We start from the raw sequence: 142996 nt of genomic DNA, 5'->3' as shown, positions 1-142996 counted from the left end.
TGCTGCTGCTTACATTCCTCATGTCCAAACAACTGACTTACTTGCTTTCCAGTCCTACAGACATCTTCTGGCTTTGCTCCTCGCAATCCAGTCGAAAATCACCTCATTTTCCAGGATTCCCTGTAGTTGCCTTGTAACTAAAATAAGCCCTTTACTCTCTTTCCTTATCTGATCACCCACTACAGTCATCTCTGTTTCTTTGGTCAGGCTTGACTGTGGCTTGATGCCAGGTTGATTTCAGAGGTAGCGCAGATGGAAGGAATTCAGCCAGCAATCCTTCATCACAGCATGCCACCTCTCCAGGATGTGGAGATTGTGCCATGAATTAGATCAGGAAATAATTTTTATTTCCTGCTGCTCCTTTTTATTATTTTCAGTGGAACCTGATCTAGCTCACAACACAGCTCTGCAAAGAGCTGGGTCTGGGATAATTGTCGAGTGGTGCAGTACTGTATGAGGACAAAAAATGTGGAACTAGGTGTTGGGATGTTTCTGAGGCCACAGCATTAGAAAACAGTGGCATTTCTGCTAGTGGCCTGAGATGAGCCTTGACTCAATTTCTAGCTTGTTAGCTAGTGAGCTTGTTAGTGTGTCTTGTACCACAGTAAATCTGCATGTGTTTTCAAACCTCACCTCACCTCCATCTTCTATGTTATTTAATGTCTTGTTTGAACATTATTTTATCAAACACTTCAAACAAGTTTAGAAGTACAGTCTTGTTTTAAACAAATGTATCTAGGACTTAGTTGTGAGCAGTTCCTATACACACAGTAAAGCTGGCCATTGTAAAGAATAGTGAGGAATTCTTGAATGAGAACATGGATAGTCAAAGTGTTAGGGAAAAACTGGTACCTGAAAATCGTCACTGCAACTATACATGTATTACTTTTGCTTAAACATCTGACTTGTAAATAGGCAATGATTGAGCAGAGTCCAGAAATAAAATCTATGACTGATCTCAGTGCAAGGCAGTTCTAGCTCAGTGTATCACTTGTGAATGCTGGAAAAGACTGGGTGTAGTGCAGTGTTAGTCATGGCCTGGAAACCGGGTAGGAAAACAATTTAAGGTGAATAGTTACTCAGCTAATTGCTTTAAGTCTCAGATTTACACACCCTAGAACACAAACTGAAAATTTTTACTTGACAGTAGGAGACATATACTTGTCCTTTCTCCAGGGCCGGAGGGTGGGGGGAATCTTGGGGTTTTCTAAGCCTGCATTTGCAGTAGAACAAGCAACAGGAAAAGAAACTGCTTGCATTGAGGATCTTGGAGGGCAGCAAAACTGTGATTAGATGAGCTGTAGAAAATGCACTGGAGCTGATACAAAGTACCAGTGCCACCTGGTGCGTATGCTACCGGCTTGCCACGTGCTGCCACTCTTAAAGCATCATGCAACCTCTACTTTAATTGCCTTGGTTAAAAATAAAACAAACTAAAAAAAAAAAAAAAAACCCAACAAAAAACCAAAGCTAAACAGCTTAGCTTTAAACTCACCTTCAAAAGCCACAGGACTTTGCACCTGAGCAATTATACGTGCATGTGATTCACACTGACCCTCCTTAGGTGCTCTGGCAAAAACACAACTCTTAAAAATCACTGCATCTGCTTGCTAAATAAACATGCTTATGCCTTTGGTGCACTAAGAACTTGATCTTAAGTGTACATGCTCAGTATGGAGGCAAACATAAGTTCCAACTTCAGCTTTAATTTCTGCACTTGGACTGAATTATTTACAAAGAGATGAGAACATGGCAAGCTGACATTTACATGGCAATTCCTCCTGGAAATCTGCATAAAACACGAGCCAACGTGCAGAAACTACTGAAGCTTAGATTAAGGCTACAACTAAAGCCAGACAAAAATAAATATCTACTGAAGTATGTTGGGAGAATTTATCAGTTACACTGTAAGCTAGTCTAGGCATGCAAGACAATACTTATGTACTGCAGAGGTATATAGGAGGCCACATTTAAAAGAAAACCAAGCAGAAGTTGCTAATAATTGTATTAAGAAACACGATCCACCATCCATTCTTTCTTGCTTCTGTGTTCTGATATGTAGTGCTAGCATACAGGCTCTTCGGGAAAAGTGTAGATTTTCCGCATGACTGTTAAAGAATAGTAGAGAAAGCAGAGGTTGTTACAGGAAAGAAGGGTTGGGAACTGGAAGCAGAGGTCAGAAAGGGGTACATGGTTGTAAAGAGACTTGAGAGGGACAGTAAAAGATAGCTTTAGCTGGAGAGGGGGAAGAATGAAGGCCAAAAGAGATGTTGCAATAGTCAGCTAATAAGATATGAATCACAGTTACAGTGGTGATGGTAGGGAGAGATTTTAAAGATCCAAGAACAGAATCTCAGTGAGTTAGATCAAACACTGAATGTGAAACTGAGACTGGAGAAAAAAAGGGCAACAAAGGCTTCATTGAGTCAACAGAGCAAAAGCAGAAGTGAAAACCTGGATAAGAAAAAACTCTTTCTTAGAAATAGGAAACATTCAAATAGTATTCAGTTCAAAGGACTGGAAAAACAGGGATCAATAAATTAAAATTCATTAAGCAATTAAATTAAGAATTAATTAAACTAAGATTACACGAATTTCCAAGAATAATAGGAAAAAATCTGTCATATAGGAGGTTACTGTTATCCCTTCAGCCACACATCATGTGCATCAAAGGAAGGCAGGAGCAAAAAACCCAGTAACAGAATAACAGCTCTCCCTAGTTCAAGATATGGAGCAGTGATTTGTTTTCTAAAATGGTGTAATTTTATTATAGTAAGTCTGACTTAGTCCGATTTAGTCTCATAATTTTATTATACCAAGTCTGGGTTTATAGCAGTTCTCAGAGACAAAAAAAAACAACAAAAACAACAAACCCAAACCATAAATAAATCTGTTAAATCTTGCTGAATCTGGTAATTCACTGTCCTATACAAAAAGAAATTTATAGCAAAGGAATCTTACACTGGAGGAAGAAATGATTCAGGTGAGAAGGAAGGGAGATTTGGGAAAGAAAAGCACAGTTGAGTTTTAATAGTAATTAGTTATTCCCATAAACTGTTTTCAAGTTGGTATCCTCCTCTATGGTTCCTCCACATCCTGCAGAAGGCTCAAGTATGGACTCTTCTTTAGAAAAAAGCTTTGGGCTTTACTGTTTTCCTGCTCTCTTCCCGTTCACCCTTACTGTGTGTGCTGCACGATTGGAAAATATAATGCTCACTGCTAACAGTTCCTCTTTAAAGAACTTTATTATTAAAATGGAGATATGAAACAGACTGACCATAATAATGACAGAGGGAGAAAGAACTGTCATGTTGAAAAAACATATGTTAATTCAATAATTCTCAACATTGCTGTCAATCATATAGCGGCCCATAGCAATGATGACAGCACCACCATAAAAAGCATTGGTTGTTAGAGTAAGTCTAAACATTTTGAGTTAAGAAGGGTTAATTGATAAGTTTAAAGCACCATCATTTTGCGTGCAACTGTGCTTAGCCTTTTTGATGTAGGAGACGTACCTCTAGAATGTTTGTTCTTGACACTTTAACAAATGATGAATGAGTTCACTAATAAGTAAAGAGTAATGAGCAAAGTAACTTTCAGATATGGATAGAAATTATCTGAATGGCAATCCATACCTTACGTTGATGGGATAGCATGGTGTGTCTGATGAAAATTAAATATAAGTAACAACTTTAATGCTTGTTTTGTTGGGAAACAAAAAGTCAGATTTAAATGTATATATATACAACGTCTAAATAGTTTTGTGGAACATTAGACTTGTGTAAACCTGTAACGTGCATCCTGGTTCCATCCAGAACCTGTCATATTAAAATGAGACAGATGAGTATCATATGATTTATCTTAAAACATTTTCATTTATCACCTTCAGTCTTAGAGCTTTGTTCTAATTGAGGAGATACGTGCATTTAAAAACAAGCAACCCTCAAAACCAACCTGCCCTAATACCAACAACAAAGCAAAGCAGCGCAGACATTTCCATAACAAGACTGATGTGCTGGGACAGAGCTTCATAATGAAACGTCAAGATGGATAAACCTCACAGGTCTCCTCTGTTTCACCAGTTTTCTTGGTTGTTGTTTTTATTTTAAAAGGCTTGATTTGGTGAGCTCTTTTAACAATAATTTGCAAACTGTATATGCATGTAACCCACGTATTCACTTATATAATGAGATGTAATTATCACCTTATCCTTATCACATGGGACTTCTGGCTTCAACTTACTTTGACCACAAATGAGCAGGATTCAGCACGCATAAAACTGTGTGCAAAGAAGTCTTCAATTATTCTCAAATAGTTTTCTACCTCTGTTTATAAAACTTGTTGTCTTGTGATGATCCAGCTACTTCTGTTCTTTTAAGAAACGTAGTCCAATAATCTTAGAATAATTTTCATTTAGTGCATGTTAGTTCTGTAAAACTTCAGTAGTCACACAAAGAGAAACGGAACCATACTTACACTGTTTCAGCTTACAAAATGCTGGCTAAAATGCTTAGTCTCTGCAGTTCCTGAATGGGAAAGCTCTATTTTGCTCATTATATTGACTTTTTCAAGAAAATCTTTCATGATGACCCAGCAAAAAGGAGGCATGTTGTCTGTTAAGTTCTCTATCATCAAATCAGCAAGAGAAACCACAGCAAATATTTGAGCATGGGGGTCAGCCCACTTCCTGCATTTCACCCACGGTTGAAGAGATGGCAAAGGCACTGCCAACGTTGCTGGTATAGTTCATTTCCCAGACTTCTGAATGAGCCTGTGCTGACTTGGATCTGCTCTGCTTCCATAGAATTGTTATGAGAGAATTCGTATCTGGCCTTTATATAAATGGAAAGGGGTTCTTGTTTTGCAACTGAAAACATTTTGCTATGGAAATTCTGTGCATGACCGTGGAGACCTCTAGCAAAGCCAGCTGGCTACTGGAAAGATGGAAAATCAACGACTGCACAAGTCTGGCTCCTTGTTTAACTGTTGAGCTGTTAGGCAATAGTAATATGGTTATTGCATATGGAAGGAATATAACAGCAGTTGCAGCTTATTCCAGCTAAAAGCCTAGTAAATAATCTAATTTCTGATTTCTAAAAGCTTGCACATTTAAACAGCTAACGGAGATTATAATATTTAGTATGTTATTAAGATTTGAACTGTGATAAAAATTTACACAATTCAGTCAGTAATCTATATTTAAAAAGCACTTTCAGTACAAAAGGAATCAGTATGGTCTCCTGGGCAAATTTTTTAAATGTGGAATACATTCTCCTCCTTCACCGCAGATGCATTCTGTGACACCAGTAATTTTTATGGGCAAAAAATGTATGCAACCTCTTTAGAAGAAAACACTTCCAAAACAGGGATTAAACCAGAGGTCTTCTCCATGTCTGAGATAACATGGTCCTCTGCTGACCACACTGTAGGCGGAGGTTGCTATGAGTTTGGTTATCAGGGAGTGTGGGATGGGAGCCCACAGCTCATAAACAGGAAACAGCATACAACTCATTTTAAATTCCAATAAATATTTTGCTATTTCATTGCCTTTGGTACAGCATCAGTGTCTGAGCCAGGACAAGATGTATGAAGCATTTGCCCTCAGAAAAGCTAGCTGCACTCAACAGCTAGAATAAAGTCTAGACAGCCTGGTATGCCTCTCACTAGCAACAGCGAAGTCCTGATGTGGTGAATCTCTCAAAATATGCATATTCCAAGCTAAGAAAGCTCACAACCATACCATGATCTTACTTTTGAGAACTGTACTGCAGCGCTTGTACAATGTCACCTCAGGGCCCAGCAGTCTGAAAGTTCAATATGGAAACTCAAACAGAACCTCACTCTCCATAGCTTCCTTGCCAAAAGAGGGGGGGAAAGAGTGTTAAGATACGATTATACACCCAAAGAAAACCAATAGATATTCATATATATATTTGGGGGGAATACATAGGAGGGAAGGAAGGGAGGAAGGGAGGAAGGAAGGGAGGGAGGGAGGAAGGGAGGGAGGAAGGAAGGAAGGAGGGAGGGAGGGAGGAAGGGGGAGGAAGGAAGGAAGGAAGGGAGGGAGGAAGGGAGGAGGAAAGGAGGGAAGGAGGGAGGAAGGAAGGAGGGAGGGAAGGAAGGGAGGGAGGGAGGAAGGAGGGAGGGAAGGAAGGGAGGGAGAGAGGGAGGAAGGAAGGAAGGAGGGAAGGAAGGAAGGAAGGGAGGAAGGGAGGGAGGAAGGGGGAGGAAGGAAGGAAGGAAGGGAGGGAAGGAGGGAGGGAGGAAGGAAGGGAGGAAGGAAGGAAGGAGGGAGGGAGGGAGGAAGGGGGAGGAAGGAAGGAAGGGAGGGAGGGAGGAAGGAAAGGAAGGAAAGGAAGGAAGGGAGGAGGGAGGGAAGGGAGGGAGGGAGGGAGGAAGGAAAGGAAGGAAAGGAAGGAAGGGAGGAGGGAGGGAAGGGAGGGAGGGAGGGAGGGAGGAAAGGAGGGAAGGAGGGAGGAAGGAAGGAAGGAGGGAGGGAAGGGAGGGAGGGAGGGAGGAAGGGGGAGGAAGGAAGGAAGGAAGGAAGGGAGGGAGGGAGGAAAGGAGGGAAGGAGGGAGGGAGGAAGGAAGGTAGGGAGGGAGGGAGGGAAGGAAGGAAGGAAGGAAGGAAGGAGGAAAGGAGGGAAGGAGGGAGGGAGGGAGGGAGGAAGGAAGGAAGGAAGGAAGGAAGGAAGGAAGGAAGGAAGGAAGGAAGGAAGGAAGGAAGGAAGGAAAGGAGGGAAGGAGGGAGGAAGGAAGGAAGGAGGGGAGGGAAGGAGGGAGGGAGGGAGGGAAGGAAGGAAGGACATAAAAACTCATCTGCTCAGATAACATCTTTTATGTATATAGTCCCTGATCCTTATCAGCTGAGCTCTGTTACACACGGTTGGAAATTACATAGGTGTTAAAATTGAGACTTAACTTACTAAATCAACTGATACTTGCAGCATTGGGTGTTGGCCCAGCTTGGGACAGACCTTGAAGCAGCAGTAGTGGTTGAGAAGTTGGGGTGTAACCAGAACCATATTGAAATAGTCTGAAAATAGTCTTTAAATAAATGTGAGGGCTTTTGTAGCTTCCGTTTCACATAGTGAACACGGCCTTTTATTGCTTGTTGTTGAGGCTTGTTTTCTGGTGTTTTTTCAGCCTCTACTGTTGCTGTTATCTCAGTACTGAGTGTTCTGGTGTCCAGGTCCATGTGCTTAAGCCAAATTTATGAGAAAGTTATGGAATAAAATATGGTGCTCATTGCAGCAGGGGCTGAGCCTCCAGGACAGTGCTCTCTTTCCTTCCCTTCTGGGCATGCATTTCTATATTTTGAACTGCCACAAACTATATTTCCATCAAGTAAAAAAAAAGCAGAAGCTGCAAGTGTGCTTGGTACCTCTGGAACAACTTCCCATTAGAAACAGGTGAACTGAGTCATGTTTTCTCCTCCTGGCACCCATCATATTGACTGCTCAGGTCAGTAATAAAGTGCCAAAGTGCCGCTTTTTTTTTTCTTTCTTTCCTTTAAATGGAGTGAGAACATGAAAGTGAAAATGCAATTATTGGAAAGCTGCTCAGCTGAAAAGGACCAGGGGGTGCTGATTGATGGCTACTGAACATGAGCCAGGTTGTGCCCAGTCAGCCAAGAAGTCCAATGGCATCCTGGTTTGTATCAGCACTAGTGTGGCCAGCAGGACCAGGGCAGTGATCATCCCCTGTACTGGGCACTGGTGAGGCCATACCTTGAATCCTGTGTTCAGTTCTGGGCTCCTCACTACAAGAGAGACATTGAGGTGCTGGAGTGGGTCCAGAGAACGGTGACAAAGCTGGTGAAGGGTCTGAAGCACAAATGTGATGAGGAACAGCTGATGGAACTGGGGGGTCTAGTCCGGAGAAGGCTCAGGGGGGACCTTATCACTCTCTACAACTGAAAGGATGTTGTAGTGAGGTGGCGTTGGTCTCTTCTCCCATGTAGCAAGCGATAGGACAAGAGGAAATGGCCTCAAGCTGCACCAGGGGAGGTTTAGATTGGGTATTAGGAAACATTTCTTCACAGAGAGGGTGCTCCGGCATCAGAACAGGCTGCCCAGGGCAGTGGTGGAATCACCGTCCCTGGAAGTGTTCAAAAAAACCGTGTAGATGAGGCCCTCAGTGACATGGGTTAGTGGTGGGCTTGGCAGTGCTGGGGTGATGGTTGGACTTGATGATCTTAAAGGTCTTTTCCAGCAGAACTGATTCCATGGTTCTGTTAAACGGAGTAGGAAAATGAAAGTGAAAATGCAATTATGTGATTAAAAAGGAAAACAGCTAGTGGTATTTTTTGTGATGACACAATCATGAGGGTCACCAGGAGGTGTAATATAGAAGAAATAGCCAAAAAGCAGGAGCTGGGGGAAGCTGGCCCTCTTGTAAAATCACTATGTTCATGCTTCTGGTTGTCTTCCCAACAGTGAAGACCTTCAGGGAGGTGCAGTCCGTTACAAAGCCTTGATTGCTGAATTTCATCCAGGATTTCGGGCTTGATTTCAGCGTGACCCGCGGCCAATGTATAGACCACGTTGCTAGCCAGCGGCACTCGAGGAGCCATCGGCACCTCCTCACCCTGTCCCCTCAGGGCCTGGGCACCCCCGTCAGCCCGTCCGGAGGCCGGCGGCAGGGTCAGGGGAGGCGAGGACAGGCTTTGCCCGCCCCTCCTCCCCGCGGGGCTTTATTCGCCCTTGACAGCCAGCGTGGCCGCCTCACTCTCACACCCCCACCGCTCCCTTCCCTCCGCAGGCCGCGGTGACGGGCGCGGAGGCACTGGGGGTAGCAGGGGCGCGTAAGGCTGCCGGGGACAGCGGGGGCGGACGGGGCGCGGGTGAGGGCGAGGAGCGCGCGTGCCTCCGCTGCTTGCCCGCCCAGCCAATCGCGCTCGGCCATGGCGGGAGGTGTGTGCCACGACCTCACTTCCGGTACCTGTCACCCCGCCGCCGGCAGTCAGTCAGTCAGCCCGCCGCCGGACCCGGGTACTTCTGCACACCCCCTCCTCACCCCTTCCCCCGTTACCGACCCTCGCCCTCCGCGCTGGCAGCGCCAGGGCCTGAGGCTGCCGGCGAGGAGGTGCTGGCGCGGTTGGGCAGGCGTTGGGCGCGCCTGTGCTGTAACGCACGGTATCGCCTTAGCGGTACCCGCTGCTCAGCCGCCCCCTGCGGTGCCGGGGCTACCCGTGCCCCGGCTGGGGCTCCGGCGGCCGAGGGGCGCTCGGGGAGGCGGTGGGAGAGCGGCTGGGTGACCTCCCGCTTCGGTAGCACGGTGGCGGGCTTGGCGATGACCTCTCCTTTATTCTCCTCCCCCTCCCTTCTTTTGGTTTTATTTTATCGTGCATTTAGTTAGCTCGCCGCCGCGTTTTGAAAGCTCTGCGGAAGCCCGCCGGTGGCAAAGGCCAGGAGCAGGAGTTAGCTTGGCCTGGGGAGATGCTTTAGCTGCTGCCGCGCTCGGGCTCCGCGCCAGCTGCCTGCCGTGCGGGGACCGCGGTGGGCGGTAGCCCGGGCTCACCGGAGCCAAAGGACGGGCGGGAGCCGGCCCTGGTGCTGGCTGGCGTTTGTAGGTAAAGAGCGATCTCGGGACCTTGCTGGCGAGACTTTAGTGTACCGAGGGGTGGAGAAAACAACGTCCTGTCATATAAGGTGCTGTTTTGGAACTGTCATGTCTTCAGTGCAGGACGTTTGAATTGTCCTTAGCTGGTTTGAGAAAGGAACGTGGGCACCAGGCAAGAATACGTGCTTGCAGGTTATCTCTATTGGCTTGGCTTGATCAGGCAAGTTGTGCTTTCACCAGCTGGTCGGTCAGAGGGGAGTCGTATATCCTTGGAGGGAGAAGTGGGTCTGTGGGAGCTCCCCCTGTATTTGCTTTTGTAGTTTAATGAGAAAAACCTCTTCTTGATTATCCCTATGGGGCTGTCCACTTGCTTTCTGAAAAGTGAAAAAAGATAGCATTCAAAAAGTAATGGAAAAGAGTGCTAAAAGGAATTGCCTTATATTTAAATTAAGATTAGCACAGCCTCACTGACACGAGTAGCTGTTCCTAAGTTCTCTGATGGAAAAAGCAGGAGTGTAGGATTCGTCAGACAGGATTATCCGGAATAATGATGTTTGGCAGTTTGGTGGCATTGGATGTTAGTAGTACTGCACAAATAAAAACATTGCATAAGTTTTGTTGGGAATGAAAGTTTCAATCAAATTGTACTTGTATTATAGAACACACAGAGATTTTCTTATCGGCATCTAACAGTGGTTACTGGGTTGAAATTTGCATGGTCTTTGCAGGTAGCAAAACTGATAAGCTAAAAAAAAGTGTTTATGAATTCTAAATCACTGATTTAAGACTGAGGCTACCTGGTCTCATGCTGAAACTGACGGCAGTTGTGGTTCATGTGATGTGGTCACAAGTCTACCCAAAGCTAAACCAGTATCATAACCTTTGTTATTTGGCATGAGCTATCAAGCAGCCATTGGCTCTTAGTTACTTTTAGTGGCAACTTTCTTGATTTTAAGTAGTGTGATGTAGTGCTTCAGAAGGATGAGAGTATGCACAGTCCTTATCAGAGGTTTGTAGAACTGCACAGCCAGCACGCTCGCTTTCCTTTCCCATGTTTGGAATGAACACTTGGCATAGTCCAAAAAAAAAAGAGTTCTTATCAATCTGCTGATGCCTTATATTGACTGTCATCCTCTACAATCAGGTGGCATGGGAGTTTTGGCTGCCTATTACAAACCTGTACATCCTGAAAACCTTGTGGTTATCTCATTTGCTTTTCAGTAGTTCTTTAATATCTTCATTTGCCATTCATGCCCCTCAATACTGTAGTCTTCTTAAAGGGCATTATGATTTTTAAACCCCTAGAAAGGGTTGCATTTCAGCTGTGATTTTTGTATCCTTATACTTTTAATATTTTATGTGTGAGTGTTATAAAAGTATTAGAGAAGATAATGTCCTACAGGAGAGTAGGATACCTGGCCTAGGATGTTCATCTTGTTCTAGAAAATAAATTATGATGCTCACTGTTGATCCAAAGTGGTCAAAGAGGGCAATGTAAATTTTCCTAGTATTTTTTTAGAAGAAGCTTTTACTTCAGTTAGCACTTGTTTTCTCTTTACCTTGCTTTAGCATACCTGCTGAGATTGGAGTTCTGAGTTCTGTTTCTCTTGCATATGGCATATTTTTTGCAAGGGGAAAGAAGAGAACACTATACTTGGCTTGGAAAATAGTTGAATTCATATTTATTATAATTACAAACATTTTCTTACACCATTTTGGAATTTTAACAATTAAATCTGACTGCTTCATCAAAATCTCTCTAAATCTTATTTGTTTTTAGTGGAGTAGACAGGGGAGTCAGTTTAAACAAATCATTATTTTTATAGCAATGTATGCTTTTTTATTTAGCAAGGCTTATGAGGTATATAAAAGTAAAATCTCTATGTTTGGGGTGTAAATGATACTTAAAAGGCCAATTGCAAAAGAAATCTTGTGGGACATGCATGTGTGCACTTTGAAAGCTGTAACTACTCTGATAGTTTATCTATGTAAAGACTTTGACTCTTGAGCGAATAGTCCTTATAATGTAGTGGTTTTAGTTGAGTGGTTTTGAATTTCTCTAGTATGAAAAAAATAGCTCAGAATGATACTGGGATATACCAGTCATATACCATGGTTAGCTAGATGTCAGTGTAGTCCTGCTGTAAAACTAATGTTTTATTAAAAGCATCAGTCATTTAAAAATAATTTTAGCTCAGGTGAAATGACAATGGCTTTTTTCTGAAAAAGCAAAATATAAAAAAAGTATATTACATGTTATCAGTACAAAATTAGAATAGTAAGCTTTGGGAAATTTTGTTAATTCTTTTTTTTTTTTTTTTTTTTTTTAAAGAATGTCAGCAGCTGCTTCTTAATGAAAAGCCACTAGTCATTACCAATGTGCACATGAAATGGAAAAGAAAGAGATTCTGGAAAATAACTTCGGTTTCAACCTTGCAAGATGTTGCATGACGTGGTGAGTACATTACATGGACTGGGAGCTATCTTGGGATTGGTTGGTTTTGAACAACTGAAGAAGGAAAAACATTGGAGGTAGAATCTCTGTAAAGAGTGATTAATGTATAGTCAACTGATAAGGAAAGAAGACTGAACAAGAACTGCCAACAGATAATTGATAAATGGAAAGTAGTAGCAAAATTGGAAGAACAGAGTAAATAAAATTTCCTTATGTTTTGGTATCTATTGCTGTGTTAGACTGTTATGTGAAAGTTGTATAAATGTGTTATTCAGCAGAATCCTGAATATTTCAGGACTGCTCAGCATTTCAGAGGGCCAGGTCTGTAAAATTAAATGTTGAAGGACTTTTCATGAAGTAGAATGCTGAGTATTCACCGAATGAAAAAGTACTTAACCAGTAAAGTTAGGCTCAAAGTCACAGATATCCTCAAAATTAAACTAAAATCTCTCAATTTTAAAAGGTGTGATATTTGGCATGTTTTAGAAACATTAAATTGATATGAGGAGATTGTTATGTGACCAGATTGCATGTGGAATTGAAGTGTTGCCAAATCTGATTCCACTTCCTCATACCAGTTCTCATAGTTTCTGCTTATGAAACAATATTTATTTATAAGTGCACTGCATGTGCCTTTTAAGTATCTAGGATGTCTTTGTAAGTACCTAGGAAATACAATTTCTGTGTCCAGTGGAGGGCTTCTTGTGCACAGGTTAATACAAGTTACAATTCATTGGTGTGCTAGTCCTGATTGGGGCCTGAGTTGTTACATGACTGGTTTGTGTGATAGTTTGCTGTGTTTTAAAATGCTGTAAGCATAAGCAGTAGATTATTATTTTTACTTTGGAGATTGGTAGATGAGAATCACCAAACAGGCAGTTTTTGTTCTATGGCACTATATTAATCTAAATTTTTTGTTTTATGTTTGAGTTTTCTCATGCCTGTGGAAACATTAATGGTATGAGATAGAATTGCAAGCATTTGGCAAATTACCTCTCCCTTTCTAGAAATGCTGACATACTGTCATGGTTTTTAAAAAAATTGTCAACTTATTCACTTAATATTTCCAAATAGTAAAATGAACTTGTTAAAAAATGTCTCTTCCTTGAGGAACTCGGAGTAGCCACTGAAGTTGTAAGGTTCTTTGGCATTTGCTTCCAGGCAGCTGAAATACATGTGAAAGCAACTTAGTCCAGTGTTTTCATATCTTGTACTTTGTATCTCATTAGTCAATTTTCAGTTTGTTGCTAAGTATATAAAAGGAAACCAGAACTGCTGTTCAGTGTGCAAATTAACTGCTGGTTGAGTAACTTCTTACTCAGATAAGTGTATAATATCCTAGAGCTGAGAGCAATTGTTGTTAATAGTTTAGAGTTTGAGATATTTTGCATGGAAAAACGATACCACAATCTGTCTTACTTTTATTTAGATTTAACAAAAACGGGGTCATTTGAAACTATTCTACAACCTATGATTAAGTATTGGGGCAGGGCTTACTGTCTTGTTTTATGAACCTATGCATCCAGCAAAGTTATGCTGTCTAAGTAAGTTCTGTTATCTGCATATAGGCCTGTATTGCCACTATATTTTTTGTTACAGAAATAAGAGTGCAAGATGCATGTTTTGTTTTGGCTTAAATAATTATTTACTGGAAATGCTTGATGTAACAATTCACAGAAGAAAACACTGAATTTAAACCAGAATATGAATATTCAGATGCAAAGAACAACTTTTGTCTATTTTCAAAATCTGTTTGAAAGTGAAGACTTGAATTCCTGATGGTATTTCATGGTCTCCTGTTAGTGTTACTGTTTCAGCAGGAATGTCATGAAGTACATGGCATTGGAGTCATGGTGCTGGCTCGCATTAAACAAAACAAATCCCTCCTGCATCTTTGTTAAACATGGATGGTAAATGTTTCCTGGAGTAGTAAAGCTGAGAAATAAAATATGGAACCATTTGGGTTTGAGGGGGAGGAAGAGGGAGAAGGCGGGTGTTGTGTCAAAAGATTGCTTTGGCGACTTCTCAATTCAGTAGCAGGCAGTGCTTAGCAGTACTCTTTACAATAGGGCTGATGAATGCTCCATTACAATGGTTGAGGAATTCACCCACTCTGATGTTAAAATAAAATTAATCGCAGCCTGCAGGTTGTAATGAATATAGGTGGCTTGTTGGCAATTTTCAGGGGAAGATTACAAGAACTATTCATTGCTAGCATAAAGATTATGTTTCTAATTGAGGATTCTTGATGGTTAGGAATTCTAAGAATAATTTTAAAAACTAGCCAATGAAGGTATGCACAGAATATTGGTCACTGAAGTTTACTCAGCAGGGTTGGAAATGTTTAAGTGTGGTTTTCAAAACCTTTTTCTTACTCTAGGTAAATATTCATTTTGCAGTAAGTATGCTGCATTGTGAGGAGGGTTTTGGTGGGGTTTCTATCTGTGTAAGATGCTGGATGGATGCAGTTTCATTGTAAGAGAGAGCTGTAAGCAGGAGAATGTTCTGTCTGTGGCTGTTTCTGACCAGCTGGTTGTTGGAAATTTTACTCTGTGAGCGTAAGGAAGACTTATGTTGTTATACTATATATATGGTATAATGTGTTTATTCATCTTCCACACAATTGCCAACAGAGAAGAGCACATAAAAAATTAGAACTGCTTTTTTTACCTCTGAAATGAACTTGTATATATACATATTTACAAACATACATAGATGTAATTTCTTTCTTCTTACCCACCTCAGGACACAAGACTGCTATGTGCACTTAAGCACACCAGTCTGATTTAGAAGCAAGTCAGGTGAAAGCTTAACTATACATGTAACTAAGAGACAAGCAGCATGGGATACTGGTTTTGAAAAATGCAGCAGCTGTACGTTTTTGTGTACTGTGCTTCCACAGAGGTGTAACTGTACATAAATAGGCCAATGTTTTCAAACAGCTGTCAAATATTAAACTTGCATATGTGTTTTGGGCACCTGATCTTTCTGCCTACTGAGCTGCCATAATTCTAACCAAATTTACACAGAGTTGCATTTTCTGAGGATTATAAATCCTGTGGAAATGTAATAGTGGTTATCATTTTTAAGAATGTAGAATTGTTCAGTTTGCAGCTATCATTCTTTTTTTTTCTCTTCTGTATGGCACACATGCATTTGTGTATATGAGTGAACACATAAATAGAGGGGAAAAAAAAAGGATATTCCCCTCCCCTCTCTATGTTGTTCTTGACAGACCTGCAGATCTGAGGCTTACAGCCAGAGGTGTGGTTATACAGCATGGCCTGATCTCATCTAGCAACTGTTGTTAAAGATCAGCCAGCCTCCTTTATGTTTCTTTCCTTTGCTACCATTCAGGTGTTTCTGTCCTTCCTCTTTGCTGCCCCTTAGTGAGTCTGTTCAGCTATTTCTAACTATTAATGTTTTTTATCTCTGTTACACTTCTACAAGCTAAATGAGCTGAATTGTTTCACTAAGGCTGTGTCTACACTAGGGAATAAAATATGCCAGGGACTGTTCTCTGGACTTAGAACAAAGTAGCAAGATTGCATGCACCTAACAGTCTTCATCCTGAAAAGGAACATGGTGGCATCCAGGTAGCAGTGGAGAGCAGTTTGCTGCTCTTCATTTGCTGTCCCCTTAACTGTGCCTGGGCGTTTGTCTGGGAGAGTGCCAAGCTGCTATGGGCCAAAATGGTGTCAGAGAGGATGCCAGCAGCATGGCTTGAGCCTGTGCTCTGGCCCTGTTTTATTTACTGTTACAGATGTGGTCAGAGAGGTCAGGCAAGTGAGAAAGCCAGCACAGGCAGGATGGAGCTGTGTGGCTGGAAATAAAGAAGGGAGAGGGAAGGTGCAGGGCTGACAGTGTCAGGGAGTTATAGAGGGGATATCCTTTTGATGTCAGGGAACTATTACATTACTTAAGCTGGTTTGTCTAATTGTAGCTTAACATAACTTTATTTCACAACCAACTTTAGCTCAGCAGAAGGCTTCAAGTGCTGTGTCCCTATAACTACTGTACCTCAGTCAGCTGAAATGCCTTACAAAGTGAATTAATACTGGTGTATGAAAGTACATATATGACTTTTTAAACAGGTTATCTTATCCTGTCTGTTTCATTGGACTGCTGTTTTTCTTCCACTTTTCTGCAATTCAGGTGCTTCCTTAGCCAAAGCAAGTGAGAAGGAGAAGTGGCAGGCAGACAGCACTAGTGATGCTTTTAGTATGGGGCTGTTAAACCAGTAAGTAGACCCCCTTCATGTCATTTGAAGGATGAGAGGTTAGAAGTCAGGAAAGTAATTGGTTATATTTTAACATTTTTTAATTGTGCAGGAGTGTGAGGCTTGTGATCTCTATACTGTAGTGAGTGACCTGATTTAGAAATGTGAAGTCATGTGTCCCAAGTATATCCTCTATCTGACGTGTCAGTAGCTTGGAAGTACAAGTACTTGATGTCCATTTGCCAAATAATGTAGATTCATTGCATTCATACCTGTTGCCAAGACTCCTGTCAGCAGTGCTAATTCAGTGTGAATGTTGCTTTTGTGTGATAAATTTATCACAAAGAAAAGCTTTTTAAGGTGGGAATTTCTAAATTGCCAGAACAAAACTGAAGGTATTTTTCTTACCAAAAAAAAGCCCCACCCCAAACCACCAGCAGCAGAAAGTAAGAGAATTTTGTTTCACGTTCCAGTCTGGGTGCTCTGAGTTGTGGCATGCCATTAAATCACAGTTAGTTTATTTTTAGAAAGCTTTATTTATTTATTTATTTATTTATTTAAATGTACTAGCTGAGCTGCAAGAGCCTGTAAAAATACTTTGAAGGAATGAGTAAAATTGTCCTACACCAAAAAATGAGTAAACTACACAACTCCAGGTGCTGTTAGACTTTGTCTACTAGTAGAAGAGTATGAAAGCTAGCCCATTGGGATTACTCAATTAATTTTCAAAAAGACAGTTGCAAGTGGAAGGGGCCTAAGCCTGTAATATCTTACCTGACGTTCATTCTCTTCACTAGGATATAAGTCCTCTGTTAAGCTGAATTTAGTTTATTGAGTATGACTTGTTATTATGTGCAGGCAAGGAAATAAAGTTTATCAGTGAAATAAAACCACTGCAAATACACAGTGGTGGTGTTCTCTACTAAGAAGGCTAATTCAAGCTTCTTGAATATCTTCCAGAAACAGATGTAAATTCCACTGTAGCTTTTCAAATAGTGAATAATCACGGTCTGTTGTGTTTGGTAATGAATCATGCAAGGGGTTGCAGATGGTGAGAAGAGTGCAGCTGTGCAGATACTAGAGGGCCGAGACAGAAGACTAGAAGACCCGAGGGGATGAAGGAGGTGATTTGAGGATGGGTTGACATGGCTTATGAAAGAGAAGGGTAAGACAGCTGAAAGACTGTTGACGCTGAGTGTGCCACGGTAAAGCCAAAACTGAACTGAGATTTGGGGATGTGGAGACTGAAAAGGAGGTATACTGAGGCAGAAAGATTGTTGTTGTTGTTGATCTTTAAAGCAGAAGTTGCAGCATCAGATGCCAAAGTAACTGGACTTTTGCCCCAAGCCAGACCACAATTAGGTGTGGAAGTTTAAGCTGTAAATGAAAAGAGAAAACTATGCGACTTCATGATCCTTTTAAAGGAACGCTGTTCCTAAGTAGGAGTGCCATTGTAGTAACAGATACAGATGCAAAGTTGGGGGGTGGAGGGGTAATATTTTGATTATCCTGAGCAAGACCTGTGCAGTGAGATCAGGGTGGCAAAATCTGGGCTTGGTCAGGTGGAAAGTTGTGCCCGACTAGGTGTTTTAAAAAAGGGGGATTGCAAGGCTTAGGTTATGATTGAAGGGCAGGTAAGATTCCAGTGAAGCTTTTCTTAAATCAGCATGCTAAAAAGTCCAGGTCATCTTTCAACTTTTTACATTAAGTAATTTTAATTTATATTAAGTAATTTTTTCTCCCTCTCCCCCCTTTTCAGATTAAAACTATTGATCCAAAACAATAGCTCTTCATTCAGAGAGAATGTTGCCATCAAGATGTCTGTAAGAACTGGTATTTTTGCCCACAGGTCAGAAATCCTCAACCAAAGTGAATATTTAACCTGTATTTCAAGGACAGCCAGTTATCTTTTTCTGAATAAAGTATGTGATTAGGAGAAGAAGTGAGTGACCCTGGAAAACTGTAGAATACTCTGAGTACTGACATAACCTCAGGCACCCATTGTACTGTTTGTGTGTTCTACAAACCTTAGTAAATATAAAACAAATACTTAAAGTGAACTGAAAAAAGAAAAAAAAAAGGGGGGGGGGGGGGGAAGAGGGGGGAAGGAAATGTCCAAATCTGTCTTGGATTTATGGTCCAAACCTGCTATTCTGAAAACTGTTCTCAGGATTGTTTTCTCATCTCTCTTAGCCTGGTTCCCTAAAAACGTCAGGTATATGCAGTATGTCTGCTGTCCTCTCCCACCACCAATAGCTTTGAACCTGCAGGTCTTGTTGAATTTGACAGAATGGTAGTGGTGGCAAAGGCATTAAAGCCCTTTAATTTTTATGGAAGTTGGTAACTGGGAAGAAGAAAGGAAAACACATTATTGACTCTCCTGAGGAAATGATGCAATATGAATTCAACAATTTGGCCTGTCAATTGCCAATCAGCATAGGAGCAATGGGGAGCCAGTTGCAACATGCAGCTCTGAACCAGCTACAGCATGTTTGCTGTTTGCATAGTAAGTAGTTCAGGGACATTGTGTGGTGAGGGGGAACTAAGTATAGTGAGAAGGGGAAGGAACAGGGGGACGTGACACGACAATGTGGGGTGACAGTGCAATGAAAATTTTATGTTCTTGGGAGCAAGCCAATAGAAATTAAAGCTTTTCTTTTTTTTTTTTTTTTTTTTTTATTTCTTGTTACCAAAGTTGCTCTTTTCCTGGTATTTTAATATTGGTAATAGTAAATACTGATAGGAATTCTACCTGTCAAATTTGTGTACTGTCGCAACTTAATGCTCTCAAGCTTTTATCATGCTGTTTAAAATCACAAAATTATGTACAACTTAAAATAATGCTAGTTGGTTTCCGTATAATGTTAAATTATGTGGCTGAAAAATAATATATTAATATTATATATAATATAATTTGAATTGGGTTGTATTCAGTTGAAGTACTGATGTCATAGGAATATTCCTCTTCAAGCAAGGTTGAAATCATACAGGAAGAATAAATATGCTCTCAGAACAAAAGATTAAGTGGTTATATCTTATCCTTCATTTTACTATAAATTTAAACTTAAGGCAGGTACTTTTATTTATAGCACAGCAAGGATTCTAAATTGTAAAGAGTATGTTGCTACCAGTCCTGCCAATAATTATGCCAAGGGATTATTGGTAATATATAACAATTGCTATCACACATAAAATCTGTGAATATAAACCAAAAGGGATTCTTATATCCTAGTTTATAAGAACACATTTTAAGTTATCCATACATGTCCATGAACCCTAAGCATTGTTGAAATATCAGTTTTAGAAAGTGCATCAAAGTCTTTAATTGACTGTAAGTTAGTGGCAATTGTTTTTTATTTCTTTTCATAAATGTAGTATGTCTAAAATGTCCTTTTTGTTGGTGTGAGTTACTAAACAGCTTGGCTTATAGAAGGTATGATGTCTTTCTGGATAGAACAGTCATTAGTCTTGATGGGTTTTTGTTTTGTTTCGTTTTTATCAAGCATGTGAGCAAGTAAAGCTTTTGGCTTATAGAGGTTTATGTAACAGCACAGCCAGGATATTTAATGGAAAATGGCCAAAAATTTTGCCTGGCACTGCCTCTGTATGTATTAGATTATAATTTTAATTGACAATTTTAGTTGCACAGATGTCTTTAATTTGATACCCTCTGAAGTTTATTTTTGCCATATGTAGCAAAAATGGACTCTGCAGGAGACTTAGTGAGGGGCTGATGTTTTATTTACTTCAAAAATTGATTATATTGGAGATAATCACTTAGTCACCATACTAAAATGCAATTTCTATTTGCATTTTACCCTCAGATATCTTTATCCTTCAATGAATGAAGTCTCTGTAGAATATCAGGGTATAGTTAGAAAATTGTTGAGAAGCTGCTTTGCATAATCTGAGATGCTGTAATAACATGTGTAAGGAAACAATTGCAGCATTCCAATTTAGTTTTAAGGATCTGGTTTCCAGTCAGTGGCATGTCAGGACAGATGCGTAGGCTGTTTGTAAATGCTGTACGTGTCAGAATCAACTTGGAATTCACCACCCAAAGTTACTTTTAGCTATAGTTTTTAGGAAAAATTTGGTAATGGTTTCGAACATGTAGTAGTGCATGGAGTTCACAAGACATAGTTTTTGTGGTGGTTTTGGTTTGTTCCTTTAAAAAAAAAAAATAATAAAAAAAAGTCTTAATTCTGGGGATGCCACGCAACCAGATTTAGCCTCAGCCTGAGCACTGATTTCTGAAGTTGCGGTATCCCTAACTATATCCCTAACTGTTAATCAATTCAAAATCTTGGCTTATATAATAAGCCTGTCAGACATTTCCACAGTATTGCAAAACTTAGGAAAACCAAATTACTTCCATATAAACAGGTAAGGAGTTTTGGGACGCATAGGGAAACTGAGAGAGCTTTGAGTTCATTAGCTGGGTAATGAAAATACAGCAAATAATCAGTTGATACATCTGTGTGAACGTGACCTTGGATCTTGGATCAAATAGCAAATACATAAGTGCCATGTTTGTCCGAACATGACCTTGCATTGGTTCAAATATCAGTCATAAATCAAATCATAGCTTTTAATGTGCATATAAAAATCCTGGCCTCTTAAATGATACATCAAATCTTCGTTTCACAGTAGCTGTGGTCTTCACTATTCAGCAAACACACAGAGCATCAGTGTGCTAAATGGTGTGTTCTTTTAGCTTCATTGCCTAGCTTTATCATGACAAGATATTGTCATGAAGGGTTTAGAATCTGTAAAATTGAAGCAGAAATTGCTGTGGCTGCTATGATTAGCGTGTAAACATTTGAATCTTGCTCAAGTATGGAATAATTTGAGTAAATAGAACAGTGACTTGAAATTGACATCAAAATGCATTGGATAAAAAGCAAAACCTGGAGATTCTTTGGAGGGAGGAAAAGGGAGAGTGTGTTGCAAGCATAAAGGTATACATAACAGTGAAGTGGAGGTTTTATTAGAAACTGGTGAGCTGTAAGTAGTACTTCTGGAACTGTATTTGAACTTGAAAGAGAGCAGGTGTCAGAGAACATAGAGTACTCTGTAACATAGTGGTTACTAAGATGTTGCCATGGCTTAGTTTCTTGCAGAAAGAAAAAATTACTGTTGTTCTTTTGAATCTCTTGTTAATAAAGTATACTTGCTTCAATGATCATGTCTCAAAAATACAGAATATAATTAACTTCAATCTGAATATTCTGCTTTATGTGCATTAATAACTAATGTAATAAATTGAAAAAACTCCCCTCATACTGTTACCCAGGTTGATTTTTCTTTTTTAATGTCATATTGATAATAGAATGTCTATTCTATAGATTAAGCTTGTAATCAATTCTCAACCATGTGTCAGAGCACATTATTTACTATAAAAGTGGAAACAGAGACAAGATAAATAGAAAAAAGTTACAAATAGTCAGGTTTTCAGGATTTTTAGGCATCTCAACAATAAAAGTTGAAGCGAGAATAAAGAATTTAACACAAAGTTTTCCACTTAAGTCTTTTTTGACAGTGTTTGCTTGGTTTAGAGTCAGGAATCATCTAACCATCAGACTGGAATATGATTTAGTTTAAAATGTATTGTTTGATACAAAATATATTAATTGATACAAATTTGAGTAATATCACATTTAATGCATCTGATTCTATTCCATTCATGTGGAAGAAAGCAAGCATAACTTCAGATAGATGTAAGTCTGAGGTGATAGACCTGTAAGTCTTGTCTCTGGAGCCTGAAGGCAGAAGTCACAAAACCTTTATGTCCTGTTGCTGATGAAGTCAAACCTCCTGTGTTAAAGGGGTTAGCAGGCTTAAAGGGAGGCTTCTGATCTCATTGTACTGATAACCTACAGCTGCGGTATTTCTTTACATCTTAAGTTGAGCTCTGTCTGCTAGAGGTTGACCAGTCTAATGTTTTGGATCATATATGATGAAATGTATTTTCTGGTCTAATATAAAGTCAGTGTAAAAGTAGTGTACTTAAATGTAAAGTATTCTCAACTGAGTTCCTAGTTACCAAGTTCTTTAGGGGCTTGTTGAGTTTAAAATTTCCCATTAGAAACCTGTTTGATGCCAGGATGTTGTTTTATTCTTTACAAGCAGCTTAAGCCTGTCTTTAAGCTAGATTCTATTCTCAGCTTGAGCTTCCAGCATTGGAATTATTATTTTATTTATTGGAGTGTGTTGTTTCAACTCATAGTAAATGTCTGTAACTTCCATTTACTGGATTTCTGTGGGAGTTCTACTGCTGGAAGGAAGGATGATGAATTAAGTGTAGGATGTGCATTATCTCCCCAACCTATATGACAGTTCCATGGCCCTGTCAAAAGATGCGGCTGCTTAATGTAATAGAGATGCTGTCTGATCTGTAGAGCAGTTTTCAGCCCTCATCAGAGACTTAAGAGGCATGGTTGCATTACTTCAGGCAATGCAAATGCCTGGTTTACAGGGCCAGCCTGTTCATACAGTTATTGGAATCTTCAGAGGGGATTAAGGCTGCACATACACATTTATTTGTTGGCCATGCAGCACATGTATCCCTCTCGCCAGCTGCTTATTTCTGCTCCCTACACTGAGCCAGCATAAATATTTGTAAAGCTTTGAAGTGAGCTGGATCAGGGAAGCAATCTGATTGGAAAGTACCACTTCTTAATTTGCAATCGTGGCCTCAGAGATCAGTTGTGGCTCTGGAAAGTCCATTGAGTTCTACTCGACCCAAACATGTGAGGTGCTTGACACAAGATGAATTACTGCTCCTATTTCTGTTTGCTGAAAACTAATTTCTGCTTTGTAATGTTTTTTCTCCATTGTTAATTGTGTCTGTTATTTGAAAGTGAGAGGGTATGATATTTGAGATAGATAGTTTAATTACTTCCTGAATAGTTTTGTTCTGTCTTGCTATAAGCTATTTCTTTGTAATCTTGGCAAAACAAACAATTTTTAGAACTCCTTGGAATATAATGAACGTGTTACATAATTGAAAGAAAATATTGGAGGAAATACTGATTTTTATGATCACAGAGTGGTTTGTCTTTGGGAGGGACCTTAAAGCTCATCCATTTCCAACCCCCCTGCCACAGGCAGGGACACCTTCCACAAGACCAGGTTGCTCAAAGCCCTGTCCAGCCTGACCTTGAACACTTCCGGGGGTTGGGCAGCCACAGCTTCTCTGGGCAACCTGTGCCAGTGTCATGCTCATACTCATGAAGGTATAGAAAGTAGCTGAACAGTTGTAAAGCAGAAATGTTGCATTTAAAAAGGGAATGAGTGGTCCTGTTCAGAGACTTTTATCTTTAATATATTCTAGGTAATGAGTCTCCCACTTCTGGAGTTGGGACCCATGAAGTATCTTTTACCCTGTGCCACTAAATCTTGGAAAGAAGCTGCAGGGAGATGCCAACAGGGATTGAAGCTGGCTCAGTAGCTGCAAAGTGGTTGCATTGTGATGTTAGTGATTATGTCATCGTTCCCTAGTTTTTCAGTCCATGTTTCCACACCTTCCTTGGCTGATTAGTTGCTTTCTTCCTGTCTTTTTCTGTCTGTTTCTGTGTAGGGTCTGCCCAAATTTTTGAATCGAGCAGTGTTAGGAAATCATTTCAATAAGTATTTTGGGCTTTTTGATCATAACCTAAAAAGGTTGTGATATTGGTGAAAGTGCTATTTTGGTTTTTTTTTTTTTTTCCCTAACTGTGTGTTTGTATATGCAGCAATCATAAGCAATTCAAAGTTCTATTTCATGAGGAAATACAGTAGCATTCTGTCTAGTGATCCAAGATGACTTTGTATGCCTTGCCTTTTTGTAGTAACATAGACTGAGGTTTTGGATTTTTATTTGGGAGGGACATAAATGTTAGACAGATGTTCCTAGAGCCTTAAACTTTTATTAATGTAGATCCTGCATCATGGCTACTTTGCATGTAATATGTAAGGAATCTTTCATGTTTAGTATGGCAACCCCATCTTTCACAACCCTTGTTTGTTTTCTCTGCAGAATTTGTATCCCGATCTTATGTTTTACTGTCGATAATACTCTTCTTGCCACATGACAGGTGTTGCTTATGTTAGTATTTCCTTATGTATGTTTTTACTTTTTAAGACTGGTTTGCACCAGGGAACTTGTGGATTTGTGGCACTGAGCTGTAAACTACATCTTGTAATTTTATTAAGTAATGTCCTTCAATTTTTTTCAAAGTAAAAATAACTGAATGCCTAACAAAACAGTGACATTCTAAGAACTGAGATTTTTGTTAAATTTCATACTTTTAAGAGTTTGCAATTTGAATATCATTTTTCAAAATTGAGGGATAGGAATTTTTATTAGTTTTTAAATGCAAGGATGTTTATAAGTTGCATAGGATATCTTGGAGTATAACTCTATATTGGGGAAGGGTGCATCTGGCAGTCTTGAAGAGGTGGCTGATGAAAGTTTTTAATCCCATGCATAGTAAATTCTCTTTGTCTTAACTTCTTAATACTTTGTGATATATAAAATGTTACTAGTATGTAAGGTTACGAAGCATGAAAACTGAATCAGATGTCACAGGATAGAGGAGGAAATATGCATCCTTTCCCAGATAGGAGACTGTACTTTGTATTTTAGGTGCCAGATTTTATTTTCAGTTGTTTTTTATGTGTTGAATCAGGATATTGGAAATACCCTGTAGCTTACAAATTCACCTCTTCCTATTTACCTAAGTTTTCTAAACCTATCTACTGCAGCCACTAGTTTTAAATGTGCTGTGTTCAGCTACAGCATTCTCAAAGTGACCGAGAGGTAATGATTGTTTCAACTTTAACCTTGATGTTTGCATGCAAGCCCTTTACACGATCAATTTGTTTATGCAGTAAATCCAGACTTTGTTACTGCTTCTCGAGACCTTTGCATCTCGGCAGCCTAAGGGATTATCCCTAGTGTGGCAAGTATTAAATGTGGAAGGGCCAGCGGTTCAGTCTCCCACTATCCCTTTCCAAAAATGAAGCAAATAACCGAATGCTGAATGATTAGGTATTTTTCTTTGATAGGCTGACCATGATTTCTTTAAGACCTGTTTCAAGATTATAGGTAAGTTACTTATTGGGTATTTGCAGTGTAGTGGTGGGAAAGGAAGACTTCTGAAAATAGACTTACTTCAGAGATAAAAGGCTGTGAGAGAGGGCTGTTTAAGTCATAATTACATGAAATTGTGTTCTTATTTCTCCATGTCATGCTCTCTTGTTTTCAGTTTACTTTGTGTGTGTTTGTATGTGGGTATAGGAAAGGGGGCATGAAGACTAAAATATCATATGGGGAATGGAGAAAATCCTCTGTGAATGTCTGGCACAGGATTTTTCTAGAGTCTTAAGAGTTAGAAGTTATACGGATGCTTTGGTGGAATTATCGTGCTGCCGCTACCACATCTACTGTTGTAACATGTACAGCTTTTTTTGCAAAGCAGAAAACTCTCTGGGAATATTACTTAAATGAATTTCATACTTGTTACCCTTTTTAGTTTAGAAGTTTTAGTTTCATACTAGCAAGGATTAATGCATATTAAGTGAAACCTGCCAATGAAAGCATACGCGTGTATAAACACGCACAGAATACAGAGAAGACAGAAGGCAAATGGTTTACTGCATGAACTCTAGACATTTCACCTAAAGGTTTTCTGTGCTTATGGAAAAAAATAAGTATAACCTTTTCAGTAAAGAAAAGATCAGTATAATTTGACAGTCTCCAGAAATGGAGAGTCTCAGAAATGGCTATGCTTCCTAAGGTAGCTAGTTAATCTTTGACAGGAGCCATAATGATTAAGCAGCTGTAATTCACTAGTAGTGTTTGAAAGTACAAAAGGGTATGTAATTTAATAGTTAAAACAATAAGCATTCCATTTATGTTTTACTAGCTGTTAGGTTGTTCTTACATCAATTCAGCTAAGACGACTGCTGAATTTTAAATATTTACTGTAAATGTGAAAAAGTATGGTGCAACTTGGGCAATACTAGGCATGCTGCTGGCAGAGCTGTTGCCATGTTGTGTTCAGCTGTCAAGCCTTTCCTTTGCTTTCATGTCAAATAATGTCCATGTTGTTTCAAGGTAGACTTCAGCATTCACTTCATCTTTTAAAAATGCTCTTGCTAGATGAAGAAGTGATACTTGGAGAGATGTATGTCATTCAGTAGGATACTTGAAGTAATTCGAGTACAAGGAGAGTAGTGTGTCCTGGAACCTCCCCAGCTATCCTGAGGCATACTACTCATGGAATCATAGAATGGTTTGGGTTGGAAAGGACCTTAAGAGCATCAAGTTCCAATCCCCCTGCATGGGCAGGGATGCCTCACACTAGACCACGTCACTCAAGGGTCTGTCCAGCCTGGCTTTGAACACTGCCAGGGATGGAGCATTTACCACTTCTTTGGGCAACCTGTTCCAGTGCCTCACCACCCTCACAGTAAAGAACATGCTATATATCTGCCAAGGAATATAATGTTTCTGTGTTGTGAATAACTCTTTAACCTGGGATAAGTTCATGAAGAGTACTCTGGAGGAGCAGTGCCCATCATATGCTCTGCCATTGAATTCTTCATTTTTTGTTTGGCTCCTTAGGGAGACAAATTTGGTAGTCTGCTTTGGATTGCTCGAGAACAGTTATTTTCAGCCATCATTACAAAACCAACGTATGTCAAGGTTTCTTTATTTTTCTCCTTCATCACAAAACAGCTACATCACAGGGATAGCAATCTAACTTCATTTTCACAAATAAAATACAGAAGTGATTTGTGATTTCTCATTTCTCAGCATGAGTATATTCCAATTATGTCAGGGATATCAGGTGAATAATGTAATGTTTTGGACTCAGATCTAACAAACAGCAAACAGCACGTTAGTTCCAGCTGTTACTGGGCTGGTTCATGCTGCCTCAACAGAGAAATTGTACAAAGATATTCAATACTGAAAGTACTGGCAGAGAATAATAAATGGTGTCAACCAGAAATGTTTGCAGTTGATTCTTCTTCTTTCTTTGTAAAAGTAATGTTTTGTAAGGCACTTTTCATCTGCTAAATTACTCTGTATTTTAGGGTTTTTTTTCCAGAATAAATGACTGATTTTCGTAGGATGAATCCATCACAGATTATCAGAGAGAAGGATTGATTTCTTAATCTAAAATGTTCAGTGTCATATGAATCAAACTAGTTGGCATTTAAAACTTTAATATCAAGGAAGTTTTGTTTGGGTTTTTAATCAGAACATCTCACTTTTAGTTTAAAATCAGCATTTGTATGTATCCATATTGTCACTTATTGGTAGTTTCAAGCTTCATAATAAATTGCTGTGAACGTGTGTTCTTTGGAAAGCCCAGCATTGAGTGGTAACCACAGTAACAGTCAGAGCTTCTCTAAATGCTCGTGCATATTCATTGCATGGACAAGACTTGCAGCACTATGTGTATGCACAAGTGTTAGTTACTCAGTGTGAAAGAGAAGTTTCTTTTAGCAGAAGCATATCTATGCAGCAGTAGCTAACATTCTGCAGTACATTTATTAATTCCTTATCTGAGAAGCCAACAAAAGAATAATTGCGATTTGTGATGTTTTCTAAGGGATTTGTGCTGTTACTCAAAGTTGATGACAGTGGTGGCTAGCTTTGTAGGCAACTTTGAAAACTTACTTTGCTGTAGGAAATAAAACTAACTCTAGGAATTACTGATATATTGGATTGCTGAAGATGTTCTCTGACCAAAGTAGGTAATAAAGGTATTTGTTTTGGCCACTTCTACAAAGATTTTAGTATAAGACAGTATTTTGTTCCCTACAGTGTCATAAGACCTGTTGAACAAATTTGAGAGATGAGAACAGAGGACAAAATGAACATATCTAAACCTGTTGGATAAAGTGAGAAAAGACTTGCCAAACGTATATGTATTGATATTTGTAATTTTTTATATCAATTTTGATGGCAGTTGCATAATGCACAGTATGTAATTTTTATCAGCAAAGGAGAGAAAACAACGATCCACAGATTAATCTTGTCGTAACTCTAATTCATAATGAAATATTTTGGGCATGTTTTGGTTTGGTTTTTTTTTCCCCCTGTCCTGCTGGCAATTCATGTTGCATAAAGCTTCTGGAGGAACAGAATGCTGTATGGTATTTCACTATTGGATTAGTATTCATGTATTGTGTGCTGTGATTCAAATATGTATGAAAAATTAAAATATTTTGGTATTGTAAGTACAGGGTTTTTTTAATTACTCTTTCACCAGCTTAAAAAAGTTTAAGTGACCGCTCTACTTGATCAACATGGTGGACACTGAAAACCAGCTCTATCCCCTTACTCCTTTGGAGGAGGATGATATAGGCAGCCCTTTATCTGGAGAATTCCTACAAGATATGGAGAACATTCAAGACCTCTCTCAGTCTCTAGGTGATGATAGCTCTGGAGCTTTAAGTTTAACAGAGTTCCAGTCACTGGGAAATGGTCCAGGATCCAATGGATCAGTCATAACAGGTAAGAGAGTTTTGGTTTACCATAAAACTTTGTTTTATAAATACATGTAGTATCACGTAGTGACAGAAATTAAAAACCTTTTAAATATAATAATTGTTATTTATGACCGGGTGACACTGGAAATATGTAAGCTGATTTATAGCATAGTCATAAAATATTTAAGGCTGAAGTTAGCTTATTAGACAAATGCTGTTGAAAAATGACTGTAAAGTCACTGTTTTAAATTATCATTAATATCAACACCATTTTCAAAACAACTTGTAAAAATCACTGAAAGAAGTTACTATGTATTGTAGTCATACAGCAAGTCACAATATTGAACTGAAGGAATTCCTAATTTTTTTAAGTTTCTTCAAATCACATATATACAAAAAGTGTTGCAAAATGTTTGCCGAAAATCTGACCCCTAAAAGCTCACTTAGAATTCCCATGTGTTTTGGTGTAGTGGTGTTCTGAACATGCTGTTTTCTCCCCCTTCCAAAGAGGAATATTATTTAGCTAATGACTTCTACCCTGGTTCTAGTAATACTCTCAGAGTGCTAATACATTACATAGTCTTTAGTCAAAAAATCCTAGTGAGAGGCTTTGAGAGATCAAAATAGAATTTGTTGAAGTGGTATGGGGCACTGCAATAATGTCAGTAAGGTATTCCTTTTGAGACTGTGGGTTTACAAATCTTTTAGCTGTAGAGCCAGTTTATGATTAACTTTCTGGTTGGTTTACATTATGTTTTGTTTTGAGGTTTCTTACTTTAAATCAATTTACAGGCTATGATTGCTATTTTACCTTACAAAAACTGCACTAACGCATCTGAGGTGTGCCTCTGTGCTGAAGTGGTTGAAAGGAATAGTGTAAGTTTTAAAGGCAGCAGGGAGAGCTGCCTCTTGGCACTACTGCCCAAAGAAACATTTGTAGAACAATGATTTGTGTCCCTTTTGGTTGTAGACCTTCACGTTAGAGAGATGCCTTCTACAGAAAAAGTTTATATGGGTTTATAGCATCGTCCTCCTGAGACATGAGGCTTTTAAATTAATAGTGTGTCTGGGTGTACAAGTTTCTAGTGTCACCTTCTAATTTGAGTATTCAGTGTTCATTGTAAAACGTTCTAGTTTTGCTGTTGGAGAAGATGGAAAGTGTAAACTTTCAAGGCTCAAATTCTGTAAGGCAAGTAAAAAGAAATTAAAATCACACTTTAAAAAAACTCTTGGTTTTTAGGCTGTTCTTGATGACTCTAATGCCTGTGGGCTTGGCAGTGCTGGCAATGCAGACTGAGTTCTATGCCAGGGTTTTTTTCCAACAGAATACTTGCTGACCTACATTCATGAGTGTTTCTTAATCTTTCTTTTAAAATAACACACCCATTAATTTGCTTAAGTCATGTGGTGTAAGATGGAAGATAAAAGAAATTCTGGCCTCAGAAAATATTTTCCTTGAAGAAGGTGGAAAAATTAATTGAAATAATTAAAGTTGGAATGTGTTAGGTCTTTAGCATGTTCATCTAGTAGTAAAATGTGTGGAGAGGTTTTTTCATTGTACAACAATTCCAAAATGCTTTTCCCATTATAATCAAAAGATAAAATACCCGAGCGAGACTTCTGTTGCTAAATTATCTTGGAAGCAGATGTTTGCGTTACCTTCCGTTTAATATCTGTTCAGCCTTTCTACTGATGTGCAGGATCAGGCTTTCAATTTGAGAAAATCTTTTTAGAAAAAGAAGTTGTGTAACTGTGTTTTAGACTTCAGTTTAGATTAAAATATAAAACTATGAGTACCTCTTCAAAAGTCAGGGGAACCTTAAGTGTATCTTAAGTATAACTCACCATGAGCTAGGAATGTGTTTCTTGTCATACCATAGCAATAGATCTTATGCTCCACAGTAAGGCACAAGAGATGGAAGACGTAATGGCAAATTGAGATGTTAATAACCTTTCTGGAAGGTGTGATTGAAAGGTTGAATGGATATTGTGATGCAAACTTGAAGTCATGGGGGGTTCTAGTTCCTTGTGGGTTTTTTTGATAGACTGGGTGGTTTTGGTTTTGCTTTGGGTTGGAATGTTTCTTGTTTTGGGTTTGTTGGTTTGGGTTTTTTCTTAATATATTTTGTATCTACTGCTCAAGACAAACAGTACATAGAATCATAGAATCACAGAATGGTTTGGATTGAAAGGGACCTTAAAGCTTATCTAGTTCCGACCCCTATGCCATGGGCAGGGATACCTTCCACTAGACCAGGTTGCTCCAAGCCCCATCCAACCGTGCGTGAACACTGCTAGGGATGGGGCAGCCACAAATTCTCTGGGCATGTTGAATACTGCTTTTTGGTTTCAAATTCATGTTATTTGTGAAAATGGTATATGTACATTCTTATGGTTAAGAAAATTTCCTTGATTTAAATGAAATACTAATTCGGGGTGGGGGTGGGGGGGTGGGGGTTGTTACTTATTGTAAGTTGTGGGATAAAAAAAATCATGTTCACATCAAATTGAGAAACATTTGAAATGTTCCAAATAAAAAAATGGAACGTGGAAAATCCAGAATAGCTTGGTTTTCTCTTATTTTGTGTGCTGTGTATTTATTGAATCTTCAAGGACCATTATCAGCCTTCTAGTTCTTGTTGTCAGAGTTACTTCAGCAAGGCTTTTTGTTTGTTGACATTGTATGTCTCATCAAAATTAGCAAGGCACACCCTGTGTTTTGTGTTTGTTTGCACTGTTAATATAAATATGAATTATTTTCAAACACTTAATGGCCAAATTATAGTATCACTTAATGACTATTAACTCATTATTTTTTAGCATAAGCTATTTTTTCCTTTGGTTTTAGTATAGCAATGGTATCAGTTTTGATAGTATAGTATTTATGAAGTGTTCCTTTTTCTTTTAGACACCCTTTCACCAGCATCCAGTCCTTCATCCATTAATTTTGCCACAGCTCCAGGTAGCATAGATGAATCACCCAGTGGAGCATTAAACATTGAATGTAGAATTTGTGGGGATAAAGCCTCAGGCTACCATTACGGAGTACATGCTTGTGAAGGTTGTAAGGTACAGTCATAATTTTCTTTTTAAGAACCTAAATCATGTTGCTTTATTTACAGGGTTATATGAAGATAAACATTTGTTACATAAATGTTTAATTAATATAATTCTAGCCATTAAAAATATTTAAATAATAAACATATTGGTGATCTTTTCTCTGAAATAAATTGTTCAGGTACATACCTGGATACCACAAGTCAGTATCAGACCTTCATCAAGCAGGGGCAATTCACAATGATATTTTTAATGCTGATTTTCTGCATATAGATAGTTAATCACTAAAACAACTTAAAACACTAAACTGTGACCAAAAATCAAAGCCTACTTGCTCCACTAGTGTTTTATTTGTGTTGGGAGTATGGCTATGAGAAGCATGCCAGTTTGCTAGGTTTCCGTTATAACAGTAACAAATGCTGAATTTCTCATCTTCACCACATTCTGTCTGAATCACTTAGTATTGTAGCTCTTTTAGTTCTGGGGCCAGTGCATGTCTCTGCGGCAAATTAATGTTATCATCAGTGTTATCATCAGCTATTTTATCATAGATCATTGGCCAATGAATTAGAAGATTCTTTTTCCTTCCAATGTTTTAGTTTTCCATTTTTTTCTAAATTATAGATAAGTAATTGTATATGTGTACATTTTTCTTTCATGCACAATGTCAGAATATGATGATTCCAATATAAATCTTCCAGAATAATGCTACAATACCTATGAGAGATGTGGGGCCAGTTCGTAGTTAGTTGTGTCCCACAGTCTAAATGACTTGTTGTTATGCCATATAATACAAAATGATGCCGTGTCTCTAAATTTACTAACACTATGATTTTGTAGTATGAGACTAACCTTACATTGCAGTATCAAGACATCATGGTAAGATGTCGACTTATACGCTCTTCTGTAATGCTTTTTTTTTTGTGTCCTTGGCTTTTTCCATACACTGTGCTGTGTTGTCATACCCCTCACATTTGCTGGATGAAGAAAAGATGTGTTAAATCTGTGTGTTTGTGTGTCTTATACATATGAAAGATGAAAGTTATTTCTGACAGGGGATGCTGAGAGAATGTGTACAAACACAGTATGTCACTGTTTTGCTTAATCCTTAAGGACAAATCTACCCAGGTACTCCAGGCTCTTGGTCCTCTCCCAAGAAAAAGGGCTGGGAGTTATTCCTTCCTTTTTGTGTTTTCTATTCTATACGTGCCTTCGTACTTACCACTTCACTGCATAGATTCTTACCTTTGGAGATGTTATGCTTTGTGTATTGTTTTGCTAGTGACATCAATAAACAATGAAAGAAAAAAAAATCACCTGTATGACTGAAGCTTAGTAGTCAACTTTCTTTAACATTGCATATTGTTTTCTCAAACTTTTTATAGGGTTTTTTTAGAAGAACAATTCGTTTAAAACTCATCTATGATAAATGTGATCGCAACTGCAAAATTCAGAAAAAAAATCGTAATAAGTGCCAATACTGTCGTTTTCAAAAGTGCCTTTCAGTTGGAATGTCACATAATGGTAGGTAAGAGTGCCCTTAATAATTTGTTTGGTCCTACCCAGAGCCTGCTTCTAGAAGCAGGCACTTTACTTGTACATACGAGTTGAACCTCAGATTTCTACAGTCATGTGGGGGACACCATTTTCCCTAATGAGTAGTTAATGGAATTGATACATAGCTGCCAAATGTACTGTTATGAGCTTTACACTCAATTGTGCTGGAGGTCTATTTGTCCATATGAGTGTTTGTTTAGTTGCTTTTTTCACCCAGAACTTTGGCACCATTACTCCCATTGAAACAAGCTTCAATACTGGAAGAATTCTGATCAAGGGCATTTTAGATGAGTAGGAGAACAACTAGCTCATTGTGGGAGGGAATGACGTAGGATAGAAATCTGTAGGAAACCGGACTTACTATTTTTCAGGTTACAGGCCAACAGCTCTTGGGCAGATGGTTCAGGGAGTGGTGAGGGAGGGCAAAGATCTGTGCTGAGTGTGGAACAGAAATCTGGTAGGTTGATTATTAAATGGAATGGTAAAAATTCAGAGTGATTAGATATTCGGTTTAAAAATTGTTATTGTGTTAATGATTTAAGATAAGGCTGGTAAGCCTGTGGTTTACAGGCCAATTTCAACCCACAAGGCAGTTTTATGCACAGCAGGTAGCTTGCTAAGCAACTTTGGTAAAGAGGGGAAGGCCCAGCCATGAGAAAGCACATTTTGTTCAGGCAGATGACAGTAGTTTGCTTTTCCTACCTAGGTCTGATAGTGTCAAGGCTGACCTTGAGAGCAGGTGGAATTTGGGAATGGGTGAAAAGTAGGTGAAAATGCTGAGCTGTGGGTTAGGAGACTTCCTAAGGAAAATACGCAGTCAAGATAGATAGCTGGGTGGGGATGTGGTTGGGGAAGCTGCCTATGACATGGTAGTCTAGAGTCCTAGAATGTCATTGGGAGGGTTGACTTTCTGGTTCTGGGGAAGTCTGACTTCCTTGTGGTGAGCCTTGACTGAGATTAAGTTCCACTGGGAGAGAGCTAATAGTCTCTACAAGACTGGCGGTAACCTTCCTGAAGCAGCAGGCTTGGGGAGAATGCGACAGCCAACAAAGTAACAGCCCAGCAGCAGGAGTTGAACAGGGAGCTGTGCTGGTTGGCAGGAATTAACATTCAGTTGATGCTTTAAGTTTCAGTTTAGAGGAGATATTCTTCCACTTTTCCAATAGACCCTTGGCCAGGTTCCAAACAGGCCTTCCATGTTGGGCTTCCATTGAAATCCAAAACCATATTTCAGATCATGCGTAGAGTCACCTTCTTATGTCATGAGATATCTCCTCAAGTCAGGAGAAAGTTCCTCGGGCATGTTGAAGGGCTAATTCTGCCTATGCTCGGAATTGCTCAGTCTAAGTACTGAGGTTCTGTCCTCTCACTGGTGAGATGCTGAAATGTGGTTAGAGTAACCCTCTATATTAGCCATTCTAAAACCTTGCACACCATCAGAGGGTAAGGCCCCTTTTAAAATAGAGCTGGTTTAGTTTTTGACTGAAACTAAAGAAGGATGTTAACATGCCTGTTTTATTGTTAAATGGCAAGACCACTTGCCCAGGAACTGGGAGACCTCCATCCCAGTGGAGTTACAAACATACCTCTCCTTCTCAAAAGAATATCCTGATGACTAGATTGGATACTCAAACTCTGTTCTCACCCTCTCCAGTTGTGAAGGACTAATTTATTGCAGAAAAAGAAGCATAAAATGCTGAGGCTAGGAAGAGGTTTTGTTGACAATAGCCTTTAAGCATAAATCAGAGTCTCTGGTCTGTTTTGTTCTCACTAGACAGTACGGATATGTTGAACTGAAAATGGAGTGTATAAAGAACTGAATGCCCCAGCAGGTTCAAGATCAGCAGTGGGGTTTGGGCCCAACCCTGTTGCAGTGTTCCCTGTGGAGTAACCTTCCAGGCAGGTCTCCAGCTGGCATGTGCACTCTCTGCCAAACTTCTGATAGGAGTTTACTCAGTTTTTGGAATTCCCAAGGCATACTTTGAGTTTCTTATTGGGAGCTGTAGAACACAATAAGGAGAGGAAAAAAATAAATACAACTACTTAGGTAATGTAGCAGGAAAAAAGCATGCCTTCTAGCTCATTATAGATACCAGGTTGTGTTTTGAAACATCTGATTACCTTCAGATTTTGTCTAAATACTTAATCAGTGTGTTAGAAAGGATGAGATTTTTTTCACTTGTGAATTTCTCATAATAAAGATGCTGCCTCTATCTCAGTTTTTCTAGTCACAAAGTCTTACTGCTCTAACCAGCAATGTTAAAAGGTACAGGTTTCTGTGTAACTAACATTTGTTTTACAACTGTCTTCCCATCAGCAATACGTTTTGGACGAATGCCAAGGTCTGAGAAGGCCAAGTTGAAGGCAGAAATTCTAACAGGTGAAAATTATGTAGAAGATTCAGAAATGGCAGATCTTAAATCACTTGCCAAAAGAATTCATGATGCTTACCTGAAAAACTTCAATATGAACAAGGTTAAAGCCAGAATCATCCTTGCAGGGAAAACTAGTAACAATCCAGTAAGTACTTTTGCAGTAACTTTAAAGTAAAGCTGTCAGGTATATAAGATAATTATAATAATTTGTTGAACTCTTAATCAGATCTACTAGAAAATAAGTATCATGTTAATATAGACAATAAATATGCAAAAAGAATACCTGTAGTAAATACGGTTGCTTTTAGCCACCATCAGAATGATAGGAAACTGAAGGAAAATCAAGTGATTAACTTGTAAATGGAAGCCTAAAATCTTAAATTATAGTAGACACACAAGGAAAAGATAATTAGTTCTTAATTAAAAGCAAAAAAAAATGACATCTAAATGTGAATACCTCTTGGTATGGGTGGGGGAAATGGTTCCAAAATAATTTCCTATTTGACATCGGAAAAATAAATATGTTTTTTTTTCTGCTACAAATGCCAGGATAAATACTGTTATCTTTTAAGGCGTACAGGAGCTCTGCATGACTTCTGTTTTAATCATAACAATATTAATGGCAAGAGGGAAAAGAAAACTTGAGTTTGTAATTCTTTATTTACAGTTGTAGCCACTTCCTCACCCGGCCTTCCTGGTCTTTACTGTATGGTTACCTTGAAAGGGAGAAGCGAGCAAGGTTGTGAAGACGCGTATGCTATAGAGGTTATTTTTCTCTCAGGATAATTTAGCCAAGGTCTACCTAATGCTCTCACTTGCTTTTTGTTGTGTAGCACATGAGAGTGTATAACCCTTGTAAGGACTGACTTCTTTCACTTACGCATATGGTTTTAAATTCTGCTGGGATTTATGTTAATTATATGTAGAAGATCAGCCTCTTATTTTACCAACAATTTTAATTTCAGGAAAAATTTGCAGGGAAGAGGCTTTACATATGCCATAATAAAAAAACCCATGTAGCTGTGGGGATGAGTGTTATAAAAATTGTAAGCAAGCTGTCTTCTAAATTATGGAACTTGGCATATTATAGTCTAGTCTAGCCAAGAATACAGGCTTCTACATTAAAAGAGAGACATACGAGTAATCCCAGTCTTTTTCATTGGATTAAAGAGATGTCTAAAATTAAGCACAGGCTTAAACTTTTTGGGGTACAAACTGACATAAGCCTACAGTAAATACCATGCTTTAACACCTTACCAAGTAGGTATCTGCATAAAGTTCTTTTCATGCGTGTTGCCACATGTCAGAATCACAAGTTAAAATATGTATCATACATGTAGGGATCCCAGATCACTTCATCCTAATTGTTGAGTTTCTATTTATGCGATCAAGGCTCTTGGATTATAGTCATCTGATTGACTAGCTAATAGCGGCTGGCATGTGTCTTGATAAATTTACAAGTAAAAATTAATGAGGAATAAGGCCTAGTATGTTATCAACAGGCTGGGTTCTCATTCTTCAATATGCGGGGAAGAGAAGAGGATTTTTAACCTATTTCATCATCTCTTGGGAAAACAAACATTTCAATTTTCTTGTGACTTTTTAACATAAAATTAATAGAAAAAAAGGGGGGGATTTGTTGTTAGTAATCCACCTGCTTCTGAACAGTGCATTATCAGCTGATTTACTGAATCCTAATTCCTGTCACCACTATAATTCATTTGAGAATTAACTAGTGTTTTTAACAATGGCAAGGTATCATTTTTAAATTTAGCTTCTAAGTCGTTGGCCATACATATTTTCTGCATAGTGAAATGATGATAAATCCCAAAAAAGATTTACAAGATAGTCTGCATCTTTCAAAGGGTTTAGAAATGTGTTTATTGCTTTGCCACTTTCCGTTCACATCCAGAGGCATACAGAAATTTCTGTTCTGTGTGGCACTAAGTATAGAAGTAAGCTGGAAAGTGTAGCTGCCATAAGCATTTGAAAGTGGACAATTGTGGGAAACTCTCATGCTTGACAATTTTCTAAGTGAAATAAGTGAATTCTGTGAGTTTCTAACAGAATGCCAGGTGTTCTTCGTGATATTTAATCTGAGATGACCAAAACAGCACAGGGAAGGCGTTTTGCTTAGCATGGACGGAACTATATATATTTTCAATTGCCATGACTTTGGTAGGCCAGGGAGCATTGGGTTTTCTGGTTGTCCTTTAGTGGATTGCCCTCTTCAGACACGTATCAAAATATTTTTGAATTTTAATTGTTCTTAAGAAAGTCTGAATACTTTTTCTTATATGATGTTTTAAGAGACTGGCTCATCAGTTTGTAATGCACATACCTCTTTAAGCTAAGGGGATTATGGAAAAGACCAGGATCAAGACTGGAATTTTGTGTTGTCTGATGTTCTAGTGGGATTTTGGGTTTAGAGATGACTTAGCACTAATTGTAGCTAGAAAGATGAGTTGAATTTCTGTGGTAGATCAGCTGGGACATGGTCTATGAGAATCTGATAATAAAACACAAGACTAGTAGAAGATTCATGTTCTTGTACAAATATGCTGTCCTGTATTTAAATGACTGTCTGTATTCCCCCTAGGATACTTCAGGAAAGCATCATGATGTGCATCAAGTGTAGTTAGTTTAGGAATCGATAGGAGTGTAGGCAGAATAACCTGGACTTCTGGAGAAGGTAATACAAGTCTTTTGTGAACCTTCTGGGACTTGCTCTGAGATGGATATATGCATACTAAGCACAGTACTTCTGGATCTTCACTAAAACTACTACATAGAACTAGATTAAAGATATGTCGTACATATTTACGTTTTACTATTTGCATTGTTGTTTGCAGAGCAGGCTTAGGTATTGCAGTTTGTAGTTCTATAGTACTTGGTTTCTCTACGCAGAACTATGAAAGAACTCATGATTTATTGATAGTTGAAGACTGATCAGCATGAAAATTAGATTATCAAAATTCCTATTCTTTAGGAAACCAGTGATTAATAACCATTACTTTGAAACTGAATTAGTTTTGTTTTTTCTCTGTAGCCATTTGTTATACATGACATGGATACCTTGTGTATGGCAGAGAAGACCCTGGTGGCAAAATTGGTGGCCAATGGAATTCAGAACAAGGAAGCAGAGGTTCGAATCTTCCACTGCTGCCAGTGTACGTCTGTAGAGACAGTCACTGAACTTACTGAATTTGCCAAATCTATACCTGGCTTCTCCACTCTTGACTTGAATGATCAAGTGACACTGTTAAAATACGGAGTTCATGAAGCCATATTTGCCATGTTAGCATCTGTGATGAACAAGGATGGGATGCTAGTCGCCTATGGAAATGGTTTTATAACCCGGGAGTTCCTGAAAAGCCTGAGAAAGCCATTCTGTGATATAATGGAGCCAAAATTTGATTTTGCAATGAAATTCAATGCACTGGAATTGGATGATAGTGATATTTCCCTTTTTGTTGCTGCCATCATTTGCTGTGGAGGTAAGCGTTGCATCTTTGATCTTTAAGGTAGTAAATTTTAATATTCCTGTGAATCAATTTTAATGGAAAAGCTTATGTATTTCTTGAAGATTCAGTTCTACCTCTAACAATGTCATTTTACCTTTTAGCATGTTTCATGGAAGATACTGTGTAACCGTTAGCAGTCTTGATGCTGTATTTGACTGTAGAATTGTAGATGTGGTTGGAATTACTGTTAAGCCTCATTAGAGAGGGGTCTAAGCCTCATTAGAGAGGGGTCTAGTTACTCTCTGTTATTAAAAGTGAGATGTGAAGGGTGTTGGTGGGTTTTTATTTGGGTTTGAAAGATTATTTTTTAAACATAGAATGTTTGCATTGGGAGAGACCTTAAAGCTCATCCCACTCCAATCCTCTGCCATGGGCAGGGACACCTTACACTAGACCAGGTCGCTCAAAGCCCTGTCCAACCTGGCCTTGAACACTGACAGGGATGGGGCAGCCATGGGTTCTCTGGGCAACCCATTCCAGTGCCTCACTACCCTCTCTGCAAAAAAAAACCCTCTTTCTAATGTCTAATCTAAATCTCCCTTCTGTCAGTTTAAAGCTGTTCCTTCTTGTCTTGTCACTACACGCGCTTGTAAGAAGTCCCTCTCCAGATTTCTTGTAGGCCCCATTTAAGTACTGAGGGGCTGCTCTGAGATCTCTCCTAAGCCTTCTCTTCTCCAGGCTGAAAAAGCCCAGCTTTCTTAGACTGTCTCCATAGCAGAGGTGCTCCAGTCCCCTTTATCATCCTCATGGCCTCCTCTGGACTCATTCCAACAGGTCCACGTCCCTCTTATGTTCAGGTCCCCAGAGCTGAACACAGTACTCCAGGTGAGGTCTTAAAAGAGCAGAGCAGAGGCGCAGGATCACCTCCTTTGACCTGCTGGTCACGCTTCTTTTGATGCAGCCCAATATACAGTTGGCTTTCTGGGCTGCGAGTGCACACTGAAGCCGGTTCATGTTCATTTTCTCATCAACCAACACCCCCAAGTCCTTCTCCACAGGGCTGCTCTCAATCCAGTCTCTGCCCAGCCTGTATTTGTGTTTAGGATTACCCTGACCCAGGTGTAGGACCTTGTACTTTGCTTTGTTGAACTTCATGAGGTTGGCACTGGCCACCTCACAAGCATGTCAAGGTCCCTCTGGAAGGCATCCCTTCCCTCCAGCGTATCAACTGAACCACACAGCTTGGTGTCATCGGCAAACTTGCAGAGGCCGCACTCAATCCCACTGTCACTGTTGCCAACAAAGATATTAAACAGAGAAAAAGAAAATAAAAGATCAAAAAAGTTCCAACAACTGCTCCTGGCTGCCTTTTTTTGCATTCTGCCAAACTCACAGGGTGTTTCACTGCCCTGCTTGCATCCTTAGCAGTTACAAGGAGACATACGACCTGTGGACTTTCAGACACTTTGTATGCTAGTTTAGATAGCAAATCAAGATCAAATCTTGAATTATATTTTTGCACAATAAATTGGTATTTTAACATTTTCAGAACTGAAGAGAGTTCTTTGAAGGCAAAATGTTTTGTTTCGCTTTTGCCCCTCTCTTCTCCTCCTAGGAACTAGCTTAAGTTTTCAAGAAGCATATGTAGTCTGTTGTCCCAGACTTCTTACAGAGAAGTTTAATCTGGAGAGTGAAGGTATTACAGGACTAAGTAGCTGAAAAAGAGATCATGTACTAGAAAGAGTGAAACACCCTTAATAGGGGCTTCTCTATGTCCTGCCAATAACTTGTGCTATGACAGTATACATGCAGGAACCAAGAGTGAAAGCCTGCTATTTATGTCTTGCTATATTGCTACCAAACTTCAAGAACTCTCTAGAAATAGCCACATGCTTTTCCTGTCATTACTGTTTAAATTCTGTTCTCATGCAGAATAGAAAACTGGATACTTCTGGTTTTGGGGGTGAGAGAATGGTGGGGGTTTTGTACTTTTGTGACATGAGCTGTCACAATAACTGTTGGCATTGATGAAAGTTAGGCAAAAGGGATAAGAAAGACTACTTTTTTTTTCTTGTCTTTCTTTTTCAGTTTCATTTTGAGCCTCATTGCCCTCAGTGGATAATGTAAATATACACTGTAGCCTATGATATAGAACCTATAAAGTAGTTCTTTAAGGAATCATTATAAAATTATGACATGTATTCTTTTGCTTGTGTTGAGAACAGATCGCCCTGGTCTTGTGAATGTAGGACACATTGAAAAAATGCAGGAGAGCATTGTGCATGTACTGAAACTTCACTTGCAAACCAACCATCCTGATGACACCTTCCTCTTCCCGAAACTCCTCCAAAAAATGGCTGACCTCCGACAACTAGTCACAGAGCATGCTCAGCTTGTTCAGATAATTAAGAAGACTGAATCTGATGCACATTTACACCCTTTACTACAGGAAATCTACAGGGATATGTACTAAGGATTTTTAGCAATTTTTTCCACAATATTTAAAGACGAGCAATACTAATAACGGATGGGAGCAAAACTACTTGCACAGTTATCTGCTGTTCACTCAGCCCAGAAAAATCTAATGCTGGGGAGCTGGAGTGTTACACTTCTTTTGGTTTGGGATCTTTTGTCTTTTTTTGAAAGATTTCTGCAGAAAAAGTACTGATCATAGTGCTCGTGAAGTGTCTTACAATGGTTCTTCTACTTGGAAATTTGAAGATTGGTAAGGAATACGTATTTGTATAATAAATCAGAATGTTAAGTAACAGAAATGAACAAAATTGTATTTCCTCTTGGCTTAGTCATTTTAGAATTACTGTAACAAATCCCACAAATTCTCTGCAGGTATACGTACAATCATAAAGGTTATGCACTTTTGGCTAATGGTAATTACTGAGAACCAACTAACACTTTTCCTTACAGCAGTCAGTCTAGGTGTATGAAATGCTTGGATATTACTGTACATACACATCTAAAAAATTTGACAGACCTTTGATCCACTGCTGCTTTAATTCCATGAAATGCAGTGCAGCTTCATATAGTATTACATTGGTATACTTTAGGATTAGCCTAGGTGTATCCTAGTAAGGTTTCACCTTAGGACTAGCATGTTTAAAAGACAGTTCTTTTATGAAATGGATTAAAGTCCTAACAGTTATCTAAAATACAGCAGAGATGTTCCATTCAGGTGTTTCTTGGAGACTAAATGTGATAAAGCGATGGAACCCTTTTTTCAAGTGTTTTAAGGAAATATGAAAGTGTCCCTAAGGAAAAATGGTGTCATACCATGTGTATTTTGGAGAACTTGTAATAGCTCAAGCAGTTTTGACTTAAAAATGCTATTTTGTATTAGCAAGAGTTTTGGAGAGACTGAAACTCTGATCCTGGCCCAGAGAAAAGTATTTCAACTGCACAGCATTCTAGTGCCGTGATAGCTGACTGAAGATTTGATTGTATAGGAAAGGCACCTTCTTTCTTGACAAGTATCTTGGCAGTACAGAATTGTTGGATCTGTTCACTTTTGTGATGAATATGGTGTTTCATTCTTTCCAGTTCTCCACTCAGCTGTATTTCTTTCTGTTCTGTCTTAGGCCTTGTCAATAGAAGCGTTAGCTAGATTACTTCACCAAATTTTGTCCTTGTCCATACAGTCCCAGTGGATAAGGGGACAATATTACCAAGAACAGCATTTGTAGGTGTCGTTTGTGCAATATTGTGAAAGAGAGCACAGTTGAGAGAAAGTTTATCACTGAGAGCAAACTCTGATTTTACAGTAGTATGTACTGCTAATGCAAAATAAGCCATAAGGAAAGTGGTTGACTTTGCCATTTTACAGGATCTTTTATCAGAGAGTACTACACAAAAGTGCTAGCTGCATGCAAGACACTGTGCTATTTCTTTTTCTATTTTAATATGGTGACTTCACATTGCTTCCTTTTTTAGTGTTTGTTTCATAACACAAAGATCTCAGGAGCCAATCTTAGCATTTTCACAATAGTTAAGCTTTCAGTGGCACAGGAGAACACTTTGTACTTGTTTTATTGTAGCACATTTGAAGAGTTCAGAATCATACACCTTTACTAGATGAATTAAGTAAGATCATTTGAAGTGTGGACATCACACTGCAATTCTCATTTTAGTCACTCGTTTCTTTACAGGCTCGCTGGCATGGCTAGACACCGGATAAATTACAGGTTTAAAAGCAGCTTGTCATTTATCCAAGCAATGGTCATTAGCAGAGGTTTTGGTGTCAGATATATTTGTATAAATATTGAAGCATAGGCCTCAAATTTGGTGACCACCGAGGTCAGGATAGAAGCAATGAAACACATGCACAAAAATTTCTGCCCTTCCCTGCTGCCAGTGGGCAACAGAAGAAATAGGCCTTACATTACAGCTACTTCTAACACTTCATTAAGAGAAGATTATTGGCTTTACCAGGAAACAGCAGATGAGAAATGGGTTGTCTTTTGTGGTTTACAGCAGTACAAGGTACACCCTCAGAAATAACGAGGATTTTAGCAGTGATGCTGCTTTGTTCTTCCAGTCAGCCATGTTTCACTAGAGGACTGTGGGGTTTAAGTGCAAGACATTGAAATAATTGATCTGCAACATTGCTTACTGAATGCCATTCTATGATGGCTGTAATACCCAAATGTTTTATCTTCTAAAAAAAGTATAAGCTGAATTTTCTTCCCCAAAAGCTTAGATATTTGCAAAGAGCAAATCCCGAAGTCATGTTCCGTAGTTTGGGAGTACAGAAGTTTCTCAAGAAAGCCAGACACAGTCAGTGTGGACAAAACCTGTTTTTCCTGCTCTTGTTCTCAAAAGTGTCTAAACCAGTTTTCTGAAATTTAAAAAAAAAACGTGGAAAATTGAATAACAAATATATAAATTCTCAGCTAAACTATAAAGAATTGAAAACAGCAAAATGCAGTGGAAGGCATAATGTTTAGCTGTATTAGCAGCTGCTTGTAACAGGTTCCTATTACTGGCATTAGTAAAGGGTGTAATTTGCGTTACTCCTGTTCCAGATCCATTTTGTTTTCTTAGTTGAAAACCAGCAAGCATTTATTGACTAGTTCCTTGGACACTGAAGTTTGCCTTCTGTTTTAAATTAAATTGCAGACCTTTAATAAAAAATAAAAAGAACACATCTCTGAATTACAGAAATACGAACAAGATGTTAATAAAGCCTAACATTCTGGATGGATTCCGCGGCCCACACTGCTGCACTGTGCACTTACCCACAGCCTCTTTAAAGAGTGACACAGGGCAGACGATTCACTTCCCCAGCGTTAATGGCCAAAACAAGTTCTGAATTTCTACCTTCCACTTTTAATGAAGTACCTTCACTACTTCAGTAGGTGACTGCAGCAGGCTTTTGCCATTTCAGACTGACCCCGTTTGTGTTCCTTTCTTGGAAGTTTGGAATCTGAACTAATTTGAAACCTATTACTGAGGAGCCTTCAGCATCTCCATCTTAAACAGGTCATCTAATACTTTAAAATGCCCCTTCTGTGGAGGGAAATAAAGGGATCAGATTTTAGAATTAAAAAAATATCAAAGATTTACTGACTTGTTAGGTATAGTTTTAGTCTGATTCTTACCAATGTAACTGCTATCATAGCACTGAAGTGCTCTGGTTAGCAACAAGGTACCCACAAACAGCTAGAGACTAGAGACAGCAGATGGATAGAGAAAAATCCTAGGAAACAATGGTACAACTTAAGTTCTCAACAAGCGCACAGCCTGCTTATTTTTGATGGTTGTTTTGGGGGGGGTTATTTATTTATTGGGATGCCCTAGGTACTTTGACAAGGAGAAAGAAAAAAACCCAGATGTTTTCATGTCCAGTATTAGGGAAATCTGATGTTCATTTGTATCTCCCTCGTAGTATTTTCTTAAAAGGTGTACTGTCTTCAGTGTAACAGCACACAACTGCCACTTAAAAGCAAAAATCAGTTACTCTGTACCTTTTTAAATTTCAGAGTCCCTCTTCTATTTTAAACACCAACTGACAGACAATAGGTAAAAACGTCGAGGAATTGAATCTTTCTTTGCATTCAAAGAAACTTCTTTTATTTAATTGTCATTTCTATGTGCCTTTGTGCTTTGGTTCTAGCCAGCTGCTAGGAAGCTGAACTGTTGCCAAAGAGTGTATTTTTGCCTCATTTCTGGCCTGCACAGATTTAGGAAATACCAGCAGTTGCACTAAGTCTGTTCTCATGAGAGAGCTAGCACAAGTTTGCATATCAAAGAGCTTATAATAAGCATCTAAACATTTGTTTGTTTATTCAAACTGCTAAAACCTGGGGAGATTTATGCATCACGGGAGCTGGGTCACATACTATTGAATTGAATTTCCGCCTTAATTTCTAATGGAAAGCCTGGAAGACTTATGCACCATCTCAGACAAAGCAGTTGGAGATTACTCTGTAGCTGCCTGTACTGTGTTTGAAGAGGAACAATTTCAGCCCTGTCTCTCCTTAACAGCATCCCTCTTACTTGGTTGAAAACCTGGAACTACACTGAACAAACACATTTGCAGCTATTCTGGTACTGCTTAGGCATGAGGTCTTTCTTACAAATAATGGTCCTTCCCTGAAAGCCCTAATCCTTTAGTAAGTGTTGCAACGTAAGGTGTAGTGTGGCATCTGGTGCTTGCTTATATTTCAAGTGCTTTCTTGATAGTCCATTGCGTATGTTGGGGTTTTTTTAATCTAGGTTTAATCAGCTTTATTATCCTCCTTTTACTAGAGATTTAAATTATATGTGGGTTTGATCTAAGGTTATTGATATTGTTATGTGTTGTGGGATTTATTGTTTAAATTAATGTAATACCATTTCTTCATGTTTCAATTTGTAAAATACAAGAAGATAATTGCAGGGTATAAACTTTCACTAAATTATATTACAGAGGTGCTTTAAGAAAAATATATAAATTATTTAATTTAAATATATGTTTCATACTTTATCTTGTGAACCCTTTTGTACAGTGAGGAAAGATGTACTTTTACGAGGCAAGGATAACGGGCCTGAAGTCAAGGACAAACTGCTATTTATCCCTGTCTTTATTAATGTACCATTTGTGAAGAAGTATGGCAAATTCTGCAACTTATCAGTGTTTGGTATAATTGTAACAACATTTTAGAATATATTTTCACATGGAACATAGACTTCCTTTTATTCAGTTGTAATAAAGGTAAGCCTAGGTGAGGAAGAGCTGCAATCCCAAAATCGAGTTGATATTTTTAATGTTTTAAATCAAGTTGACTGATGGGAAAGAGAGTTTCTAGCACAAGATGCTGAAATGCCATTACTGGCTTTTCTGTAGGAGCGTTCCCCTGATGATTTCTAGTAGAGATGAAGTCAGCATCTGTTTGTAGGGATTCTGTGTCCTGTGATTCAAGTGTGACAGTCTGTGCCTACAGCACTCCTGCTGACAAATCTTGGTACCGAAACACTTTTAAGTTACCTTTTAAAGGTATACCTCTTATTTTGCTGTAGTCGAAACATAGCATCTAGTACAAGCACAGTATATTACGATTGTTCCAGCTGTGATTTATACTTAGTGCATTTTATTTGTAATAGAGAGTATTTTATTTCCCCGAATCACTGCAACTTGCAGTTTTCACTTGCTCATTGTCACCATACAGGTATATTGCCTACTAAGATGTTTGTGTCATATTTGTGAAAGCTCTGCTGGTCTTTCTTGTGGTAACCTACAGCTACGTCTTTTCTGAATTTCATAGGCAGCAATGATAAAACCCCCTGTAAAAGGTACTAACAGATGTCACATTACACTGTAAATATCTGATACAGATTCATTGTTAACTAAACCCATCCTAGGGCAAGGGTGTTGCCTCTTTTGTTTTCTGTAATGTGCTTACAGGGGTTTTTAATCTTTTTCTGTTTCTGAAGCTGTTCTGGTTTGTTTTTCTTAAACACCTTTATTGTGCTTGTCGATCTTGTCAGATTCCATTGCCAGGGTGTTTCAAAAGAGAATTTCTATTGCAAGGACCTCAATTTCAGATGAGTTGCCTCTGCCCAGGGGATAGGCTGCATATACAAAAGAGATTAATCTGATTACTGGTTGGGCCTTAAATAAGGACTGCAAGATCAAGCATGAGGTACTTAAAATTGGTTCAGAGTATTTTGGTATGTTTTCTTAGGCTGGATATGCAGGTACAGTAATCCCCATTCTGGAAAAGACACCAACCAGCCTTATGATTAATGCAAGACATTTCCTGGCATTCTTTACACTTGAAAAGAAAAAAACTGGCGGCATGGGAAAACACAGACTATCCGCACTGTTGGCAACGTGCGAATACTGCATCCTACACCTACCGCGTAGGAGTGCGGTGTAATCATTCAAAACGTACTTGTGCCGTGCAGCATCAGGTGGTTACCAAACCTTCTGGTGGGTGATTCATACGCAAATAACCATGCAGAGCGCTGTTCAAATCCACGCTTCGTTACCTCTGCCACATTGGGATACTCTAGGTGCAACTTGCCACGCGGTAGCGTAGGGTTGCCTTTGTGGAGACAAGGTGCCTTTGCCATCCTGTTAGAGCTGTTTGTGGTGCCACGTGTGTGTTCAGGTATCTGCAGGCGCTCGCCAGCAGTGCTGCTTGGCAGAGGGTCACTGAGGAGCCTGCTGCGGCAATTCTGCTGCTGGCGCTTCTGCAGAGAGCAGCAGGGAGCTGCTTCTGATCAAATCCCTCCCCTGGGAAATGAATCCTGGGGGTTAGGTGGGTATGTGAAACCATGGCTCCGTCTCAGTAGCCACAAGTACTTGCCTCTGGCTTCAGAAGTGGATGACCACTTATGGCTTTAGTTATTGCTTTACTCTCAATGCATCTAATCAATGTTTTGATATTACGGATTTGAACAAGAACACCCCTCGTGACTGTTTGACAAAGTCAAGTTTATCAGCTACGAAGGTGAGCTGTTTCATGTTGCTCCTGCTATTTCACAGCTTTTGCAAACAATGGCTCTGAATTTTCTTTACGAATGTAACACAACAGTTTAATTACATCATGATGTTAACACCCTTTATCACGTCTTAAATGGTCTGATATCTGATATGACACAAAAAAGCACATTTTTGTTAAGGTTGCCAAACCCTGATTACTGCAGCTAACAAGTGTTTAATTAAACCAAGATATCGATATTAAAGAATAAAAAAAAACCCAACAAAAACCAGATCATTGCTTCCAGTCACCTCTAATTTTAGGGTTTGGGTACGTTTTATGACAGTAAATACGGAACCTACAAAGAGCAGCCATTTCTTACAGGGAGTAGTCAAACCTAATTCTCATGGAATGCTTGTTTCCCAGTAAAATACCACTAATTCAAGCCAAGTTCCCAAGTTTCTTTCTGTCGGAACAATGCAAATGACATTTTCAAGAAAGAATGGAAGCCCTGGTCTTGCAGGGATTTGTGGGAAATACTTGCACTTGTGAATGTAAAAATGACACACGGTTAAATATGATGATGCATTCTCAAATGTTACCAGCCTTCTGATCTAGGATGACACAAACTTGAACTAAACGTTTTCCTTCTTTTTTACATTCTGATTTTTTTTTTTCTGTCTCCTTTAAAAACAAGAGGTTGAATTCACAGTGTTTGTATAGAGACTGGTAGGAACCTATGTGCTTTAAAAAAGAGTAACCCTTTAAGACTGTAAACACAGTTAATTTGAAATACGGATTTGCCTTAATGGTTCAAGAAAAAAATAAAGTATTTTTAAAAGTGAATTTAATGACTTGTGCTGGTCTTTTATTTCTAGGAAAGTAATTCGCTGTAATGTCATGGGTTTGAGACAAAACACGCTCGTTACCCTCTGATGGATGCCTCTTGCACATTATCCAAAGCAGCTGCCAAGTCTTAACTGAGTCCTTCATTCAGTGACCATACCTGCATGAGTAACTTTTATGTACACAAAAGTAGTTGTGTTCTTTACCCTCGTACAACCACTTGTGATCTCGCCTGATAGCTTGTGTAAATGTTTGCAGTTGAGACCTGAGGACGGTGACACCCGTAACTCCTTCTACGACAGCACCAGTGGCACGAATGTGTCTTTTGTGCTGCTCTGCTGCAGTTACGAACTTGCCTTAACCTGATTTGCCTTCGTTTGGTATACAAAGCCCTGCTTCAGAAAACTCTCAGCTGCTTAACTTTATAGCAGGGAGTAATCATGCTCATTTTCGTGCTAACAAGAGTAGATAAGCAACCTTTGTTGGGATTGGCGCCAAGATTGTTTCGGGTTAGCATCAAGTATCTGTTCACAAATTGTATTACGTATGTTTGCTACATAATGTGTGTATTACAAGGACGTTTTGAAGGCATCTTTAAAGTGCTGATGCTTACAGATTTAGACACACCTTTTAAATTATGAATGTGTGTGCAACATACATACATACATTGCATCCATAATATATTTATTATAATATATATATGTATTTCACCAGTTTTTCTGCTGACCCACAGTCCTGCTGTGTGCTTCCTTTCTCATTGACTGTATGACCAGTTTAAGACATCTGGTCAAGTTTTCGCCCAGAGAAGCTGTGGCTGCCCCATCCCTGGCAGTGTTCAAGGCCAGGTTGGACAGTGCTTTGAGCAACATGGTCTAATGGAAAGTGTCCCTGCTCATGGCAGGGGGGTGGAACTGGGTGAGCTTTAAGGTCCTTTCCAACCCAAACCATTCTGTGGTTCTGTAACTTCACAAACACCAAATCCACTTTTACATGTAGTGCAGCATGCTAACTAATTTGAGGAGCATGGCTTCAATGTGTCACAGATTACTGTTTTCCATCAAGAATCTGGGGATTTATTAAGCTGATAAAACGGTGATGAAGCAAAAACTGCAGCAAAAGATAAAGAATCACATTTCTTCCTCAGCTGTGCTCAGCACTGAAGTCCTTATTTTTGAGCAGCAGAAAGTACTCGGAGAACCTGATGAAACCGAACTGCAAAGGTCGTTCTTATCTTGAAGAGTAGACCTTGTGGCTGGTAAGTCGGGCATGATGGCATTTGGCCCATGAAATCCCATATATACCAGAATTATGATACCGAGACCATAATGCTCATGTTCAGTGGGAATATGAGAACATGGAATACCTAAGTTTTAAAAGCTGGGCACAGATGATAATCCTTTGTCATTCCAGGAAACACTAAGTTGCATATAGGTCAGCTTGCCCGAAAACATGGACCAGAGGTGACAGAACATATCTGATGGCCCTGGGCTACTGAACTACTTTGTGGTACTTGCTGGAAGTGTGCTTTTCTTCACCTAAAAGGTATGCAGAACCACGTACTGTGAAGCAGAGGTATCCTTACCTTGGCTTTTTGTACTGTACTCGAGATAGATAAATGAGTTGTACTGGGCCAAAGTGAAAATCCTGCAGTTACAGATTCTGTTACCTTTCAATATGTGAGTCTACTCCCTCTCCACCGTTAAGCTGTGGTTCAACTTAACAAGTACTTAAAGGCCGGGTCATTTCTGAGGGCTTAAAGTGATTCTTATATCTTAGCATGATGGCAAAGATAATGATTATGATTAAGTTAACTGCATTTTTCTTAAAGGGCACAGATGAGGTTGAACAGGAAGGAGAATAGCTCAGAGACATGAGATACTTCCCAGCACATTAGTGGGTGCATTTCCCAGTGCCAAAACAGATTGGGTGTCATACAACCAAAAGGCGCATTCTCATTTAGATGGGAACTGTGCTAGCCAGGCTTTTAAAGCCTATTTTCAAGCTAAGAGTTAAGATGCAACCTGCTGCAAACATTGTGAAATACAGGAAATAAAATGTTTTAGGAAAACATTTGCTGGTATAAACATATTATGTGATCTCATGTAACTGTTGCTTTCTGTCAGCTTGATTATAACACTAGAATTTTAAGATGGAAAAATGCTATGATTCTTTTTTGAGCATCGCTCATTCTCTTTACAGTTGATGTTTCATCATGGGATGTCCTGTTACTCGTACAGGGCAGACAGGTACACTGCAGCTTTTAAGCAGATAGGTACGCTTACAGTTTTTTGGTGTGGCTAACGTGAAAATGAAATTTCCAATTTTATATAAATTTAATATCACTTTCTTTAAAAGAATAGGCTCTTGTTACTGCAAAAAGAAAGCTGAAATATTTTTTACATGTAGCTATCTTTTTCCCCACAATTAAAGATATATATATATATTAAGTCTTAAGGCATCTAAGAGCTTGAAAAGGGTATGAATAAGTCCATTATTGCTTCTCTAGTAACTGCAAGAAATTCCAGTCCTCAACAGAAGACACCAATATACTAGGTTCAGAAATTACGACAATGTTAGGATACCAAAATAGCTTAAAAGATCTAAAAATAACTCACTGAGATAATGTTGATTTCTTTTAACAGACACACAGTTCATGCTACTAAAATGATCAAGTTTAGATGCTGACATACGACAAATGATGGGGATGGAAGAGTTGAGCAAAGAGATGTTAACCAAGGCATTAACAGGTTCTGAACCACTGGCCAACAAAAGCTTGAGTAAACACATGACTTCATGGTTAGGGAGCATTCTAGACATATCCTTAAGGTGTGGGACTAAGTGGTTTTTACATAAATGCCATTTAATCTTCCCTGTAATTAAGACAAAGTCAGCATAAATAATTGTGAGCTTAATTTTTGAGCTAAACAAACTGCCGTTTTCCCAAACAGACTGAAACCTCTACTCTCGCTGCAGTTTAATTGCCCAGTTCAGGAAAGAATTAAAACTTACTAGCTGAACTTTTCTATTTCCAGATTAACTGATGTGACAGTGAAAAGGAAGTCATCTTTACTTGTAAAGTATAAACCAGGTATATTAAGGATGCTCTCCTGTTGCTGTATTTATACGGGTTTAGAAGATTGAGGGGAAAATTACTGCAACTGCAAGTAACTTGTATCTTTCTTTTATTCTTATACTGGTATTCTATTACAAGAGCACCTACTTTCAGAAGTCTAATGCTGTGATAGTATTGATATCCTAATCTTGAAGAAATCTAGGTATTGCTATGGGTATCTGCAACATTTTCTTGTAACAATTTTATTTTACACTTAAAAATAAAGCTTTGAATTCCATGCTGACTGTAATCTTAGCAGGACAGCTCTGTCATGTTAACAATTGGTGTACACTGACTTTCTTGGATGTATATTGAATTAAGCCAGATAAATCTGTCCCAGATTTTCATAACACTGTAGGAGTGTCAAGAACAATATAAAACATTAAACTAACAAATGTGAAAACTGGGACATGTTTCCTATCCTATACACTGTTCAGTTTTTTACTACATGCGCTTTGCATGATGACAACAGGCTTGTCTGCCTTTCTTTCTGGCTCTTCAACACCTTCAGGCCATACTGCTGGCACTGCAATCGCTGCATGACAATGTTTGAAGCCAAGCCAATTGTAAGGAAATGTGTAACTGCGTTCTGTAGTAGTGAGATGATGAAGGTCACTTCTTTAAAAGGGAGCAACATGATAGTCTCCAAAGGGAGAGAGGAGAAACCCTGGCCAAAGAACTGTCTCTCTTGGTCGTTCAGTATTTATGTTCTTGTATCCGTTTTTTTGCAGGAGGATTTTTCTTGGGGCTTCCTTTTATCCATATCTTCTTGTATTTCCAAAGGAAAGGCTTTTAGGTTTTCATTCACACAAGGGAGGCAGAACCTTTTGGAGTAGAACAGACTACATTCCTGTAAAGAAAGTATCATTATTAGCAGGATACACAAAATGGAACTGCTTCCGTTCCAGTCTCATTAAACCACATTTATATGTAGAATTATTCTAAATTAAATTCTTCTAGGTTGAAATATTCCAGCAATTTTGCTTCTTCCTATTCAATAACTAGCATCTGATTAGAGCTAACTGACTGAAAAACAAAAATGTTGGGTCTGTAACACTGCTAACCAAATCAGTTGTGAATGAAACCAGTCAGATCATAGCGTTCCACTTCAAGGGCATGGAAAATACCTTCTTTGTGTACAACAGCTTTTATATTTTGCCATCAAAAGTTCAGAGAAGAGACATCAGCTCAAGCTTTAGCACCATGTATGATTTTAGTTTCTAATCAGTGAGTGCACTTATTCAAGGTAAAGGTGGGTAATGGATGAAATCTCAGTTTAATTGTCTCAGCCAATTTACAGTACAGAGTTTGGACAACTGGAAGAGAAGCTTATTAATGTATTATTCCTTTGCCCTGCAGCAAGACTGAAGTCCATGGTTCTCCCGGCATGCTGATCACTAAATTCCAAACAGGATTTAATGGGTAAGCTGGTCCTGGTATTGCTGATGGATTATTCTTGGGGATTTAAGCATGAATAACAATATCAATTTAGATGGCTGAGGACATCTTTTAGGGAGTAATGGATTCCATTGCATTTTTCCTAAATAGCAAAGTTTTTTTTTGCCATGGTAATTTGTGGCTGGCCTTTCTCTGGGGGCTCGGCTTCGCTATTTCTGTGCTTCTGTTCTTCCTTTTGCATCCCTTGTCACTACTGAGACTTTAGCAGTAGATGATTTTATCACAGTCTCTATCAGCCTGCTTCTGTACAACTTCCAAGCCCAAGGAACAACTCCTATTCATCCATTGCCCGCTTCTGCACCGCCTGCCAGGTACCTTCGTAATGAGAGCTAGTGTGAGGACTTGGACTCTGAAAAGCCCTGAAACTGGATTTCAGTTGCACAACCTCCAGAGCCTATTGTTTTCTGTCTCTTGGTATCCCTAATACTTTAAGCTGCCAATTAAAAGGGAAGATTAGAGTTTAAGTTGGCCCTGCTATTCTTGTTTGTATTGCAAAATGACACACAGCTCCCCCTGCCTCCAGGTTAAGTTCATGGCTCCACAGTGATGGCCACTGTGCCACCAGGCAGTAGCAAAGCAGGGGAGAGGCTTTTCTTCTGTTCTGCAGATGGGGAACTCCGATGTCAAGGCACAGCTCCTCACAGATAGACAGGTACTCAATTTACATTCTTTTAGTTGAAATAAGCTGCCAACTTTGGCCAGTGGGACTTAGACAAATAATGAATATAAGCCACCGCATATCTGAGCGCTGGGCCCATCACTGTAGAGCCATGAACTTAACCTGGAGGCAGGCTGTGGAATCAGAGTGGTGAGGCACTGGAACAGGTTGCCCAAGGAAGTGGTAAATGCTCCATCCCTGGCAGTGTTCAATGCCAGGTTGGACAGAGCCTTGGGCAACATGGTCTAGAGCGAGGTGTCCCTGCCCATGGCAGGTGGATTGAACTAGATGAGCTTTAAGGTCCTTTCCAATCCAAACCATTCTGTGATTCTATGATTATTCAGCCTAGCTGTTGTTTTTAAGCCCTACAAATTACCCTTAGCATGTATAGACAAGCCCTTCTTTGACCATTATCCTGATAGGCTTCCATGCTTAACTGGAAAATTCTTTAACAGGTTTCACCTCTTCCATGACCAAGGCAGGACGAGGCCATTTCAATTTCAAACTTAGCAATCCGGTTCAGGCAAAACTGTGCTGACAAAGCATACTGCCAGAGTTTATTTCTGTTGTGACACGGATCATGTCTGGAAGTAATATATACAGGGATAGTATCTTTATCATACTTGTAAAGGAAGTTGTATGTAAAGGAAAGGTTCTGCCTGTGTCCAGGATTGACCCTGCATGACTGGAAGTTGAGTGGAAAGTAGCTGCAGCGTTACATTTATCACTTAATACCTAGTCATGTCCAAGGTCAGTATCTAGTCACTGTCTGCTGAGGTGAGCAGTAAGAGATGAAACTTGCTCCTTGTCCTACTTTCTTCTCCAAAAGACACTTCTTTTCCTATGTTTAACGAGTGTTGCAATAAAAAAGAAATAACTGTTTTAAATGACTAATATGGTGAGATGGTATCACTTCTTCCGTTTTCTGAAAGAAAGAAGGGCACTCAAACTTCCTAAGGACTTTTAAAAGCATTTTTGTTATCTTCCTGTCTGTGGGGTTTTGATGTGTCTTAAGACATTACAGATAATAATTAGAATTATTTCCAGTTGGACCACAAATAACAACACTTACCAATAGGCTGTGATAACGACTGGTTCAGTAGGGTGATGGACACTGCAAGCTGACTGAAGTAAATTAACTGAGTGAGGTTTAAGAGAATATTTGCAGAAGTGAGTTTATGAGCAGTAAACAGAGCAGTTGTTAAGTCCTGACTTTCACTGGCAGAGAGGCTGTAAGGGTAGCCACTTCAGCTAACACAGGTTGTCTCATGAAAAGCCTAAAATCTGACCTGTATCTAAGCCTCCTTAGATACAAAAGCTACAGGTTAGTCCAGTACAATTTTGAGTCAACATAAAAATGAAAGCAACCTGCCACTGAAAACTTTCCATCACTTTGGTCCAGCTTCTTTGCCAAAGAGGCCCAAGAAAGCACCATCTTCTTCAGTTTCAAATGTTATGTTACAACATTACAGAAAGATTCGGAACAGGACTGAGTTGATCTACTTGGGTCAAGCACAAGCAGGAATCAAAACCAGTACACAGAGATATTATCCGAATTTCATCTCTCTCTACTTCCTTGGATGAGTCTTTGCTTCTCTGGACTTTTAATTTTCCTTACATGAAAGAGGAATAGTATGTGTTTACCTGCTTTGTGGTGTGGGTGTTTAAAGCACTAATCTTCATTTCTGCAGGTCTCTTTCAATGTTACCAAAGCAGTATTGCTAAATACATTTTGAAACCATAGTCATAGATGTGATTCACTATCTGGTCTGGGCAGTTTGGTAAGAAATTTATTCTCAATTATTTGCAATCAAGGTTTTGCTCTGAGTGATACCATCAGGGGAAGACTCAGATAACAAGAAGTAAATGATTGATATATTTCCACAATGGGTGAAATAGGCAGGAATGTCAAAAAGATTAGAAGGGGCTTCTATTAGCTCATTGCTAACATCCTCTTTACATTGCTATGCCCTAGATTAACAGAAATAATTAATAAATCTTTTAAAGAGAAAAGGCCCCACCTTCATTCAGAAATGCACAGTGTGGAAAGATACTGAGAGGCTAAAAGGCTGTATTTCTGACAGATTCAACTGCCAGACTTGGAAATACCAGTTGAATCCTTCCTAAATTCAAGAAAATTCATTTGGGAATAAAGATAGCTAAATGTGTTCAAGTTTGCCCAAAATGTGCCTGAACTGCCAATCTTCTGCTGTAAAAAAGAGGGCTAAACCTGACATGTCAGGGCAGGAATCAAGCTCATAAGCCCAAACTATCTGACTCTACAACTGGCTCTGTGGGGGAGTGAGTCAACTTCCAGCCGAGACAGTGACATTGTCACTAGGAGGATCTTGCTCACATGTGAGCTCTGCCTCCAAACAACTGCCTTTAGCTACTTGGCGCTGGAAATTTGAGCCCAGCTATCAAAGACGTAACCAGAGAGCAGTGGTGCTTCATCTGTCTCCCACATAGTCCTCAGGTAGTTCCAGAATGGAAAAAAATAATCTCAGTTGCAATCCCTAGTTTGACGTTCTGGTGATTTTCGTTCATTTAAATGACAGAAGAGACTTCAGGAATAGGAAACAAATTTAATCAGGAACAAGGTGCTATTCCACACTCCTCTTAGGACAAGGGGCCAAATCCATCCTTGGTGCTAACTCCCTGCAAATCAGAATAGCAGCTAAACTTGTCCAAGTGTGCCAGTTTACTTTTGGCTGTGTTTGTCCAACCCTCTAAATTTTGTCAGTGTAATTTGACCCTTTGTTTTGCTCAAGAGAACTTCCTAAAGTCCCCACACAGAAACTGTCTGGCATTGGCATATGAGCTGTCTCAGTTGCCCAGATTATATCACCTCATGCTCTGAGGAGGCCAGGAGTGTTATTTTGTCCCACCAGAGCTATAACTGGCCACCAAACATGAAAAATAAATACAAAAATAAATCTACATCTTCACGAAGTTTTTAGGAGGTCTGTTTGTTTTAAAACTCCCACTACTAGCTACCTGCAGTAAGGATCATGCTGCTGGAGCTGGCCCCTAACCCCTGCAATTATAGAGCAGGCTGAAAAGGCTGAATCTGAAAACTGCAAAAGCTGACACTGAAGACCCAGGTGTGCTCTTGCTAAAAGCTCACGCTACTAGCTGCACTCTTAGATTTAAGCATGTTACTCTAGGATAGCAATCAACCACTTTGAAAGAGGAGGTCGGGATCTGGCTGGCATTAGGGCAATGGTGTTTGGCATAACAGATACATGCCGTTGTCTGTGTAAACAAGCCAGTGATGTCTCCTCGTGGGCTGAATCATACATGAATCCTGACTACTGCAGTCCCGACTCTCTTTCAATCACAGAACTGGCTTGCTGAGGGAAAGGAGTGGAGCCTAAGTTTTCTCAATTCATTTTACTGCCTCCAAGACGCATAGTACAGCCTCCAGACACTGATAATTGTGTAATAACTTGTCTTCATTTTTGCTTTGAACTCTCAGCAAACAAAGGGGCCAGTTCTGCACTGAGGAGAAGGAATTAAGACAACTGTAATTTTACACCACCTTTCTGGACTGCACTCAGATTTCATAGTTTCAAGGTTGCCTACCAGCTGCTACTCAAATGCAGTCTTCTTCAGAGAGCTATCACGCCACTTCACAGCTCTCCTCCATGCTCACTTTCTACATTAACTTTTGCAAATAGGATGGTAGCCCTGTGCTCTGGACACACCTAACAATCCATGGATAGAATCATAGACTGGTTTGGTTTGGAAAGGACCTTAAAGCCCATCTGGTTCCAACCCCCCTGCCATGGGCAGGGACACCTCACACTAGACCAAGTTGTCCAAGGCTCTGCCCAAACTGACCTTGAACACTGCCAGGGATGGAGCATTTACCACTTCTTTGTACAACCTGTTCCAGTGCCTCACAATAAAGAATTTCTTCCTTATATCCAACCTGAACTTCCTGTTTAAGTTTAAACCCATTGCCCCTTGTCCTGTCGCTACAGTCATATTCCCTTTAGAAGCAAAAAAGAAATATCTACTGTTGGGTATAATATGATCTACTGAAACTGTAAGGTCTTGAAGTGACATGTGACCTGCCTTGAATTTCCTTGGGCTTGGAAAGTTGAAAAGAATACTCGTGAGGTTGGACTGTGCTCTTCTGTAAATAGGACACTTGAATTGCTGATAATTTTCTTTTAATACAAAAAGCTTTATCTATGGGAATCCACAAGAACATACAATTAGCTTGCCTTACAAATAGGCTGTTTGGTTTTTTTCTGTTTGGTCTTTCTCCAACAGGTCACCAGGACTGCAACAAAAAGAAGTGACTGAAGAAGCTTGTTTTACTTGTTACTTACTGTACCAACACACACTGATCTGCTACACAAACTGCAATGAGACCCAAGGATGAGGAATTTGTCCTTGTCAGGGGTGAAAGGATCCTTCATGACATAGCTTTCTTCCAAAAGCCTATAAAAAAAAGAGAATAATTTCAGGCTTTCATTTTCAGCAAGGGAGAGTTGAAAGGCTGGGGCAATTCTGGAGGCTGAAAAGGTATCAGCCCTTTCTACTTGACTTCCTTGGCCTGGTGTTGCACATGAGGCAACGTAGCTCATATGCAGCTCCTTTCCTCTTCAAATACCAACACTGTGGCTGCCTTGAGTCCTATACTGCACTTCCTATGTGTCCTCTAAAACTAGGGGAATTGGTGATCCTTTTAACATTATCTTACTATGTTTTTCTCAGTGCTCTACCTTGAAGTATTTTCTTATCTTCCTTTTGGTTTAGTGAGAGGTGTCCCTGTCCATGGCAGGGGGGTTGGAACTAGATGATCTTGAGGTCCCTTCCAACCCTAACCATTCTATGATTCTATGATTTCTGACAGGCACACCTTAGCACGGCCAACTTCAGTACCTTGTCAAGTTAGCATTTCAAATACACAGCTTTTTATTAGAAGTTCTATTCCAAAGCTGTGTGCATGACAGTACAGGAAGTTTTTACTGCTCTTAGTTATGTCACTGCTGTAAAGCTACAGTTCCCACCTCTTGAAAGCTGGAGCTACAGGCACAGAGCTTTGCAATGACCTGGAATATGCTTACTTTATGTCACAGACTCCACTGTTTGCTTCAGGGTATTAAGGGAGTGTATTTATTAATAATTTGGTAATCTGCTTGGGAAAGACTAAGGCCTTATTCTTCCTGTGAGCTCCAGGCAAAGTATTACAGAAGTCACTTGGGTGCCTGTCTGCACACGACATCATGCAAGGCTGGCTTATTGCTGGACTTAAATCAAACTTGGATTCTGTAGTAACATGGAGTACAATATATATATTAAAAGGTATTCTTTTAATTCATATTGCCTTCTCCTTGTCTACATACATACACACTTATGGGTGTATCTGTGAGTGTATTCCTTTTTCTTTTTCGTCTCCACTCAAACAAAAAATGGTATAGCTCAAGCCTTCCGTAGGAAAGATGAGGCATTTTATCATTGGAGATCACCTTGTCAACAAGTCTCTCAATATACAAAGACTGGATTACCCTTGCAAGATTCACAGTCTTAATGTAGTCATCATCTGTGCAGAGACCTGGCCATTATACAAGACTTTATGTCTGGCATATGTTTCCCATATCAATTCCATTTAGGACATATGAGTAGGCCAGAAAGAAAGCCAATAAAGGTAGTGTGTAAAGCTATTTCTTATACGCATGTATAGAATTATTATGCTTCAGCATTATTCTTTTGCTTTTTGAATCTCAGTCACCTAAATAAAGCTGAGATGATAACAGAGAGCTTGGATAACCTAAAGTTAAGATTATGTTCAGCTTTGATTTAGACTCTTCAGGAATGGACCTGATCAAAGGTAGCTGAGTAGAAAAGCTCAGCTGAGTAGAAGAGAGAAAACCAGTAGCAGAGTGGGATTTGGAATGATAAAAATAGAGCTGCCCAAGAAAAACAGCCCAAGCAGGTAGTGATCAATAGCTGTGTCCATTTTATAAGAAATTAGCAGTTTTAGTAGGGTGGAACAATGAGTACATGCCTGACTTCTAGTTCCAGTGAGTTCCTGGCCATGTTTGCCTGATGGGTTCGTTGACAACAGAGTCGGACACAACAGAGCAATTCGTACATTTAAAGCTAACTGCTTTGTGCAGTTTCATGCCTGCAGACAATACTGTAATGACATAGTTTCTCATCAAACTATCCCTCCTTTGCAGAGATGGAAAAGGCTTTGGTCTCCTAAAATGTAAATTTGCACTACATTTCCACACACTTAAATACCACACAATGCGCCAAATTGTCTAATTCATGAAAAAAAAACATGGCTGTTCAGAACAAGTCAAACAGCTCTTGGAAAGTGTTTTTACTGTATGCATTTAATTGATCCTGTGTTTACATGTTTCCCAGCTGACACAGCTGAAAGGAAAGTGCTATTCCCAGAACTGATAGGCTGAGAATCAACAGCATTCTAGTCAGAAAATAATGGTAGAGTTGTATTCTAGAGTGGCAGTGGGGTTAGGAAATAAGTTAAATGAAAATCTTTGCATGGTGTTGAAGCAGATTGGGAAAGTTGATTTTTCTCTTTGCTATCAATGCTGACAATTTTTAACATTTCTTCCCTTTGGAAATAGGTCACTTTAAGTACCAAGCCCCATACTCAGGGGCAGTATGATACGTTACTGCATTCATGCACGGTATGTCATTCCATGGTACAAGGCTCATAGCATAATGAAATTAATGCTCATAGCATAAATGAAATCTGTAATATGAAAGACTGTACTTACACAATAAAGCGCGTGTGCGGTGGCTTCTGCCCATAGTACGTGTATGGAGCCGTTAAGTTACATAGCTGACATGTGAACTCTCCTGTAGGCTGAACTTCTTTGGGAGCATCCATCTTTAAGCTACCTATAAGCAACACAAACACCTTTTTAGCGTCAAAATGCAATACAGGGAACACGCCTCCCTGCAAGAAGGTTAAACTGATATGGGACATCTGGCTATACAGATTAAAATCCAATGGAAAATTGACTACTGCAAACCTTGATGAGTAAATCTTTTCTCCTAAATCCAGTTGGTTTCTCATGTCCCAGTTACACTTACAAATCCCTTAGATAGCTTTAGGCTTGACTATAAAGTTCACCTGTTAATTTGGAACTTGATCCATAAAAGAATTTAGGTAACAAAGCACATGGCTGTGATCTGGAAAACCCTTTGCTCAGCCAAGGCCTACGCTCCCTAAGCACTACCCAGGAAATGACTCTCTATCTGCTGTGTGGAATCCCAGTTCTGCAATGCCTGTCTCCTCCTCCCTGCAAATGGAGCCATGAAAGGGTTTGGGACCCTGCTCAGGAGGCAGGCACCAGAAAGCTAGGCACTGCAATGACTTACTACATGCTTTTCTTTGCTTCTGGTTCACCTTTGAATAGTTTTGGAAGCTTAACCCTGGCTCCCTCTTCTTATCTGGCTTCCTATGGAAATGAGGCTGATGTAATCACCCTGTGCCTAGATAAGAGTGCTGGCCCATACAAGCTACAGAGGACAGAGGAGGAGGTACCTTTACAAAAGTTTAGGTTCTACAACTTCTATGAAAAAAGGCAGAAGAGGGATACTCTGCTTTACCCTCGTGGAGGATACCTATGTATTTCTATGAATCAGAGAATCTGCACATAGGAAAGCTACCGTATCTATCTGAAAGACTTCAGACACTGATTACAAAGGTATAGCTATCTGTCAATGAGATATAAAACCTAGAAAGCCATGTTTCATCAGCTCCGATGCTTACAAGGTGACTTGTTTAACATCTTTGGCATTGGTTTACACTTGGGAGCTCACCCTTCACTAGTACCACTTTAGTTGGGTGTCATACCCCGAGCTTTTCATAGTGTGGTGTGCAAGTATGCTTTTAGGACTGATTTTGGTGCGTATGTATGATCAGATCAAACACAGCTAACCATGTATTTGTCCCCAGATTTGCACTAATCACACTTTTCATGGCATGCAGTTTGCTGCTGCAAATCTGCCTGCTTTTTTAAGTGAAGCAAAGGTTGCATCAAGCTGTTATGAAGGTGAGCACTAGGAACTTGGATTTGAGCAATATCTCAGCAGTTAGGTTGTGTGTGCTCACAGCTGAGCAGATACACGGCCTGCCAAAGGACTGCAGCTGATTCTCACTCACCCAGCTTTGCAGTCATACCCTTCCCCTACAGAGCTGATTCAGTTCACTGTGTGAACACTTGGTTTGCATCATGAAGCAGTCTTAAAGCACACAAACTGGACAGTTTCAGATGAAACTAAACTGAAAAATGTGCTCCAGAAGCACACCTAATACACTTCAACCTGAAGGCCTAACTAATGCATACAGTGTACAGGCTAGCACCAGAGGTAATCTGAAACATCCTAAAACATAGAGTGAGCAGCTGGTATCCAACATCAAGCACCTCGGTTTATGGTTTCATTCTTACTGCATCTCACCAGTTATTATAGTAGTAATGAGTAAAAGAACTACCTCTTCTTTTTATTCTTTTTTTTTTCTCCAATGTCTTTTTTCGCCCTTATTTTAGGGAACTAAATTGTCTTGCAGAGGAATCCAACAACTGCTAACAGCAGTTCAAGGTAAGGGGCAAAACTACACAGCCAGGAGAAAGGGAGGTCTGAGATGAGAGACCTGTATTTCCCTCTTTCAATGACAGTAAGCTGCTATTTCTGCTCACCCTATGTGGTGAAACTGAATCCTTACGGACATATGCTGCTAAGGTGAATTAGGGGCAAGGTGAAGCAGAGTTGTGACTACTTGTCACCTAATGTTCCAGAAGAACAGGGAGCCCCAAGATATTCAGAGGCTACAGAGGCTTCATAACAGACATCCAGTTCAGAAAGCCCTAGGATTTTAAATTTTGGGAATAATCTCCCTAATCCAATCATTCTTTCACCATCATCCTTTCTACTTCCATTCCTGTCATTTCAATGGTACAGGGAATTCTTCAAATGTAACGCAAATTGGGGTGGATACTGGTTTAATAAATAAATACGACTTACAAATACTTTTGGCAACTACATTTTTTCAAAAGTGATGTAACCCATGGACATTGTGTGTTTTCTCTAACTCACAGGGATGCTTGAGAGAATTTAATTAACTAAAGTGTTTTCAGATTTTTCAGTTAGATATAAGTCATGAACATGCTACCTACTTCTCAATGTATATTAAAACTGGGATTCTTCAAACTATTCACAAACTCAACTAAGAATATGCTTTTTGAACCCTGCATCTGTATTTTGGGATTACTAGGTAAGTCCCCTGAAACATACCTAAATTTAGTTTTTCTGTAGGTAGTCAGTAGCATTATCAAGACACCAACCTGTCTGAATGAGATTCAGTCCAGTACACTGTATGTAATTTTTTGTAATCAGTCTTTTTTTTAAAGGGGAAATAATTAACCCCACAGAGGTAGAGTATGGAAAGTCACTTGAATCAGAGAAGAATATCATGGTGATATTTTCTTTAAAATAATGCAAAAGACTCAGAACAACAACAACAAAAGAGTATTTATGGCAGTGAGGGTCATAGACTTTGGAATGAATGTGTGCTGATTCCAAGTCAAAATAACAGCCATGGGTTCAGAGCTGAAGTACGTTAGATATAGAAACACCTGCTCTCTTATAGTCCATTGGCATGTAGAACAGAATCTGTTCAGTGACTACCACTGGGAAGGAATGATATCTATGTACAAACAGATTTTTGGCTATGCCAGTTGAAAAGCATATGATCCTGCCTGCAAGGCACAGATGAATTTATGATGCTTTCCATTTTACTCCCAGCTTACAAGTCACTGGTATCAGCTGTACCACTTGGTATAAAATTGGTATCAGTTTTATTTCCCTGGGAACGTCATCTGTCTACACAGCAGCACTTGGGAATGTTAAAGTTACCAACTCAAGGTGTAAAGTGAATGTATAGATTTCAGAGCAAATGCTTCAATTCAGAAGTTATATGTATTAGTTACATATATTGCTATATAACGAAGTAAAGCCATTTCCCTTCTTAAGAAAGAGATTCAATGGCAAATGTAACAAGCTTTTAGTTTATGCATGTGCTTCACACCTTTAGTCTAAACAACCAAGCAAACAAGTCCTAAGATACACTCTCTCACAAGGCTTCCTAAAACCTCATATTTAATTAAAAGAGCTGTATGTCAGATAGCAAACACACAGAAACAAATCTGGGGTAAAACCACACTCGAGACAGACACTGGTTTATCACAAAGTAAGTTTGTTGGTTTGGCTCCATACACCATCTCTACTAAGATGCCTGATATGACAACTATGACAGGGTGTCTGCCTCCCCTCCAAGCAGACATATGAAGCGTAAGTGAGAACTTGTTTCTTTCTAGTATACCAACAACAGGATGAAGGATCTCTTGTGCAGATTAAAGTCTAGAGCACTAATCCCTTCATAATAATGACAGGCAAATTTCTGACCTCAAGTGACTCAAATCATCACCTGTGCTACCACTGGCTTTTTGTCCTTTCCCTGAAAATTTCTGAAGCGGCAACACGTCCCAGTAACATGTCAAATATCTGGCTGGCTGGTACTGAAGAAGCCTTTCAGAACAGCTTGTTTAGAACTAAACTCTGCCCAAGTGTTTGCCATTTTGGCTGGAAGCTGCAAAGTACTTAAACACATACTTACTTTAAGCACATGCACAGCTCTTCTGAAAAGAACACAGCTACCCACACATGCTTGATTACGAAGCAAATGCTGAAGTAGCATGCTCAGCAGAAACTTGCCAAGTCAAGCCCAGAATGCAGTCGGACGTGTGTGAGGTTGGCCCACGTGTCATGGCGAACGGTAAAGAACACAGATTTGAATGCCATACTAAGGAAATAATCGCAATTAAAGAAAGGCGCAGGTTAGACAGTGATATAGGAGTGTTTCTCCATGCTGTCTGTGACTGATACATGATATGGATGTGGGGAAATGGCTCTCAGTGCTGTTCCCTAGGGACTCCTAAAAACTTCAGGGCAGTTCTGCTTAGAGTGTTCTGCTAACAGGCCTGGAAGGCATGCCAGAAATAATAAATCACCATTAAATTGTCAGGGTCAGTGGCAAAGTAGCAGCACAGATAAGTAACCTGATTTTCTTTGCTTCAAACCTCATTAGCACAAGTCTTTACAATGCATAGGTTAAGCCCCTCTTAATACTCCACAGGAGACTCATGTATTTCTAAGTCACCGATAAACTAGAGAAACTATACAAGATACAAACTGCCTACAGAAGCAGGCTTTGATTTGAAAGGGTGTCAGATAAAACCAACATTGACACACCTTTAATCCTCTCCAATTAAACCCTTGTTTCTTTTACTTGCCAAGATTTTCCTGCAGTAGCCACTGCTGATGACAATGACCTACGATAATATTCACAGCTTGATTCTCTATAGGAAAGAGTGTTCTCTAATAGAAGGGCAGGAGCCAGTAAGTTCACAGACTGGCAAATGCTAACTTACTTTGCAGTGTGTGGTGTGACATACATTTAAATACACTTCGGCAGCAAGAATGCACTCTCCTCTTTCAGAAAATTGCTTAATTGCTTAGCTAGTAAATGAAACAGCAGAACCTTCTTGCTAGTTAATCCCCAGGTGAACAACTCTCTCCCTCCAGTTCCTCCATGTTACTGGCCTGAAGGCATATTTAGGTCACCTGCTGACTGCCTCCTTGCTCTTCCTTTGAGGTGACTTACCTTGGGTTCAGCATAACAAATTAGCCCAGGAATGCAATTTCACCAAGCATGGCCATTTTTTTACAATTTACATCTTTTACCCTTATTACCTCTTGCAAAGATCACTTGACTGAATTAAACCTTGACTTGATGCAGCAACTTCTCCCTTCAGGCTGTGGGGACTGTGCTGGTATTGCTATGCTTTCTCTGCTCTGAAGGAACTGAGACTGCTGCAGCACACAGGCTTTTCTCTAGGTATCACAGGGTCATATCACAGGCCCCAAGCCCTGCTTTTCGACAACAGCTTGTGTTGATTCCCTGTGGATATCCCCTAGGACAAACAACCTAGGTAGTCACAGATGTGAGCATGTTTTCTGAACAGCTGTAGGGAATGTAGGGTGTGTCAGAAGAGACAAGTAATACAGACAAGCAAATCAAAACACTACCTTAGGTAAAAAGGCTTTATGAACACAAGATGAATCTCTAAAAGGCATCTATTGAGAAGACATACGATTTAACAAAGCTGAGAAACCAAAACTTAAAAAAATCTAGCCCAAGTACTCCTTACTTGAATATGGCAGGCAGCCAGCTCTTAATTAGACAGTATTTAATAATAAAGAATCTCAAATTAGGCGAAAATGTAACAGCTTCACACAGGAACGCTGCAACAAGACGTTAACCGGCAGATACCACTGTCCTCTAGTGGACACATAGGACCTGCACTGCCCTGGTGACTGGCGGTATCCCTGTTAGTAGCTGCAGGGAATACTCCTTTCAGCACCTCAGGTGTTCAGAGTAACTTAGTTGCAAAAGCCCAGCTAAGCGGATCACACAGTAGGAGCAAATGACAGAATAAAATAAAAGCGAGCTGCCTAAGCATGCCTGCTGCAAGCCATCTCCACGTCTGTTTGGAGAGGCACAGTGTGTGGTGGATCTCTTTGCAGTGTAACAGAACAATCAGTTCTCACAGAGGAGGGAGAACTATACCGTCATTAGTTCTTCCTTTCCTTCTCCCAAGAATTAACCTCTCATCATATCTACTTTTCTGCTTAATACCCCTCTTTCCTCTTTCTTCTCCTTCTCTTCCAACATGCCTTCCTAAGAAGAGTATAAAGCTTATCACATCATCATCCATGATGCCATTCTAACATTCTATCAGTAAAATGGCCTAGAAATTAAAGAAAGGCAATGCAAGATTATTGCTCTTCTCACAGCACAGTTATAGGGACTTACAAGAGAGGAGGTTAACTGCAGCTCCCTATTATAGTTTTGTTAGATTAATATCCATAGTGGGGAAGAATAAGTCACTAAGGCCCTATTAATATAAGTGATGATGATTTCTTTTAAGTTGTCCTTAAAGAATAGTTAAGGACACTGTCCAACAGAGTCTAAAAATAGGAACTCTGAGAATTTGTGGAAATACATGAGGAGAGGCTAACATGCTGTTTCAGGAAATAAGACACTGCAACGTGACATAATCCTGAAAGAAATAAATATAGCTTCACTGATTTATCTCCCTACAGAAAGCAAAGTTGGTACTGTAAGGAAACACTCAGCTCCCACTATGTGGGGTTGCAAGTTACAGTGTCCTTGCTGTGACAGCCACTGTCCACTTTCCCTTGTGTTCAGCATTAATACACTTGTAGAGGAGAATTCTTTCCAGTAAAATGTGAATGAAGCTGTCAGTTTGTTAGGACTGGGCTCAAGCAGAAAACTTCATAATGAAGTAAAACAAAATCTTCAAAGAGAAAAGACAACACAAAACTATTGGTGGGGCAGGGGGCATGGGGTAGTCTCCACTTCAAGAAAGCCTGAGAATAAAGATCTGTACCTACTATACTTACAACTTTCTCACGCCCATAGTCATACCCACACACCTTCATACAGGCATGCCCATTTCCTCCAAACGACATGTTCATCAAGTTTTGTTATCCCAGCTGTTGAGAAAAGCGAGCACAAGCAAACACCAAAGAGTATTTCCAGCATGTCTGACAAAGCAAAGAAGTCCATTGTCACTCAACCCTTAGAAAGTTTTCTTTTCCAGGATACTTGCTGGGAGTTCTATTACAAGAACTTACAAACAGGTGCCTTGTTTCACACCTTCACACAGAAGTCATTTTGGTTTTGCCCCTTTGGTTACATTTTACATTGGAAATTAATCCTTTGTTCAGGGGCTAACAGCTTCAAGACTTCGTAACTTTCATCTGGTAAATTCCTTTTTTCTAGCCATGTAGCAACATGAAATGAAGTGAAATCAGTCAGGTACAAACACTGAGTTCTTTGCATTTTTTCAGGTTAGTCTGTTTGCTCCTCTCAGACTTTGCTTCCCAACCAGTACTTGGATTACTGTGCCTAAAAACCAGGCAGGTACTAAGGCTGCACTTACTTCTTCCAACACCTGACACTCTCATCAAATAGGTATCAAGGCACATATACAAGAACCACTTCCACAATTTTCTGTAGGACACAGAGAAATTATGCTTATTCTTAGACAAGCATGTGGAAACATTTTGCAATAGACAGCCAAGCCATTTCTTTTGTGCATGCTCTGCAGTCTGCACAGCCTGGTCTCCAGAACACATGTGCTTATGCTCTTCCCTTCAAGAAGTTCTTTTGGACAAATTCACTGGTCTGTTCATCACAGGTAAAAGAGGAGAAAGGTGGGGTTTTGACATGTGACAAATTTAATCACAGATAGAGAACTGTGGACCCTGGAATTCTCTATAAACAGAGTAAACTGCTCCTACTGGGTCATATGTTAGGAGGGTAGACATTCAAAATCTTTGCAATTGTGTCTTTTTGCCCAAGCAGCTCAAAATCCAGTGAGAATTACCAGCATCCTCAATGTGTCACAGATACTTAAGGAACTTTCCTTTAAGATCTTCATCTGTTCAGCAAGCATAGATGTGTCTGACTAAGATTTCACTGAGGTCCGACAAGAAAGTATGGGCTGCAGAGTAGAGCTAATTAAGCAGGAGAGCTGATGGGGTCTTGACAGACATTTTATATGCCATACGCTTACATCTTTTTAAAAGTACTGGCTATAGCTAGATAGATAAAGCTTAAGAATGCTGTGATGTCTGTTACAGAATTAAACACATTTTCTTTTTGCACATATGCACACCTCCAAGTGTGGTTAATTAGCAGTAACTTTACTCAGTGTCAGACAGAATAAATGAAAATGTGGGGAAGAAAGCTTAGTGGAAAATTGTTATGGCATGTAGTCATAAGGAGACTTTACAGGAGGCAGCATAGTTCACGCTAGCTGGCCAGTAAAAAACATAAAACATAGAGCAGGTGAAAAATGCTTTCATTTTTCACCCGCTCAATACCCAAGGTATTGAGAAAAGGAACATAGCAAAACACTCTTGGTTTATCCTGGCCTAGAGCAAAAGAGAAACCTCAAACTCTTGCAACCACAGAGATAACTTATTTATGAATCCAAATCTCAAGTTTTACTTACCTATTTGAAGTTTTTGGGACTCTATGCAGTTTTTTGGTTGATTGATTTTTGTGCCAGTAAAAGCACTGCTTTAAGAAACAGGCCAGTGCAAAGGTAACACACAGGCTAGGAAGTTTAGCATCTCAACAAACCTAGGGAGTAGATCCCAGTTCCAATTCAGGTTAACAGCAGAATCCAATCCACTGTTATTTATCAGCAAATAAAAACTTTGGTCAGAAAAATTCTTTGGTCAGAATACCTCCAGGCAACCCCAGATTGCTGCATCTGTGCAGAGTAAAACTTTCAGGGGATCCTCCACTGTCTTGATGTAACCTTATCATATTTGTAGAGACTACAGATGTACATCTTGACTCTACTGGAGGCAAGATGAAGTGAGACAAGATAAAAAGTAACACCCTTGTAACAGCTACTTTGCCAGGCACACTTCTCTGTTTACATGGGAAATTAAGGCATAAGGAAAAATTATTGGGCTTTTTTTTTTTTTTGGCATGGAAGCGTGAAGGTCTTACATTTTACATTTTGCTTTGTATAAAACATACAATTTCAAGCACATAGTTAAGGTAGTGTTATAATTAGTTACGCTGACATAAAAGGGTTCGTATCAATACAACCTGTAAACTATACCAATTAAGGGAAATCAGCACATGGTGTCTTTGCACCACTATACTCTAGTGTCGATCCAAGGTGGTATACTGGTAACATCTCCAATCTGAACTAGTTGAAGATGTCCCTGCTCATTGCAGGGGGTTGGACTAGATGACCTTTGAAGAGGCCTTCCACTTAAAATGTTCTATGATTCCGTGATTCTGTGACTACAGCAGGGGAAAAACCCTAACAGAAAAAGAAAATAAAATCAAATGTAACCAATGCACAAACCTGTGAGCACTAGGATAACTAGCTGCTAGTACATAAATCCCATTCTTTGACTCATAGATGTGTAGAGATAGAAGACAGCTCATGAGATTATTTAGGCCATCATGCCTAAGGCAAGACTGGCTTTATTTTGATGGCATTTTGCAGTCACTGTAGAGACTTCAACCAGCCCAAGTGCCTTAGAGACAAGTAACAGGTCAGCAATCAAGCCTGGATTGAGCATGAAGGAAAGCCATGTGATTAACACCTCTCCTTAAGCAGAGACCACTTCTTGCACCACTGAGATATGAATATATTTATTACTATATAGGCTCTTAGAGCAGAGTCAAAGAGAAATTGTGGCACCCCATCTCTCATACATCTTGCAAACTTCTTACCTCCCCTCATTTTGCAAGAGGAGTTGAGCACCCAATTATTTACATAGCTCTACAGTTCTCTAAGCCCAAGGCTGTAGTCCCAACACCACCTTATCCAAGTGCAACCTCAAACTGGAAATGCCTACATATGACAGGAGACAAGGGTTTCCCCTAAAATCTCTAGAGTCCTTGAAGCTCCATCTTTGTGTATATCCAAAAGCAGTACCCTCAGACAGCTCAGAATTTCTCTGGAATCCTCTCCCCAGTCTCCTCTGAGGTTGCATCCTGTAGCTCCCAACCTCAACTCATGCAGTTCCTCAGAAAAAGCAATCTGTGGCCACTACATTCTATTAAACAAAGAATTATGCAAAGAATAAAAGCCCTGTGTTGAAGAAAAATCAGAATCAAGCTTTGGCTTTAGATCCAGAATCATTAGTGTCTCCCAATAAGCAGTCAACCTGCTCAGCAGGCTACTCTCAGGAGGCTCATGCTCTCTCTTGACCTCAACACTTTCCTCACTTGCTTCAGAAATCTGAAGGGAAGAGGCAGTTTAACTCATGCTCTAGCAAGTCAAGCACCCTGGAGGTGGGAGGTGCAGACTTTAAGCCTTCCCCACTCCAAGCAAATCATAGAATGGTTTGGGTTGGAAAGGACCTTAAGATCACCTACTTCCAACCCCCTGTCATGGGCAGGGCACCTTCCACTAGATCACGTTGCCAAAGGCTCTGTCCAACCTGGCCTTGAACACTGCCAGGGATGGTGCATTCACTACTTCTCTGGGCAACCCACACCAGTGCCTCACCACCCTTACAGTAAAGAACATCTTCCTTGTATCCAACTTGAATTTCCTCTGTTTAAGTTTAAACCCATTACCCTTTGTCCTATTGCTACAGACTGTGAAGAAGAGGCCCTCTCCAGCATCAAAGGGAAGAAAATTCACGGTTTGAACTCTGCTCTCCCACCTCTGCAGGGATGCTTCGGTACTGCTGTGCGCTGCGATGGAGAAGCCTCCATAGCAACCGCTGAGCCAGCCCGGGTCCTGTCCGAAGGAGGGAGGTCTTCAGGGAGGGACCACGGCTGGTAAGGAGCACAGAAAAACCTTTCTCAGATCCCAGCTGACGTGAGAATAAAATCTCGCTCCTTTCAATAATACAGAATCACAGAACCATAGAACGGTTAGGGTTGGAAAGGACCTCAAGATCATCCAGTTCCATCCCCCCTGCCATGGGCAGGGACACCTCACACTAAACCATGCCACCCAAAGCTCTGTCCAACCTGACCTGTTGCCGGGGAGCTCAGGCTTCCCACGCGGCCCGTACACCGAGGCCCCTTTTCCCGGGGGGGGAGAGGAGAGCCCCGGTTCGGTTCGGTTCCGCTCCCTTCGGTCCACCCCCAGGCCAGCTCCCGGCCCCCGAGCACCGCCACACGCACCAAGCCCACCCGTCCGCCACCAGCGCTACCGCGCCAAAGCCACACGTCAGCTCCCTGCGCCGCTCCTCCTTAAAAGAGCCACCGCCACACGGAGTGCGCCTGCGCGGGTGGCGCCCGGCTTCCGTTCAGCGCCTCGGCTGCTCGCCGGCGGTGCCGGCGTAACCGGGTCTGCCGGGCCCGCCTCGCGGTGCTTGGAGTTGCTGTAGTCTAAGGGAGAAAGGAGCTTTGGTTTTGGTCGTCCCTGCGCCGCGAGGAGCAAGTGGCTGCGGGCCGATGGGGACACCATCCCATGGCTTGGAGTGCTGCCTGTAAACTCGCTGCACTGCGAGGAGCATGTAAGGCTTAACTAAACTTCAGTGGGCTCTGTGTACTCGGAGGGAACTGCCTGGAGAACGCCCACTGCTTTATGAATAAGAACTAAGGGGTTTCACCAAATTGCCCTGTCTTCCCAGTTGACTTGGTCAGTCTGTCCTTACAGGGGGTTGCAGGGTGACCGGTGTGCAGGTACAGTTTTACAGGAGAAAAGTCTGCTTCCCCCCAGGCCCTGGAACGGGACTTTACTGTCCACAGTTGATGCCTTCCCAAGGGACACCCTAACAAAGTCATCTGCATATAAGTGCAGTGCGGTATTGTGAAGCTCTGTTTTTAATTGCTGGCTGGCACCCTGCTAACTTGTCCGGTCTTTCCCCATTCCTTATGTTCTGAGTGGGAGGGATTTATCACCATTTTCAGATGTCAGGCCACTTTTGCTCTTATGTTTGTTAGCCTGTGCTCAGCCAGAGGGTAGAGCCCACACTCCTGAGCAAACTCCTTATGCACCACCGCTGTGATACGGGCATACCTTCCTGGACAAACCGGGCCTGGCTGGCACAGAGTTAGTAAAGCCATGAGATACAAGGTCACGCTTCGCAAGAAAACTGGAGAGAGGGGAGCTTTTTGAAAGTAACTTTTGACTCAGAGACTGGCAGGGCATCCACCAGCCCGTGATGAGTGACTGCTTTTCATCGCTTGTGGGTTTGGGTTTTTTCTCCACTTTTTAAACTGTCAGTACCTCAACACACTTTTTTTTCCCCTCCACTTTTGCCCTTCACTTCTCTCCCCATTCTGCTGCAAGGGGAGTGTGTGAGCAGCTGGGGTGGGGGGGGGGGGCTTACCTGCCACCCAGTGGCACTGTGACAGACAAGTGCCACTGAAATTGATGCAGAACAGTCTGGAGAACATCTAAGCCCAAGCACTACAAAGGGGATGAATGATAAAAAAGTCTTAAAAGTAAATAATTTATTTGTGAACATTTATTTGAAATATGAATATTACAGAATAAAGTGATCTTGAATACAAAACTAGTATCTCCTTTCTCATATGACAAGATAAACCATTTTCTTTCCATGTATTTTTCTGCTCTTGAGTCCTAAATGTCGCCGACGTCTTCTCTCAGACTGTCCATAGACTGCCCTGTGAAAAAGGTCGGTCTCATTGGTTTTGGATTTTTTACAGATCAGAAGATAAAACATCCTTCTGAGCCTTTGCAATACAAAAGTAACTATTTGTGTTTCATCAGATGGTTCTTCGTACACGGGTTGTTTCATATCTAAATAAGCAGACATAATGACAGCTTGGAACAGATTGATCAAGACACAAACCATCACCACCACAAAAGAGGCTAGGAAAAGGCCACCCAGCAGCCTGTTGGATGAAAATTCAGTATCTCTGAAAGCTGAGACGCAGTAAGAGACTATGGTCTGAGCTGAGTGAATCATGTTATTGTAACTCTTTTCATGCTGACCAAACACAAGGCAGCCGAAAGCCAAAAATACAAAGAAGCACAACACTACTATGACGGCCATTGAGGAGATTCCAGGAAGGGCTGCCAAGAGTGATCTTTGTGCCAGGTGCATGTCATAAAAGAACTGAGAATATTTTAGAGTTTTCAAAATTACAAGAAATGCTAAAAAGCCCATAGTACCCCTTAAAAACTGATCTAAAAGAGAAACTGCATGAAAATAAATGAAATAATTTGGGTGAAGTAAGTAAAAGTTCACTATCTCTGCTCCCATCTTAAACTTTATGCCCTTTAAAAGAAAAAGAAGGAGGAAAGCCAATTTTAAGGCAAAGTTGATTAGATTGGAAATTTTTTTCATATAGTCTTTTTTTTCTTGGCTTATGACATAAAGCTCATCTGCAATGTAAATGATCAGAAAGGCAAAAACAATTGCAGACACAAACATCTGAGCTTTGGTTTGCTGATTAAAAACTGGGAGCGCAAAAGAGTGGACTGACAAACTTGGTTTGATGATCCCCAAATGAGACATTTCAAATATGACTGAGATGGTACAAAAGAGAGCTGCATCTGAGTTAAATGTAGTTAGTTCAATGATCACAGCCCATGTCTTTTCATCAAGCCAGTTGTTCTGTTGTAGAGCGTCCAGCCTTGTTGTTGAATTAGATCTTCCCTCTTCAGGGAAGAAGTAAAACGTGTATCCTGCAGGTCCATACGTGTACAAATCTCCATATGAATAATACATCCATGGAGTCTTGTTTGGCTCATACATGAACCCGTTGTAACTGCTGGCATCTTTTGAAACTGACTGCTTGGCAACTCTTGTCCAAGTGCCGTCGTAGTCACCTGTCTCTGGGATGTCACTGCCGTACTTGTGACGACAGTGGCTTTTCCTGATCACAGAGTTATTCAGAAAGCTGTGAGGATGGAAACATTTTTTCTCAGTCCCTTTAGCCCGCACCTGCCTCATTCGGGGCAAGCCGATGATTTTGGACCAGCTCTCGGGAAGAAAGGTTGGCTGAATGTCATTGTGGATCAAAGGCAAGAACACGTCTTTCACCCACACGTAGATATCTTCTAGCTTATCTGCACTGGAAAGTTGTGCAGAGAATTGGTGATGTATGAACTTGTTGTAGTGGAAACTGCTGGCTTTCTCAGCAGAATAGGCAAAATTTAATAGCAGTGTTAAAAAAACAAGGTGACCAATGAAACCTGTAGTGAAAATAAATGCCTTGACTTTAATTTTTGCTCTTTCACGCATTTTTGCTACATCACCAGCTTCTAAAGGCCTGTAGTGCTTACTGACTCTGACTTCAGCCAGTTTCAAGTGCTCCTCTCTCATCTTATCAGCACTCATCATTCCTCTAGCCAACATAAACTCACAGCCCTTGCCCTGACCATGGGTTAACCATGGGATGTGTTCACAGTGTTTTGGGCGAATCGTACTCACCGCTGAGAAAAAACTGATTTTTAGAATTGAAAGGAAAAACACATTCTCAATAAAGGAGGCTGCAGATGCTATAAGCCACTCTAGTGAAGTCTGATAGCCATAAGACAAACCATATAATACAATGAAAAATGATGATAGCCCAGTTACAGCTATAACTAGTGCCCATGAGACATAGACACACCACCAATTAAAAACTATGGGTGTTCTCTTGCAAAGGAGCATGGAGGCAGTGCCTGGTGGTTTCCCTTCTTCCTGAGAATTGCTGCCTGCTTCTGTGTAGTTCTTACTAAAACTGGAATGTGATGGTGGCCTTCTCTGGCAGGCTTCTGCCGCTGGAGGGGAACTTGCAGTTATTGCCTGCTCTTCTGTTCCAATTACATTTGCATCTCTTTCAGGAACAGTGCAATTCCTCCAGTTTTGTGGAGCTCCCTTGCTTCCTGTCCTCTTGGAACATGGTGGGCTCTGTGCGTTGTTGGCACCAGGAAGGGTCTCTGAGGGACTGATACTCCTCGATTGTTCTGAGAGGTATGATTCTTGCAAGCGTTCCTTTGAATTCTTACAGTTTCCAGACAGGAGGTGTGATCTTCCCTTTGGGACTCTCTGAACCACACCACGAGGAGGAAGAGGTTGCTTCTGGGAATACTTAAAGAAGGCAATTATCATAATTTCCACAGGTATGGTAAGCAAAGCACATTCAATTCCTAGTGTTACTGATCTCAAATAACTGAGGTGTACTGACGATTCTTCATTCTTTGTAGCGTTAAAGAACATGATGTTAACAAGCAGGTTAAATAACAATATTGCTAAACATGAAGACAACCTTTGGAACCTGCTGAACGTGCCAGTGAGATCATTAACAAAAATGGAGAGCCACAGATGACCCTCTGTTAGGCTGTTGGCAAGTTTAATCAAAAAATAGTCGATTCTGGGCAGCGGTGTCTTGGGGCTTGTGGCAGAAAATGTCCTTTCTATTAAACGATCGCCCTTGTTGAGTGCAAGCCATTTCCTGCACATAAAGAACCAGGTCTTCCTAGTGGACATGTTCTCAACTTTGGCTCTGCTTAAGAACCAGTTTGGAGATGGGCCCTTGTTATTGTGCCAGACCCTGAGGGAACAAATGTCTCCCAAGTCTTCCTTAGCAGTTAACAGAAAGCAGTCCGTACTTCCTTTTTGGAATGATGGAAAATGTGGGTGCCATAAACAATGGACGTCACTCATGCCATTTTGGCCGATGAGCTGAAGAAAGACATTGGCTGTGGTTCCAGCTCCCCAGCGACTGCCTGTGTATAAAGTGACCAGAAAGCTCACTTTGTCAAAGGGGTCATTGTCTGGCAGAACTACAATCTTGTTTTTGCTGACCCTGTCAGCTTTGTCCTTTCTTATGGCCCAGAGAGAAACAAGAAAGTAGATGGCAAAAATAAATAGAACTGTTAAGAGAGTCACTGGGTTTTTATGGATGTCTGCTATCAGGATTTTCCCCAGATCTACTGTGTTGGGGGTAACTATTACTTTGGCTGCCAGGAACCTGATGTCGAATGTGGATGCGTTTAATGCAATGTGGACTGACAGGCTTCTGTGACGCCGCTTCATATTGCAGACACAGTGTATCTTCTGCCAGTCGGTCATGGCGCCAAGCCTGCATGTGTCTTCTCTCCACAGACTTAGAACCCCCTCCAGAAACAAACACTGATCACTAAAAACGTATATGCTCACCAGTCTCTGGCTTTGATACCTTATGAAATAGGGTGTCATCAAGACAACAGAGATGTTCTGAGTGTTGGTTCCGCTTTCTTGAGCTGCGGCTGTCAGCAGTGACTCTGGAAGACAGATAATATAGGGAGCCTTGATGTTACAGTCAGCACTGGCTGTCTCGGTTTTGCTTGCAACTGTTGGCATGTTGTGAGAAGCAGCAAACGAAGCTATGGGATAAGCATCAGTGACATTGGAGCCTGTAAATACTAACACCTTGAAAGTAACTTCTAATTTTGTCAGGATCTGGATGTATATGCTCTTGGTGTTTCCATTGACTTCTAAAGTAAATCCTCCAGTTGTGTAAGCTTCTGTTTTATCAGGTCCCATTGTTAACTGAAAAGCTGAAGATTCCTTATCCTTCCTAGCAATTGTAATTTCTGCTCCTTCAGGCACTATCCCTAGCTGATCCCCATTATCCTTGGTCTCTGCCATTTTGAACCCGAAGACCGTTGTTACGATTTCTGTTGTGTAACCTAACCAGGGGAAGGGGTTCTCATCAAACTCAAAAAGGGCAGTGGAAATCACAGCATTATGGAGCAATTCAGAATAATTTCCCATTTTCAGTGATGGAAAAAAGCAGTTCCTGCAGGTGTTTGTTGTAGAAGAAGCATTTACACTGCTCAGGTTTTCATCTTTCTTCAGAGTGATGTTCCAGTGTTTTGTTTCCATTAGAGTACTTGTTTCTCCAGGGACTTTGCCCCGGAGAACTATGTCCATTAAATTTTCCATGATGGAGAAGACTTGTTTAACTGCACCTACATTGACATTTCTATGATGCAGAAGAGCAGCTCTCAGGATGTTGGACAAGCATGTTAGTATTCCACTACTCTGAATTTCTGTTTCTTCAGACCAGTGCTTCTTGTTCCTCTGTATCTTCAGCAATCCTGTAACTTCTGTCAGTTTCCTAACAGCAAGGTCTTGTGATCTGAAGTTCAGTTCACCAGGGTTGTCTGTGACTTGAGAAAGAGAAGCAACTACTTGATTGATTTCCATTATGCTTTCAACTGAAATATTCACAGCTATTTTAATCAGACGTTCCCGAAACTGAGCGTTTGGGAGCTGGATGGTTGGTGTGGCTTTAATATAGTTTAAGACTGAGGCTGTCAGATAAGCCAAATATCCTGCGCTAAAATAATCTCCAGTCTGGAGATAAGATGTCATTGGTGCGCTAAAACCGCTTACTGAGGTCAGCAGTTCATGAAACACAGCAGCTACTGGTCGACTGTCAATTGGATTCTTCACACGGGCATATAAGTTCACTTGGGTAAATGCTCCAAGGGAATCGTGGATTTGAATGTAAAGTGTCAAGATGTACTTCTGAGACGGCACTCCAATGGGGAGAAACGATGGAGGAGTTTTAGGTTGATAACCAAAGTACATAATTATGCCAAATGTATTTTCCTTCACAGAAGTTATTTTGGTAGTTTTGTCGGAAGCTACTATCACTTTATATGTCAGAGGTAAATTACTGTCAGAAAATCCACTGCATTGAACAACAAATTTTGTCAGAAAGGCAGTACCCCAGCGTGGATTGATGGTACACTTGCCAGACCTAGGAGGAATATTTATCTTAAAAGCATACTTGTAGATGGAGGACCTACCATCCCAGGTAGTTACTTTTAACAGAAGTATGTAGGATTGATGTGCAGTCTTTGTAAAAGTCAGAGCATGTATAGATAGGTAAGTCCCATATCTCCCTGTTGAGGTTCTGGAAGACCAGTCAAAGCTAATTTCTGTAGAGTTTTCTGAAAAAAGGGACCAGTAGTAGACTGGCTGGTTGTGTGTTCTACAGTTCAGGCATTTTCCAGACAAGGTAAATCTCTCTGTTGGAATGATACTGCTCCCACAGTTTTCAAGGCATGTCACGTCCAGAAGGAGTTGGGAGCCGGGCTGCACATTTACAGTTTGGTCAGCGTAACTCATCCTTATATCCTTCTGAATCACTAGACGGAAGTAGTACATGGTGTTTCCTGGGAGGGATTCTGGTGGCATTCCTTGAACTGGACCTGAGGATCTTAACCATTTCAAATCACTCTGGGCTGGATGGCATTTTTTTCCTGGGCTGATTTTCATGTTTTTGTAGTCTGACGCCTCTTTAGTACAGTACCAAGTAAATGTGATTCCCACTAGTCCTTCCTTTGTGTATGAATCAGGATCATAGGATGCAGAGCCATTGAGAACCCAGTTGTCATAAAAACCCACTGTGCGGAATCTGCCTCCTGCAATATTTGCCACTAGACTGCTTCTCTCAATCAGAACGTAAATCCCATCTGAATCCTTGACGACTTCTTTGGTAGCAGCAACAATTATCTCAAAAGTGAAATTAAACAAATACAGCCCATAATCTAAAGCAAATCCAGGGACTGTTAAGAGTATCTTTTCTATACCATCTAATGAAGAGATGTTCATTGGGTTTGTCCAGTCTGGAATAGTGGTTATGTCCTGAAGAGGATAGACTCGCCACAAGGGTTTAACAATTCTGACAACTCTGCAATCTGCTATCACTTTGGCAGAGAGGATGAAAGTTGATGCCCTTTTCTGATGCAAGATAGAGGTATGAAGAGTAGGTCTCTGTATATACACGCTGTGTATTTGACAGGTTTTTTCCTGGCAAGACACCGGTGCTTCTATGGTTTTTGCAGCGTAGTTGTTGACTCTGGCTCTTAAAAGAGCCGGTGTAAGTGCACTTCTGGTACACTTCACTTTTGCCACAAACCCTGTATATTTCTCTGCATCAAACGGTAAAGCAGAGCGACGGACAAAACGTGTGGCATTTCTTACATGATCATTGTATGTGTACGTGCTATTCTGGAGAAGGTGGTCTTTTTGTGTTCCAAAAATCTGCAGGTGGAAGGACCACTCACACTGTAGCATTGGATGTTGTGCAGGGATAAACCACACTAAATAAGTAAAGCTCTGCAGAAAAGGATGGCTGCTGCTGAAAACATGGACTTCAAGGTTTCTTTCTGCCAGGGACCTAAACAAAGCCCTCTTCTGATTTACATAAAGGTACATATTGAATTTGTAAAAATGGAAGGCCACAAACTCTATGGAGAATAAGTAGGAGAGGCCCTTGTGTTGGTAGAACACAGTATGTGTGTTAGGGCTATCTGTGTAAATAGGGCTGTGGTTATCTTTGGTTGTGTAAAATGTTCCATGGTTGTACCTGAAAATGTATGTGCTACTGTTGGTCTTTCCTGGCTGAAGGCTGACATGGGTGTGTGTTTCTTTGCCTGCAGTTAGACTGAGAGTACCATTGAGTAGATGTATTTCTCCTGTCAATTCCTCAAACCTCTTTCCATCAACAGGAAAGTAAATACTGGCCACCACCACCTCACCCAGGCTCTGAGGTGGGGGCACAGCACAGAAGTTGCTCTGCAAAGTAAAGGCACTGTAGGAACCGACCCAACCTCCTATAGCCTGTGTGTCCACCAGTCTGTAGGCCAGTGCCTGCAGGGTAAGGGGCTGAAGCCTCCAGGAGAGGCTGAGTGGCTGTTGAGAAACACTAAGAAGTTTGGAGCTGATGCTGAGGACATGCAATAAGTCAGGCTCTACCTTGAGAGAGACATTGATGCTTATCTGAGGCATCTGCTCAATGCTGACTGAAGCAACATGGATCCCGGGATGCCCATAGCGGACAGTCAAGCGGTAGCTATAGTAGGTGGCACAGGTCTGCTGCAACTCAGCTGTTGGGTAGGTATCAAGTGGTAGCGTCTCTTGGTACTCACTGCTGGGAAGGAGAAGGGTAGAGGGGCTGCCTCCCTGGCTGCTGAAGCGGTACTGCCAGCTGACACTCTTGAGACGTGCACACCAGCCCAGCTCTACTGGCTGCCACACGAGGATCAGGTGTGTCTGCGGCCAAAGCACAAATAGCCGCATATCCTGGGCAGCCATCTGGATGCTCAAGTTGTGATGGAAGCACTCGGGTGCAGCACATGAAGCAGATGAGCACTGCACTGTGAGAAGGCTGAAGCCCATGGGTGGAGGATCACTTCCCAGCAGCCCTGTTTGCAGCGTGACCCGGCCCGACCAGCGCGAGGTGTTCTTCACCCAGGCCGAGTTCAGGTACCAGGAGCAGTGGGGTGGGGATTGTGGCCACCCTGCTTTTCTCTCTACCTTGGGCCTTGCTCCCAGGGCAGGCTTGTAGCGCAGGTTCATGGTGCTGCTCCACAGGCACGAGACTCGGCGCTCGTTGTCCTGCTGTTGAAAGACGTGTCCGTGACTGCCCCAGCAGCTGACCAGCAGGGGCGGTGGCTGGAAACAGGGAGAGGAGACCCCCGAGCCCTGGGGCCTGCAGCAGAGCAGCAGCAGGAGCAGGCGGAGCGCTGCCATTGCGTGTGAGGCGCAGGACACCGAGGGAGGCACGCGGGCCCTGGAAGACGTTGCGGGCGTTGACGGTTGGGTGCCCGGTCCCGCGCCTGGCCCGGCCCCGCCTCCTCTTTCTGCCCGGAGGCGCGAGGCGCGGAGCTGGCGGGCTCTGGCTGCGGGGCTCATGGCGCCGCTGAGGGACTGCACGGTGAGGGCAGGTGTGAGGGGAGCGGGACGGGAGGCGCCCGCCCGACAGGGCCCTGCCGTCAGCGGCCGCTCTGACTGTGGTCCCTGCTCCTGCCGGGCGGCCAGGGGCGGTGCCCCTGTGGGCCGTGGAGAGGCCCTGGGCCCCCAGAACGGCAGGCGGGAAGGGAAAGTGAGTGGGAGAGCCGCTGCGTCTGGGGCTCTGGGTCTGCGGCCAGATAGCAGCGAAGCCGGCCTGAGCTGACAGGAGGGCGCGGAGAGCCAGCCCCGGCATGAGGGGCCTCTGCTGGAGACAGCCCGTCAGCCTGCACCCGCGGGGCCTGGCACTCGGGGTGCGTTCATGGCATCAGCTGGGTTTGAAAAGACCTCTGACATCATCAGGTCCAACCATTACCGCAGCACTGCCGAGGGCACCAGTAAACCATGCCAGTGGGGGCCTCATCTGCGTGGTTTGTGAACACTTCAGGGACGGTGATTCCACCACTGCCCTGGGCAGCCTGTTCCAATGCCTGAGCACCCTTTTGGTGAAGAAATGTTTCCTAATAGCGAGTCTAAACCTGCCCTTGTGCTGCTTGAGGCCTCTTGTTCTGTCACTGAGGAGAAGAGAGCGATCCCCTCCTCACTACAGCCTCCTTTCAGGCAGTTGCAGGGAGCGATAAGGTCCCCTCTGAACCTTCTCCAGACTAAACATCCCCAGTTCCCTCAGCCATGCCTCATCAGGCTCATGCTCCAGACCCTTCACCACCTTTGTGGTCCTTCTCTGGTCCTGCTCCAGCACCTGAATGTGTCTCTTGTAGTGCGGGGCCCAGTACTCAATGTGCAACCTCACCGGTGCCCAGTACAGGGGGATGATCACTGCCCCGGCCATGCTGGCCACACCAGTGCTGATACAGGCCAGGATGCCATTGGCCTTCTTGGCTGCCTGGGCACCAGCTGGCTCATGTTCAGCTCCATCAATCAGCACCCCCATGTCCTCTTCCACTGAGCAGCTTTCCAGCCACTCTTCCCAAGCCTGTAGCGTTGCATAGGGTTGTTGTGGCCTAAGTGCAGGAACCGGCTTTTAGATCATCCCCCTGTGCTTGGAACTGGTGAGGCACTGGTGATACAAAGAGAGGAAATGGCCTCAAGCTGCACCAGGGGAGGTTTAGACTGGATATTAGGAAAAATTTCTTCACCAAAAGGGTTGTCAAACATTGTAACAGGCTGCTCAGGGAAGTGATTGAGTCCCTCGAGGTATTTAAAAGGCGTGTAGATGAGGCATTCAGTGACATGGTTTATTGGTGGATTTGAGTTAAAGGTTGGACTTGATGCCCTGGCTAATGGTTGGACTTGATGCTCTTACAGACTTTTTCCAACTTAAACGATTCTATGATTCTGTGATTTTAAATCATCTGCTGTTTTTCACCAATTCAGTGTCGTCACTGAATACTGAATAACCAGCAGTGACATGGCATAGCACTTCAAAGAACTAATGAAATGCCTCATGTTTTCAGGTCAATTTATGCCTAAACAGATAATGCTCTGCTTGTCTGAAGTACCTTACAACACAAAATGTCAAGCCTCTTTGCATGGAGTGATTGATGCCAACCAGAAATAGGTTCCTTGTCACATGGGACTTAACGCAGCATTTTTAACCATAGACCTTACAATGTTTGTACTGTAATCTTTCAGCTTTTTAATAGGAGTCCAAAGGTGGAATTGGTTATTTTCTGATCGTCTGATCTGTAGGCCTCCAGGTGACAGACACGTAAATAGTTTTGTACTGTAACATATTTTTTATTACTTCCCCAACTTGTTTTCATCTTTAGACCAAACAGTATGATCTGGAAATCAGATTAATACTGCATGGAAATACGAGTTGACAGCACCCCAATATTTCCAGTGTTTCAGAAATGAAACTGAGCTTCAGAAATCTTACAGAAGCCAAGATAAAAGCAGTTCTGGGGTATGCACTTACAAGGCTTTTTCATTTTATTAGATTTTCCCATTCCTGAATACAATCAGATACGTATTACAGGAATAAAGTTACTGTGAGAGGACACCTAGTGGTATTTTGCAGAAAGGCAGAGACATACATTAGATTTTGTGAAGGCGCTCAATTCTTTATATCGTGTTATCTGTTATTTGCTTCTTATGTCTAGGTTATGATATGGAGTACCAGATATTCCTTGAGCATACTAAAGAAAGTATCAGATACCTCATCAATTAAGCAAAATAAAGCACAATCCCAGTTTATTTATATAATTCCTACTATTCCTACTATTGTATAATTCTATACATGGCTTTAGGGATGAAGCATTATTCCATGACAAAAGGGCTTAGTGTGTGAGGCCATGGGGCACTGGCAAGCAAGACCAAGCCCAGCCATGAGAAAGCCACACAGAGCAAAGGCAAGGCAGTCTAACCCTCTGCGAGCTACTGTGTGCACTTTGTAGTTCCCGATTTGGAAGAGCAACAGCAATGAAGCTGAAAGCAAGTGTGCAGCAGTGCCATATTTAGACAAGGAGGTCTTTGTCCATGATGGAGCCATCATCTACTTCTTGTGTCCAGGTAAGCTAGATGAACATCCCAGAGAATCAAATAAAGAAAGCCAACAGCAAGGTGCAATAGCACAAGCAAATAGATGATAGTCCAATAAGCATACTGGCATCAAATCCATGAAGCCTAGCAGGCCATGCAAGGTGGTTTGAAAACCTCTTCCCAGCTATTTGTAATATTTTTAATGCCATTACAAAAACATATACAAACAAAAGCAGATACTAGCACAAAGGACAGTTAAAATGAATTGCAGAAAGATAAGATATAGCAGATATCTTGCTTGAAGCTTGCCAAGAAAGAAAAATCTGGTGGAACTACCAGGGAGCAAGTCAGTAGGAACATTATTCAGCGGCTAACTGCTCTTGCACGTTTGAAGTGCACCTTGCTTTTGCACCCTGGAAGGCAGACGCAGAGACTGTGAGAATGGAGACCCTAGGCCCACTGTAGGAGAAGATCTGGTTAGAGACCATCTTAAGAACCTGAACATGCAGAAGTCAATGGGACCTGATGAAATCCATCCACGGGTCCTGAAGGAGCTGGCAAATGAAGTTGCCAAGTCACTGTCCATCATATTTGAAAAATCTTGGCAGTCAGGTGAAGTTCCTGAAGACTGGAAAAAGGGAAATATAACCCCCATTTTCAAGAAGGGGAAAATGGAAGACCCGGGGAATTACAGGCCAGTCAGTCTCACCTCTGTGCCTGGCAAAATCTTGGAGCAGATTCTCCTGGAAGGCATGCTAAGGTACATGAAAAACACCAAGGTGGTTGGTGACAGCCAGCATGGCTTCACTAAGGGGAAATCCTGCCTGACCAATTTGGTGGCCTTCTATGATTGGGCTATGGAACTGATGGACAGGGGTAGAGCAGTTGATATCATCTACCTGGACTTGTACAAAGTGTTTGACACTGTCCCACATGACATCCTTGTCTCTAAATTGGAGAGACGTCAATTTGATAGGTGAACCACTCAGTGGATAGAGAACTGGCTGGATGGCCGCATGCAAAGAGTTGTGGTCCAATGTCCAGCAGGCTCAATGTCCAGCCGGAGACCAGTAACGAGTGGTCCTCAGGGATCAGTGCTGGGACCGGACTGGTCTTGTTCAACATCTTTGTCGGTGACATGGACAGTGGGATTGAGTGCACCCTCAGAAAGTTTGCTGATGACACCAAGCTGTGTGGTTCGGTTGATATGCTGGAGGGAAGGAATATCATCCAGAGGGACCTTGACAGGCTTGTGAGGTGGGCTGATGCCAACCTTATGAAGTTTAACCATGCCAAGTGCAAGGTCCTACACCTGGGTCGAAGCAATCCCAGGCACAGCTACAGGTTGGGCAGAGAAGAGATTCAGAGCAGCCCTGTGGAGAAGGACTTGGGGGTGCTGATCAATGAGAAAATGAACATGACCCAGTAGTGTGCGCTTGCAGTCCAGAAAGCCAACCATATCCTGGGCTGCATCAAAAGGAGTGTGACCAGCAGGTCAAAGGAGGTGATCCTGCCCCTCTACTCTGCTCTCGTGAGACCTCACTTGGAGTATTGTGTGCAGTTCTGGTGTCCTCAACATAAAAAAGACATGGACCTGTCGGAACAAGTCCAGAGGAAGGCCACGAGGATGATCAGGGGACTGGAGCACCTCCTGTATGAAGACAGGCTGAGGAAGTTGGGGCTATTCAGTCTGGAGAAGAGAAGGCTGCGTGGAGACCTCATAGCAGCCTTCCAGTACCTGAAGGGGGCCTATAAGGATGCTGGGGAGGGACTGTTCATTAGGGACTGTAGCGACAGGACAAGGGGTAATGGGTTAAAACTTAAGCAGGGGAAGTTTAGATTGGATATAAGGAAGAAGTTCTTTACTGTGAGGGTGGTGAGGCCCTGGAATGGCTTTCCCAAGGAAGTTGTGAATGGTCCATCCCTGGCGATGTTCCAAGGCCAGGTTGGACAGAGCCTTGGGTGGGATGGTTTAGTGTGAGGTGTCCCTGCTCATGGCAGGGGGTTGGAACTAGATGATCTTGAGGTCCTTTCCAACCCTAACTATTCTATGATTCTAAGTACTTCTACTAGCAAACATACAAATAAGTGTTAAAGAAACTGAGATCCATATCAGAAATACAGACTTCTACTACAATTTCTCATACAAAAATGTACAAGTATTTAACATGTTCTTTATTCTGATTTCCTGGTTCTCATTTCTGTATCTCATTTGGTAATATTAATTTCTTACATGTGTAAATGTTTTGTCTTCTTGCAGTTTGATAGCAGTCCCCTCTTTCAGATATTTTCTGTTCCAGTCATTTCTTCCTGATGTAGTCCTCGCCGTAAAGTGTCTTGGCATGAGTAGAGAGTTTCAGCATTTCAGTAAAAGGTTTCAAGGTGTGACAAACTCTTAGAAAACCACTAGAAGCAAGTTTAAAAACCAAGTATCTGGTAAATATTAGCAATTGCTAGACTCCATACCCCAATAAAGTTCCAGAAAAAATGATTTTTCTATTATCTACAATACAGGAGTTCACCTGTTCCTAACCATTAGCCCCCTTTTTAGAAGCACAGGCTCTATAATCTTGGCAAACTTAGAAAAAAGAGGTTTTTTCTCAAGCTGTAGAAGAGCATCCCATGCAAGAGAAGAAAAGTAAAGACCAAAGTGGAATTGAGACAGTGGTAATGACTTGAGAAAAAAAAACCAACATGTAAAGTGCCATATCTCAAGATAAGGTATCATAAAGCCAGAAAGCCACTCGAGAAGAATAAGGGCAATCCTGTTTAAGTAGCACAGGCCAATAGGTTCCCACTGGATTGTCAGCTGCCTGGCCAGCAGGCTCAAGAAATGCATGCATGGGAGTGCTAGGCATACAAGTGCTTAGCCTATTACCACATTAGTTCTAGCAATCTGCCATGAGTATTATCCAGAAATGATTGATGTGTACCTAAAAGTATAATCCTGCTTGCAGGGACTCTGAACATACTAAAAGATGATCAAATAAAAGCAAGCAGAGAAGGCTACAGCAGGGTTGTGCTACAGGGAAAACAATATTTTTGTTCTTTTCTGTGGTTAAAAATGGTAATAAACTGGATGAATAAAGGACTGAGAAAATGAAAGCTTTTATCTTGGTTTAATAGCTTCCCATTTGGTGGCTTTGATTATGAAGTAGCTTTCTCAAGAAGATTTGTGCGATTCCTTTGGCTCTGAAGGTGTTTATTCCCAGCACTTGCCCAATTCTTCAGTGAGAAGAAACAGGGAAAGGAACATGTTCATGCAGATCACCATCCTTTTGTTTTTGGGGAAAAAAAAAAAAAAAAGCCTGAATTGGTGAAAAGGTTTGTGTGATTTAAGGGACACCTTAAAGCAGCACTGCTCATCATTTACTTTTCTTTAATGGAACAATGGCATTGCTAGTTTAAATCACATTCTACACATCCCAGTAGTCAAATCCTTGGGCTGCTTGAAGAGCTTAACTAAATAAACCCCTTCAATAGTAAATGATTGTATCTAAGCAGTCAAATTTTCAAGCAGCTTAAGTTGCTCTGATGAGCTTCTTCCATTCATTGTTTTCACTGTGGTAAAATATCCAGTCCTCTTGCAGATCACAGTAAAGACAGCTGAACCAAGATCGCCACAGTTTAACAAAAATAAACCTTAAGTTACTAATTATGCAGGACTGCGGAAATAGTTTGTAAGGAACAAACATTGAGATGAAAGGTTTTTCAGTCTTGCATTTTTCAGAATTCACTATGCCTCCCAGCTGTTTTGGCTGTTCTTTTTCAAAATGCTCTGGTTTTGAGTTGGCAAAAGTAAAAATAAGGTGACCAGAACAAGAGGAAGAAACTTTATCCAACCAACTCTGCAACTAAGGAAAGATCAGAAGGTGCAAGTACCAGTGGTAACTTGGACAGCTGGACTAAGATGTTGAAGAGATGACTGGTTGGTTTTGTTTTGCCTTTTTAATTACCACTCAACAGCAACACAGTGAAAGAATATATACGTGAACACATTACAATCCTACACATTGCATCACAGACACAACCGTCTGAGTTCAATGGGGTAATAGCTACCATTACCAATATTTCTTTCCAGCATGCTACCCGGTTTCTTGTTTTTCTTACTCCGGTAGCAGTGCTTTGTATCACATGAACAAAACATTATTTTTCCTTCAGAAAACATCGATAGTGTGCAATGATAGCTCTTTCCAAACCAGCTGCTGCACTCCCTTTTTCCTATACTGCTCTATTTAGTTACTACAGCATGGTTAAGTATTATGAATTACTGAAAGATGTAGCTTTTGGTATTAAAAATTCATTTGTATTTGCACTAGTTCAATGATGAAATGTACCTGCAGAAAGGGGTGTTGTTCCTCAACAAGTATCTCCATATCTTTTATTTATTTACACTTGATGGCAATTTTTCTAGTGCTGCAAGAAGTCTTGTTAAGCTCATGCCTTGCAAAGCCAAACACATTTTTTAGGGGGGAGGGTGGGATGAGGAAGGAAAAGGGGATAGATTCTGGGGACAGTCAGTACTCCATTAGGAATAAAGAGTAACTATTATTAAGTGTGAAGGTCAGCAGCTTTAAAACTAATTTTGAGACATAAAGCAAGCAAACAAGGTGATGTTACTCTTTTTCCCCCTCAGGCCACCATGTGCACACATGAAACGGACTCAGAGCACTGAGCCCAAAACAGCTCAGAAAGTCACGTGTGTGTAGACTTTCAGCAATTCCATTGTCTGTTAAATCCTACCATCTTTTCAGCTTCCAGGGATGCTGATCAGATTTGTGCTGAGCTTTGGTATTCAAGACCTCATTTTGACTGCACTGTGTTAAAATGTTTTGCTATGACAGAAGTTGGTAGGATGGCACATGGAGTCAAGATGCATCAAACCTTGACTAACATAACACAAGTCAGCTGTTAGAGGGCAGCGTAGCAAGGCACTAAGTAGCCATTCTCATATGGCAAGGAGAGAGAAATGTACCAGCCTCTTCTATGCATAAAACAGGTGCTTTTCAGGCTATCAGGATGCATGGCTCTTGCAGAACATATACAGGATTGGAAACACATTTACTATTAACTGTGGTGCTTGTCAGGTTCTACCATTTAAACAGTACAGGCATGGCCACAGGAGGTTTCTGAGTATGTAAATCTGCGTTGAGTTTTAGCACTCAGAAATGTAAAAAAATCAAAGCAAAATCAAACGAAACCAACTCCAAACTGCATGTGTGATTCTGTCATTGGTTACTGAGAGTGCCCCACCCCATTCTTCTTACATAGGAAGAAGCTGTTTATGCATGTGAAAAAGAAAGCTTGAGAGGATGGTGAACTTGTTTGTCTATCATCACGCAGAAAGACAGAGAGAGAACATTGACTTTCAGAAATTGCAGATAAGTATAGAACACAAAGAAACAAAGCAATAAGCTTGCACTTATTTCGCTATTAATCAGGTTAAAATTAAAGACAAGGAAAAAGTATATTTGAAAAGAAGATGTCATTGTTTGCAGCTCTTATGAGTTTAGAAGTCCTTATGTAATGAATTCTGGACATCAGAGGCAATTTCAGCAATACAAGCTTTTTGCAAGATTACTTTTCTACTCCTGAATCAAGTCTGTGAAAAAGACCAGATTTCATAGAAGAGATGAATGTATATACAAATTTTGGGAGGAGAGGCAGTATTTGAGCTGACTTATTCCATCATATCCAAGAGAATGCTGGGGGGGGAGGGGGGGGTAGGGAGGGAGGACACCAAAATACCCAGGTACCTGTTTGTGTGGGAAGTAGGAAAGGTAAAAGCTTAAGATCAATGTGTGTTACTGATTTTTGCTGCAATAATAGCCAAAGACCTCAACAATGGGTCAAGGCTTTACTCTGTGAGGCACTGGACAAAGCAAAGAGTCTTTGCCCACAAAGCTCGTAGTCCCCTAGAGGACAGACTCTCTGCAGCAGTAAAATGTTGAAGTGGATTGCAAGCATGGGGCATGGTAATATTCACAGAGTTTATAGCATTAGAGCTAGATGACATTTTACTGGGTGTAGGTGGCAAGGTTTTTTGGGGGGTGGGGGGGGGTGCTGCAGGACTGGCTTCTGTTAGATAGTTTTTTGTAGCATTATAACATGTTAAAAGTTGCCAGGAGAATTCAGGCAACATTCTCCACTACCTTCAAAAATGTTAAAGTTTTTTTAGTCTAAACTTGCGCTTCTAAAACATTTTTAGCTTTCTTCCCAGTTTAGCACTGAACATCCAACAGCTGCCAGTGGCAGCAAGTGTGTTTCAGCTGTGAGAGTAAAATAGTTGCTATTTTGAAAGGCTGCATCCGAAGTTCTGCAAAATGGCCAAGAGGAAGATTTTCAAAGATCAGTGTGTAAGATGGAATTTAGCAGAAATCAAGATATCAGTCCAGGCTTCGTTTGGGAGGAAAGGCTGAGGAGAGCCATAAAAGCAGTTAGACCCCACCTGGGATGGCAGGTGGACTTTTGCGTTATCTGACATGGGCAGAGCACCCCATCCGTATCCACTCCTTGTTCGGATCAGAGCTAGGACTAGCTTTGCAAAATCTGGCTTAGAAATTACCTTGCTTAAAATCGGTGATGCACATCCATTCTTGTGCACATGGGGCTTGAGTGGGATGGAGTTAGTAAAGCCATGAGATACAAGGTCACGCTTCACAAGAAAACTGGAGAGAGGGGAGCTTTTTGAAAGTAACTGACTCAGAGACTGGCAAGGCATCCGCCAGCCCGTGATGAGTGACTGCTTTTCATCGCTTGTGGGTTTGGGGTTTTTCCCCTTTTCGCTTTTTAAACTGTCTGTACCTCAACCCACAGTGTTTTTTTCCCTCCACGTCTCTCCCCATTCTGCTGCCAGGAGAGTGTGTGAGCAGCTGGGGGTGGGGTGGGGTGGGGTGCTTACCTGGCAGCCAGGGTCAACCACCACACTGTGACAGACAAGTGCCACTGAAATTGATGCAGAACAGTCTGGAGAACACCTGAGCCAAAGCACTAGTAAGGGGATGAATGATAAAAAAGTCTTAAAAGTAAATAATTTGTTCACGAACATTTATTTGAAACATAAGCACTACAGTCCTAAAAAAATGAGAAACTTGCAGAGTTTTCAAAATGAAGTAAGAAGTGTTCTGTTGTAGAGTGTCCAGCCTTGTTGTTGAATTAGATCTTTCTTCTTCAGGAAAGATGCAAAACGTGTCTCCTGCTGGTCACACCTACGTGTGCAGATCTCCATGTGAAGAATAATACATCCACAGTGTCTTGTTTTGCTCATACGTGAAACCACTGTTAACTGCTGGCATATCTGGAAACAGACTGGTTGGCAACAAGAGTTGCCAGGTTGTCCAGGTGCCAGCGTAGTTGCCTTTTTCCGGGATGTTGCTGCTGTACTTGTGAGGACAGTGGCTTTTCCTGATCACAGAGTTATTCAGAAAGCTGTGAGGGTGGAAACATTTTTCTCTCTTCCTTTAGCCTGCACTTGGCTCATCCTGGGCAATCCAATGATTTTGGACCAGCTCTCAGGAAGAAAGGCTTTCTGAATGTCATTGTGGATCGGAGGCAACAACACGTCTTTCACCCACACGTAGGTATCTTCTTGCTTATCAGCACCCGAGAATTGCAGAGAGAATTGGTGATGGGTGAGCCGGTCATAGCTGAAACTGTTGGCTTTCTCGGCAGAATAGGCAAAATTTAATAGCAGTGTTAAAAAGACAAGGTGGCTGATGAAGCTGTTGGTGAAAATAAATGCCTTGACTTGATTTTTTCCCCTTTTCAGCATGTTCGCAATCTCACCAGCTTCCAAAGCCTTGTACTGCTTGTACAAGGCTTTGACTGACTTCAGCGATTTCAAATGCGCCTCTCTTGTCTCATCTGTACTCATTGTTTCTCCAGCCAACATAAACTCACAACACTTGTCCTGAGTTAACCATGGGATGTCTTCACAGTGTTTTGGGTGAATTGTACTCACTGATGAGACAAAAATGATTTTTAGAATTGAAAGGAGAAGCTCGTACTCAATAAAGGAGGCTGCAGATGCTCTAAGGCACTCTAGTGAAGTCTGACGGCCATAAGACAAACCATATAGCACAATGAAAAATGATGACAGCCCAGTTACAGACGTAACGAGTGCCCATGAGATGTAGACACACCACCAAGGGAAAGCAATGGGCGTTGCCTTGCAGAGGAGCGTAGAGTCAGTTCCTGGTGGTTTCCTTTCTTCCTGAGAGTTGCTCCCTGCTTCTGCATAGTTCTCACTAAAATGGTAACGTAATGGTGGCCTTCTCTGGCAGGCTTCAGCTGCTGGAGGGGAACTTGCAGTTATTGCCTGCTCTTCTGTTCCAATTACATTTGCATCTCTTTCAGGAACAGTGCAATTCCTCCAGCTTTGTGGAGCTCCCTTGCTTCCTGTCCTCTTGGAACATGGTGGGCTCTGTGCGTTGTTGGCACCAGGAAGGGTCTCTGAGGGACTGATACTCCTCGATTGTGCTGAGTGGAACAATTTTTGCAAGCACTCCTTCCAGTTCTGAAGATTTCCAGACAGGAAGAGCGAGTTTCTCTTTGGGTCCTGCTGAACCACACCTTGAAGAGGAGGTTCCTTCTTGGAATACTTAAAAAAGGCAATTATCATCATTGCCACAGGTATGGTAAGCAAAGCAAATTCAATTTGTAGTGTTACTGATCTCAAATACCTCCAGTGGACTTGAGGTTCTTCAGTATTCGTAGTGTTAGAGAACATGATGTCAACAAGCAGGTTTAAGAACAGTGTCGCAAAACACGAAGACAGCCTTTGGAACCTGCTGAACGTGCCAGTGAGAACGGGAGCAAGCACGGAGAGCCACAGATGTTCCTCTGTCAGGCTGCTGGCAAGTTTAATCAAAAAATAGTCGATTCTGGGCAGCGGTATCTTGGGGTTTGTCACAGAAAATGTCCTTTCTGTTAAGCAACCACCCCTGTCGAGTGCAAGCCATTTCCTGCACATAAAGAACCAGGTCTTCCTAGTGGACATATTCTCAACTTTGGCTCTGCTTAAGAACCAGCTTGGAGATGGGCCCTTGTTATTGTGCCAGACCCTGAGGGAGCAAATGTCTCCCAGGTCTTCCTTAGCAGTTAACAGAAAGCAGTCCGTACTTCCTTTTTGGAATGCTGGAAAATGTGGGTGCCGTAAACAATGGACGTCGCTCATGCCATTCTGGCCGATGAGCTGAAGAAAGACATCGGCCGTGGTTCCAGCTCCCCAGCGACTGCCTGTGTATAAAGTGACCAGAAAGCTCGCTTTGTCAAAGGGGCTGTTGTCCGGCAGAACTAAAATCTTGTTTCTTCTGTGCCCTTCAGCCTTGTCCTTTCTTATGGCCCAGAGGGACAAAAGAAAGTAGACGGCAAAAATAAAGAGCACTGCTAAGAGCATCACTGGGTTTTCAGGGATGTCTGCCATCAGGGCTTTTCCCCAGTCTACCGTGTTGGGGGTAACAATTGCTTTGGCTGCCAGGATCCTGATGTCAAATGTGGATGAGTTTGATTCAGCGTGGACTGACGGGCTTCTGAGACTCCGCTTCACGCTGCAGACACCGTGTATCTTCTGCCAGTTGGCCGTGGAGCCAAGCCTGCACGTGTCTTCTCTCCACAGACTTCGAATCCCTTCCAGAAATGAGCACTGGTCACTAGAAACGTATATGGTCACCAGTGGCTGGCTTCGATACCTTGTGACACCGGGTGTTGGCAAGACAACAGAGGTGTTCTGAGTGCTGGTTCCTGTTCCTTGAGCTGCGGCTGTCAGCAGTGACTCTGGGAGACAGATAATATAGAACACCTTGATGTTAAAGTCAGCGCTGGCTGTCTCAGTTTTGCTTGCAACCATCGACGTATTGTGAGAAGCAGCAAATGACGCTATGGGATGAGCATCAATCAGGAGCTGCATGTATATGCTCTTGGTGTTTCCGTTGACTTCTAAAGTAAATCCTCCACTTGTACAAGCTTGTGTCACACTGCTTTCACAAAATGCACTGGCCGGATGACATGTCTTTCCCAAGCTGACTTTGGTGTTCCTGTAGTCTGGTACGTCTTCAGTGCAGAACCACGGAAACATGGTTCCTTTTGGTCCTTCCCATGAATCCAAATTGCAGGATGCAGAGCCATTGAGAATGCAATTATTAAGGTGGAGGCAGAGAGAAGAAGCCCCTGAGCCTCGAGCCCTGCAGCAGAGCAGCAGCAGGATAATGTGGAGAGCTGCCATTCTAGCGTGCATGCAGGACAACTGAGCTGAGGGATCACAGGGGCTGTGATTGCAAGGGCTCCTGCATAGCACACACACACCCCCCATTGCCACCGCCCCCACCCCCCCCCAAGTGCATTATGATGTTGGCAGTTGGGTAGTTCCCGTTTGGAACCAGAACCTGCTCTTCACCCTCCTCCCTGGCACAGCTGGTAAGAAAGGTGTTTCATGGTAGAAACAGCAGATCGCCTGGGGGTATACACAATGCCACAAGAAACAAGTATTTGGGGGCCAGTAATCTCCGCGAAGCACATCTGTTGGCAGCACCAAGGCCCACCTCGGTGACGTGGGGGCTCAGGACCTGTGCGGTTAGAGACCCTTGCCCACAGAACACGCGTGGTGAAATAAATCTACACTGTGTCTTTAACAGATGAGAGAATGTAGGAGTCAATGAATGGAGATTGCTGACCAGTCACTGCAAAAATGGGGGTTTACTGCCTTGCAACTTTTGTGTTTGAATGTGAGGAAGAAGCCCACATCGCATCGGGTGTACCTGCTTTGTGGAAATGCACCACTGAGCACCCTGCGCAGAATAAAGCATCTCCTCTCCAAACAGGCTTGGAGCGTGCCTCCAGAGTTCCCTTCCAAACAGCCAACATTCCCCGTTGACTTGCACAGCCTGCCCTCACTTGTAAGTTTCAGGGTTTCCAGGGTGACCCGTGTGCAGGTGCGTTTTTACAAGACAGAAGTCTTGTAAAGACCCCCAGACGCTGGAACAGGATTTTACAGTCCACAGTTGATGCCTTCCCAAGGGACACCCTAACAAAGTCATCTGCATATAAGTGCAATGCGGTATTGTGAAGCTCTGTTTTTAATTGCTGGCTGGCACCCTGCTAACTCGTCCGGTCTTTTCCCATTCCTTATGCTCTGAGTGGGAGGGGTTTATCACCATTCTCAGATGCCAGGCCACTTCTCTCATGTTTGTTAGCCTGTGCTCAGCCAGAGGGGGGGTCTATTTCGGCGGCTGTAACCTACACGAAACGCATCCGCCAGCAGCATCCCCGCCCCCCCCCCCCCCGAGGCACGAGTGCTCGGGATAAGCGGCTGCCAACGGGCCGAGCGTCCTCCCCTCCCCGCTGCCGCGCCGGGCCCAGACCCGCCTCCGCCTCCTTCTGTGTAAGAAGCGCGGAGTTGGCGGGGCTCATGGTGCCGCTGAGGGACTGCAAGGTGAGGGCAGGTCTGAGGGGAGCGGGACGGGAGCCGCCCGCCCGACAGGGCCCTGCCGCCGAGGCCGCTCTGCCCGTGGCCCCTGCCGGCGTGCGCCCTTGTGGCTGGCGGAGTCCTTACGTGTGGGCCTTGGAGGGGCCCCGGCCCGCCCGAAAGCCGGGCAGGGAGGGGAGGGGATGGCTGGAGAGGCGCTGAGTCTGGGACGGGAGAGCAGCGAAGGCGGCCTGGGCTGGCGGGAGGGCGCGGAGAAGCCTCTGCTGGAGAGAGCGCGTCTGCCTCAGCCCGTGGAATCTGCCACTCGGGTGGGTTCAGGTGGGGGGAGGCTGCTGGTGGGATCTGAAAGTGGGGGCGAGTCTCTGCAGCCTTGTCTGCCACCGCGGGAGCAAACTCGTGGCTGAACATCTCTGGGTCTTGTTCGCAGTGCACACCAGTCGCACCTGCCCTTTCTGTGGGCCGCTCTAAACCGTCTGTGAGTCCAAGGGTTCAGAATGTGTGTGCAGGGGCTAGTTACTGATTAGTTACTTGAACGCTTTCTTCCCGATGAAGTTCATGTTGTCACTCCTTTGTTATTTTTTTGTTTAATTAGGCAAGGGGAAGTAAACAGAAGTCTTGAAGACCTTCTGACAGAGTCATAGGTTCGTGAGCAGCAGAGCCCTGGGGAACTGCCACTCAAGTAATAGAGGATGTGCAAACAGCAGCATGCAGAGAGCATATTTCTCAGATGCAGATGGGATTCTAGCAGGGAAAAAAATACAAATAAACAGCAGATCTCGTGACTAAACTCTTACGCTAAAGCAGGAGAAAGGGCAGGGCTTTGGTCTTGCCAAGAAGCAGTAAGGAGAGCCAACGCCATGGCACTCTCCTGCAACAGGCATCATAGAGTCTTTTCTGGAATTAGAGGGAAAGGTTGTGGGAAATCTGTGTAACACAACTTAAAGGCAGCTTCTGTGGGAAGGGGAGCTGGTAATGTTTTGTGATGTCTTCTGGCTGAGTTTTACCTACTTCCTTTCCCTCTCTTGTGGATTTCTTCAGTCACAATCTGATATATGAGTACAGGCAAGTCACAAGGCATGAGTGTACCAAGTAGTCTGGGCAGGACCACTTGTGTATGATGCAGAGGACAAGGGTTGCCAGCTCTTCTGTGCTCTTTGGTTCTTGGTGACAGCAACTGATTAGGTTTGGAGCAGATATTTTCTTTTTCTGAGGAGTCAGCAGGTGTTACGGGGTGGTTCTTCCCTGCAGCTAATTGTCCTGGTGTGCTACCAGGAAGAGCCTTGCTGACATCCTGCTGTTGGCAGTGTGAGTCTTCCAGTGAGGAATGAGTTATGTGGGCTGGAGGCTTGGCAGAGCGGAGGCTTGCTAGAGTGGGTAGAAGGAGCGTGTATGAGAGAAACAGTATTGTTTTCACATGCTGGGGATGGGGCTTTGCAATATTAAGGCTTGGAAATGTTGGGGCTGGGGTTACGTTACTAAGGGAATGAAGCAAAGGGTTTGAAATACCATGACTTAAACCAGACGCACTATAGTTAAAGACAGTGTCATCTTTGGGTGACAGACTCTGTGGTTAAAAAGAATGCTATCTTTGTACAAGCTATGAAACTAAGCTGGTGTAAACTGGTTCTGTAGTTAAACAGTAAGTTGGGGTATCGCATGTATGCCAGAGAATTATAAAATCAAACCGTAAAAGGAGATAAATAAGAGGAAGGGGTGTACGAAATTGGGTAAGGGGGGATGTAAACAGAAGAGGTGGGACAGTTAACACGTAAGTGGATAGGCTGTAAACCTTGGAGTACCCAAGCAATGGGGAAACAAGGGAACTTGTGGATGGGACAGGAGATTTAAAACTTCTGCCTTTGCTGTGTGTGCCTACTTGCTAGGACACCCATTTTTGCAAAAATGCTAATAAATAGCTGCTTCACAGCTGTGTCTTCCCTGAACTTTTACAAGAAAAGTTTTTATCTAGAGACCATTTCTCACAGCATGTACCTCAGCTAGATCAGCAGTGTCCTTAATCATGGGTGCAGGCCTTTTTTTACTAAACCTTTTTCTGCTGTTTTTTCTGATGATACAGAAATGTTTTCATTCCTAATAATTGTAGCATTAACAAATCTCAAAACCAGATTACATTTTCTACTTGGCAAGTACCTTAAGCTGTTGTGCAAAACGGGCAGTGGCAAAGAGCTGCTTCAGATGGAGCATCTTCAAATGGAGCATGATTGGTGATGAAAGTGGTTCCTGGTCTATTTTTCAGGGCACTGTGAAAGGTAGCCTGTAAGTAGCAGGCCTAACCTTGCTACCCTCTCAACTTTTCTCTCTACACTGTTTCTGGATACAGTATGAATTGTAAAGAAAATCTGTAATTTTATATTCGGGTCTAGTCTTTCAGGCTTGTAATTGGAACACTCAAGTGCTTGAGCTGCTGGAATGTGAGCCTTTAATCCAGTCACAGTGGGAAAGCTTTAGAATATATTAACAAAGATGTCATTGCCTAGGTACTTAAAATTTGGGAAAGTTGGGTCATTAGAACGAGGAATTACGTTAAAGTGTAAAATGAGATGAGCTGAATTTTTGCAGTATCTGCAAGGACTAATCTCCTGTTAGGAGGACTCTAAATTGGTTTGCCCCAGGTCTTTCTTTTTTTTTTTTTTTTTTTTTTTTAATGTCTATCCTATATGTTCTCAGTTCTGGAGTGAAAGTGGTGCTGAAGTGACTGGGGCAGTTTCTCAAATGTGTGTATGCTTAGACAGGAATGTATATGGTGTGCTGAATATAAATTTGTGCTTGAGCAACAGTTGTAGAGGTAATGATGGTTGCAGTATCAGAATGCTGAATGACGAGTGATTACTGGAAATAAACCCAAACATATTAAAAATATCTGAATAATAGATTGCTGAGGGAAGCACCTCAGCTTGTCAAATGACAGGCTTTGTGGCTGTGTGGCCATCCTGTGTAAGGGAGAAGGCCTGCAAACAACTGGAGTTCACATGCCTGTTTGCCTGAGTTACTTAATAGAGCAGTCATGGAGGCAGTCATGAAACGGTGCTGCCAGCTCAGTTCCACCATTCCAGCTAATGAGCTGTTTTCATTTTTCAGCAGCTAACCAGGAGATGTAGCACCTCAGTCAGTGTTGCATAGCTTCTGAAGAAACTCTGCTTGATTTCTGTGGCTGGTGAAGTGCTGGCACAGGTTGCCCTGAGAAGCTGTGGCTGCCTGGTCCCTGGCAATGTTCAAGGCCAGGTTGGATGGGCTTGGAGCAGCCTGCTCTAGTGGAAGGTGTCCCCGCTCATGGCAGGGTGTTGGGACTGGATGAGTTTTAAGGTCCCTTCCAACCCAAGCCATTGTGTGTGACCCCTTTCTGTAAGGCTTCTGTACAAATCTGTGGCCCAAATTCTTTGTTCTTTAATTCCAGTGACTTGGTGGGTTTGTTCTGCCAAGCTGTTTGGCCTGCAAGATACCTGAAGTATTGACTTCAGTTCTAAAAGAACAGGGTTTTATTTTACCATGTCTCTACTTCACATTAGATGTTTCTGCAGCAGGGGAACTAGCCAAAACTTGAGTTGTAATGAATTAAGAATGAGTCTCTCATAATGAGATGCGTAACCCATCAAGATCTATTATATGTTACAACTTTTTGTTGCTTTATTTCCACTGCTAACTCCAACTAATTGAATTCTTATATGTGACTACAACAAAATAAAGGTTTGTGTGTCTGCTCGTACTGTCCTTCCAGCTTTTATTTATTGTTTTTTGGGGTTTTTTTTTTAAAGCATAGTTGGCAAAAATATCGGTACATGATCAATTTGAAAATTCTGGAGTAGTTTGGAAAACAAGTATGCAAAATGAGTGTGTTTGTATCCGCTTGTTGTGCAGGCCTGGCAAGATGCTGGACTTGTCCTATCCACTACTAGCAATGAAGCCTGTAAGCTATTTGATGCAGTGCTGGCACAGGTATGACCCAAAAGTTTAAGAAAATGTGTTTTGAAGGAATTTGTGCATGAAATAGTCTTTGCTGTAGTTCACCTTCAAATTTCTTACCAACTGTGAGAGCCTCAGAGTCAGGCTGCCAGAGTATTTCAGCCATTAGCAGGCAGCAGAAAACCCTCCTGGCACAGGGCTTTGCCAGGTGCTGCTGCTGTGGGGAAGGTCACAGCCAGCATGCTTGTGCTGCTTGATACTGGAGAATCAACCCATTAACATAAACCACATAGAAATCCAGGGTATTAGTTCTGCAGGTGGCCAAACTGTCTTAAAGAAAACTCTTTTTCTGGTTTGCTACTGTGCTAACTCTAGCGGAATGCAATGTTTGTCTTTTTGTCATTTGCATTGCTTGCTTTTGAATTTTAAGTGCCCAGGAGAACAAAATGAAGAGCAATATCATTGAGCATTCCTTGGCTGCCTCTCTCTCTTTCTGTGCCTCTTCCAGTATGCAACCTGGACCAATAATGAGAGCCTTGGAGGTATTGAGGGATGTCTCTCCAAGTTAAAAGCAGCAGATCCAAATTTTAGTGAGTATAACCTTTAATTCATAGCATGAAAAGTGTTGGATAATACCTGGTGTCTTGGTCTGATGACATACATGATGGCTTAGAGAATTCTGTAGGGAGTCTTCAGAATCTAGAGCAGGCTGGAATGGTTTTGTGTGTTTGGGCTTGGTTTCTTTTGCTTTTAATTTCAAGTCCTTTAAATGGCTTTCATGAAAAGCCTGTAAGAACTTTAGGCTTATAAGACTTTCTGGACCCCTGTGAGTACAAGTCAGTCTTGTTCAAAATAAACAACTCTTGTGTTTATGTAGGGATGAATGTAGTGCCGTACAGTTCAACTTGTACTGTGCTGTTTTCTGTAGCTATGGGACATGTGATTGCTAATGGTTTGGAGCTGATTGGTACTGGAAGTTCAGTGCGGCTCAACAAAGAGCTGGACAGTGCAATGAGAACGATGATGATGCTTTCAAAATCACAGCCACTGACTGAGCGAGAGAAGCTTCATGTATCAGCATTGGACATGTTTGCAAGTGGGTAAGTCCACTATCATCCCATTTAAAGGACTCTGAAGAGGTTTAGCTGCCACATGTGGAAGTGACAGTTGGCAGTAGTGTTGCCTCACATGCACTGACATCTAGCAAAGGGCGAGATGTCAGTGGTTGTCCTTCAATTTATCTCTCCATACTGTAAGCATCATGATTAGTCAGTGAGCAGCACTGTGGGAGGGGAAGTGCTCTTTTGCCACTGCTTCATATCATTAAGCACTCCATGTTTTAAATGTCGTAGATCCATCAGTGGAATAGTGGTTTAGGACTAGGATGCTAAACATTTGACTACAGTAGGGTCCAGTATAATAGAACACAGACTTGTATGCACAAAAGCAAAGCTACAGACTTTTATTCTCTCTGTTGTCCCCCTGTGTCAAAAACTGTTTCCCCTGTAAAATAGGAAGACAGCAGAGGGTCAGAAGTGCTGTAAAGGCTCATTGTTACATTCAGTATAATGAATTTACGTGACTGCAGAAAGTATGGGCTAACGCTTCACTTTCATTATTTGTCAAGCAAACAGGTGAGCATGGTTGTACCTCACATACTTCTTAACAAAGGTAAAGACGAAGCTACTGAAACCCTGTTCCTATGGATTTGTTTCTCAGTAGGAGGGAAGGTGTCTGTGATTGTGAAGTTAGGCTAATTGTGGTAGATCTCTCTCTGTAAAAGCTATTCAACCCTGTAGGAAAATCATTAGATTTATGGTTTAAGGTTGTTTAATTTTCCTTGGGCGTTACAGTGACTTGTAACCCAAGGGCATATCTTTCAGAAGATTTCCCAGAAGGTGCTCAGTGAAGATAATGCCATTATTACTTTATAAAGACTAAGAAATTCCATCAAAGAAAAAAATCCAAACATAATTTGATGTTGAATTTTGTATTTTTCAGAATAGCATGAGTTCGGAACTAACAGTAGAGACATGTGTGTGCCTTCTTGCAGCAATTAAAATACTTTTTTATTTCTAGACAGCTTCCAAAAGCTTGTGATTTCTGGGAGCAGATTCTGCAGAGCCACCCAACTGACCTGCTAGCCCTCAAATTTTCTCAGGACACTTACTTCTACCTGGGATATCAGATACAGATGCGAGATTCTGTTGCCCGGGTTTATCCTTTCTGGACACCTGATATTCCACTAAGTAGGTGGGTCATGCTTCATTTTGAAAACTGCTCTTTATCTGGTGTGCACATACTTTGTGCTTTCTAAGTTCAGACCCATCTAAATAACAGGATCTGTTGGCAAACAGACATGTAGACAAAATCAAGGGCTTATAAGTGAATTAGACCTGACCACAGCTAGAACATCTTTTCTGTATCCCTGTTGACAGTGTTTTTTTCTTAAGTGAGCTGAGGCTCAATTAGTAAATTTTGCTGTCAAATACAGCACATGACATGTATCCCACAGGATAAAATCACATCCTCACTGAGGGCAGTGGCAGAACTCTTGAGCTTTTATGGGTACAATTTTTCACTTGGAGCTCACATTGTGAGTGATAGAGCACAGCAGCGGAAGGAAGAAAGGAATTGTAACTTGGAATACCCAAGTGTAGTTCTGAAATAAAACTTTTGAATATAGTTTTAACAGCTGGTGCAGCAAAGACAGAGGAAGGCAGAACTTTTTAAAATGTCTTTAGTTCAGACCTGAACTTTCAGTTTCCCAGAGTTAGTTGAGGATAATCCAGATCTATTGACAAGTGAATTGTTAATAAAAACTAATTTGGGATGATTTTTTTAAATTATTTTTAAGACCTGTTAAATTATTTGAAAGTTTTTACCTTTATGTAAAAGTTAACATTAAATTATCAGTCAAGGCATGTATTTAACATTCTGAGGTAGATGAATAGACAACCCACAGGCAAGCATGACTTTTTTGAATATATAATGAATGTTGCTGTACACCAATGTGCTGTACATCTACATCAAATGCAGCCTTATCTCTTTTTTTTTTTTTTTTTCACTAACAGTGCAGAGAATACAGACTGAATGCCAACATAATAGCGAAGCTCTCTGAGGTACCCCAAAATCTTTATGGCGCAGAGGGTAGTATCAGGAGTTTCATTTTTCCAGCTGTTTTACCTCAGCTCTGAAAAATTTAATCCCCTTAGTTCTTTTTAACTACAATGCTGGGGAAGACAGACAACTTAGAAGTTTTGACTGCATTTTTGTAAACTTTTCTAGACACTATGCTACCAAAGTGCAGGCTGTTGTCCACTTAGTGGGCACAATTGTAAAGCAACAGGAAACACGCATATGCTGAGCTTTTCTTAAAGTATAAAACCCTGGTAGTTACCCCTTATCATCAAGCTTACAGGTATGTAGAGTCAACACATTAATTGATATGTGGGCAAAAAATAAATCAACTTTTATTCATCTCAATCCATGGAATAAATGTTTTGCAACATACCCCACATGTTTTAATAGTTCCTGTGCTGTAGGAGTTTGAAACCAAAACCCCAACATATATTTTGAGAAGCACAAACATGTCCTGTGGTATTTTGCAAGCTATGAATTTGCAAAAAAAGCATTTCAATATTTCTTAAAATGACTGCATCAGGTATGTATGTAACAGCCTTTGAGATGCTCAGATAGCTCTGGTGACAGCACTGTCTCGCTTCCATCCTCCTAATTGTGCATCTTGCAACTGTTACGGAGATCAGATTGTTCTGTGTGACTCTTAATTCCAGTTTATCCAAAGATGTAAATGTTAGCTGTCAGAACACTGGTGACATACATCTTGTTACTCTTTCCTGTGCTGGTGTCTCTGGGCCTTTCATTTCCCCTGAGAACTGGCTAGTTGTTCTGTATTCTGCAAACTTGAACCCTCATTGTAACTTGCATGTTTTGAGTTAAATGCTATTTGAATATGGTTTTCAGTCCTAGATGAAATCTGGTTCTAAATGGATGATGGGCTGGTGTTTTCCCCTTTTTGCTTAGCTATGTGAAGGGCTTCTACTCTTTTGGACTCATGGAAACAAACTTCTTTGATCGTGCTGAGGAGCTTGCCCATGAGGTAAGCTGCCTGCTATTGGTGCTAAAAGGTTTCAGAATTCTTAAACATGGTGTCTGTCTCTGGGTGGTGGTTTGCACAAATGCCACGACCTGATTCTCTCCGTCATCCCAGTTGTTAGTAGAAGTAGCAAAGAGATAAAGCTTAACATGGAAATGCTTACAGTTTCATGAGAGACTATTAGTAACTATTCTTTAGAAAGATTTGCACACCTTTGCCATATGATGGCAGTTTCATCTTGACTGTATTTCCTTCATTTGCTTATGAGCATACCTTGTCAGATGGTGTCAGAACACCACTTTAAAGTGCATATATTATCCCATCTGCTGCTTCCCCCCAGTGTAATTGACTGTATACTCCCGCTAAAGAATGTTGAATGGGTTTGATGTAATCTACTTTTGACAATCCATCCTGTTTGGGTTCCCCCTCCTTTATTCCCAGATGGTTGTTTCTGGATTATAGCACAGTTAACTTTACAGTGTTCCTGGGGATCAATATTGGCTGGTCTATTTCATTTTTATGAAGATAATAATTATGCTTGACTTTCTCCAGCCCCCAGGATTATCCCTGTCCTCCAGGTATCTCAGGTATAATTAATCTCTCATGGGTGTTTTTGCAAAATGTCTGTTGCATCAAATTGCTGAAAGTGACAACAAAGACTAAATATTAACATTTAACATTTACCAAGTTAATGTTTAACCTTGCAAAATGCCTAAAACCTAGTGGGAGTTGTTGGAGCCAGAAAGAGGAATTTTCTGAATGTTCGGAGCTGGCTGTGTTCTTGAAGAAGACATGGTTACCTGCAAGGCACTATGTCATGGAATATATTGTGCCTGTACACACAGTTCTTTCACAGCTGGTACTGGTGCATGTCTGTGAAATAAAATATCATTTGATAGTCTTCATCAAAGCCTGCATTTTGAAGTGTTCTGCAGATGTTAATCTCTATGCAGTAGAAGCTGGGAAGTGAAGTCAGCCAATAAACATTGTCTTCTGTCCAAACTAAACTTCCTGGCTGTGGATAGTTGGAATGGTACCTGCAGCAAGTAAAAAGTAGTCTCTTGTTTCTATATCAGCAGTGTTAAATACTATTAAATAAAGTTCATAAGCTTTCTCTTTTTTTCACTTGCAGGCTTTGGCTATAAATAAGACGGATGCATGGTCTGTTCATACTATAGCTCATGTAAATGAGATGAAAGCAGAGGTGAGGAAAGGGTTAGAATTCATGAAGGAAACAGAAACCAACTGGAAGGTAAATATTCTTGTAGCATCTCTGAAAAACCTCCATTTAGATCTCCTCTATCTCCTCCAGCCAAGTTCTCGATTCCTCTGCATGCAATTCCTTCCTATCCTCAGACATGTTACAAACAATGCAAAGTTTGCATATTGGAAGAAACCATCACTTGAGGAGCTGTTATTTATCTGTGCTACTTTTGAAGCAGGAGGCAGGAAAAAATGGCATACTGTGAGGGATACATAGCTTGGACCACTTTTAAGTCATCATTCCTACAACTACCAAGGTTAGAAAAATGGTTTATTTTGCTTGCTTATCCACCCCCTAAAAAAATCAGGTACCATTTAGTTTAATGTACATTTCAGCCCAAAATCAAAAGGGGCAAATTATCTTACCAGAGAGGACTTCTCTGCCAGTGAGGCTTACTATTAAATGGCAGTGGGTCTTCTCCCGAGCTGTTGTGGTAAGTTCTCATAGCCTGCTTTTATTTCTTTAGTTTAGTTATCTAGAAGCCTATTCTCCTTTAGCAGTTTAATCTTGTTCAGAACTCAGAATCAGCAGCAGTAAAAAGGTTTTGATGCGTTTATGAGGTAATCACACGTTCGTGTTTGTATGACATTTGGAATGATAGAATGATATTAAACTTGATATTTTCAGGTTTCTGCCAAACACTTCACTACTTCAGTTGCTCAGGTTTGGTTTGTGATTTAATATTAAACAAATAAAGATTAGCAGAATGTTTATCTTAGCCCCATAAAGCTCTGACATGTGCTGGGAATATTACAGATGTTACCATGAAGATGCTTTTTCCACTTGTAAGAACGTTAAGTTTAACTACAGCACTGGGAGAGAGAGTGGGAGGAGGGGGATGAACATTTCTGGTATTTTAATTTTCACCAAAGGATTGTGGAATTGTATGCCTGTTTGTCTATTCTCAATGCACTCACAAAAATGAACCGCAGTGCCATTGTCTTGAAGTGCAGGCTGGGGAAGAGTATTTGAGTTTTGGTGCCAGCTGAAAAGGACAGTGAAGAGTAGGTACAGTCCAGCAAATACTCATCTCGTCTGATGAACTGCCAATGTGTTTGCTGTCAAGTGCATCTTCTGTATTCTCCAGTAGAACACAGTTACAAAGTGATTCTCTATGTCTGAGATAGGTGTCTAGATGGGCGGGATGAATGGCCCTCTTAAGGTGGGTTTCTCTTTCCACTATCTAGGTTACTTTACACAAGACATCTAGGTTTTAGATGGGATTTTTTTTTTTCCCCTAAGAAAAACAAAAGAAATTACATTGCAAAAGAATGAATTCTGAGGCATCCAAGTTAAATTGTTCTCTGGAAAATGATGTGGGGGAAACCTTGCTTTTGAGGTGTCTGCCTGAGTAGCTGCAAGAGCAAACATACCAAATGAGACGGTGTCTTGGCCAGCCAATTTAAAGTTCTTGTCTCTTCTGTCTTTTCCATCTCGTGAAATACTCATTTTTATTGAAGAAGGAAACAGAAATCTGACTAGATACGTTTAAATGGAAAGTTACTTTGTAAACAATGTTTTCTTTCTTTTCTTTTTCCCCAGAACAGCGATATGCTTGCTTGCCATAATTACTGGCACTGGGCTTTATACTTCATTGAAAAGGTATGAGATATTTTCATATAGGTGTTTCATGGTTCAGATAGGTCATTCACCTAATGCTTCCTTTTAAAAATGAAGACCTAACACCTATAGGTTTCTTTTCAGCTATTTAAAGGGGTGTTTTTCTAAAATAGCACAATGCTATGTTTACAAGCTAGTTGTTATTACAGTTATTTTGAGAACTTTTAATTACATTGGTCAGAGTTCCAGGATCTTTGTAAGAATGTTGAAAAATTGCTGTGAGATTATTGCATGTTTGAAGATGAAATAGTCTCATTAATTACACTTGGCACAGTTATTTGATAGAGGGATCAACTTGGATCTCTGATTTTAAGCAAAAATCTCTTCAAATTCAGTATGAATTTGTTGGCCCCAAAATCTGACTAAAAGACAGAGGCAGTAACCTCTAAGTTTGGTCACAAATGTCATTATTTTTTTAATGTTAGTAATTCGTGTTATTGAAACCCTTTAAAAACGGTTGCAGTTTTACCCAGCCTCTCAGGTTGCAATACAGAATTCCCTTGGATTTAATAATACTTAGCACTTTTGGGATTCAGTTCGTTAGGCAGACAAATGTGACATTGAGAAGGCAGCGTACTTTGGGTCAGAAAACAGTAACTTCCTTGTGGTCAGTATTATTAACGTAGAAGGAGCATTATTCTTGATAGTAGTCTAGTAGCCTGTTTATATTGCCACCTTCTATGTATGCAACATTTTTGTAGCCTTCTTAAAATTATTTTGCTTCCTACCTCCTTGCATACACCGTGGGATGCACTAATTTTTGCAAAAAATCCCTGAAAGGAGCATTAAAATGAGAGGTAATACCTTGTCTTTTTTCTTCATGTGTAACTTAAACCAGTGTTAGTGCCTAGTGTTAAATGAAACCTAATTGTACTGAATATTATGCCTAGTAAATCCTGGTTTATCTCAGACTTCAGTCGTTCTTTTAATACCTCAAGGTTTCTTTGACTTGGTTTGTTCTGATGAAGTCATGAGGCGGTTGTGAAGTAGTATTTTGACATTATTAATTGTATGCGTGTCTTTTGGTTACTACTTCTGGTTACTGTATCTGACTGTTAATCATGCAGTGCTTGTTTGCTTTCACAGGGTGAATATGAGTCTGCTTTGACAATTTATGACAATCATGTGAGTAGGGCCTTTTTCTTCTTTACCGAGAGCTAGCTTAAAACCGTGATACATGCTTTCTTCCTTCTGTATGAGACTGAAACCTATTACAGAGTGCCATGTATGTGTGTGTGTTGTTTACATCTGTTGTTACAGATTTTAAGGGAAAGTATTTCTCAGTGGTTTTGGGTAAAATGCTCAAAAGACTCTCATGTAGTTCAAGTGTTTCTTACACTTGTACTTGAAAGAGCTACAATGGCAGTGTTGGTACTGTTTGTTTTCCTATAAAGTCTCAACGTACCTTTACAAAGAACTGAATTTTGCATGTATGGCACTAAGTCAGCAGAAGCATATATTTTCTTTCCTGGCTAATTTATTATAGTTCTTCACTGTCTAGATTTCAAGGCAATCTTTGTAAATAAGCAATATCAAAACTCCCGGATAACGTATCTTTGTAAGGGTTATAAAAATAGGGAAGCTGTAGAATAGAAATATATAGAATAGAAAGCTGCTGGGCTATACTATCCACTAACCTTGCCAAAGTGAAGTAATACTTATGCATTTTTTTGGAAAACATGGAATGCCTTGGTGACTCTCCATACTTACTGAGTTTGACTTCGTAACAGGAAAGACAGCACAAATGAAGCAGTGTGTTTGTCACTGCAAATTGCTGTATTCAGGAAGGATGTAATTAGGGCTATTGCAAAACAGGTATTTTTCAATGAATAAAAAGATAAAATTAATACTGTACTGTGAGAATAAGTTTGATTATCTGACTAAGTTCCCACTAGCCCATCAGTTGGGCAGCTTATGAATATCTGTGATTACAGATTGCTCCTCGGTGTCTGTCACGTGAAAGTATGCTGGATATAGTAGATAACTGCTCAATGCTGTACAGGCTTCATCTGGAAGGTAGGATATCCACCTGCCATTCTTTTTTAGAGTTGTAATTTTGCCCCTTCCCCTGCCTTGCATTTTGAAGAAGTATTGAAATACACTTACAGAGTGAGCTTGGTCAGTGTCACAGAGGAATTCTGTTACAGAAGAAAATTCTGCTCTTGAGAAAAGCCTGAATGTGAAATTCTTAATGTCCATAACCTTCGTTCTTCCCGAGAGCTTCTTTTTTTTTTTCCCCCATGCCACTATGGTGTTTCATTCAGCTCAAGCTAGCATAGGTCACATACTTTTTCCTTGAAAAATACACTTCAATTGTCCCTGGAGATTGGAAGCTGAGTGATCAAGTACATAATCGTCTAAAAATCTCTAGAGCTTCCTTGAAGTAAATGTCATGCTAGATACTTAACCTCCTATTTTGATACTGATTGAAATTGCTAGTATGTATGTATTAGCCTCTGGCTTTTGTGTACTCTGCTAACTCAGTGGCATTTCTCCTTTACTTTTTTAAGCTAGTGTTTATACACTAGAGTTCATGAAGGGGAGGGGATGACAGACAGATGGACATCTACAGTATTCTGCTAAAACACTAACGATATATTGGCTTTGCTTATGAAATCCATCTTGTCAATCTGTTTTTTTGATTGCTACGGATGCTTCACTGGAACCTCATCTCCAAGAAGACATAGAATCATAGAGTCATACAATAGTTAGGGTTGGAAAGGACCTTAAGATTATCTAGTTCCAACCCCCCTGCCATGGGCAGGGACGCCTTGCACTAAACCGTGTCGCCCAAGGCTCTGTCCAACCTGGCCTTGAACACTGCCAGGGATGGACCATTCACAACTTCCTTAGGCAGCCTGCTCCAGTGCCTCACCACCCTCACAGTAAAGAACTTCTTCCTAATCTAAACTTCCCCTGTTTAAGTTTGAACCCATTACCCCTTGTCCTACCACTGCAGTCCCTAATGAAGAGCTCCTCCCCAGCATCCTTACAGGCCCCCTTCAGATACTGGAAGGCTGCTATGAGGTCTCCACGCAGCCTTCTCTTCTCCAGGCTGAAGAGCTCCAACTTTCTCAGCCTATCTTCATACAGTAGGTGCTCCAGTTCCCTGATCATCCCCATGGCCCTTCTCTGGACTTGTTCCAACAGTTCCATGTCCTTTTTATGTTGAGGACACCAGAAATATACACATGAGCAGTGCCATAATAAAGCCAGAGCCTCACATAATGCAGTCTAGAATATTTGTGATAAATTACTGATAGTCAGTAAACTCTGCCCAAATACTGCATGCTGCAGCTAAGCATTACTGTATACATTTTGCCATTTTGCCATTTCTTGAGTTTAGTAGCAATGCTGATTAGGCTGAGTGGCTGAAAGTATATTGCAAAGTCATGCTTTTGCATGTGATATTTTTACTGAGGAAAATACTTTTTACTCTTAGGTGTAAAGCTTGGAGACAGGTGGAACAATGTTCTCCAGCTCACAAAGAAGCACAGCAGAGATCACATTCTTCTGTTCAATGATGTACATTTCTTGATGTCCTCACTTGGAGCCAAAGACCACAAAACTACTGATGAGCTTTTAACAACTCTTCAGGAACTTGCCAAGTAAGCAAGTGAATGGAAGTATTGTATTTAATTATTTTATCCTCTGTTTAACTATTTTATCCTCTGATAATGTCTCTGGCTTTGCTTTGTAAAGCAAAGCACTACAGCATGCTCTTTGCTCTAGCATGTCACTGGAACATGTCTGGTTCAAGTAGGTCAGTTTCCAGTTAGGAGATCCCTGTAATTATTCATTTTTTGAGTTAATGTCTAGAGGGGTTTCTTACCTTGCTAAGCAGAGATCTCATACTGGAAGTCATGGACGCCAACTGAACAGGTGCTGCCTATTTCCTTTTGGTGAGGTCACATTAAGCTATGTTACGTACAATGAACAAAGTATTTCACCTCTATATTAGTAAGGGTATTCAACAATGTACATCAGCTGTCTATGGTGGTTCTTTTTTATGGCTCTGGTTTGAAAGGTTCTTTTATAATAGAACATTGGTAGTGATATTCTGGTAGCTAGTATTTGATGTGTGAGAAGTACCTCTGCAGGAAACTGAATTTCAAGTACTGCTAAAGTAAAAATAGAGAATATTTTGCTCGCAAATTAAATTATTTGAAACATTTGAATATTTTAAGTATTTCATCTAAACAATGTTTTTTTTTGTGTTCCCTTATGTATTAAATAACTGTAAATTGCCTCAAGTTTTTGAAGGGGTTGATATATATAGATGCTTTAAATGCAATTCCCTCTCCCCCATTTTACCTCTGTTTCATCATCTATTGCTTCGCTTGCCTTCAAAAAGGAGGGAGTACTGAAATTGTCACTATTTGTTCCTGTAATAGCCGTCAATCAAAAGTAGTAAAAAATAAACATACTTGGTTTTGTAACTATTCTTTAAAATTAACTGTCAAATCAATCTTAAGCGTGTCTGACTAAAGTAGAAAACGGTAAATATCTTTTATATAAGTACATAAATAGATGTAAGTATATATAAAGTATTAAAACTGCACATGCACACCACTTCAGGGAAGCTTTAATGAACATATGCCACTTAACCTTTCACCCAGAGCTTCCTTTTGCTTGTGTGTTGAGCCTTTCGTAGTAATTCAGCTGTACATTTTTAGCTGTAGGTGGAAGTCTTACAAAGTTTAGTTTTATTATTTGAGGAAACACTGTGAGATGAGGAGATCATAGTAAAGATTGGATTAGTGGATTAATTTATGTGTATCACAGGAATGTAATTAAATTATACCTAAGATGGGTTTTGTATGTGTTTCAAAAAGCAGTCATGAAACTTTGGCACAAACGACAGTCATCCTTGGCTTTTCATTAATATTTTTTCCCAGCCTTTGCAATTTGGAGTTGACAAGAATTTTTTTTTGTGAGGTACTCCCTGGCGCTCTCTGGTGGTTGCTGTCACTTGCTTACTTTTGGGGATAGAAATGTTACAGTTGGTGCAGGGGGTATGTTGTTCTTCATGAACCAACGTGTCAGGTCACTTGAAAGAGAGAAGAAAAAATAAGAATCTTCTGTCTCTGCGCATTTTATCAGAGAGCTGGAGCCAACGTTTAAGTGAAGAGTTGTTTCATCATTTTCTTCATTAGCCATCTCAAACTGCTTACTTAAAAGACACGTCTCTTGTGCACTTCTGACTTTCCAGGGTGCCATGTTTTGCTGAAGAATTGGTAAACACATAGAGCAACACTGCATACTGAAAAGTCAACATTGACCTAGTGGAAGAAATGGGAAGTTTATAATACTGACTCAAAAAGGAGAACACAGAGCATGTCTGTGTTTGGTGAATTTAAGGTACTAGCATGGGAGTGTGACTCTTGGCTGTCATTGCAAGCACTCAAAACAGATGCCGGTGACTAAGGCTCCTCAATGTTAAAGACTTAATTGGAAAACTTTAGTACAGAAGAATCTGTATTAAACAACAGTTGTAATTTAAAGCATTGAGCTGTGCACTCTGTTCTCAGGAATCACTTATACTGCTTGGGATAGAAAGCCTTCCTGTCCTCATATTGCCAGCCAACCTTTTGGCACTGAAATGGCACTACCTCTAAGGCCTGATCACTGTCAGCTGCTGCTGTAGCAGTGGAAAAACTAAGTTCCACATTGTCCCAAAACCAGCTCTTTAGCTACAGTTTGGTTACTTTATTTTTCACTCTTTTTTTTTTTTTTTTTAATATTGGCAGAGATGCCCACTAGAATGTCTGTGTTACTCTGCAGGCATATTGTCATGCTCTCTGCCTCTTCCACTCTTAGGTGGGTTAGGATATAAGCACTAAAACAGGAAAGAAAAGCCAGTATCTTCAGAGCTAGCTAAAATCTATTGCTGTTCATGGGTGTAGAAGCAGTCTGTCATGGTTAGAATGAAAGAGACTTTGAGAGCTGTCATGAGGAGGACAGTCCGTATTAGAAAGATGGGGAGGCAGGCACTGTGCTGTGTGGTGAGCTCTTTGCAAGGACTGATGGCCACTTTTGGCAGAGGTGAGGACAGTCAAAGAACTACCAGCAGGATTCTCTGATCAGATCATTAGAAGAGAAACTGTGCAGTTCTCACTTTTCTGACCAAAGCTGTTCATTGCAAAGGCAGGAGGGGTTGGGCTTGGGCCTTTCGCAGCTCTGTTCAGAAGAATGAAAACTGATTTACTGGTGACTAACAAGAGGATGAAAGTAACATAGCCACACCAAAAGATACAGAATCATAGACTGGTTTGGGTTAAAAGGGACCTTAAAGATCATCTTGTTCCAATGCCCCTGCCATGGGCAGGGACACCCTTCACTTTAGTGCAGGTTGTCTAAATGAAGTACCTGAAACATCAGGCTTTGTACAGCAAAATAAATTGTGTTTATGATGGAGTGACACTGAAATACGTGTATTCATAATTTGACTTACAGGAGTTAAACCCTTTCTCATTCTACAGAGCACCTTGTGAAGACCATGAGCTTTCCTTGGCACCTAGTTTGGGGTTGCCACTGTGCCAGGCATTTGTAGAGTTTGAAAATGGAAATTGTGACAAAGCTGTAGACCTGTTGTACCCAATCCGTTATCAGCTGATCGATGTAGGAGGCAGTAATGCTCAGGTAAACATCATTAAGACTTTCTGATGCTACTTAATCCTCTTTCAGTAGCCTCCATTAGGCACTTGCATTATTAACAACCCTTCATTCTTAGAAAGTGAAAAGCTAAACTGTGCTTGTGGCTAAATTCTGTTTGCAAACACTATCAGCAGTGTTGGCTGTTTATATTTGCTTGTCAATACCTTTCCTTCCTCAGTGGTTTTAATAATTTGGAAAACAAGACACTGTAACCAGCAGTACTTCGTAAGTTACTTACTACTCTGTATTTTTCAGAGAGATGTTTTCAGCCAGTTACTGATTCATGCAGCTCTAAATTCTAAATCACAAGCCAAACAAAACCTTGCAAGGTGAGTATTTTTCCTGCTCGATATTTGGGGAAGTAGTAGTACTACTGAAAGTATGAAGCAGCAGGTATTCTCAAGCCAATAAATTAAGGCTAAAATCGTGTCATGGAATGGTTTGGGTTGGAGGACCCTAAGATTATCAAGTTCCAGCCCCCTGCCATGGCAGGGACATCTCCCACTAGGTCAGGTTGTTCAAACCCCCTTTCAGCCTCTCCTTGAACACCTGGGACAGCTGCAGCTTCTCTGGGCACAGGAGCATTTATGTTAACTGTAGCAACATTTAACTAGGACAGCCAGTAACATAGCTTCCGATTCCAAAACTACACTTTTGCAGTCTGGAGGAATGGTCTGTATTTGTTCAAGGGCAGTTGATTTTTCAAATGGTTCTGTCTTAAAACATGGCCTCCTGCCTGTTTGTCAGTGTACCTAATGGACTGCTAAACTTCTCTCTGAAGTGCTGAAAATCAGATCTGTCCAAATGATGACAGCTGCTGTATTGGGAAATAAGATTTGCAGAGTCTGATGTGTGAGCTTGCCTTAGTATGAATCACAAGAGTCTCATTTGGTAGAAATTGTAGGTGTTGCTGCTTCATCCACATGGATGTTGTGTTGTATTGATTGGGTCTTCTTAAAAGAATGCATCCTTGGGACAATGTGAAGCCTTCCCTGTTCTCCTCCTGAGGTCTCTTTGAAACTTAAAATTACATACAATAACGATTCTTCTGTGCACTCTGAGTTTTGGGTGTTCATTTTCAATCTCTCCCAGTGCTGAAAACAATGCTGAGAATTCTGCCTAAACTTACTGCCAAGGCCAACTATTTCCAACAGGGGAAACCTTCACCTCGAGAGCAGGTCTTTACATACTGTTTCCCTTCTCTTACAAGGATACTGATGATGATCTCCCTGTTTCTCTCCTACGCCTTCTTTCTCAGGTGCCTCCTGAGAGAACGTGATGTGATGAGACCAAATTCACCGATGACAGAGCGACTTATTAGGAAGGCAGCAGCTGTTCACTCGATGGCATAAGTCTTTCCTCTGTGCTTCAGCTAAATAGCAATACGCTTACCAATCAAAGTGTGGGTGAAGGGAGCGGAGGGGTGCTCTGCTGTAAACCATGGTAGACATTGATGGTAGGTAAGAGTACCTGAGGAGTCAAGAGATCTGATGATGATTTCCTTCCAAAAAATACAGAGAGCTGTTTCAGGAGTTTGTATCTTAGCTGATTCTACAAGGAAAGAAAAAGCTAACCTGCTGATAATGCATAGCTTTTGGGAGCTTTTTTGTCCTAGGACACTGCTTTTCTGGTATATTTTCCTGAAAGTTCTCTCTTACCCTGATTACATACAGTGCAGTAACAGGGCCTGGATTTGAGTCCTTAATTTGCCCAATTTGTTATGTCTTTTAAACATAGCTAGTAGGAAAGTGTGGGGCCAGGGCCAATACAGGGATAAACCGAGTTCCATATCAGGCCTCCTCTCCATTCAGGCACAAGTTGCAGACTCTGTCCTAAAGATCTGTCTGCATTCAGGCTCTTTCCAGGTGTGTTCTGTTGAACTCCCTCTCATAAAATGTTTAACTTTCTCCTTCATAACACCTCAGAGCTTTCTGATATTACTGTGTGAGTGAAACCAGACAAGAGGGATAGTAGCTGCCTGCAACTATTCCAACACAGGTACTCTCTTGGCACTTTCAAATCTTTCAGGGGAAAAAAGAAAAAAGCTTGGATTTTAGGTCAACCACCACCATCTCTGGATGGCAGGTTGGACTTGTGGGAAGTCAGGCTTTACTATCCTCTCAAAAGCACAAGTCTCTACATATTAGCAAAGCAGAGTTTAACTATTAGCAAAGCAGAGTTTAACAACAATGTTTATAGAGGTGTATCAGAGCAGGTGAAGACTGGAGGGGAGCCTCTGCCATAGAGAGCTAACGGGAACCGACACAAAGCTTTGTGTGGCACAAGCAATGTGATAAGCTTTGGTGCTGTGAATGAGGCACGATGGGAGCCATGTACCTCTGTGATGTTCTTGAGCCTCTGGATTCCTGCAGCATAGCAGAGCTAAGAGATTATTGTGCAACAGTAACTCAGTAGTCCCTCATGAAGGGAAAGATGATGTTTCAAACCAAAACTGAGCCTAATGCCTCCTGTTCTTCTTTTTCCTGAATAGAAATGCTTCTCAACTCTTCAACTGCCTGAGCTCTGGCTTTGATATCACATCTACAAGCTCTCCTTCACACAAACATGCTTGTCCAGCTCAGGCTCTTCCCCATGTCCCACATACAGTTCCCTTTTGACCTAAAAAAGCACTTCCATAGTTGGCCCTGCACTGCCTCTGGTGGTCCTGCGTAGAGGAATAAGATATGGATAGACAGGTAACTTTTCCCTCAGGGAATATAAAGTCATTTTAGGGAAGAAAAGTCTGAGAACTCTGCTGGCTCTTTGTAACGTGTAATTAATGTGATGATCCATTGCTACACAAATTGAAGAATTACATTTGTAGTGCTTTTGATATGTGATTGAGAATTTTGCCTGCTTTACATCAATAAATTCAAAGATGGGCTCAGCTGAGCAGCAAGTATATGACTTCTTTGCATGAATGGATGAAGCTTTAAATGGGTTATTCAGGTTCATTTCATAAATCTGTAACAGTCCTCCCATCCAGCAGCCACAACTTCTCTGGGCAACCTGTTCCAGTGTCTCACTGCCCTCACAGTAAAGAACTTCTTCCTAATATCTAATCTAAATCTGTCAGGTTAAAGCCATTCCCTCTTGTCCTGTCACTACAGGCCTTTGTAGAAAGCCCCTCTCCACGTTTCTTAGAGCAGCTTCAAGTGCCTAAAGGAGCCACAAGGCCTCCCCGGAGCCTTCTCCATGCTGAACAGGCCCAGCTCTCTGAGCCTGTCTTCATAGCTCAGGTGCTCCAGCTCTCAGATAACCTCTGTGGCCTCCTCCAGATCTGGCTCCTACAGTTCCACATCTCTCTTGTGGTGGGGGCCCTAGAGCTGGATGTAGGATTATAGGGATATATTTATTTACAAGGAATCCAACTAAACTATCACAGCACTTAGAATTTATTAAAAGTATCTTAAGGAAGTTCCTTTACAGAAATATCTTCCATGAATCAGACTGTACTCTATCTTTCCTGCTTAGCTAAGAATCTACACTAAAATGCTAACCTGCATCCTTGCAGTTCCCTGGTTTAGAAACACAGGGAAGACATAAGTTTGCAGATGGAGAGAAACTGCACACTAATAAGCAAAAAGTGAGTGAAAACATTTTATTTGCAAAGAAGGCAAAACTCAAATGATTCAGGAACTCTACAGAAAAACAAATGTGAAAGAGCTCTTCAAAAGTGGTAAAATCTTTTTAATGCATTCCTGATGCATGTTTTCATTTAGTTCCAAGACAGCAATCTTAGTTAGATTTCCTAGTTTTATACATTTCCCTGTCCTCTGGGTAATTTGCAAACTTTGAGTAGTACATGTAATTGACAGATTAGTATTGAAGACATAAGAAAGTGGAAGGCTATTTGTGTTACTGTAAAGCTTACCTAAAAGCAAAAGTTACTGCTCCTCTATCTTTGGCAATGGTTCCCTCTTGACAGCTAGACTGCCTGAAGCAGACATCTTTGTACAGAAGGTCTTCAGTTCCGTTAACTTACAACCTTGTTATTGAGATTCAGTAGAGACTCCACAAGTTTATGTATTTTCTTTTGGGGACAATACAACACATGTAACTTCATAAGAAAAGCATAACCACCATTGGTAGGGTTGTACATCACTGACGGAAGCGAGGCACATTTATCACATCAGACCCAGGGAAGCAGTATCCAGCAACACAGCAGCTACAAATATGCTTGTCAGCAATTTGCCCCAGCGCAATGTGGGTAACAAAACACATATCTTAGAACAGCAGCTCTACCACTGGCCTCCAGAGGACATAACTGGGTTCTTCCAGTCAGGTCTTCTCCTGTCCTGTAGCATTTGCTAAGCAAACGTTCACACTAAGAAAATAGGTGGCCACATTGACTTGAGAGCCTGGCTCACTGAGACACAGTCTTTATATACTTAAGACCATTAGTTGCGGCCAAACCATCGCATTTTAGTACCTACTTATTCATAGGCTGGGATTTTCACAGTTTCGCTTGAGCTCTATTTTTATACAGGTCACACAGCAAGTTACTGCAGACCTGCAAAGAGAATCTGAGCCAACCATTTCCTGATCTAAACAGTAGCTGCCATTGTACAGATGAAACTTGAGAACTTACTTATGATACAGATTTAAAATAAGCTTTTGATTTTTTTGTCTTGCCATTTTAAATTTGAAACTTGTATCAGCGTTAACAAGTGGTACTTTGAAAACTAAGTCAAGTCATTCTAAGGTAGACTGACTTGTTTAGAATTGCAGTAGACAAGAGGACCAAGAACAACTGTATTCTGCAATGGAAAGAATCTTTGATTTCTAGAAACCTGACATCTTGCTTACTGCTGTACCGTTAATTCTTCTCTTAACTGAATTACTGGCAAAGAGAAATACTCTCTAAGAAAATGCATTGACAATTATTTGCCCACAGAAGTGAAAATACTCAATTTCCCATCCCACAATTCTGATTCTTCTGCTACAGTTACCCAAATGTCTACACTTGATAGAGGAAGAGGAGAAGACAAGGCAATGTCTCAACTGTAACATCTGCTTTGGTAGCCCTCCTCAATACAGAAATTCCTTGGATTAACATTCCAAAGGATTCTAGTAAAAAGAACTTGCCAAGTATGGGAACACCCGCGGTACAGAAGATAAGGGATACAAACAGCTCTGATCCCTTTAAGATACAATACATTTTTTTTCTTCCTCTGTGTACTCTATTGTAAACTCTGGGTAAATCTGGTATTTTTCAAAGACAACAAAAATGGAGGGATTTATCTCGTTGTCCACACAACTGTCATAAAACCGGAGCCCATCAACAGACTTTGTCGGGGGGCGCACGTAGGCTGCGTTGCCGTTAACGTAGTCTCCAACCAACACGCGAGCCACGAACATGATTTTTGTTTTCACCGTGAGCTCACAGTATGAGTGGGAATAGGAAGCGTCTCTAGCAAAGTAACTTCCTAGAAAATAATACGAAAATGTGGTTATAAGAAATACGTATAAAGGCACAATGAAAACTGAGCATCCCCTTCTTTTTCAGGAGGTATTCAACCCAACCTTCAGATCTCTTCTTACTCAGTTTACATAATGCCATAGAAATTTTTACAAGAGAAGAGATTGCCACACACGATTTTCACTTGGCATGCTATTACAGGAGTTCGTATTTGTTACTATGAGGAATAGACAAGAAAACATGACCTTCACAATCCTACTGAGGGAATGCGTGCCCTTCTTGCTCCCTGCCATGAAGACTAGCAGCCTTCATGGCACTTCATGTGCTCAAAAGCACAAAGCATCCACAAATTCCTGTCTGAGTTAATAGAAACTACCTAATGCTCTGTTAGAAGTGGGCCTGCTGAGGCACACACATGGTAGGCACACCATCCAAAGCTGCATAGCAAGTTAACTGAAGACCTTGTGGCTATTCATTTCTTCTAACCACACATATCTTCCTTTACTTGTATCACAAAGCGTCACAAAGTGACAAAAGTGTCATGGCACTTCATGGCACTTGTGTCACCTTGAACTCTTGCAAGTCCAAGTTATGAACTTGAGCCTTCAGAAGATCCCACCTACAGCAACAGAGGCTTTTCCAAATCCCTACACTCGTTGTCTTAACACCTTATGAAAAGCCTTAACCCTGCTCAAAGCAAATCCTTCTCCTCCTCCCCAGAGGGAAGGAAGATCATAATAATCACCTACTCCTTTTTTTCCACCCTCTATAGTTCAAAACTTTGATTGGTGTAGTTATCAGGGGAGTCTAAGTAGACATCTAACACACAGAGTCGTTTCCTACATACCCTTCCCATAGACAGTTCCATTGCTTCCACAGATTCTCCAGTCAAAATTGTAAATACAGATGGATTCCACAAAGGAGGTCTTGGTTCCATGGAAAAGGAGCTTTTCATTTACTTCCTTCCCTCCATTCTCCCTTTTCATCTGTTCCTTTTGCCTAACAGAAAAATGCAGAGGAGAGCGAGTGAGCCGTAGAATAAAAGGGAGAAAGTAATTTTTAAAAACAAGTATATAATGTACGTGTAGGTATCAGCTAAATGAGATATACTGGGCTGAATCAAAAGGAGCGTTACCAGCAGGTTGAAGGAGGTGATCCTGCCCCTCTATCCTGCTCTTGCGAGACCTCACTTGGAGTATTGTGTACAGTTCTGGTGTCCTCAACATAAAAAGGACATGGAACTGCTGGAACAAGTCCAGAGGAGGCCACGGGGATGATCGGGGGACTGGAGCACCTCCTGTATGAAGACAGGCTGAGGAAGTTGGGGCTGTTCAGCCTGGAGAAGAGAAGGCTGCGTGGGGACCTCATAGCAGCCTTCCAGTATCTGAAGGGGGCCTACAAGGATGCTGGGGAGGGAACCTTCATCAGGGACTGGAGCAATAGGACAAGGGGTAATGGGTTTAAACTGAAACAAGGGATATATCAGGTTAGATAAGAGGAAGATGTTCTTTACTGTGAGGGTGCTGAGGCACTGGAGCAGGTTGCCCACGGAAATGGTAAATGCTGCGTCCCTGGCAGCATTCAAGGCCAGGCTGGACAGAGCCTTGGGCAACACAGAATCACAGAATAGTTAGGGTTGGAAAGGACCTTAAGATCATCTCATTCCAACCCCCCTGCCATGGGCAGGGACACCTCACACTAAACCATGTTACCCAAGGTTCTGTCCCACCTGGCCTTGAACACCTTGAACACCTTACAGTAGACCATGCATCCCTGGCGGTGTTCAAGGCCAGGTTGGACAGAACCTTGGGTAACATGGTTTTGTGTGAGGTGTCCATGCCCATGGCAGGGGGGTTGGAACTAGATGATCTTAAGGTCCTTTCCAACCCTAACTATTCTATGATTCCCAGTCTGTTTTCTCCTCTCTCAATTTGGAAGATGAGACAGAGTAGCAGTATGATGAACAAATACAAGATAAGCAATATACTGGTACTACTGCACAGCACTTCTAGATAATCCTAGCTTTCTTTAGTGAATTTAAGTAAGTATTGACACTACTACAGTCCCCTGTACCACTGTACCAACCTTTTGCTCCTCAGTAGGGTTCTGCTAGTTCTGCTTATTGTCTCATCCCGTCCCACCCAGAACACTCTGCAGAGTGGTGTTGGTACCCACAGACCCTCCATGTCCCAGCAGTAACTAGGAGCTAGAGGCAGCTTATTCTTCATGCCATACACCCTGAGCTCTTGCCGCTCTGTGAGATCAGTATGGCTGAGAAGACAAAGCCAGAAGGAGAGAAACTGAGCCTCCTTCCACCACTTGAGATTTTACTCAATTTAGGCCAGAGTCAGACTGAGCTATGACACGTATCAAAAGAGGAATCACAATGGAAGGCAAAAATATTTCACAGCACCCAGACATCCTACAGGTCTTCAGAAGCTGTTGAAGGACAAGACAACAATAATCTTCAGGAAGTGATAATAAACAGCCAGGGAGAGGGGGGAATCCTTCCAACTGGTAAACTGCATAAATGAAAGGTTAAGAGCAATGGACTGGAATTTGCTCATTGAGAACTTGTTAAACTCTTCCTGGTTACCTTAAATATCTCATTATAGGAGGATGAACATTATGTGCTGCTACATGTTTTGAAGTGTCTTAAGTTTCACTACATGAAAAGGTTTTATGAAATTATTAGCTGTGACTTCCTAGATTCAGTCATGTTGCAGGCAAAAGTACTTATCTGAGCAGTATTTTCCTTCTCCATTGCCATTCTATACAGTCCTTGAATACTTGTATTAGGTATCTCTGCCTTTGTGTCCTGGGTTCAGCAGCAGCAGTTATTTTTCTCCTTTTTAGTAGCTAGTGCAGTGCTGATGTTTTTAGTTGCTGCTCAAATGTTTGGTCTGGCCAACGACTTTCTGAGCCTCATGCTCTGCCAGGGAGGAGGGGAGGCCGGGAGGAAGCAGACAGGACACCTGACCCAAACTAGCCAAAGAGGTATTCCATACCACAGCACGTCATGCCCAGGATGTAACTGAGAGTTACCCAGAAGGATTAGGAACTGCAGGGTTGGACGAGGGATTGGTCAGTGCTCGGCTGGGGGGAGTGGGGCGAGTTATTGGTTGGCTGGTGGTGAGGTGTTGTATTCTCTCTCCTTGTTATTTCCTTTATCATTATTATTATTGGTGGTAGCAGCAGTGATTTGTGTTATACCTTAGTTACTGGACTGTTCTTATCTCAACCCATGGGAAGTGCATTCTTTTCAATTCTCCTCTCCGTCCCTCCAGGAGTAGAGGGAGAGAAAGAAGGGGGGGAGTGAGTGGACGAGCTGTGTGGATTGGTTTAAACCACGACACTGTGTTTTAAACTAGGCATCATTTCTATGCAGCAGCTTAATGTGCTACCAAATTAACCTGAACATGGTTATGTATTGTCACCAGCATCAGTTGAAATCTGTTATCACCTAGCTTGGCATTCAGTAGTACTGATGCAAATGCTGCAAATCAGAAAGGAGCTCTGATCTCAGGGATCATTAAGTTAAAGCACAAGGATTATTTCTCGGCAAATACTGACTTCATTCAGCAAAGGTACTCTTGAGAAGGCCTTCGTTACGTCTGACTGGAACAAAAGCCCCAAGCACCTTGTAGCATTGCCCACTTTCTCTAATGCATGAACATTTGTAACAGACAGAACATGTGCTGCAGGCAGTCACTGTTCAGTCCCTGAGACAATGCACTATGCCACATTACTGTGAGCATCCTCATCCCAAATTCTGCATCATTCATGTCTTTGTGTCTGTAGCTGTCCCCCCCACCTTCCAAACAGACATGCAAAGGGAACCTTCTCCCAGAAGCATGGCATTCTCTGAAAGGCCAGAGAAATTTTACTCCTGAACTGCTCCAAAGATGGAAATACCAGTCACGTTAAAGCACAAGTGGTAATGTCTTTTCTTTCCTAGGAAGCAGATACAGGACATCAGCACACACCCCCAGCCCTGATAAGGATGAGGAAACAAATACTCACCACTGAAACACTTTCCAGAGGGATGGATTCTGAATCCTCTTTATTTTAAGGATGCTGTATTTCTTCATAGTCTGATGAAACAGCTGCTTTATGTGGTTGTATTCATCAGTTGTATCACTGATCTCCACTGCCTATAAAATATAAACCAAAGCAAAAGGAGACATGAGGCTTCAGTTAGCTCATTACAGAAGGTATACTTTCAGAAGAGGGTCCCCAGCTATACTTATGAAGGTTAACTTAATGCTTTAGATCATGACTTTGTGCTAATTAGGACAGATACTTAATGTGTAAATCAGTGTGTCACTCCTGCATCGCAAGGACACCTTGCCTCCCTTCAAGAAGGATGCTGAAAGTGTCAGTTAAATGTTCATCACCTCCAAGTAAGGGTTGACACAAATACAGATCTCGATGAAACAGAAATTTCAGAAAGAAAACTTGACTGATTATGGCAGATAATCTTAGTTTTATATACAAAGCTGTTTAAGAACAAAAGGTGTTAGTATCATTTGTAACCAGACATTTAATGAAGCTTCAGCTATTAAAGGTGAAACAAATACATGCAACCTCCCAGGATCACAGCTCCTTAACTTGTCAAAGTTAAAACTTGGAAAGTTGCACTTAAATACAGACTTAAGAAAAAAGCTCCATTTCCAAACATAAGAAACAATTAGGATTCTAATAAGAAGGTTGCACTAAACACCTGTTTAAGCAAATAGATCACCTTTCCTAAAGGAAACAAAGTCTGTTTATCCATATTTCTTGTGTTTAAAAATCCACCAGGAAATGCACATTTTTCCCAAAGAAGAGCTAATGCAAAACATAATTAAAACATGATTGGATCTCTTCTGCTTGCTTGTGTCCCGCATAAAATTTACACTTTTTCTATGAAGTAATCTATATCTTTAATCTTGTAGAATAAACACTTCTCTTCCATAAGCTTGACTGAAAATGCATAATGCTGGTAGACTGATGTCACTTGGCAGTACTTTCCACTTTGCTGCCTAAGCAAGCGGGGACTCAAGGTGACATCCCACATATCAAAGTTGTGTTTAAAGCACAAAAACTGCTTTAATGGAACCAACATCAGGCAAAACCTCCCTGTTTTACAAGGCTGAGTTTAAACAGGAGATAAAAATCAGACTTATATTTCACAGCTGCATATAAATAAAGAGATGTTTCTCTGGACACCATGTGCAGATTGTGCACTAAGGACTTACTGATGAAAAGGCCTTATAGAAAAGTCTTCTAAGGATTAAAAATAAAGTCAGCTACACAAGGAAGAATAATTTCTTTGAATTTATTAAAAAGTTTTTACAAGGTTGAATGGAATTTCTCGTATCTTAATACAAGAATATTTTCCAAAGCTTTTTTAAAACATAATACAACACATAAAACAATCTGGATGGACACGTATTTATTATCTGCAAGCTCTGTTACACCACAGCTGAAGTTGCTCACCATCACCTAAGAAGATGAAAATTATGTCACTATATTTCAGTACTAAATCTTTCATTCCTACATAAACAATTCTTCTTTAAACTACAATTACACTTTTGCTATGCTGCATCTTTTACTGAGGAATTGTAACCTTTCTGGGTAAAACAGAGTCAGCCACGTGATACAAAGCCTAATCCTGTAAGAAAAGTACTTAAATTATTTTATCATATGATTGCCTTTAAGCAACCAAGCCAGTTATCTTTTGCATGAAAACTGTGGGATTGTCCATATTTCCCCAAAGATGCTTCTCTTGCTAATAAAGGGTAACAGCACATTACTCTTGCAGGTTGATACCTATCATAGAATCACAGAATGGTTTGGGTTGGAAAAGACCTTAAGATCGTCTAGTTCCAACCCCCCTTCCATGGGCAGGGACACCCCACACTAAACGATGTTGCCCAAGGCTCTGTTCAACCTGGCCTTGAACACTGCCAGGGATGGAGCTTCCTTGAGCAACCCATTCCAGTGCCTCACCACCCTCACACTAAAGAACTTCTTCCTTATACCTAACCTGAATTTCCCTTGTTTCAGTTTGAACCCATTACCCTTTGTCCTAGAGCTCCAGTCCCCAATGAAGAATCCCTCTCCAGCATCCTTGTAGATCCCCTTCAGATACTGAGTACTTCTTAACAACATTAACTTTTCTAGCTCTTTTCATCTTCAGAGCTAAAATGGAAAAACCTAGACAGCATAAGCATTTGCTAACTCTCTGTTAAGGAGTGGAGTTTCTGAGGCAGTGGAGGAATCCCTGTCCTGACTAATTTGTGCTAGTGTGTGACTACAAAAACAGTACTCTGTGATATCAAACCTTGATCTCTGGTTAACTTGGATTTTGGAAGCAGCACAGGTTGTACTGGCAACAACCACCCAACTAGAACTGCTATCTGTAAAGTACACAGACAGTCTCTTCACGTTGCATCAGCTCTCATTCCTGTTACAGTACAGCAATCTTTGGGACGTGTTAGGATTCAGCAATATAGCAGCCAAAGACTGATCCTCTGACATAAACCCACACATTCACTGCACGTATTTCTCAGTTGTACATTAAAGATACATTTTAAAACCCATCATGAAGCTCCAAGACAATATCAAATCTTTTAGAGACAAAAAAAGAATTATCAACTACTAATTCCACTTTGTTACACAAAGACAGAAGAAATTCATACCAACTTGCCACTTGGTGTTCCCAAGTTCCATTGGGCCTTTTGTACACTCTACTTTCTACAGAACTAGGATTCTAAAGGACTTACAGATCAAGACACTGCAACACTCAGAAAATAACGTTACCAAAACACAACTACTCTTGTTAAGCAAAGATTACTTTCTCCCTATCTCATAGCTGTTCCTTTTTAAAATGGATCACTTCCAGCGCAGCAAATTTTGCCAGGATTATTTGTCAACGTCTGAAGAATGCATCGGTTAGTAATTGTCAGGTCATACGATGGTCACCACATGCATGTAGAATCCCAGCCAGTCCCAATATTACCTACTGCAAAAAAAACCAAAACACAAGCATAGGGTCCCACAGAAATATTTAATCTAGCCCAGGCTTTCACCTGAAGTGCCAACAGGTACTGTGGGCTTTGTGACTTTTTAGGTACAGAATTAACGTTTCCTTTCCTGTGAAATGCACTCCGTTTACATGTTAAGCAAACGGAGCTTGGGGGAGCAAGATGAACTTTCCACCACACACATCCCTCCAAGTACCTCTAGTGATACCATGGATCTGTGCATCACATTCCAAAGCGTCTCACACTCACCTCACTGATTCCAGAAACATCCCAACAAAAGGACTCGATTAAAATTCAGACTGAAGTTTGCAGAGTAGATAAGGGAAGCAGCCAAGCACATAACAACTCAAAGACCTATAAAGAACTGAGCTAGCTGTCTTCCTGGCATTCTTTGGAAAAATTTAAGCTTATATCAATCAGTGAAGCTGCTGCTAAGCCAAAGGTGTTGCTGCTTAGCTATATCCTTTATTACTGTGACAGAGCTCAAAAGATCACAGGCCCAAATCTTCAAAAGGTCTGGCTGCCACATTTCCACACAAACTCCTTCTTAGTTCATTCGGTGGGTGCTGGGCACTGACACTTTTATAATTGTGAATTTTAGTGAAATTTCACAATTCTGCTGACTGTGAAAACCAGCTATTTGAAGTGAGCAGATGTACACAGCAGCCAACTTCAATTTTACCTGCCGATGTTGCATTGGGACTGGGTTTAGATGAATTTGCTGCATTCACATGGCCAGATACAGGTGTTACACTAAGGCATAATCCAACACAAGAGGGTAGTCAGGGTAAAATGAAGTATTCAGCACAAAGCAGAGTAACAGAAACCAGGCCAGAGAAGCCAAGAGACAAGATATTTCTAGTTCTCATGCCACTGCCAATGTAACTACACTAGGGAAAATAAAACGCAAAGAGTAACAATAGTAATGGAGGTCTCCATCAATTGAACCTAGACAGAAAGATCTCCCAGCCAGGAAATGCGGTATTACTTCTGTCCTGTCCCTTGCCATCATGGTATTTGTGCCAATACAACTTGGTCAGCATCATAAAAGACTCTGACACAGTCAACAAGGAAAACCTTATGCTCCACTTTATGTGCTGTCCTCTAACCTGGGGCAAAAAAACTATAAAGAAGGCCGAGTGTAACACCGAAAAGCCTTTTTTTTCGTAGCGTTCTAGTACTTCCACAGTCTGCGTTGCTCTTCCAGGACTGCTTCTTCATGCCATTAGACCTAGCAATTTAAAAAAATTGCTAAAACAAAGAATTACTAATGTTTAAAAACACCTGAACATTTTTGTTCTTGGTAGATCAAATAGGAACCTAGACCGTGGGCTGACAGGGGCTTGGTTTGTTGAAGAGATCACTGCAAACAGTTTTTTACTATTGACTGTAACTCTGCTTCTGCCGTTCCTTGGGGCCATGGCCTGCGCTCAGACCTGTGATGTACACGACAGTACTGGGTGACTTGAAAGAGCATACAGAGATTTCCTTTCCTATATCTCCAATCCGAACTTTATCCATCAACAGCCATGATGGTATTATTATTGGATGGCTTTTTAATGTCCTACACAGGAAGAGTTTGATCTCAGCCCAGCTTCTAGTGAAGGAACACACTTCATAGAAGCCCCTTCTTTAACTGGCCCACTAAGTCATCATTTTTTCCTTTCTAAGAGTAAATCTTTTTGTACTGAATTTGATGAGTTTTGGTTTTGCGTGTAGGTAAATGCCTAAAATGCTGCTGAAGCTCATGAGAATTTGGCACCTTTTATCATGCTCTTGAGAGATCACCTAGTTCTTTAGCACGCCCACCCAAGAAATCACTCCTGTCCCTTTCTAGCATCTACCCAGTTACAATTGCTTCAGTTAAGCAGCATCCTCCTTTGAATCACGCCTTTCAATCAGAATTACAAAAGGGAAAGAATAAGGAGGGAAGTGGGGGGAAGAAGATACCTTGTATCCAAGGTCAGGCAGTGCAGACTGATCCCAGTGGGCAGGACAGGACTGATTGGGAATAGAAGAATCCCTCTGGCTGGTGGCAAACAGACAGAAAATGAGGTGTCGGTAATTTCAGTAATGCTCCAAGCATCTGAACTGGCAGCATCCCCTTTGGCCAATTTCTACATTTAAAAATACACAAAATAAGCCACAAAACCCCTGGGAAACAGCCTCAGTCTGTGAGCTGGGCTTCGCATGCTGCCATTCAATTGACACAGTCCTCTTTCATTTGCTTTTTTATTAATGAAAAACTGTCCATCACCAGTCCTGCGGACATGGTACCTGGATTAACACATACCCCAAAAACCAGGCGATGATGCACCAAGCTGGTAGTTCGTGATACAGCTTCTGCTCAGCCAAATGGATAGGCTCCCTTCTACCAACAGCTCTGTTCTTTGCACAATTACTGCCAACACTGGAAGCCATTCTGCCTTATAATTACTTCTGAAATATGAAGACCCAACAACTTAATGCGCAACACTTACCCTTTCTTTATCTTCTGCACATCTTCAGAAGACACAAACTTTGGTCGTCTGCAGACCCGTCTTCGAGTTTTATAAGAGATGTTTGTCTGGGTCATTTCTTGAGGAGAAAAGGCAAGGAAAAAAGTCACAAATAAGCCTACAAGACGGGGTCATTAATTAATGACAATTATTCATTAATGAAAAGTGTATATTCGTTGTCAATTCTATCTGCTGAAGAATGGTAGCATAAACACTGTGTAAGCTTCCTGTCCTTCCTGTAACTCTTATTTAACATGCGTCTGTCATGCTTGCTCCCTTAAGTCATTCATGCTCTTTAGTTGTGCCAGTGGAAGGAAAAGATGCTTATTTTTCATTTTTACCATCCACAAGATTAACTCACTTTACTTAAGGTTTACTATGCCTTTATGTGAAGACTAAGAATCTTTTTCATTTCTGGTCCAGTGTGAGTCTGGATAGTGTCAAGGAATAAGGGGGAAGGTTACTTTTATAAGAAATTTCCTCTGGGCCATCGCTAGCTTGCTTCCAATTTCAGTGAGTAAATCTGGTAGTGTTAGTAAAACAAATAATGGCTTCTAAAACCTGGGATAGCTTGCAAGTTGACCTTTGTAAAGCACTTCGTAGTTGTAAATGAGAACCTTTAAAACGAGTACCTTTAAAATTGAGCTCATACTTATACAAGCCAGCCTGGAAAAATATGGTGCCATCTGGATCTGCTAGATACAAATTCTCAATAACTGCAGAAGATGGTGAGCTCGCACTATCCCCTTGTCCCTTTGTGGGGAAAAAAAGAGGAAAAAAAAGAGAGAGAGAAGAGTAATGAGCAAACACGGTCAGGACTAAGCCCTGGATGACTAGTTTGGGTAGATGGAGAAAAGACACAAAGAGTAGGATGGAAAGGAATCTACATTAAGTCTAAAATCTCCCCCCACAACAAACTAGCATAGTCAGCAGATCCTAAATCTGCTCCACGACACCAGGGTTAAACCACAATGCAAGTATAATTCTCTAAAGTACAAAACAATTTACAACATGCAAAAAGTTCATACTGAACCTCACTGCAAGGAGATAAGGCACGTTCCCTCCCCACAGCCTATCATTATTTCATCACATCTGTTACGAATATCTGTAGCTTTACTGCCTTGACACTGTAACATTCAAGCATAAGTGTTTACTTAATTAACCCTGCTGAGTAAAAGGGAAGAGGGGAAAGAGGCTCCACACTCTTCTTCAGAAGTGATTCCCTGCACAGGATGTGGAGTCACCTGTTCTCCATATTCAATCCACTGGCCTTTGTCATTCTTCCAATACCAAAGCCACTGCGTGGTCAATACAAATGTGGGTTTTGTGACCGATGATGGTGTAGAAAGGCGTCGAAGTCGAGAAGAGCAACAGGTCATTGTCTGGAAATCAATGTTCTTACCTGCTATACTGTAAGGACAAAATCAGGTTTATTGTAGTTAACAGTATATATATTATCCTTTAATCCCCAGTTTAACATGGTGGAATTTTCTTTAATATAATGTGACTGCCTGAACTTAATAGGCCTGAAATATGAGTACTTCTCACAGGCTGTGTGGCAGCTCTGGAAACTGTTTCCACTCTTCAGAAGTGAACTATGGTCTGTGAGACACCGAATGCCAACTCAGTCACTAGCCACATGCTGCACTGTCAGCTTTACAGACAGTCTGGAGCTACACGTACAATGTGGCAAACAGTGCTTCTGAAATAAGTCTCATGTTTAGTTTTTCTCGGTACAAAAATGGAAGTTGGTAAGTACCTGCCTGAGCCTGCCAGCAAACACCTGCAGCGTACCAGCTTTGTTCTTACTGTGGCTACAGAGGATGCAGTCCCAGCTGTGAGTTCTGCAAATGGCAATCATCACTGGAGCCACCTGGGCTCTTACTCCTGGGAAGCTTGAAAAATTAACTCTCAGGCAAAAAGACTTTGAAAGCAGCCTCCTGTTGGGAATCTTGCTTGTGATTTGTACCATCCACAGCCTAATTGAGATGCAAATCTAAATCATCTGCTGTCAAGAAGAGGTACAGGCCAAAATGCCTATACCATTTTACTGAGGCCAAACTTGGGGTCCCCTACAAATCCATGTGGCTCACAGGGAAGCTTTCAGCAAGGAGTTAAAGGGAAAATGCACTCTCTTAAAAAAAAACCAAGATTGGCTGATTACACAAGGGGCCATTTAATAAATTTCTCTAGGCATATTATAGATACTATTAAATTATTATAGATACTACCTATGTTGGGAAAGGGATAGCCCTAGAGAAGGACCAGCTCTGAACTGCTGTTAAAAGGCACAACTTAAATTATTATAAAGTATGATTCATATTATTATCATAATATTATTCATAATATCTATTATATAATAATATATATTATATGTAATTCATTATCATAATGTTATTATAATAATATTATTCATAATATTAATATCATAATATTATTCATATTATTATCTGAAACACTAATATTTTAAGCACTAAATTCCATCCACTTCTTTTTACCCTCGAGTTTTAAATGCAAGAGAGTTTTGTTACTTTTAGAAGACAAAAATGGGGTGATAGTTCCATGCAATCACTTTTACTTTTCTGTTTAAGAAGAAGAATTCTCATTTGTACATCTTCCAGATCCTGAGCATCTCAGTAAACAAAAGTTACGGATGTCAAACACCTTTAGGAAGAAAACAAAATGGTTGTCCTCCAGGGCTCAGCTACAGTACTCTAGCAAGCAGTGCAGCATCACTATACCTGCTGGTCTGTGGGTCACAATAGGCCTTTTCAAGTTCCTCCATCATGGTGAGGTCATTCCAGGTCACCCCATTATATACCTGCCATCGATACGGCAAGTGGTAATGAACAAATTTGCATTTATCTGTAATGAGATCAGACACAGTCAAGAGTTCTGCAATCATAACAGAGAGCGAGACAAGGCAGGGTGGGGAGGGAAGGAACAAGGGTTTTTTCTTTTTTACACTCTTGGCTTTATCTCCTGGACTTTGGCATGAGCAATAAAGACAGAATGCTGAAAACAGAATTTGAATGATAGAGGTGTCTCCGGTCTTACCTGGAAAAGCAACATAAGCTCTCATAGTGCTAAATATACTCCAAAGAAACCACAACCTTCCCTTTGCTGAGACTCAACAATGGCAGCTGGAAGAGCAGTGCCACGGATAGGAAATATGTGTCTGTGGGTCACACCACCACATTTCTCAGCCGTAAAAACTCTAATCTACACGTCACATAAGCATTCAAATATATTTGGTTCTCTCTTTTCTTTAGAACATATGGGGTGGTTATCAAAATTCGCATGCTTTCTTTTCAGGCCAAGCCCAACGAATGAGGCAGCATAAAGGACTGCAGTGCTCCGTAGAACATCCCCCAGAAGAGACTCTACACTGGTCCCTGCACAGGTAGCATGCTCCCCCACTAATGAGACTGCCAGGTACTCTTGGAGTTGTTGCTCTGATTCTTAGAACATAGGAAGCAGCAATTCTTAACTGCCTTGCATGCAAGACCTGCAGCTGTGCTATATACCATTCACACAGGAAGAGGAAGACTTCCGGGACTTCTAAAATCATCAATGTTTTCAATGCATGTATGTCTGCATGTTTGAGTTCAGATCTTCTTAACACCCCTGCACATGTGCATGTTGCTGGATACAGGCAGAGGCTGCCCTCCAAGCCTCCGTGCTGGGGAAAGCTGATGTGCTCCACATCCAGTTATGGACCAAATCTCTTATTTACCACTTTTGAGACAAACGTGGCACAGCAAAGCACACTAACCCTCTAACTGTTACTTGAGTTTAGCTATTTGGTGGTCACAATACAGCTGCTTTGAGCCTGACCTCCACAGCCAGCACACGGGTACACCATTGATATTACACAGGTCCAAAGGTTGGTAAACTTCAGTCTCAAGCCTGGTCCTAAACAAGCAGAGAGCCTGAAAAATCTGACACAAGGCTGGAGTAGTGGCTGCACAGACAGAGCCAAAAGGATTTTCACCATTCATGACCCCTGATGTATCTGACCACAGAACATATGGAAATTAACCCTAGTTATGAAGACAAGAGTGTCATTCACTTCTTTCTTCCTTCGTTTTTGTCAACAGAGCTGGAGCACACCCTGTGTGCTTAAATTAAATTGGCATACTGTAGACAAAACCACACTTGGTCTCTCTTGGCCAGATTTCATTTCTATTACCCATAAAATACCCATAAAAGAGATAACTTCTTTTTTTAAAGTGCTGTCTCTCTTCAAAGTCATGATTAAGAAAAGGTATTGTCAAGCCCTAAAGTAGCTTACTCATCTGCATCTCAGAAAAGGAGCTTCTGACAGGAGAGTGGCATCTTTACCAGAACACACACACACTATGGAAATGCTAAATGCATAGAGACATCTCAGACCAGTTACCAGCCAACTTACTGTGCACATCCTAAGTGAAAGCAAACACAGTCTGATCTATTTAAGCAGCTCTTTCACCAAGATCAGGTGGTCAGAAAAGGAGTAGTCCTTTAGAAAGAGACTGGACAAGCTCAGTTAAAGAAAATCTCATGGTACCTCCTCATAACCAAGGAAGAGCCTAACCTGGGGGTTAAGCAACTGTTCAGGGACAGCCCCCAAATACAACTGTTATACTTGCAGTTTCCCCCAGACCTCTGATATTGGCCACTGCCAGACAGACAATGGACTAGATTTACCTTAGCTGGTAGAACTACTATGTTTTCTAGGCTTTTTTCAGTGATATCCAGTGATAGGACAAGGGGCAATGGGTGTAAACTGGAACATAGGAAGTTCCACGTTAACATCAGGAAGAACTTCTTTACTGTAAGAGTGACAGAGCACTGGAACAGGTTGCCCAGGGGGGTTGTGGAGTCTCCTACACTGGAGATATTCAAGGCCCGCCTGGACAAGTTCCTGTGTGATGTACTGTAGGTTACCCTGCTCTTGCAGGGGGGTTGGACTAGATGATCTTTTTAGGTCCCTTCCAACCCTTGGGATTCTGTGATTCTGTGATTCTTAAGACATTTTAACACCTCAGATCACTTTTAAAAGGACTTAAAAGGGAAGAGTATCATTATTATCTGATGTACATAAGATACTGCAGGAGTACAGGATGATCTATAGTTACCTGTTGTCAACAATGACAACATAAGAAGAGCTCTTAAATTGATTTAATAGTTACAGAAAGTGTAACATTTAACATTTGAAGAGTTTTTGCCACAGAAACACACACAAAGCCTGCCCCCATCAAGAGGGCTGAAACAGGTCATAGATGGATCATCTAGAGGAGAAAAGGTTTAGAGTACCCACCTGACTTCCCTCTGGTTATGTCTGTAATTCTGACAATGTTTATTAGTGACTTGGAAACAAAGTAAATGAGAAGACAAAACTGCCAGTCCATATGGCACCGCTATTGCCCTAAGAGTGGGGAGTGCCTCTGTAGACCCTGCTCTCCAAAGATAACATTACCTTTTACAAAGCTTACCTTTATCCTTGCAGTACTTCCAGACATAGAACACACATATCTGATCAGAGTTATCTTCTTTGTTGTCCTCTGAAGCTTTAGCAGAGGAATCACCTTTTTCATCTACAGGAAAGAACACATCAACCCTTATTTGCCCTATCAAAATAGGCCAAGATGTCTAAGACAAAGACACTGCATTTGGTATTTCATCCCAGAAATAACAAGGAGTTTACTGCAGCAGCCAAGTTAAGTGCTTTCAGGATCCAACTACCCCACATACATGAAGCCCCGCCACATGAGTTAGGGCTTTGTAACTCACCAATAAACCCCTACAGTGGAAGAAGTCTCAGCAGAAATGGGCAAGGGCAACGTCATGAAGCTCAGAGTCACACAGGGTATGACTGACCATGGCTACTGCAAAAAAGCTGACTTTTTCTCAACACAAAAGGGACCAAAGGGTGGCCTTTACTGCAGATAAAGGGCTACAACAGCTGAGTAAATCAACTGGCAATATAAATGTTTCTCCCTTAATTAGCCAGACCAGCATGGGGGGAGTGAACACAGGGCTCAGCCCAACACACGGGTATAAAAATTAAGCAACTAATAAAAGAACTTCAAAGAGAGCAACGGCCTTGAGCTGGCTTCAGCCTACACATTTGTTCCTAGGGACTGGGAACACTCAGTATCGTGACAGTGAGCATATTATACAGACCAGCATGGGAATCACATTGGTATTGACTAAAATGTGTATTCCAATTGCTATGCTTTGGTAAGTGTAACTTCACATTTGTATTTTGTTTTCAGTGTATTTTGCATTACTCTGCTGCATTAGAAATCTCATTGTACTGGGCCAGGCTTGGATAGAGTTAATCTTTTTCATAGCAGCTCATATGATGCTGTGCTTTAGATTTTCAACCACGACGATGCTGATAACACACAGATGCTCTAGCTTCTGCTGAGCAGTTTCTACACAGCATCAAGGCCTTCTCTGTTTCTCACCCTTTCTCACCAGTGAATAGACTGTGCACAGTAGGTTAGAAGGCCACACACCTGGGAAGATGTAAACTAAACAAAGAAATATTCCATATAGCACTATGCTCAGCTATCAAAGGGAAAAAAGGGTGTTTTAGGAAGGTTAGCTATCTTTTGCTTGGGAACTGGCTGGGCATCAGCCTATCCATGGGAGGTGGCGACTGCCTTTGCATCACTTGTTTTCCTTTGTTTTCTTACTTCTTTCACTTACCCTTCGCTTTCCCCTCTTCTTGACACTCGGGTTTTCTTGTTGTTGCTTTCTTTTTTTCCTCTTCCCCTGATCCACCAGTGGTGAGAGGGAAGTGAGCGTGTGGCTGTGTGGTGCCCAGCTGCCCGCTGGGGTCGCTCACAACACCCGTGTAATGGCACCTATCTTCAGATAAGTAAATTTGATATTAGTCATCACACCCTCCATGCACGGAACATCTAAAAAAATTTGTTCAGAGTATTGGACTCTGACAGGTTTCAAAGACAAGGCCCTTCTGCTCAGGAGGACAGGAGACATAGGACTTCCTGCTCCCTCACTGAAAGGCAGATCAAGACTACTGCTCAACTGGCAAAGCTATATCCGTTTCCTGGGGACAGAAGGCAAGGAAAGATCTCTCTCACACAGACACAACTCTGTCTCCTTCCCAGGAAACAAACAGTGTGCTCAGCAGAGTACAGAGATCAATCCCAGCCTACTCCACATTGTGCTGCACAGTGCTTGGGCAGATATCTCAACACTCCTGCACAGGCTGTCCAGTATCATGGCCTTCAGCATCTGGTAGGGTAAGCACAGAAGCTGCACTCCAACTACCACAGGTTGCTGTGGAGCTGTATGAGAGCAGATCCCAATGAGATCCACCAATCCCAGGACTGGAAGGTTAGAAACAATCCATACCTTCATCTTTACCTACAGTTCCTGTTGGAGACTGGTGTTTTCTCTGACCAGGTACATGGCTTCTGGGACCTGCATGAGAAGACTGAATGAACAGCACTGCTGGACCAGAAACTGAGCTAACTGGTAACATCCCAATTTGTGTGTCGATGATGATGTTTCTTACAACTTACTTTTCCCCTTCTTCAGTTCCTTGTTGAATTCCACATGCTTGTGATTATATATAGTCTGCATGTTTGAAGCTGTCTTCACATCAATGCCTCCAGTTTCCAACACTTTCAATGAATCGGTATCCAAGAGGTTATGGGACCTCTTGCACAAAAGAAATCTACATTCCCCTTTGAGAAAGTGTCGACAAATATGAAGCTTGTTGCAGTTATTTTGCTGGCTGCAGTTACTATCCTTTCTGTTGTAAAGTTGGCAGATCTAGAAGTGAGGAGGACAGATGAAGTATGAAATGGAATCAGTAATTCCACTAGAATCACATTAGAATCAGGAAGTTTTTTCTTTCTTCTGTAGACATGCAGTTTTAACAGCAGAAATACAGTGACAGAAAGGCATGTTGGCATTGTGACTTCTTTAATCTAGGCAGGCATTTTCAGCTGACTCATGCATTTCCACTTTTGAAGTTGTGCATAAGTGGGGTTTGATTTTTGTGGGGTTTTTTTCCCCCACCAAGGAAAGCCAATCCAACAAGCATTCATTCTCGGCACTCCTAAGCAAGACAACCACCTAACAACTGACTGGTTTACAGCTATTCTATTACAGAACAAACCAACCCCTGCAGACACCAAGGTGAGAAGAAGGAACAAGGGGAGGTGCTCAAAGTGCTTGAGCAGAGATGCCCCTGCAGGGACCAGGACTGCGTCCAGATGGGTTTTGAGTATGTCCCAGGAGGGAGACTCCACAACCTCTCTGGGAAACCTGTGTCAGTGCTGTCACCCTCAGAGTAAAAAAACCATTGTGGGATGTTTAGAGGGAACCTCCCGTGTTTCAGTTTGTGCCCATCACCTCTGGTTCTGGGCACCACTGAGGAAAAACATCAGTTCTGTGCTTTTTACATACTCCCCTTCAGGTGTCTGTAAACACTAACGAGATGAGATCCCCCTGAGCCTTCACTTCCCCGAGCTAAACAGACCCAGCTCCCCCAAACACAGCGCACACACAGAGCCAGTCAGCATTTCTAAACAACCAAATGGGCTTTCACACCCCTTTCCCTAGCTCTCACGTTTATGAATGGCCTGCATGATCACTGTCTTCTGCTGTATTACTTCATAATAGTGTAGGTGCTCAATTAGTGGTAATCAACAATGCCTGACAGCAGTGAAGTCTGAACAGAGCTAGAGAAAAGAGCTTAAAATAATACCACTCAGTGATGGCTGCCATTCTCTGGTCATTACCAGGACTAATTAAACAAGTAACACAAGTTTTAGATGCAGCTGAGAGGACAGAGTTTGTTAATCCTCCTCGCTCATCCCCACCATGCTCCTTGAACCTGCCAGCACAACGTATTTTAAAACACTACCAAAAACCAAGAAAGGCTCTATTTCGTCAAAGCCCCACACTGTCACAGCAGGGAATAAGAAAGCAACAGAAGTATTAGGCCAACAGGTCTGTGGAGATTATAATGTCCTAAAAACAAAGGTAACAGGAAGTACTCTGGTAATTTCTTAACCAGAAACAGCTGTAGCCAGAACAGGATATTCTTGGCTTTGAAATAGCCATACCTTGAAGACAGCATTGCCCTTATGCACGCATGCGGAACCACAATGGACTGTTAGGCAAACTTATCAAACCCAGTGACTTGCACGCAAACAAAAAAAGTGCCTTGTAGAAAATCAGTGTACAAGAACTCAGTGCACTTCAGAAGGGGCAGATTTCAGACGAAACTGACTGCACTCATTTGGTTGTTTTCTCACAGATTTTTCTCACTCCCCTATACCCTCGAGCACCAAAATGTGCAGGCCTACATAGGCTGGAAAAGGAAAGGGGCCCTTGCTTCCTGGTCTCCATCACATAGGCCTTTTGTCCTGCAAGCACAAACAGTTATTGTGATCTTTCACTTCCACCTTGCTTACCTCACCGTAAATCTCTGGTGAAGTTGCTGATGTTTTTTGCTTGCTTGTTTGGAGTTACTTTATAGCTATCCTGTTGGGATAACAGGAGCAGCACACAAAACAGGCCATAGCCTTGTTGTCCAATCCTTGCTGTCAGACAGCAGGTCATCTGCTGACAAGTCACAGATGACACGGCTTTATCCAGGTGTGACCTTTCTGGTATTTACATAAGCAATACATTCCTCAGCATTGAGCATTTTTATTGCTGTTATTTTAATTTTTTTCATTATAAGTACTTGGCACTTTCACAACCCCGGCTCTATGTTGTTTCTTCTGGTGCTTTCACACCCAGCCATTCCCATTCCTACTTCATTCACACTAATCTTGGCATTACTGTTACACAGCGTAATAGCTTGAAATTGAGATCAGAACTCCACATTCTCTTTGCCCCTCTCCCATTCCAAATGAACAAAAGCTTCTCTTGAGAAATCAGTACAACTCACATCAGGGAGGAAGAAAGGGTCATTTTGGAGAAGCAGGACTCGCAGCTCATTCTCATCAAGGCTAGACAACTCATGGGTCTTTAGAACTGTTTTGTTCTCAGCACTGATGATGTTGTGCGGGTACTTACAAGATCTGCAGGAAAATACACAGAAATATCAGTAGTTACTTCTTCAGTCAAGCTGATGTAAAGAACCACCTCAGATAACGTGCAACCTGGGAAAAGCCATGGAGGGAAAGGTAGTTTGGCAAAAGCCTCTGTGAACATTCAGATGGTGTCTGTAAATATCTAGAGAATGGATCGAACAGCATAGCAACTCTGAAATACGGTAGTGTTACTGTCCCCATTTCAAACACTGATGTGGCCAGACCACTTTTAAGGAAGCTAGCAGCAGGGTCTGTCTACCCCACACTTTCTTCCCCTTCTGTAAGAGGCAAGTCAAGTCACACAACCTGAACAGCTAGAAAGCAAGCTCATTTTAGAGGAATACATCAACAACAGAGGAAGTTGAAACACCCTTGGTTTTGTGAACATAAAATGGTTGTTGTCTCAGGGCTGGCATGTAAAGAAAGATCCAAGAGTCTGAGAGTGCAAAACAAAGAGATAGTGAAACTGAAAACAACACAGTTATGTCTGCTGAGCGGGAATTTAAACAAACCAACCCCCCAAAACACAAGAAACAAACCCAAAGGAAGTTCGTTAACTTCAAAGTTTCGGATAAAGAAGCAATTAAACAACAGTAACAAAGATGCTGGTAGCATTTGCTAACCCAAGAGAAATGTCTGAAGTGAGTATGAATTAGAGATTGCAGGGCTTTCTGCATCTATTTGAAAAGATAATGCAATCAATAAGAGGAGAAAGAATCAACCTATGCATTAATTCATTGCAGTAGAATACAGCTTCCTAATGTCTTGCTCTTCAAAAGCATTTGATGCAGCCTTTAGGCTAGACACACTCAACCACTAAAAGTACCTGTGAATGTATCAGACCCAAGCCTCCATTCCCTTCATCATTTTAGCCTTCCTCTGGTTAACTTCTGAAACTCTTCTCACAAAAGCTTTTTTACCTCATGTTGTGTCTGATCCAACCCTTCTGTACAGGCCTTTCTGTAGCCAGTTTGCCCCTGATCACCACAACCTGTTGGACTCATTGCTTTGTAAGTTAACAAATGTCCTGGGTTCGGCAGTAGCAATAATTTTTCTCCTTCTTAGTAGCTAGTGCAGTGCTATGTTTTCATTTTTTGGCCTGGGGAGAGAGCTGATAACGCTGATGATTTTAGTCGCTGCTCAAATGTTTGGTCTGGCCAAGGACTTTGTGAACCTCATGCTCTGCCAGGGAGGAGGGGAGGCCGGGAGGAAGCAGAGACAGGACACCTGACCCAAGCTAGCCAAAGAGGTATTCCATACCACAGCACGTCATGCCCAGGATGTAACTGGGAGTTACCCGGAAGGGCTAGGGCACTGCAGGGTTGGACGAGGGATCGGTCGGTGCTCTATTGGGCTGGGTGGGGTGAGTTATCAGTCGGCGGGTGGTGAGGTGTTGTGTTCTCTCTCCTTGTTATTTCCTTTATCATTATTATTATTGGTGGTAGCAGCAGTGATTTGTGTTATACCTTAGTTACTAAACTGTTCTTATCTCAACCTGTGGGAGTTGCATTCTTTTCGATTCTCCTCTCCATCCCTCCAGGAGCAGGGGCAGGGCAAGAAGGGGAGGGGGAGTGAGTGAACGAGGTTTGTGGTTGGGTTTAAACCACGACAACAAATAAGAAAGCAAAGCCTGAAGGGCAGAAGTGTGCCATCTGTGGTCCTAAGAAACAATGTCCTAAGGATATTAGATTCTGTAGGCACTTGGTTAGTGGCTATGAATATAAGTGAGCTCAGGTGGAAGCCATCACCAGCATTCCTGCACAGAGAACTTCAGATTCCACTGTAGTTACACAGTGATCTACATCACTTGGGCACACAGTTGTAAGTCAAAGGTTGAAACAGTCCACAAAGACAGTGATAACTAATCAGCTGAGTTTAATAATACGTTTAGAAAAAGCAGTGAAAAGTTACTTGCCAGGCACAAGTTAAGAACAGGTTTAATGGCACTAAAATCCTAATTCCACTAAATAAGAGGACCCCAGTATTTGCACTGACATTTTTATTTCCAGAGATTCTAAAACAAAAAGGGTGCAAGATCTGGAAGCAAGGGTAGGTTTTACCTCACCAGTTAAAAATACGCTCTGTCTTGATCCATGTTGTCCTCCTAGCAGTACTTCTGCATCTCATTTTAATCAACCTCCCCCCCATGAAGGACATACTCTTCATGTTAATAATTATTAATGCATACAAAAGTGACTTTAAATACTTGATGCTATTTGAGAGGACAGAATCATTCATCATCATTAAGCGTGTCACCTCACTACACATTTCAGTTCACACCAACTCGCCCAGCACAAGTGCCGACATGCCCTTGAAAGCACTTCTAACAGTGGGTCGCCTGGAAAGTTATTGTACTGCCAGTAATGTGAGAAACAGTAAGAAAGTTTCAGCATCCTAACACTTTGCTAGTACCACTCTGAGACACAAGTAGCCTTTCCCCGCTGTGCTCTTCAGATCCCAGTGCACTCCTAGCTGGTTTGCTGGGACAAAAAAGGAAGAATCTGGTGGTTATCGACACACTTAATACTGCAACAGCACAAGGCCTGAGGGGCTTAAACTCGTCTACCAGTGCTCACTGTTGCCATTGACTGTCACTGAAAAGCTTCTGGGTCGCACTTCTGCCCTATTTGTTTCATTTACCTTTGGCCTGCCCGGCCTACCCTTCCTGTGGGTCCTCTGTACATACAGGATCGATGTACAAGGGAAGTCAAACGATGACTCTCACAGACATGGATGTAAGCAGAGCAGCAACTTAGGTTGGTAACGCTATAGCTTAAACCCAGACGGTATATACTAGCACTGTACGTTTTCCTTAGGAGATAAATACTTTTAAAGTACTTCAAAGGTTTGAGGGGTGGGTGTGACAGGCAAGAGGCTTTAACAAACAAAAAGTAAGACTGACAAGGAAAACCAAGCTTTAGAAAACCACAACCCACCGTAGCCACTTTGAAAGTGACTAAATGTAAAAACATACAGAATATATAAATGGGTTTAACAGCGAGACACAACAACAAGCAGCGAGAAATGGGCGGTACGAGGCTATAGCCGACGCGGGGACCGGGACCGGAGGGGGCCCCGGGCCAGTCCCGACGGCGGCCCGTTCCGTGAGAAGCCCACCGGGGTGGGATGCATACGAGGAGGGTCCCCCGTGCCCTGCCCTCAGCGAGGGCTGCCTGCCCCGGCGGCGCTCACCTGGACCCCAGGCTGCACTTGCCCATGAGATGCAGCTTGCAGAGATGCAGCCGCTCGCAGCCCCCGCAGTCCTTGCGGACGCAGACCCTTACGGCCGACACGGCCAGCACCCACGCGCCGTCGCTGTCCCGCTGCACCAGGAACCGCTGGGGACCCACTGCCAAGAGCGTCTCCTGCAGCTGCTGCGCCGAGAGACCGACGCGCTGCTGCAGGTCCCGCAGCGCCAGCCGCCCGCCGTGCGCGCACAGCGTCTTGGTGAGGAAGCTGCACACCGACGGGTCGCTCATCGTTCCCCTTTCGCTCTGACTCGACGGCTCCAGAAGAGGAGAAACTAAGACGCTAAGCGGGGCGGGGCGGATCTGCGTGGCCGTCGCCCGGCCGGCAGCAGCGGGAATCGAAACCGAAGGTTTGGGGTGGAGCCTGCGGCTGAAGGCAGAGCCGGGGGGCAGAGCGGGCAGCACGCACTAAACACCACCCAGGAGAGCCGTGAGGTGAGAGCTCCTTGCAAGGAATGTGTGGCTTCCGGCTTGCTTAGAGCAACCTGCGCTAGTTTAAGGTGTCCCTGCCAGTGGCAGGGGGTTTGGAACTGGATGAGCTTTAAGGTCCCGTCCAACCCAAACGATTCCATGATACCAAGTATGGATCCCAGCTAGTCTCTCTCAGAGTGTGTACCTACAGGAGAGCACCAGCGTCCACTGAAGGATTTCCTTGTCTCCCTCCTAACTTCCCTCTCTACCTACACATGACAGTAACACAAATGTACAGAGCATTAAGCCTATAATGTAGGAGAAAAACTTGGGACCCCGGAACAATTCTAGTATTTATGTAGCAATGCCATTGCTTCTGTTTCTTCCAGATGGGCAGTCAGTGCTGATCAATGCTGGTTGCAGCAGTGGGTGTCCTGGCAGGGGGTGTGAAGCAGAGAAGTGACTGGCTCCCATTAATGCTGAAGGAGGGTCTGTGAGTGTGTGAGGAAATGCTGAATCGGAAAGATGGGGGTAGGGCTGAGTACTAAATCCATCTGAGATGAGCTTCAACACTTAAAACTCTTCAGCCGTGCAAGTTTAAGGAACAGTAAGCATCAACTGCTCCCTCTGAATCAGGAAGTTAGCCTTGAAAATAAAATCAGTGGTAGCCTGTGTTGCCTGGTGCAAATGCCTGATTTGAAAGGCGTGTAAAACTACATAGGCGCGGTCATGGTCACTGTTTAGGTCATAGAAAGAGCCACCTCAATGAATGTGACTGAGGCGGGACAGTCTGTGGGTTTGTTGAAGGAAAGGCTATGGAAGGATCTTTTCATTGGTCATAGTTCCCCATATTTGCTCTGTTGCTATGAAACGTGAACAAATAATTTGTTTAAAGCAATAGAAAAGGAGAGGTAGAAGAAGAATTTTGCCTCATCAGTTCTAGCTTTAGAAAACTAAATTGATAGTTCTGGGCTGGTTTATGTTCTAGGCATGCGTATGTGCGTTCTTGGTTGTCAACAGGTCAGGGATGATAAAACTCAGATCTGTGCTTGATGTAGTTTCAGGACTGACTGATAAGGTAGAAAATGGTTCAAGCAGTGAATCAGCACAGTACTGCCAACTCCAGGCAGCAGAAGAAAATCATTAACCAGGCAAACCTTTCAGTCATTTGCTTATATTTATGTCTTCTGTTTTTCAGCCAGCTCCAGTGAGAACACGCATTTATGCCTTAACCCGCTCTGAAAATGAACTACGTGGTGGGCAGAGCTTTACCGGATACTTTGTTAGAACAGCACAGAGCAGAAAAGT

The 142996-nt window shown here is 41.5% G+C and overlaps 5 protein-coding genes across 20 annotated transcripts; 2 read left to right on the top strand and 3 right to left on the bottom strand.

Annotated features, from left to right (window-relative positions):
- The first annotated feature begins 8964 nt into the window (after nt 1-8964).
- On the top strand, nt 8965-48952 carry PPARA (peroxisome proliferator activated receptor alpha). Of its 7 annotated transcripts, XM_065672636.1 has the most exons (9): nt 9036-9090; nt 9360-9577; nt 11900-12022; nt 28511-28755; nt 31639-31799; nt 33173-33311; nt 35662-35864; nt 38769-39216; nt 41409-48952. In XM_065672636.1, exons 4-9 carry the CDS (start codon nt 28548-28550, stop codon nt 41654-41656), a joined length of 1407 nt encoding a protein of 468 aa, XP_065528708.1. In that variant the 5' UTR covers nt 9036-9090; nt 9360-9577; nt 11900-12022; nt 28511-28547; the 3' UTR covers nt 41657-48952. The 7 variants fall into 7 exon arrangements, with proteins under 7 accessions (XP_065528711.1, XP_065528708.1, XP_065528716.1 ...); XM_065672639.1 differs by lacking the exons at nt 9036-9090; nt 9360-9577 and adding an exon at nt 8965-8996; XM_065672644.1 differs by lacking the exon at nt 9360-9577.
- Nucleotides 48953-52112: 3160 nt separating this feature from the next.
- CDPF1 (cysteine rich DPF motif domain containing 1) lies at nt 52113-72072 on the bottom strand. Of its 9 annotated transcripts, XM_065672690.1 has the most exons (6): nt 71843-71984; nt 69334-69464; nt 64845-65030; nt 60940-61063; nt 58516-58627; nt 52113-52909 (listed from the first exon to the last, which is right to left on the bottom strand). In XM_065672690.1, the coding sequence occupies exons 4-6, from the start codon at nt 61050-61052 to the stop codon at nt 52763-52765; spliced, it is 372 nt and encodes a 123-aa protein (XP_065528762.1). In that variant the 5' UTR covers nt 61053-61063; nt 64845-65030; nt 69334-69464; nt 71843-71984; the 3' UTR covers nt 52113-52762. The 9 variants fall into 9 exon arrangements, with proteins under 9 accessions (XP_065528762.1, XP_065528738.1, XP_065528743.1 ...); XM_065672666.1 differs by lacking the exons at nt 64845-65030; nt 69334-69464; nt 71843-71984 and adding exons at nt 71525-71639; nt 71994-72052; XM_065672671.1 differs by lacking the exons at nt 64845-65030; nt 69334-69464 and adding an exon at nt 71525-71639.
- A 1276-nt stretch (nt 72073-73348) lies between these two features.
- PKDREJ (polycystin family receptor for egg jelly) lies at nt 73349-81304 on the bottom strand. Its single transcript, XM_065672632.1, has one exon. It carries the CDS (start codon nt 81302-81304, stop codon nt 73349-73351), a length of 7956 nt encoding a protein of 2651 aa, XP_065528704.1.
- Nucleotides 81305-95242: 13938 nt separating this feature from the next.
- TTC38 (tetratricopeptide repeat domain 38) lies at nt 95243-115907 on the top strand. The gene is made up of 14 exons (XM_065672622.1): nt 95243-95432; nt 99303-99380; nt 99856-99937; nt 100276-100447; nt 101427-101600; nt 103392-103467; nt 104597-104716; nt 106271-106330; nt 107435-107473; nt 108283-108364; nt 109791-109956; nt 112831-112990; nt 113261-113334; nt 114264-115907. The coding sequence occupies exons 1-14, from the start codon at nt 95409-95411 to the stop codon at nt 114355-114357; spliced, it is 1401 nt and encodes a 466-aa protein (XP_065528694.1). The 5' UTR covers nt 95243-95408; the 3' UTR covers nt 114358-115907.
- A 685-nt stretch (nt 115908-116592) lies between these two features.
- On the bottom strand, nt 116593-141617 carry LOC136010872 (zinc finger CCCH-type antiviral protein 1-like). 2 transcript variants are annotated; one of them, XM_065672610.1, is made up of 14 exons: nt 141222-141614; nt 137885-138017; nt 135498-135750; nt 135328-135396; nt 134656-134817; nt 133434-133535; nt 130698-130821; nt 129201-129366; nt 128589-128709; nt 127939-128035; nt 127409-127487; nt 122451-122581; nt 119275-119426; nt 116593-118434 (listed from the first exon to the last, which is right to left on the bottom strand). In XM_065672610.1, the coding sequence occupies exons 1-14, from the start codon at nt 141506-141508 to the stop codon at nt 118151-118153; spliced, it is 2160 nt and encodes a 719-aa protein (XP_065528682.1). In that variant the 5' UTR covers nt 141509-141614; the 3' UTR covers nt 116593-118150. The 2 variants fall into 2 exon arrangements, with proteins under 2 accessions (XP_065528682.1, XP_065528688.1); XM_065672616.1 differs by lacking the exons at nt 116593-118434; nt 119275-119426; nt 122451-122581 and adding an exon at nt 123734-123914 and having other exon boundaries at nt 141222-141617.
- Between the last annotated feature and the right edge of the window lie 1379 nt (nt 141618-142996).

This window comes from Lathamus discolor, chromosome 1 (genome assembly GCF_037157495.1).
Source record: "Lathamus discolor isolate bLatDis1 chromosome 1, bLatDis1.hap1, whole genome shotgun sequence".
Lineage (NCBI taxonomy): Eukaryota > Metazoa > Chordata > Aves > Psittaciformes > Psittacidae > Lathamus > Lathamus discolor.
Note: the sequence above shows the minus strand (reverse complement) of the source record. Positions and strands in the feature narration are given on the sequence as shown.

Excerpts from the sequence above, each read along its gene's own strand:
- PPARA (XM_065672639.1), top strand. The coding sequence starts at position 28,548 with ATGGTGGACACTGAAAACCAGCTCTATCCCCTTACTCCTTTGGAGGAG. Across the intron at positions 28,756-31,638 it reads CAATGGATCAGTCATAACAG|ACACCCTTTCACCAGCATCC; the intron begins GTAAGAGAGTTT and ends TTTTTCTTTTAG. Across the intron at positions 39,217-41,408 it reads TGCCATCATTTGCTGTGGAG|ATCGCCCTGGTCTTGTGAAT; the intron begins GTAAGCGTTGCA and ends TGTTGAGAACAG.
- CDPF1 (XM_065672666.1), bottom strand. The coding sequence starts at position 71,576 with ATGGAGGCTTCTCCATCGCAGCGCACAGCAGTACCGAAGCATCCCTGC. Across the intron at positions 61,064-71,524 it reads ACCGAAGCATCCCTGCAGAG|GTAGCTTAAAGATGGATGCT; the intron begins GTGGGAGAGCAG and ends TGTTGCTTATAG. Across the intron at positions 58,628-60,939 it reads CCGCACACGCGCTTTATTGT|GCTTTTGGAAGAAAGCTATG; the intron begins GTAAGTACAGTC and ends TTTTTTTTATAG.
- PKDREJ (XM_065672632.1), bottom strand. The coding sequence starts at position 81,304 with ATGGCAGCGCTCCGCCTGCTCCTGCTGCTGCTCTGCTGCAGGCCCCAG.
- TTC38 (XM_065672622.1), top strand. The coding sequence starts at position 95,409 with ATGGTGCCGCTGAGGGACTGCAAG. Across the intron at positions 99,938-100,275 it reads AGCAGCAGATCCAAATTTTA|CTATGGGACATGTGATTGCT; the intron begins GTGAGTATAACC and ends TGTTTTCTGTAG. Across the intron at positions 112,991-113,260 it reads TAGGAGGCAGTAATGCTCAG|AGAGATGTTTTCAGCCAGTT; the intron begins GTAAACATCATT and ends TGTATTTTTCAG.
- LOC136010872 (XM_065672610.1), bottom strand. The coding sequence starts at position 141,508 with ATGAGCGACCCGTCGGTGTGCAGCTTCCTCACCAAGACGCTGTGCGCG. Across the intron at positions 138,018-141,221 it reads AAGTGCAGCCTGGGGTCCAG|ATCTTGTAAGTACCCGCACA; the intron begins GTGAGCGCCGCC and ends ATTTTCCTGCAG. Across the intron at positions 133,536-134,655 it reads AGAAGAGGGGAAAGCGAAGG|ATGAAAAAGGTGATTCCTCT; the intron begins GTAAGTGAAAGA and ends TCTTTCCTGTAG.